At 51.1% G+C, this 121,896-nt stretch overlaps 2 protein-coding genes and 1 pseudogene across 6 annotated transcripts; 2 read left to right on the top strand and 1 right to left on the bottom strand.

The window, feature by feature from the left end:
- Positions 1–21,004: 21,004 nt before the first annotated feature.
- Positions 21,005–23,226, bottom strand: LOC105496012 (large ribosomal subunit protein eL8 pseudogene; annotated as a pseudogene).
- Positions 23,227–37,767: 14,541 nt separating this feature from the next.
- LOC105495981 (opsin 4) lies at positions 37,768–47,154 on the top strand. Its single transcript, XM_011765997.2, has 10 exons — positions 37,768–38,062; positions 39,280–39,427; positions 40,315–40,345; positions 41,150–41,283; positions 41,604–41,807; positions 42,419–42,590; positions 43,020–43,184; positions 44,412–44,519; positions 45,382–45,562; positions 46,822–47,154. The coding sequence occupies exons 1-10, from the start codon at positions 37,919–37,921 to the stop codon at positions 47,152–47,154; spliced, it is 1,620 nt and encodes a 539-aa protein (XP_011764299.2). The 5' UTR covers positions 37,768–37,918.
- A 4,416-nt stretch (positions 47,155–51,570) lies between these two features.
- LOC105495980 (LIM domain binding 3) lies at positions 51,571–121,436 on the top strand. 5 transcript variants are annotated; one of them, XM_071069845.1, is made up of 15 exons: positions 51,573–51,714; positions 51,819–51,934; positions 62,676–62,827; positions 63,368–63,443; positions 69,330–69,352; positions 70,722–70,925; positions 75,836–76,005; positions 76,475–76,511; positions 90,154–90,342; positions 93,538–93,683; positions 100,184–100,652; positions 101,845–102,025; positions 102,610–102,730; positions 111,076–111,191; positions 118,223–121,436. In XM_071069845.1, exons 2-15 carry the CDS (start codon positions 51,842–51,844, stop codon positions 118,310–118,312), a joined length of 2,067 nt encoding a protein of 688 aa, XP_070925946.1. In that variant the 5' UTR covers positions 51,573–51,714; positions 51,819–51,841; the 3' UTR covers positions 118,313–121,436. The 5 variants fall into 5 exon arrangements, with proteins under 5 accessions (XP_011764292.2, XP_070925946.1, XP_011764293.2 ...); XM_011765991.3 differs by lacking the exon at positions 90,154–90,342 and having other exon boundaries at positions 51,575–51,714; XM_011765990.3 differs by lacking the exons at positions 69,330–69,352; positions 70,722–70,925; positions 90,154–90,342 and adding an exon at positions 64,742–65,109 and having other exon boundaries at positions 51,571–51,714.
- Positions 121,437–121,896: the final 460 nt, after the last annotated feature.

Raw genomic sequence — 121,896 nt, forward strand, 5'->3', positions numbered from 1 at the left:
CGTGTGATTATGTTTTTTAGTCCTGAATCTTCAATATCTGTTTTTATAGTTTCTAACATTTTGCTGGAATTTTTGGGTTCAGTTTTTATCCTTATGATGATAGTAAGATAGTTTTTTTCCCCCCATCTCTGTCTAGTAATTCCACTATCTGGAGTATCTGTGAGCCTCTTTCTGTTTTCTATTGTTCATGCTTACTTTTGTTCTTATTTTATTTCTTGTTATGCCTGGTTATCTTTGATGGTGTGTTAGCAACTGTACTTGAAAAATTTATTGGAGTAATTTTAATACTAGGATGATGTCATCTTCCTTTAGAAGTGATTTTCCTTTACTTTTGCAAATGCATGGGGACATTGGCAATCCAGGACCACTGTAATCCATTTTAGTGCTGGAAATTTTTCTGAATCACCCAGATTTCTTGAAACTGAGCTACAGTAAAGGGGAAGGCTTTTTGTTTACTTTTACTTTCAGGGTTTAGTCAATCAAAATTCCACTCCTAAAGTATGGGGTGGTTTTCCAGAGTTATCCGTCCCTTGGAAAGGCCGAGCCTCCTCAGTGTTTTAACCACCTTTTCTGATTGACAAAAGTGGCCCAAATGCTGAGCTCTTCTCTCTGGATTTCTACCAAGGGATATTGACCCTTGACAATAATTGTCAAGACAATTTCTTGCTACTTGTTAGCTTTTTGATGTTTTAGAAAGAGCTTTTTGTTTGTTTCTGGTTTGTTTTGAGAGAGAGTCTTACTCTGTTGCCTGGGCTGGAGTGCAGTGTCACAATCTAGGCTCATTGCAGCTTCCACCTCCTAGGTTCAAGCAACTCTCATGCCTCAGCCTCCCAAGTAGCTGAGACTACAGGCATTTGCCACCTTGCCTGGCTAATTTTTGTATATTTAGTAGAGACAGGGTTTTGCCATGTTGGTTAGGCTGGTCTAGAACTCCTGGCCTCAAGTGATCCACCTGCCTCGGCCTCCCAAAGTGCTGGGATTATAGGCATGAGCCTCCACACCTGGCCAGAAGCTTTTTATATTCCATATGGATTGTTTCAGTTGTGTTTGGTGGGAGGGTAGTTCCAAATTATCTAGTTAACTATTTCTGCATGTGAAAGTTTTCTACTTGCTTTAACATTGAAGAGTACCTTGGTATCCCTTTAGGGGACTGATGAATGCAGAAAGACAAATACCACAGATGATCTGCAATCATATGTAATATTACAAAGTAGACTGATTTTGAATATTCTTATTGTAATTCAATACTGTGACCCTTAAAACTGTACATAATAATTTGCTCCAGAATTTCTGATCCCAGAAAGCTGCCTATGGAAATAATTAATTATAGATGTTTGAAATTATTCATTTATAAGGGAATTTTTAACACAATTGATAATTAATAGAAGACTCGTTAAAATAAAATAGGCTTCTCTCATAGGATAAGATGTTGCACAGCCATTAATACTGTAAGATAATACTAATGGCGCCGGGCGCGGTGGCTCAAGCCTGTAATCCCAGCACTTTGGGAGGCCGAGACGGGCGGATCACGAGGTCAGGAGATCGAGACCATCCTGGCTGACACGGTGAAACCCCGTCTCTACTAAAAAATACAAAAAACTAGCCGGGCGAGGTGGCGGGCGCCTGTAGTCCCAGCTACTTGGGAGGCTGAGGCAGGAGAATGGCGTGAACCCGGGAGGCGGAGCTTGCAGTGAGCTGAGATCCGGCCACTGCACTCCAGCCTGGGCGGCAGAGCGATACTCCGTCTCAAAAAAAAAAAAATACTAATGGCATAGAGAAGTCATACCATAATGATAATTGAAACTAGTCAATTGTAATATGAACCCTTTTAATATATTTACATATACTGGAAATATCACTGAAAATTTATTGACTAAAATGCTAAAAGTGGTTGTCTCAGGGTGGTTAGATAACTAGTGCTTTTATCTACTGCTTTTTGCTTTTTAATATTTTTATAATTTTGAAAATTATATATTTATAATTTTCAAAAATGAACATTTATCACTTTTGTAATGGAACGTGAATTACAAAATAAAATGCTACAAGTGAAACCAGATGTTTTCATTATGTTGTGTTGGAAAATTTATCAATGTAAATAGCCCATAATTTAGATTGAAGAAGTCTTTTTGAATATCTAATACATGTCAGCCTCTTTCATACATATATTTTCACTAATGCTTATAAGTGCTCAATTTTCAGTCACAATGTAGTAAGTAGTAATTGAAACAATCTGGACTCTGTTCAAAAAGAAGTCAAGTGGACAGATTGATTGGTACAAGGTGAATGGTATGATTTTCATAGCAAATTCCTTCAACAAAGGCCAGATAATGGGCAAGGTGAGCTCTTCCAGACATTATAATTTACCCTAATAGGATAGATGTCGAGTTATAAAAATGGCATAAATACTGTAAAAATGAGAAATATGAGAATGGAAAAATAACAATATTCATACACTGTACTGCAGCAATAGTTAACATCTTGGAATATGCAGGTGATTGGATTATTGATTCCAACCATCTGCTTCCTTCCCTGTAAGAGGATTATACATGTGATCTGCAGTGGCTTTCCAAAGTCAGAGTATAGTTCTTTGACCTGCTTTGGCCAATGGGATGTGAACAGGAGTAATATCCACCACAGATGAGCCAAACCTTTAAGAGCCATTAGGTGTTTCAGCTCTGTCCTCTGTTTGTTTCCCTTTGCCACAAGAATGACATGTGCTAAAAAGAGGCTGCTCTTTCAGGCTAGTCCTGGAATGAGATGATACATGCAGTAGAGCCACCACCACTGATTTGCAGACACCAACATGCAATGTAAAAGAGAAATAAATGTATATTATAGTAAGCCATGAGATTAGGTGGTGGGGGGTGCTGTTTGTTATCACAGCAAAGCTGACTAATACATTGTTTCCTCAAAAATACAATAGCAGCTCTCTTAACCAAGCTCCACTTAACTGACTCTCCAGATTGACACATGTTCTCCTTTCCTTCCTTTTTTTTTCTAACTTTTCTTTTGAGACAAGAGTCTCACTCTGTTGCCCAGGCTGGAGTGCAGTGGTGTGATCATAACTCACTGCAGCCTCGACCTCCTGGGCTAAAGAAATCCTCCCACCTCAGCCTTCCAAGTAGCTGGGACTACAGGCATGTGCCACCACACCCAGCTAATTTTTTTTTTTTTGAGATGGAATCTTGCTCTGTCACCCTGGCTGGAGTCTAGTAGTATGATCTCAGTTACTGCAACCTCCTCCTCCTGGGTTCAAGCGATTCTCCTGCCTAAGCCTCCTGAGTAGCTGGGATAACAGGTGCAATCCACCGTACCTGGCTAATTTTTGTATTTTTTAGTAGAGACGGGGTTTCGCCATGTTGGCCAGGCTGGTCTCTATCCCCTGCCCTCAGATGATCCACTCACCTCGACCTCCCAAAGTGCTGGAATTACAGGTGTGAGCCACCACACCTGGCCAGCTAATTTTTAAATTTTTTGAAGAGATGGGGTCTCACTATGTGCCCAGGCTGGTCTTGAACTCCTGGGCTCATGTGATCTACCTGCTTCAGCCTTTCAAAGTGCTGGGATTACAGGCATGAGTCACTGTACCCAGCTCTCTTTTTTGTCTTGAGAGCATATTGACAATGTCCATGGCACACTGCATACTCAAAGCTGGTAGGCCACTCTCCAGGACAGGTGCTCACTGCTGCCTGATTAACTGACCAAGTGCAAGTCCTAATCCAGATCAAGACAGGTGAGAAGGTTGCACAATAAACCAGTTTGAGGTTCTGGAGTGGTTGGCTGTGACGCAGTATCACATAATTGTCAAGTGAGGGAGCTTGGGAATAAAGCTATGCAAGACCAGATCTCAACTATACCTTTAGTGGGTGTGTGCCTTTGGTCAAATTACTGAGAGACAGGACTAGCTGGATTTTCTAGCCCTACTAAGAATCCCTAAGCCTAGCTAGGAAGGTGACCACATCCACCTTTAAACACAGGACTTGCAACTTAGCTCACACCCGACCAATCAGGTGATAAAGAGAGCTCACTGAAAAGCTAATCAGGCAAAAACAGGAGGTAAAGAAATAGCCAATCATCTAGAGTCTGAGAGCACAGCGGGAGGGACCATGATGGGGATAAAAACCCAAGCATTCCAGCCAGCCAGGGCTACCCTCTTTGGGTCCCCTCCCTTTGTGTGGGAGCTCTGTTTTCACTCTATTAAATCTTGTAACTGCACTCTCTTCCGGTCTGTGTTTGCTACGGCTGGAGCTGAGCTGAGCTTGAGGTCCACCACTGCTGTTGGCGGCGGTGGCAGACCCGCCGCTGACTTCCATCTCTCCCAATCCGGCAGGGTGTCCGTTGTGCTCCTGATCCAGCGAGGTGCCCATTGCCGCTCCTGATCAGGCTAAAGGCTTGCCATTGTTCCTGCATGGCTAAGTGCCTGAGTTCATCCTAATCAAGCTGAACACTAGTCACTGGGTTCCACAGTTCTCTTCCGTGACCCACGGCTTTTAATAGAGCTATAACACTCACCACATGGCCCAAGATTCCATTCCTTGGAATCCGTGAGGCCAAGAACCCCAGGGCAGAGAACAGGAGGCTTGCCACCATCTTGGAAGCAGCCTGCCACCATCTTGGGAGCTCTGAGAGCAAGGAGCCCCCGGTAACATTACTAACACAGACACCAATGTTGAGAGTAATTAGTTTTCAAAGAATCTTTCAGCAAAGAGGAAATTGTTATCTAGTTTTTATAATGCTTCTCATACTACAATTACCTAAGTTTAAAAACCAAACTTTTGCAAATATTTTATTTTGTTTTATTTTTCACTATGGAAGACGTCATACTTAAAATTAGAGAAAATGGCATAATCCTCCCCCAGGTACTCACGACCTAGCTTGACTAATCATCAGCTGTGGCCAATCTTGTTTCGTCTTCACTTGCCTCCTTATCCCAACACACACGCTTCCTCCCTGTATTGTCTTCAATTCTTGCACTGGACTATTTAAAGAAAATTCTAGACATCATAATTTTTTTTTTTTTTTTTTTGGATACAGAGTCTCTCTCTGTTGCCCAGGCTGGAGTGCAGTGGCATGATCTCGGCTCACTGCAACCTCCACCTCCCGGGTTCAAGCGATTCTCCTGCTTCAGCCTCCCAAGTAGCTAGGACTATAGGCATGTGCCACCACGCCTGGCTAATTTTTTTGTATTCTTGTGGAGACAGGGTTTCACCATGTTGGTCAGGCTGGTCTTGAACTCCTGACCTCAGGTGATCCACCCACCTCGGCCTCCCAAAGTGTTGGGATTACAAGTGTGAGCCACTGCGCCCAGCCTGTTGATACCACTCTTAAAACTTTTCTCAAAGTTTCCCTCTTTTATTTTTTTTTCTTTTAACATAAGCAATCCTTGTAAATCCTTTGTCCATGAGATAATCCGTTGTGACCATGTTGCAAATGTCAGGGTCCTTAGCTTTTCTCACCCTTTAGTAAGCAGTGCTTTGGGTGTTCCCTTGGTGTTAGGCCAGCCTCACACCTCTGCTGAGTGGTCAAGCAGGCAACCATTTCCACCTGCAATAAGTGCACCATCTGAAAACTCATTTCCTTGAGACCTTTATGAGAGAAAATAGGGAATTGAACTCCTCAAGGCTTTTTGGTCTTGTTGGTCTCAAGAAAGGAGGTTTCCCAGAAACCTGTGGGATGACTCAATATGAGGCTCCAGGGATGATAAAGACCCTGAGGTCCCTGATCCATGTAGAAGTTTTAGAAATAAAATTGCTTCAGAAAATGTAGAATGGGCAAATGCAGCATGTATAAATGGAAATATTACTTTCTGTGATATGTGGTTTAAAGTGTAAGTAACTAAATAAATTAGGTATACATAGACATAACTACTTTTTCTTCTCTTTTTTTTTGTGACAGAGTCTCACTCTGTCTCTCAGGCTGGATTGCAGTGGTGGAATCTTGGCTTACTGCAACCTTTGCCTCCGGGTTCAAGCGATTGTCCTGCCTCAGCCCCCTGAGTATCTGGAACTACAGGCGTGCACCGCCATGCCCAGCTAAATTTTGCATTTTTGTAGAGACGGGGTTGGCCCGTCTCTACTCCATGTTGGCCAGGCTGTTCTCGAACTTCTGACCTCAGGTGATCCACCCACCTGGGCCTCCCAAAGTGCTGGGATTACAGGCTGAACCACTGCGCCCAGCCAACATAACTATTTTTTCTACAACTCAGAAGTTTTGTGTACTTGTGATGAACTGAAGTTGGAAAAACTGAGCTTTGCATAAGGAGCAGTCTTGCCTGGGGTTACATAAGGTGCTGTTCCAGTTATAGGACAGACTCATGCCCTGAGAGGGCCGCGCCTCCCCTTGTCCTGCTACATTTCGTCTTTGACTTTGTGAAGTCACTCCTCCTGCCACTGCCCTTGATCAGGTCTGTCACATGCATCACATGAAGAACTCTGTGAAGATCCCCTGGATTTGGTCCCTGGTTATTGGCCATCCCCTGGTACCATCCGGTCTACCTGCTTTTATCTGAGTCTCTGCTGGCTTCTCCCTGACTCAATTCCCCTAGCTGCACACACCCTTCATGCTACATGAGAGCAATTGCTGACATGAAAATTCAAAAAGATGAGACAAACACAACTCCGAAAACCTCAAGCCTCAAAAGTCAGAGAGTTAACTTCCTTTTCATTTCCTCCCATAGCCAGGAGGGGTGTTCCAGTGGCTTCTGCTTGGCTTTTCATACTGCAATAGACTTATCCTCTAAGTCAGGGAGCAGTTCCATGGCAGTGAGGCCATCTGCTCTATCTACACATCCAAAAACTGGGGAAATGACCCTGAATGATTGCTGCTGCCCCATGCCATGGGGCTGTTGTTGACTCTGGTCAGTTTCATTTATCACCTGATACTGTGAGAACCCTGATTGGTGAACCAACCTGGTGGTCTGTGTATCAAGGAATTGGCTTTATCACAGAGCCATGGTCAATTGTAACTGAAAATTTTGAGGATTACTCTTCACTTGGCACAGTTACCTGCCAAAATCATCACAGATTCCTTTGTGGAAGACTAGCAGAAAGGTGCATACTATGTACTTGTTCGCCAGGGGCCTCAAGTCTGGAAATGGAATGGGTGAGGGGCTGCAACTCTCGTGAAACTGGGCCTCAAGTCACCAGACCTAGGTACATTTGATTATATGGTTCATATGCAATTGGAGTAATGCTGTTGACCAAATATTTCCCATGCTCCACCTTTGGGGCATGTGGTTAGTTGCACTTCCTGGTTCTGTTGTGGTTGGGTGGAACCATATGGCTAGTCCTGAGCAATCAGTTGTAAGCAGATGATGTGCGTCACTTCAGGGCCAGAGCATCTAATTACCAATTTATCACCCTCTGGAGCTCTCTGTCTTTTCATTTTTGAATTGGGCAATGTTCAAGATTATGACTGCTCCATCAGCCTAGATCCTAACATGAAAAGATGGAAAGTGAAGAGGCCCCAGCAACAAATAAACATCCAGCATGAATGAAAAATAAATCTTTGTTATTCTATGTCATTATGATTTTGACATAGCCTAGCATATCTTGATTGATACAAAAATTGATGCCTAGAGATGAAGGGTCTTTACAAAAACCAGGTTTTTGTGGCATTGGCTTAGGGATCAAGTGATGGGGCAAGGAAACTAATTTTGGAACCTGTTTTCCATTGGTACATTTGACAAAACGATCACCCACAATAACTTGAAAGGTAGATAATAAACCTTGTATGCTTGTAGCTCCAGGAAAAGAGACTAGAAAACAAAATAATAATGTTGGCTGCATATGACATGCTAAATTAAGGAAGAGATGTACCAAGAAAATAGTGAATTAATTTGTAGGGCAGGAATGGAAGGGAATAGAGAGTATAGAAACTCAGGAATTTGCAGGATTGAGAGTGGCAAATGTGGTTGTTTTTTGTTTGTTTGTTTGTTTGTTTGTTTGTTTTTGCGACAGAGTCTTGCTCTGTCACCCAGGCTGGAGTGCAGTGGTGCGATCTTGGCTCACTGCAAACTTCGCCTCCCAGGCTCACACTATTCTCCTGCCTCAGCCTCCCGAGTAGGTGGGACTACAGGTGCCTGCCACCACGCCTGGCTAATTTTTTTGTATTTTTAGTAGAGACGGGGTTTCACCATGTTAGCCAATGTCTTTTACTTCCAATTAATAAAATACAGACTTTAGAGGAATTTTAAACAACAAGAATGACTATTAGAACTCACATTTCAGGCAAGGATCCAACCAAGATTATTTCTGTCACATCTATAATTAAAATCTCTGAATAGATTTAGTTGTCACCCAGTAAATCCTCTCAACTGGATGTAATGGTTCAGGAGGAAAAGAACAAAAGTACTGCTCTCTGTATTAGTTTGCCAGGGTTGTCATAACAAAGTACCAGAAACTGGGTGATTTAAACAACAGAAATTTGTTTTCTCAGTTCTGGAGACTAGAAGTGCAAGATCAAGGCATTGACAGGGCTGGTTTTATTATGAGGCCTCTCTCCCTTTCTTCTAGATGACCATCTTCTTCTTTTGTCTTCGTATTCTCTCCCTCGTGTGTGTCTATGTCCTTTTTTTTTTTTTTTTTTTTTTTTTTTTTTTTTTGTGATGGAGTCTCACTCTGTCACCCAGGCTGGAGTGCAATGGCTCCATCTTGGCTCACTGGAACCTCCGCCTCTTGGATTCAAGCAATTTTCCTGCTTCAGCCTCCCAAATAGCTGGAATTACAGGCACATGCCACCACACCCAGTCAATTTTTGTATTTTTAGTAGAGACGGGGTGTTACCATATTGGCCAGGCTTGCCTTGAACTCCTGATTTCACCATGCCTCGGCCTCCTGAAGTGCTGGGATTACAGGCATGAGCCACCACTCCCGGCCTTGTCCTAATATTTTTTTTATAAGGACACTGGTCATACTGGACTAGGGTCCACCCCATTTACCTGATTTAAACTTAATTATCTCTTTAAAGACCCCATCTCCAAATACAGTCACATTCAGAGTATTGAGAGTTAGGACTTCAACATATGAAATTCAAGAAGATATAATCCAGCCAATAACACTCGCTCACTGTATTAGTTCATTCTCACACTGCTATAAAGAACTACCTGAGCCTGGGAAATTTATAAAGTAAAGAGGTTTAATTGACTCACAGTTCTGCAGGCTTAATAGGAAGCATGACTGGGAGGCCTCAGGAAACTTACAGTCATGGCAGAAGATGAAAAGGAAGTAAGCACCTTCTTCCCATGGCATTGCAGGGCAGAGAGAGAGAGTGAAGGGGGAAGTGCCATATACTTTTAAACCATCACATCTCATGAGAACTCATTCACTATCATGAGAACAGCAAGGGAGAAATCTGCCTCCATTATCCAATCACCTCCTACCAGGCCCCTCCTCCAATTTGACATGAGATTTGGGCAGGGACATAAATCCAAACCATATTACTCACCAAGCATGATGGGCTCCTTGTTCCTGGTACTAAATAGATAGATAGGTGGAGCTGTGTCAAGAAAAGAATGGTGGGCCAGGCTTGGTGGCTCATGCCTGTAATCTCAACACTTTGGGAGGCTAATGCAGGCAGATTGCTTGAGGTCAGGAGTTCGAGACCAGCCTGGGCAACATGGTGAAATCCTGTCTCTACCAATAATAATAATAATAATAATACAGAAATTAGCCAGGCATGGTGGCATGTGCCTATATTCCCAGCTACTTAGCCTGAGGTGGGAGGATTTCTTGAGCCCAGGAAGCAGAGGTTGCAGTGAACTAAGTTGTGCCACTGCACTCCAGCCTAGGTGACAGAGATCCTGTTAAAAAAAAAAAAAAAAAAAAAAAGGAAAAGAAAAGAACTATGTGCCAGGCACAGTGGCTCATGCCTGTAATCTCAGCACTTTGGGAGGCTGAGGTGGGAGGATCACTTGAGGTCAGGAGTTCAAGACCAGCCTGGCCAACAGAAATCCTGTCTGTACTAAAAATACAAAAAATTAGTTGGATATGGTGGCGCACACCTGTAATCACAGCTACTTGGGAGGCTGAGGCATGAGAATCACTTGAACCCAGGAGGCAGAGGTTGCAGTGAGCCAAGATTGCACTCCAGCCTGGTGACAGAGTGAGGTGACACTCAAAAAAAAGAACTGTGGATATGCTGTTGCAAATGAAGCTGATTAGAATTAGATAGTGCCAAATAAATAAAGAGCCTGGACATGACATTAAATGTTCCCTAAAAACCTCCAGCATTCTTTTTTTTTTTTTTTTTTTTTTTTTGAGATAGAGTCTAGCTCTGTCACTCAGGCTGGAATGCAGTGGCGTAATCTTGGCTCACTGCAACCTCCACCTCCCAGGATCAAGTGATTCTCCTGCCTCAGCCTCCTGAGTACTACGATTACAGGTGCATGCCACCACACCTGGCTAATTTTTGTATTTTTAGTAGAGATGGAGCTTTGCCATGTTGGCCAGGCTGGTCTTGAACTCCTGACCTCAGGTGATCCACCCACCTTGGCCTCTGAAAGTGCTGGGATTACAAGCATGAGCAACTGTGCCTGGTCAAAAACAAAAAAAAACCAAAAACCAACCAAACAAAAAAAACCCTCCAGACTTCTATAGACAAGAAAGAAGCTCAGAACACTGCTCAGCTTCCAAAGAGTGCATAGTCTCCAATGTCCACTTCAGAAAATGCCAAGCAGGATAATAGAAAGGGATGGACCCTTTCCCAGAAGCTAGTCAGGAGGTATAGAGAATAATGAATTGGGAACCCCTCCTGAAGATCAGAATAAGTGTCTAATTCAAGGAATATTTTCTACACACAGGGTAGCAGGACCTCACAGTATCTTGCCATGAACCAATGTTCGTTCTGTATCTTCATTCATTCCTTTTTGATGGAATGTCTTTGTGGTAACCTGTCTCTGTTCCCCCATTGTGTATTGGAGTTGTAAGGAGCAGATAATTTGTCTTTTTAGTTCATAGAGTCTTTCATGTTGAAATGAAAAGTCACTAGACAGTAATTTTCAGTCATACGAAAATATAAAGGTCTCTAGTAAATGCATGGGCAAATACAAAAATCAGTATTATTGTAATTTTGGTTTGTAAGCCATTTTTTATCTTCCACGGGATTTAAAAGATAAATACATAAAAATTACAAATCTGTATTAATGAGTACACAATGTATGAAGATGTAATTTTGACATTAATACCATAAAGTAGGGGAGAGAAGAGCTTTATAGGAGTGTTTGTATGGCATTGAAGTTAAGTTTGCATCAATTTAAATTAGATTGCTATAACTTTAGGATGTTATATGTAATCCCCAAGGTAATAAAAAATTATTCTATCAAAAAATATTGATAGAACTAATGCAGAACAGAAAGCCAAACACTACATGTCTTCACTTATAAGTGGGAGCTGAACAATGAGAATACATGGACACAGGGACCCCTGGGGCCTGTTGGGGGGTGGTGCATTGGGGGAGAGAGAGCATGAGGAAAAATAGCTAATGCATTCTGGGCTTAATACTTAGGTAATGGGCTGATAGGCATAGCAAACCACCATGGCACATGTTTACCTATGTAACAAATCTGCACATCCTGCACATGTACCCCAGAACTTAAAATAAAATAAAGTAAATATTGATAGAATAAATACAAAAGGAAATGAGAAAGGAATCAAAATGTAGCACTGATAAAATGTAACTAAACACAGCAGATGAGAGTAAAGGAGCAAGTAAGAGCCTACAAAGCTATAAGACATACAAAAACAAATAACAAAGCAGCAAAAGTAAATCTTTCCTCATCAGTAATTACTTTAAATGTAAATGGGTTAAAATCCCCAGTCGAAAGGAATAGATCGGTGGAATGGATTAAAAAGAAAACATGATTCAACTATATGCTGTCAACAAGAGACTCATTTTAGAGCAAAGGACACAAAGGGATAGAAAATTACAGGATATAAAAAGATATTCCATGCAAATAGTAACTAAAAGATTGACTGGGGTGGCTATAATAAAATCAGACAAAATAGACTTCAAATTAAAAATGGTTACAAGAGACAAAGGAAGACATTATACATTGATAAAATGGTTAAAACAGCAAGAAGAGCCGGGTGCGGTGGCTCAAGCCTGTAATCCCAGCACTTTGGGAGGCCGAGACGGGTGGATCACGAGGTCAGGAGATCGAGACCATCCTGGCTAACACGGTGAAACCCCGTCTCTACTAAGAAATACAAAAAACTAGCCGGGCGAGGTGGCGGGCACCTGTAGTCCCAGCTACTTGGGAGGCTGAGGCCGGAGAATGGCGTGAACCCGGGAGGCGGAGCTTGCAGTGAGCTGAGATCCGGCCACTGCACTCCAGCCTGGGCAAGAGAGCGAGACTCCGTCTCAAAAAAAAAAAAACAAAAAAAAACCAGCAAGAAGATATAACAATTATAAACATATGGACTAAACATCACATCTCCAAAATATATGAAGCAAACACTGACAGAATTGAAGGGAGAAACAGACAGTTCTACAATAATAATCAGACACTTGGCCAGGCGCAATGGCTCATGCCTGTAATCCCAGCACTTTGGGAGGCTAAGGCAGGCAGATCACCTGAGATTGGCAGTTTGAGATCAGCCTGACCAACATGGAGAAACCCCATCTATACTAAAAATACAAAAATAGCTGGGCGTGGTGGCACATGCCTGTAATCCCAGCTATTCGGGAGGCTGAGGCAGGAGAATCGCTTGAACCCAGGAGGCAGAGTTTGCAGTGAGCTGAGATCACACCATTGCACTCCAGCTTGGGCAACAAGAGTCAAAAAAATTAAAATAAAAAATAAAAATAATTGGATGCTTAAATATTCCACTTTCAATGATGAATACCACAACCAGATCAAAGATCAATAAGGAAATAGAAGACTTGAGCAATACTGCAATGGACTGAATGTTTATGTTCTCCCAATATTCATATCTTGAAATCCAACCCCAAACATAATGGTATTAGGAGGTGGGGACTTTGGAAGGTTAGGTTATGACAGCAGATTCCTCATGAATGAGAACAGTGCCCTTACAAAAGAGACCCCAGAGAGATCCCCAACCACATGAGGTAACAGTGAAAATATGGCTGTCTACAAGGAAGCAGTCCCTCACCAGATGCCAAATTTAGTGATGCCTTCATCTCGGACTTCCCAGCCTCCAGAACTGTGAGAAACAAGTTTGCATTGTTTATAAGACACCCTGTTTATTATATTTTGTTATAACAGTCTAAATAGACTAAAACAAACACTATAAACCAACTGAACCTAACAGACATGTATAAGATAATATAACATTTTTCTCAAGAGCACATGGAGCATTCTCTAAGAGAGATCACATTATAGGTCATAAAACTAGTCTTAATAAATTTTAATAGATTGAAATTATACAAACTATATTTTTTATCACAATAGAATTAAACTAGAAATCAATAACAGAAGAAAAGCTGGAACAATCACAAATACATGAAAATTAAACAACATAATCTTACATAACCAACAGGTCAAAAAAGAAAACACAAAGGAAAATACAAAATACCTTGAGACAAATGAAAACAAAAATGCAGCATGCCAGGCTGGGTGCGGTGGCTCATGTCTGTAATCCCAGCACTTTGGGAGGTCGAGGCAGGCAGATCACTTGAGTTAATGAGAGTTTGAAACCAGCCTGGGCAATATAGTGAAAATCCATCTCTACCAAAAACACAACAAATTAGCCAGGCGTGGTGGTGCATGCCTGCGGTCTTAGCTACTTGGCATGAATTGGTGGGAGGATGACTTGAGCCCAGGAGACAGAGGTTGTAGTAAGCCAAGATCATGCCACTGCACTCCAGCCTGGGTGACAGGTAAGAATCTGTTTCAAAAAGAAAAAAAAAAAAAAAAAAGCAGCATGCCAAAACTTACAGGACTTATAGGAGCACTCCTAAGAGGGGAAATGTTGGGGGTTTTTTTTGTTTTTTTGTTTTGTTTTGTTTGAGACGGAGTCTAGCTCTGTCACCCAGGCTGAAATGCAGTGGTGCGATCTCAGCTCACTGCAAGCTCCACCTCCCAGGTTCAAGTGGTTCTCCTGCCTCAGCCTCCCAAGTAGCTGGGACTACAGGTGCCTGCCACCACGCCCGGCTAATTTGTTGTATTTTAGTAGAGACGGGGTTTCACCATGTTCCCCAGGCTGGTCGCGAACTCCTGAGCTCAGGCAATCTGCCCGCCTCAGTCTCCCGAAGTGCTGAGATTACAGGTGTGAGGCACCATGCCTGGCCTAAGAGGGAAATTTATAGCTATAAATGATTACTTTAAAAAGAGAAAGATCTCAAATCAACAACCTAACTTTATACCTTAAGGAACTAGAAAAAGCACAAATTAAACCCAAAGCTGTCAGAAGGAAGGAAATAATAGTCAAACAGACAAATAATACAAGAAATAGAAAACCTATAGAAAAACACTGAAGACAAAAGGCAAATATTGTATCATTTCACTTATGTGAGGTACCTAGAATAGGCAGTCATAGATTCAGAAAGTAGAATGTGGGTACCAGTGGCTGTTGTGAAGGGAGAATAGGGAGTTATTGTTTAATGGGTGCAGAGTTTCAATTTTTAAAAATTCTGGAGGTGGTTAGTGGTGATAGTTGCAAAACAGTGTTAATACACTTAATGCCACTGAGTTGTACACTTAAAAATGTTAAAACAATACATTTTATGCCATGTATATTTTATCACAATTTAAAAGATCATTCATCAGGATCAAACAATAGTCTTCAGTTTTGCTTCATGCTTTCAGATAAGAATTTAGGGAACTGATTTTGTCGTTATGTTCTAAGTTATACATTTGGAAGAAATGACGTTATGCTGGGTTGTTTATATTCCTCATATCTCTCATAATAATCTATGGCAGATGATATGTGTTCTCCTAGAATCTTGGCCTCAACTGGACACTTAATTTTATTTCACTAGAAGCAAGACCTTAACTCTTTTTTATTTACTTTTAACTTTTTTCGCTGCTCTGAAGGTACATCAGGGAACTTAACTCTTTTGTAACTAGATACAAAAGGCTACTAGATTCCCGCTCTGGAATATGAATGAGAATTTCACTGTCCTATTTTCATGGCTGCATGATTGCCAAACACCTTCTCTTCTCTTGGGGTTTTAGCCCTCAGCCCATTCTTTTGTACCACTTTCTATGTCATTTGAGATTCTGGGATACAAAATAAACAAACAAACAAACAAAAAACCCCAGCCGATTCTGGATAACTGAAGCAAAGTATATTTATGAATTGGAGGAATAATCTATTTTGAATATGCTTTCAAAATAGATGGGCTTGTAAATAGAAGTGACCAAAACAGCTATAAAGAAGAAGGAAAGAGGAAATGTAGCAAATGTCCTCTGCTCATCAGCTACCCTGGCTGTGCTGAAAGGCTTCTTTTTTTTTTGAAACAGTCTCACTCTGTCCCCCAGGCTACAGTGCAGTGGCGCAATCTTGGCTCACTGCAACTTCCGCCTCCTGGGTTTAACCAGTTGAAGTGATTCTTGTACCTCAGTCTCCAGAGTTGCTGAGATTACAGGCACGTACCACCACACCCGGCTAACGTTTGTATTTTCAGTAGGGACAGGGTTTCACTATGTTGGCCAGGCTGGTATTGAACTCCTTACCTCAGGTGATCCATTCACCTCAGCTTCCCCAAGAGCTGGGATTACAGGCATGAGTCACTGCGTCTGGCCATGTGCTGAACGGCTTCTGACTTATCCTAGTGTTCTTGCAATATTAGCTCAATTTTCAAAGATTCAGAAAAAAAAAAATCTGATTGATCAAGCTGAGGTCACGTGTCCAGCATCCTGGTTCTACCATAATCTATGTGCTACTTCTGTAACTGTTGACAGAAAATTGACAAAAAATTATATATATTTATCAGGTGTAACGTGATATTGGAATAAGTATACATCCTTTCCATAGAAGATTTTAAAAAAGAAATATGTATACATTGTGGAATTGCTGAATTGAGCTAATTAACATTTGTATTACCTCATATGCTCATAAACAGAAAAGAAAAAAAAAAAAAACAGATACATTTCCAACAGGCATCCAATAGCCTTTATGCCACTGTGCATTGTAACTCTCTGAGAGATGGAAATGGTATCTGGCATTTCCCACACTTCTGAAGCAGAGTCCCACAGAGAATAGTTTGGAAAAACCAAAGTGAAGACGTAATTGAACTTTTCCTTCTACACCTAGATTATCTCCCTACACGGAGTAAGCAGTTCTGTCCAGCATGCACTTGTGGAACTACCAGGAACTACCCATTTCTATGGGCAAAGGATGCTACTCAGGGACCTCTGGTTTTTGCAACTCTCCCATCTGGCATTGTGTAAAGGTGACTCCCATACCCTTGCTGAGGCCAGCATTCATCCTGGACCACCTGTCCTATCCCACCTCATACCAAATTATTCACTGATTCTGATACTGTGGCCTCCAACCTTGCCACAGATCTTCTTTACTTAGCCTCATCTCACCCCTTATAACTGAAGCTGAAAACTGTACTTCTCACTTCCACTGAGGTACATTGAATAACTAGTCCCAACTCTTCAACCCTCTCTGTTTTCATATTCTTGAAAGAGCCTCATTGTTGGGAGTCAGAAATCTCCAACTCTGAGGATTTATTTATTTACTCTTTTATTTCTGTCCTATTTTTGTCAGTTAATGTGTTTTGAACCTTAAATTTAAAAAAATTTTTTTTCATGGAACAGCCAAATCCAATTTTTTAATTTTAATTAAAAAATTTTTTTTCATAGAACATGAAGCTTTGTTATTATGTACATACACATTTAGGATTCTCATGTTATCTTGATTAATTAACCCTTTTGTCATTATGAAATGTTCCTCTTTATCTATGGTAATATACTTATCTTAAGATCTCTTTGATAATATTAATGGTATAGGCATGCCAGTTTTCTTTTTTTATGTTTAGTGGTTTTAGGGTAGAGCTTATCCATTTTGTTTTCAACTTGTATCTTCTGTAAATAACAGATAGTAATGTTTTGTTCTATTATACCGTTTCACAATTTATTCCTTTTATTTAATTTGTTTTTCACTTAATATAATTTTTATGTGGCTGGGTTTAAGAACACAATCTTGCTATTTGTTTATTTGTGCTACTTGTTCTTTGTATCATCTCTCTTGGTTTCTTTTTTTTTTTTTTTTTTTTGAGACGGAGTCTCGCTCTGTCGCCCAGGCTGGAGTGCAGTGGCCGGATCTCAGCTCACTGCATGCTCCGCCTCCCAGGTTCACGCCATTCTTCTGCCTCAGCCTCCCGAGTAGCTGGGACTACAGGCGCCCGCCACCTCGCCCGGCTAGTTTTTTTGTATTTTGTAGTAGAGACGGGGTTTCACCGTGTTAGCCAGGATGGTCTCGATCTTCTGACCTCGTGATCCGCCCGTCTCGGCCTCCCAAAGTGCTGGGATTACAGGCTTGAGCCACCGCGCCCGGCCTCTCTTGGTTTCTTTTTGGTCAATAGGGCATTATTTTTTTACTACCGCATTTTGTCTCCTTTATTGGTATTTTATCTATAGCTCTTTCTACTGTATTTGTAGCAGTTTCTCTAAAGATTACAATATGTAAACTTAATTTATCATGTCTACTTTTTCTTTTCTTTTTTCTTTCCTTTTTTGAGACAGAGCCTCACTCTTTTGCCCAGGCTGGAGTGCAATGGTATGTGCGATCACCGCTCAATGCAACCTCCGCCTCCTGGGTTCAAGTGATTCTCGTGCCTCAGCCTCACGAGTAGCTGGGTCTATAGTTGTACACCACCACACCCAGCTAATTTTTGTATTTTTAGTAGAGATGGGGTTTCCCCATGTTGGCCAGGTTTGTCTTGAACTCCTGACCTCTAGTGATCTGTCCAACTTGACCTCCCAAAGTGCTGGGATTACAGGTGTGAGCCACTGTGACTGGCATATCAAGTCTACTTTGAACTAGCATTATACCATTTCAATTATAATGTTAGAATCTTATGACAGGATATTCCCACTTACTCTCCCTCATTCTTTTCCTTCAAATAATGAATAATTTCATGTTGAAATTATTCAAATAATTTTCTCCCCCTACCTCCTTGTCTAATCCTTTCTTTCTGGGGCTCCAATTATAGGTATTTTAGATGGCTTTACAGTGTCCCACAAGTCATTGAGATTCTGTTCAATTTTCTTTTTTTCCTTTTTTTTTTTTTTTTTGAGGCAGAGTCCAGGCTGGAGTGCAGTGGCATGACCTCAGCTCACTGCAACCTCCATCTCCCGGGCTCAAGCAATTCTCCTGCCTCAGCCTCCTGAGTAGCTGGGATTATAGGCGTGTGCCACCATGGCCAGCTAATTATTGTATTTTCAGTAGAGAAGGGGTTTCAGCATGTTGGCCAGGCTGGTCTCGAACTCCTGACCTCAGGTGATCCGCCCAGCTCGGCCTCCCAAAGCGCTGGGATTACAGGTGTGAGCCACCAAACCTGGCCTCTGTTCAATTCTTTGTTCTTGATTCTTTATTGATCTCTATTCTTTGTTCTTCAGTTTATATAATTTTTATTGACTGCCTTCAAGTTCATTCTTTCTTCTGCAGGTCCAATCTACTTTTAAGCTCTTTCAATACATTTTTGATTTCAGGTATTGTATATGTTTATTTTAGGATTTGGTTCCTTTTTTAGTTTCCGTATCTATCCTTAGTTTCCATCTCGCTCCTGAAATTCCTGTCTTTTTCTTTTTTATATTTATCTTTTCCCATACATTCTTTAATATATTTATAATACTTTACAATTCTTGTGGGCCAGTTTCAACACTGTGTCATTTGTTGGTCTGCTTCTAGTGACAATCTCCCTCTATATTGAAGGTCACATTTTTCTGCTTTTTATCATCACTAGCAAGCTTTTATTGCCTTCTAAATATTGTGGTTGACACGTTTTAGAGACTTTGAATTCTGCTATCTTCCACTTAAGAATTTTTTTGTTGTTCTTGGAGGAAGTTTAATCACAAGCACATCATTCTGATCCTATGGAAACTTGATATGAGACTTTTCAGAGCAGACATATTTCAATTTTGCCTTTAGTCCTCAGGCATAGTCCTCAGTCCTGGGAAGTAGCCATTACTCTGAGGTGTGTCCTTTCTGGGGTTTTAATGGAAAGCCAGAGTGTTTACCAAGCTTTTCCTTTTTAAAAAGTAATTAAGTATTTTGGCCAAGCACAGTGGCTCATGCCTGTAGTCCCAGCCCTTTCAGAAGCTGAGGTGGGTGGATTACTTGGAGCCAGGAGTTCAAAACCAGCCTGGGCAACATGATGAAACCTCATCTTTACAAAAAAAATATAAAAATTAGCTGGGCGTGGCCGGGTGTGGTGGCTCATGCCTGTAATCCCAGCAGTTTGGGAGGCCAAGGCGGGTGGATCATGGCATCAGAAGTTCAAGACCAGCCTGGCCAATATAGTGAAACCCTGTCACTACTAAAAATACAAAAATTAAATGGGTGCAGTGGGGCACACCTGTAGTTCCAGCTGCTTGGGAGACTGAGGCAGGAGAATCGCTTGAACCCGGGAGGCGAAGGTTGCAGTGAGCTGAGATCACACCACTATACTCCAACCTGGGCAACAGAGCAAGACACTGCCTCAAAATAAATAAATAAATATTAAAAATTGACAAAAATTATATGTATTTATCACATATAACATGATATTTGGAATATGTACAGATCGTTTCTGTAGGAGATTAAAGAAAAGAAATAGGTATACATTGTAAAATGGCTAAATTGAGCTAATAAACATTTATATTACCTCATATACTTATCATCTTTGTGGTGAGAACACCTAGAATCTATTCTCTTAGTGATTTTCAAGAATATAATACCGTACTTTGTGACTAACTATAGTCTCCATGTTGTAAACAGATCTCTTGAACTGCTTCCGCCTGTCTAACTGAAACTTTGCATCCTTTGAAAACCATGTTCCTTACCCCCACGCCCACCTCCCAAGATCATCTAATGTGAATCGATCATTCAATAAATGTTGTTAAACGCTTAAAGAGCTAATTCTGATCTATTTTTATAAGAGATATCACTTTCGTCAAAATCTCGGATATTAGCTTAGAGCAAAGATTTAATAGTTTTAAAAAATCAGCCATAACAAAATAACAAAAACAATAATATAAACAAAACCAAACCTACCAATCAAGAAATTATAGAGTATATTTTCATAATTTTATAGACTGCCCAAGCATTTCAGCAAAACAAAGCCACACTGAAAAATATTGACAAGTTTGTGTGCATAAAACTGTCAATCTTGTTTATGGGAAAAAATGCAATAAGCAAAGTTAAAATTTAAATGACAAGCCAGGAAAAAATATTTTTGATTGTGTATGACAAACATGAAGTTAATATTACTTGATGGGATCTGAGCTCTGCACTGTTTCTCTAGCACAGGGCAGCTGTTGAAATCTCTAGTCAGTGCTTGCTTTCCTCTGGATTCCTTGGAGTCTTGGCCTGTACCAGTGCAGCTTAGGAGTCAGCCAAGAACTTGAGAGGGGTTATATACAGATTTGGGGGTTCTCCCTCTGTTGGTCTCTTCTTTCTGGAATTCCTCCTCCCTCCTCAATTTCAGCTGCTCTGGAAGCCCTGATTCTGGACTGATTCTTCATCCCAGCCTGTTGGTCTCTTTCTGCTGGAGTTGTAGCCACACCTCACCCCACTCCCACCTACATAATTCCAGACCCCCAGCACTGCAGAGTCTGAGGAGTAACCTCAGTTACTGATCAAAATCAGTTATTTAAATGTTTAACAACATTTATTGAATAATCAATCCTTTATTCACAGTTTAAAAGTGTAGCTCTGTCATATTTAGGTGACTAGATGTGCTGATTTGTTTCTGGTGTCTGTTCGTTCTATTCCCTTAATCTGTTTATTTATCCTTCTGCTAGTCTCACAATGTTTTACTACAGTAAATTTCTTGAAGGAAAATTTGTATTATTTTAATTATTTTTATGTACAGAAAACTCAACAGTGTACATTTAACTCAGTTTAGTGGCAAGTTCTTTAGCCTTTGCCTTCTTGAGCTTGGCGATACGAACCACAGACTTGGGACCTAGGACATTGCCGCCCCAGTGACAGCAGATCTCATCGTATCTGTCATTGTAATTGGTCCTGATACCTTCCACCAGCTTAGCCAAAGCGCCTTTGCCTTCCGAGTTCACCTGTGTGAAGGCGACAGTGGCGCAGGTCTTCCTGTAGACTAGATGGCCCAGTCTTGCCTTCCCCTTGATGCAGTAAGGGACCCCCATTTTACGACACAGGGCAGGCAAGAAGACAACCAGCTCAATGGGATCCATGTCGTGTGCAATCACCATTGGCTGAGCTTTCTTATTCTCCACCAAGGTGATGATGATGTTAACTCCTGCTTGAAGGACAGATGGTCTCTTAATGGGGACTTCCCCTTTGCCAGCAGTTTTCTTCTGGGCGGGGGCCAACAGCCTCTGCTTCTTCTCTTGCTTTGTCTCTGGTCTGTACTTGTGAGTAGCTGTTTGGCGATCCAGGGCCTGGGTGAACTGGTTAATCGCAGAAGGCACTTTCAGCTGCTTATAGAGGATGGCTCTCTGCCTCTGCAACCTAATATAGCGGGGCCATTTCACAAAGCGGGTGAGGTCTCTTTGGGGCTGGATGTCCTGTCCAATGCCAAAATTCTTAGGCCTTTTCTCAAATGGGGGATTCACCACTTTGTTGGCCTCCTGCTTCTTCATGACAGCAGGGGCCGGAGCCACCTTCTTCCCCTTGGCCTTCTTTCCTTTCGATATCTTGGGCAGTGGGAGGGGAGACTATTACAGTAATTTTATGGTACTTTTTTTTTTTTTTTTTTTTTTTTTTTTTTTTGAGACCGAGTCTCGCTGTGTCGCCCAGGCTGGAGTGCAGTGGCCGGATCTCAGCTCACTGCAAGCTCTGCCTCCCGGGTTTTTACGCCATTCTCCTGCCTCAGCCTCCCGAGTAGCCGGGACTACAGGCGCCCGCCACCTCGCCCGGCTAGTTTTTTGTATTTTTTAGTAGAGACGGGGTTTCACCGTGTTAGCCAGGATGGTCTCAAACTCCTGACCTCGTGATCCGCCCGTCTCGGCCTCCCAAAGTGCTGGGATTACAGGCTTGAGCCACCGCGCCCGGCCTATGGTACTTATTTTATTTGTGTCTGGCAAGACATGGGCCTCTGCTTGTTCTTTCTTTCTTTCTTTCTTTCTTTTCTTTCTTTTTTCCTAAAATTTCTCCAAGGTTTGCATGTATTTAACCCTGCAGATGGTATTTACAATTAACTTCTCAGTTAGTTGTTTATAAGGTTCTTGTGGTGTGTGGATCCTTTAAGTCCAGGAGTTCGAGACCAGCCTGGGCAACAAGGGGAAACCCCATCTCTACTAAAAATACAAAAATTAGCTGGGCATGGTAGCCCTTGTTTGTAGTGCCAGCTAGTTGAGAGGCTGAGGTTGGAGGTTCGTTTGAACCCAGAAGGCAGAGGTTGCAGTAAGCTGAGATCATGTCACTGTTTGTGTGTTTGTGCTTATGTTCACACTGCATTAGATGAAGCGTTATTTTGAGAACTTGGATACAGTACGGTGCTTTGGAACTTGTGGGCGAGTAGAGGGGACGGGATGGGCGCAGCGAGGTTGCAGGGGGCTTCCATTGCTGTGGTTGCGGCAGCAAAGCCTCTCTAATGGGATCCACCTCTTCTCTAAGGCACCTGCCCTCCTTGTTAACCCGCAGTCGCAGACTCCAAGGTCCCGGGATAGGTGGGGTCAGAGAAATGCAGGGCTCTGGCCAGAGGGACCCTCGGCAGCTCCCTGCGGTTCCCGTGAGGCCCAGGCAGCGGTTCTGGCACTCCAGCTAGGGTCGCTCTCGGACTGGAGGGCGCGGAGGATACACGGAGCCGTTTGCCTGGCTCCGCGCTCAGCTGTCTTAGCTCACGGGGCGACCTCGGGGACGCCCAGCGTCCGCCCTCTCCCCCTGCGCCGCGTCTAAGCAGCCAGCCCCAGCGGCCGGAGGGTCGCGTTGGTTGGGGCGTGGGGCAGCTGGAGGGCTGAAGGTCCCCAGCGCCGCCTCCCGGGCGAGGGGCGGAGGCGCGGATCGCCGAAGTCAGCCCGCCCCAGGTTCGGCACCCTGGAGCCCGAGTGCATCCCAGCCCTCGCCGCATCCAGCGCTGGCTGGCGGTCAGTCCCCCAGCCTGTGGCTCCAGGATGCGCTTAACGCTGTCCCCCATACCCCAGAACCCTCCTTAGAAACAGGCGCACCCTGCCACCCATTACCCATCCCGAAAACACACCCCTGCAGGGCCAGCCTCATGTTTACACTGCACACAGTAAACATTAGCCCCCCAATCACTTTTTTAAAATTATGTGCTCTTTAGGGAATAACATTTCAGTTTAAATATTTCGGGAATTGATTTCAGAGCGTGTAATGGGGTAACCTTAGAGCGATAATTTTGATGTATTCAAATCAATGGTAAACATTTCTACAAATGGTGGAAAAGGAGAACCACTTCAATTAAAATCGGGAGCTACAGACAGACACCAACTGTCACCACCATTGCTTAATATTGTTTTAGAGATCCAAACAGATGAAATTTAAAAATGAAATTAAGTGGCATGAACATCTAGTAAAAAAAAAACAAGGCCATCTATTATTCCTATAATTGGAAAACTAGAGACACAAGTTTTAAAAAAAAGTCTGGAGTATGTGAATTTGGGAAGTTTGCTCAACCAACCTGAACATACCCAAGGAGTGTTTGTCTACTCTAGGAACAAGAACCTTATAAATAAATTTCGTAAGAAAGCTACACAAATTTTATTTTAGACAAACCGTAACATGGTAATGAAACAGAACAGTTCACAGTTTAGTTACGTAAACATCTGTTAAACTTAACAAAGTCACTCAATCCATATATGATGAATTAAAACTACTTTAAAAATAAATAAATAAAGGGTGTTGCTTAAGGTTTGAAAGGGGTTTTGAAGGATCTATTTGAACTTTGATTGGGGCAGCCAAGATGATTATTCTAATATCAGCAGAGGACTTTAACCATAATTGATCAGGTGCTACCTTTAGCAGGTTTTGTAATTTTCATTACTCAATAATTCAGTGTCTTCTATGGCAATATAGACTGCAATTAAATTAGATTTTGAAAAATTTGTTATGTCTAGTACCTCAGTTTTATCATCTAATTCTAAATACATTTTCCTTTTTTGGGGAGAAAGAAATGTATTATATAATTCTAAGTCTTTTTCTATAAGATGGATGGGAGCTGATTCAACCAAAAGGAAAACATAAGTCCCTTGTAAGTGAAATAGCTGAAAAGCTACAGGCTGAGATTTATAAGCCAATACAGGAGTATTTGTGACACCCACCATTTGAATTTTTTGTTTACTCCAAGGAATGAATCTTGTAATAAGGTTAGGTGTATTATAGATAATGTGGCTCCAGTGTCAACAAAAGCTTGTGTTCATTCCCCATTTAAAATAATTTTTTTTCCCAAAGTAGAGCCAGGGTCATAAGCACAAATATTTAATTTAAATTTCCTGAGAAAACCAATTTCCTGGTCCTGGTGAGAATCAGGAAATTCCTGAACTATGTCTTTAAGTTTTACCTTTGACCATGATTGAGAAACTAGGGTAAGTTCTCGCCTACCAGACACTGGCTGTTTGAGAAATGGAGCAGAAGGAGGAGGAGGAGGAGGTATATCTGGGCAAGGTACTAAAGGATAAAGAGAAGGAGGAGATAATAAAGGATAATAAAGAATAAAGAGACAGAGGAGCTGAGGGAGGAGAATAAATTTCAGCAGTCTTTAATTCAGAATTTTTTAAGACAACTTTTTATTCTCTTGTAAAGAAATAACTTTATTATAACCTCTTTAGAAGCATCCAAGTATCATTGAAAATAACTCTCCCAATTATTTTATCTTATAGCTGGCTTTTTCTAGTTGCGCACACAATTAAATTAGTTTAGGCATTTCAAAGCTACTACATTTTGTCCGTTGCAACTTAGGATTTTCTTAGGTCAAGTAAGACCATTTTTCCAAATATTAACAGGAGGTGGTGCCATAAGTATTGTACATAAATCCAGCTGGAGTTTCTAAAGATGGATTCTTTCTTAAAGAGGACTCAGTTTTAGATGGAAGATGGACCATAATTTGGATTTTCTTTTTAAGTGACCAAAGACTCAAAGAGAAAGATGGTTTTTTTTTAATTTTTTAATTTTTTAAATTTTATTTATATATTTATTTTGAGATGAAGTCTCTCTCTGTCACCCAGGCTGGAGTACAGTTGCACTATCTCAGCTCACTGCGATCTCTGCATCCCAGGTTGAAACGATTCTCCTCCCTCAGCCTCCCAAGTAGCTGGGATTACAGGTGCCTACCACCATACCTGGCTAATTTTTGTATTTTTAGCAGAGACAGGGTTTCACCATGATGGCCAGGCTGGTCTCGAACTCCGCATGTTGGGCTCCACCCACCTTGGCTCCCAAAGTGCTGGGATTACAGGTGTGAGCCACCGTGCCCAGCTGGAAAAGATGTTTTGGATCTAGTATTCTGCTTAACAGGGATTACTCCTCGAGGTGTCACCCATGAGTCACTTCTACCCTCTTATGTGTTTCAGTGAAACCCAGACATTTCTGGGGGCTTAGGGCCCTGGGATACCAACCCTTCATGTGTGCCCAACAGGTTAATCAGATTTCCCCACATGTTCTTCCTTGGGGTTTCCCTGTAGGGACCTTACACAGCAGAAGCTGTGATCTGTGACACTCCTGTGTGGCCTCAGTTACCTAAGGTGCCTTTCAGGTGGGAGGAACAGTGGCTGTTATTTAGGACTGTCTCAGGTCAAGTATATCACATCCTCAGACAAAGCCTTTTATGAATTTTTGGTCACTCGAAAAGAAAATCTAAATGTCAATTTTAACCAAGCTCCAAAACCTGGCCAGTTTAAAACCTCACATTTAGCTTAAGCCACAAGCATTCACTTTCTCTTTTTAAAAAGAAACTGCTTTCTATTTAACCAATTTTTTTTTGAGACAGAATCTCACTCTGTCACCCAGACTGGAGTGCAGTGGTGCAATGTCAGCTCACTGCAATCTCCACCTACTGGGTTCAAGCAATTCTCTTACCTCAGCCTCCCAAGTAGCAGGGACCACAGACATGCATCACCACGCTCAGCTAATGTTTTGTATTTTTAGTGGAGATTGGGTTTCACCATGTTGGCCAAGCTGGTCTTGAACTCCTGGCCACAAGTGATCCAACCGCCTCAGCCTCCCAAAGTGCTGGGATTACAGGTGTGAGCCACTGCACCCAGCCCCAAAGTTTGAATGAGAGAAAAGTTGCAAACTTTAGCAAGCGAAACAGGCAAAATCTTAACCTCAGGGGGGAAAGTAAAACTACAAACTTGCAGAAGTTTGTAACAGAATCTCTGGAGAAATAACAATAAAGTGACTACCTCAAAGCCAAAAGTTGAGCTTCAATTCTAGCTCTACTGAGTGTGGAACTGGGTTGCTTGAATGAAGTCTGAATCTCAGCCAGAACCAGGAAGATATGAAACCTGAGAGAAGTCTTACCAGAGACCCCCGCCAGCTCTGATGAGGTCAGACGAGTAAAAACCGCTCATGCTGGTACCAAACCTTCGAGTGCCAGCAAAGCAACGAGGATTGCAGGAGGCTTGCTTCAGGTCCTATCTGCAGTTGCCAAAATGTCAACTTAAAATAATCAAAAGGATCAGAGTCTAATTTAAAGAGAGTGTATTCAAATACAAAGTTTGAGGATGGCCCACTCAGAAACATCAACTGCGAAGAGATGGAGGCAGTGTTCTGAAGTAGAGAAATTAGGGTTTCATTTATAGATGCAGAGACAGAGATGTTTTTAGCAGGATTACAACATTTTTCATATGAAGTTGGCACATACTTCCAGCAATTTGATTGATGATAGGCATTGCATCCTTTTTGGAAAGGGTACATTTAGCATTTTTAATATAATGGTTGTAACAGTCATGGGTTTTCTGTCATCTGGTTTAGGCAAAGCAGGACAACAAAGGGGAAGTTAATCTATAACAAGAGTCGTTAATTAAGAAGGCAGGAGGCTTTTGTCCCTGATATAATTTAATTCTCTCTAGTCATTGTACAGAACAAAAAAATAAGAAAGCATGTTAATCTATAATCTGAGAAACAGAAGTTGGAACCATATGTGACTAAGATCACATTCACATTTCTCTCAAGGTTTAAAGTGGGTTTTTTTGGGTTCCAACAACTTTTAAATTATATTTATTTTCACACAAGAAAGCAGGAGGGATGGGACCGGAAACTGGCTTTCAGTGCTATTTCATTTTTAAAGAATGTGCTTGCATCAAGTAGATCACAAATGAAAACCACAACAAACCCAGAAACTCCCTTGTTCTGACAGGAGCTCTCACGCATCAATCTCATCATGTGGTGACTCGCCCCTGTCCCCTGCTGGGGACACAGAGTCCTTGGCGGGGACACATGGGCAGGAGCAGCTGCTCTTTACACTGGTGTGAAATCGTAGGCTTCTGGTCCTCCGGGAGAAACTGTTAAGTTTTTCCTACCAGAACTAGGATTCTAGGAGGCTTTTAGATGGTTAGGAAGAGGCTGAGACTCCTGGTGGGGACTCCTGCTGGGGAGTTTCTGGACCGCAGCCCTCTTGGTGTGAAAAGAGCAGAGGACAGGGCCAGGCTAGAGGGTCTGCACTCTGGGGCTGGAATTGGGACCCAGCTCTGGGCCTCCACTCTCAGTGTCAAATGTAGGGGCAGCCCCAAGCGTTGGAAGTCGCCCTGCACCCTGGCAGCCGCCTCTTGGTCTCTGTTTCCCATGCCGTGCTCTCTGCCCCACCCTCCTAGGAAGGCCCAGAAGCTTCCAGTCAGGCCTGCAGCAAAGTCTGCTCCTGTCCCTCCAGTGAAACGCTGCCCCAGACGTCACTCGCCCACTCAGGCTGTGCTATGGGGACAGCTGCCACACTCTGGGGTCCCCTGGTCTCCCAAGGAGTCCCCGCCCTCACAGAGTGTTGGTCAGCTCTTCTAGCTTTGAGGAATTGCAGTATACCTAAGGAAATGGGTAGGCCAGAGTTGCAGCCAGGTGTCCGGGCTCAGGGTTCTGAATGGACAGTGAGGCCTCGAGGACCAGGTAGTTCTTTCAGACTCAGGCTGGCTTGGGGGACCCAGACAGAGCAAACAACCAGGCCTGCAGGGGCCAGGGACTTGGTGCAGGCAAAGCCTAGGAAGGAACAGCTCATAAGACCCCCAGGCAGTTCTTGGGGAAACCCAGAGGACTCCGTCCCTCCCCGTCGCTGCCTAATCATAGCTCTGAACACCCCTCATCTTCTTCACTGCTCTTAACTTTTTCTGTGCCAGGAACCCCTTTAGAGTCCTGTGCAGCATATGGAGTCCTTTTCAGAGGTGCTCTTATTTTACTGTATTTTAACATCTTTTTATTGAGACAAGATCTTGTTCCGTCACCCAGGCTGAGTGCAGTGGCATGATCACAATTCACTGTAGCCTCAACCTCTCGGCTACACCCAGACAATTTTCTGTAGAGATGGGGTCTCACTATGTTGCCCAGGTTGGTCTCAAACTCCTGCCCTCAAGTGATCTTCTCACCTCAGCCTCTGAAAGTGCTGGAATTGCAGGCGTGAGCCACTGTACCCAATCCCAGGAGTGCTTTTTTTTTTTTTTTAACTAGAGTCTTGCTCTGTTGCCCAGGCTGGGGTGCAATGGCACAATCTCAGCTCACTGCAACCTCTGCCTCCCAGGTTCCAGCGATTCTCCTGCCTCAGCCTCCCCGGTAGCTGGGATTATAGGCATGCGCTACCATGCCTGGCTAATTTTTGTATTTTTAGTAGAGACAGGGTTTTGCCATGTTGGCTAGGCTGGTTTTGCACTCCTGACCTTAGGTGATCTGCCCACCTTGTCCTCCCAAGTTGCTGAGATTACAAGACTGAGCCACTGGGCTGGGCCTAGGAGTGCTTTTAATGTGTAAAACAAAATACATAGGATTGCAAAGTAAGCCAGTGACATTAAACTGTTGTTACCAAAATATTAAACAATAAACTTGTAATCAAGTAAACTATGTGCTTCTTCATTTAATGAACCAACCACAGAATCTGGTGGCAGGTCTATGCAGGACTGTGATTTTGAGGTAGTGATGAACAAAACCAATATGGCAAGTTATCTGCAACAACTCTGCTGTCATATAGAAGAAGTGATGATTCCCATTGGTCACAAAGTCCCAGGAAGACTACTGCAGAGGTTTTGCCCTTGTTCGTAATGGAGGGAAAACCTACATTTCAGCTAGAGGTTACTGCCCTGAATTCTACCCACAGACACCAGGCCTCCTGGCCCCTCCTACCTCATAGCTTCAGCTCCTGTGCCTGTCTGCCCTGGGCACCAGGTGCCTGGATCCTTCATCACCACTGCTTCTCCACACTCTTCAGAGGTTTAGGTCCTGGCAGAGGCCTGAATCCAGCTTGGGCCCCCAGGCTGCAGGTCATAGAAGAGGGGAGAGTTTGCTCCCTGGCCCAGTCAGAAAATAACAGCAACATCCAGAGCAGAGATGAAGCTGGGAGCCAGGGGAGCTGGAGCAAATGAGGTAGGGGAGAGGGAAACACATTAGATCCATGTAGGTATGTGGCTGAAGGCTGGCTGTGACTTTGTGTTACACAGCATTTAAAAAAATCCCAGTGTTTAGGCTATACCACAGGCCAACTAAATCGGAGTCTCTGGGGGTAGGCTATCATTAATAATCCAGGTGGCATAACATTTTAAATTCCCAGGTAATCATCCTGGGGATGTGCTGTACAAACATGGAAGCCCCACGGGCACCAAGATGTTGCCTCTCCTGCTTCAGCAGCCCCTGTAAGATTGGAGCCTGGATTCTGGGTGAGGCATAAGCTGAGTACTCTGCATGCCTTCTTATGAGGCCACTCGGAAGCCCTGAGAGGCAGGTGTTAGTATCTCCATTCTATGGGTGAGGAAACTGAATCTCAGAGCTGTGTGGTTCCTTGTCACTTCCCAGTTCCCTGTAGCAAATATTGGTAAGGCTGGGATGCCCGCCAAGGTTGACCTGATCGTGTTGGGCCTGATGGGAGATGGAATTTACACTGTTTTTACAGCTTGGGGAGTTTGCCTGCAATGCTGACATGTCTACAGTCACAAATTCGAATGCAGGATTTTCTTTATTTTCTTTCTTTCTTTCTTTCTTTCTTTCTTTCTTTCTTTCTTTCTTTCTTTCTTTCTTTCTTTCTTCTTTCTTTCTTTCTTCCTTTCTTTCCTTTCCTTTCTTTCCTTTCCTTTCTTTCCTTTCTTCCTTTCTTTCTTTTTCTTTCTCACTCTGTCACCCAGGCTGGAGTGCAGTGACTTGATCTTGGCTCACTGCAACCTCTGCCCAAGTTCAAGTGATTATCTGGCCTCGGCCTCCCAAGTAGCTGGGACTAGAGGTGCCCACTACCACACCCGGCTGATTTTTATATTTTTAGTAGAGACAGGGTTTTTCCATGTTGGTCAGGCTGGTCTCGAATTCCTGACCTCAGGCAATCCACTCGCCTCAGCCTCCCAAAGTGCTGGGATTACAGGTGTGAACCACCGCATCTGGCCCGAAGGCAGGGTTTTCATTCAGACTCTTGCAGTGCCACTCATGCACTGCTGAAATCAGCGAGGGGTTGCAGGGCAGTCACAGAACAGACCCAGAGACACATCTCTATGCCAGAATAGGTCTTCACTAAGAACATCTCTGATGTTTCCTGTAGATTTCCATCCTGCTTCATTTGTCTTTTACACCTCTCCTCTCTGCAAGGTCAGAAACTGCCCTGGGCTGTCATAAATCAAAGTGGGTGACTCTCTCCCTCAGACAAATGCCCCACTTTGTAGGGAATGACTCAGACACTTGATTGTGATCAGCTATAATATTTTGAGGAAGAAAAGTGCTGTTCCAACAAGTTACCAAAAGGACAGAAAGGTATATAATCCATGGGTCTCTGTTCTTCTCTCTGTGTACCCCAATTAGAGTGCTCCGTGTGCAAACAAGGAAATGTCAAAGGTGCTAAGGAATTTCTTTTTAAAAATCCTATAGCAAGCTCTGGATTTCTGCTGCGTGTTCCCAAAGCATGTGAAATACAGGACCACCCACTGGCTGGGGTTTTTTTACATCCACATGGCTCTCTCGGGAGTAGTAAATTTTCACATAAAAGTTTGTTCTTTTAGCTTTCCTCATGTTTTCCTCAGCCATTCTGTTTCCCAATTCCTGTCTCTCATCTGATCCTCTCAAAAGAAGCCTCCAGCAAAGGGAGGAACAGGCCACTCTGGGGCATGGCTGTGTCATCATTCTACACAGCCGTGCCCCATGGTAGAATGATGTCCACTCTACATCAGGCTTGCCTGAGGTGGCCATGGTGTCTTAGGCAAACCGGAGTGTGGCTCAGTGCTGTAGGAGTTTAATGAATGCATGGCACTCAGATGGGTGTGACGTTGGAGCTCCCCAGACCAGACTCGCTGAGACGATACACGCAAACTTGGCAGGCCGGGCACTGGGGACAGCCCTGAGCATCCAGGGTCAGCACCCCAGGCCAGGAGATGTGGGTGCCATCAGCAAGAAATCAGGTGGTACCACAGGTGCTCCAGTCAGGACAGGAAATGACCTCACCATGCTTTGCAGACTCTATCCATCATCAGCCCTCCTTGGAGCCGCAGCTCCGTCCCCGTCGGCTTCCTTTGGCCAGGATAGGCTGCACAGGGGAGAACGCAGTGGGAGCACTCCTGAGCGGGAGTGAGGGGAGGGAGGAGCCATGGAGAGCAGGGTGGGCCACGGGGGAGACTGACAAGACCTCGGAATGTTAGCAGGGCCACCGGGTCATTTGGCTGGCTCCCAGCGGGCAGGCCCACACTTAGGCGGCGGGGGTGATGTCCCCAGGCCAGCGGCAGGTAAAAGGGCAGAGCTGCACCTGGGGTTCTATGGTTTAAGGCGGCAGAAAACTGAGTTTCTGCGTTTCTTTTTTTTGAGACAGAGTCTCGCTCTGTCATCCAGGCTGGAGTGCCGTGGCGCGATCTCAGCTCACTGCAAGCTCTGCCTCCCAGGTTCATGCCATTCTCCTGCCTCAGCCTCCCGAGTAGCTGGGACTACAGGTGCCCGCCACCATACCCGGCTAATTTTTTGTATTTTTAGTAGAGACGGGGTTTCACCATGTGAGCCAGGATGGTCTTGATCTCCTGATCTCGTGATCTGCCCACCTCGGCCTCCCAAAGTGCTGGGATTACAGGCATGAGCCACCGCGCCCAGCCGAGTTTCTGTGTTTCTAACTCCTCCCCTCAAGCCATAGGGAAGAAGGTCCCATCCTGAAAGGGTTTGCCAGCTTCCAGAGGAGGGAGGGAGGCCCCAGGTGAGCTGCTGGCCAGATGCCTACAGGACTGTGCTTGCTAAGACATTTAATATTCCCCTGGCAACAGCTCCTGGGTGTTTCCTGGTAGTCTCTGAATAACCAGATAGCCTCTTCCAGTCCCGGGATAAGGAAACCGATCCCCAGAAGTGGACAGGATGGGCATGGCATGGGAGGGGCATAGCAGTATTGCTTGCTGGGCTGGGCTGGGCTGGAGGGCAGGGAGCCCTGTCTCCTCTCCGGACAGCCGGTACTGTGGCCAGAAATACAGAAACGCAGGGGCCAGGAGCCTCCAGGGCTCCTAGCTTTTCTTTCAGCTCTTCTTGCAAGGGCTTTCAGAAAATATGTACGGGAGACAGGAATAATGGGGCCCATAGGCCCATAAGTAAAGTCAGTATCCATCAGGGGTTGTGGGCAGTGGCCAGGACGGCTGGTTCATTCCAGTCCCCCAGAGCGTGGTTATGCGTCTGCTGAGGGCCTGCTGCTGAGTCGTTTCTAAATAGCACACTTCCTGTTCCTGCTGCCCCGGCCTGGCCCTCGACCCTCTGTGCAGCCCCAGGGCAGCTCTCGGGCCTCCTGCTCTTGTGGCCCTGCTACTCCCCTGAGGATGAGGGGCTAGAAAGCTTTTCCCACCTCCAACCATGCCAGTGAGGTGTGAAGAGCAGGCAGCAGTCAGTGCGGAGCTGTGGGCCGGGGTTAAGTGTACTACTGCGCACGCTCTCAGTCCTCTGCGTCTCCCTGGAGCGATGAGGGGCAGAGCAGAGGTGATGGGCCATAGACTCCTAGGCCAGGCTGAGCAGAAGGGTGGCTTAGGCTGATCCAGAGGCTGGCCAGGGAGCGAGCCACCAAATGCTGCCCACCCAAGAGCCCCTGTGGGTTACATGGGAGGGCTAACCTGCAGGCCATGGGTTGGGGACACACCATCTACTGGCTACGGCGGCGGGTGGGGGTGGGTGGAAGGAAGGACATCACGTCTGTAGTGACAGCTGTTGTGTGCTCCATCACCCTTGCCCTGCTCTGCTCTCTGTTGCAGGAACCACATCTCCCCAGTTTCCTTCCCAGGTTTGTGGGTAGGCCTGACCATGGCGGGGCTCCTGCGGAAGATGGGAGGCCAGAGTTGGCGGTGAGGGCCCCACACCCCTGCTCTGCTCACCACGCACCTCTCCAACAGCCAGCCGTGCCTCCTTGTGAGCGCCCTGCCTTGGTGGCACCCAGCTGGAGAGCCCCAGCCCCTGGAATCACAGCAGCCCCTTCCTCCTGTGGTCCTTCCAGCCTCGGCCACAGCAGTGCGCTCCACTGGCGCTCATCTCTGGGGTGCCTCAGTGTCCCCTCAGATCGGCTCTTCCACCACCTGTTACCAACCCCTGAAGTCCTCCCAAGCGTCTATACCAGCACCTCTCCCATTTAATGTGAGGTCATCCTCGTGCATCCACACCTGATCACAGGTCTGGGAAGTCTGCGCTTCTTTTTTTTTTTTTTTTTTTTTTGAGACGGAGTCTCGCTCTGCCGCCCAGGCTGGAGTGCAATGGCCGGATCTCAGCTCACTGCAAGCTCCGCCTCCTGGGTTCACGCCATTCTCCTGCCTCAGCCTCCCAAGTAGCTGGGACTACAGGCACCTGCCACCATACCCGGCTAGTTTTTTGTATTTTTTAGTAGAGACGGGGTTTCACCGTGTTAGCCAGGATGGTCTCGATCTCCTGACCTCGTGATCCGCCCGTCTCAGCCTCCGAAAGTGCTGGGATTACAGGCTTGAGCCACCGCGCCCGGCCAAGTCTGCGCTTCTAACAAGCTGCAGGAGGGGTGCACATCAGCAGCCAGTCCTCCAGCCACACTTTGAGAAGCAAGGACCAGGGAGATTCTGGGTTTCCTGATACTATGTGTCAGGTGCTCTGCTAGGCAATGGGTCTCAAAGATGAACAAAACCAACCTGTCTGCATTCCAAGGAGGGAGACAGACACGGTCAGACCACAATCACTGCAAATGACACTATCACCATCCGTGGATGCTCTGAGGGATGGACAGGAGGAGGTGAACAGCTGGGCCCTTGGCAGTCTTGGGGAGGTGGTATTTGAGCTGAGACCCAGAGTAGGGGACAGGGGAAGGTTTCAGGAGCAGTGTGTGAGCAGAGGCTGGGTGACCAGAGGAGCTGTGTGCCTTCAGTGATCTGAGAGGAGGCCAACCTGGTCTCCAGGCACGGAGCTAGGCAGGTTCAGTGGCTCCTCCTCTCTCAGCAAGAGAAGATTCACCTGAACTCAGCTTCCCAAGGGATCAGGCCTCCTCCTCCTGCAAGGCCTCATCCAGCTTTCAGCAAGGTCTCCAGGTGCTGGCAGTTGGAGCTCTCAGACACCTCCCCAATCAGCTGGCAGTCACACCCAGACTGCCCGGCGCCTGAGCTCGGCTACTCGTCCCGCAAACAAGGCTACTCTGGAGCATGCATGGAAAAGGGGCAAGAGCAAGGGCAGGTCCCTGGGGACACTGAGCCCCATGCAGTGACAGCAGCCTGGCCTATGCACGCACAGAGGAAATGACGTGCCTCTTGCTGCTGAGCCTTGGTGTTATGTGCTTCCCCCTAAAGCCCACTTCTTATCCCCACATACCAGGTGATGTAGTACCTCCCTCCACCCGCCTTGCCACATTTGGGATCTGTCTCTGTCTTAAGAGCTATGGAAGCCACCAAAGGGTTAAGTGTAGGATTATCTGGAATTTGTGTTTCTACCTGCCTTTAAGGCTGCATCAGGAAGCAAGGGCTGGAAGGGAGGAACCAGAACAAAGGGGGCCACAGGAGGGGAAATGTCACTATCAGTGCAGGGGTCCCTGGGACCATCGGCAACCTTGGCACCAAGCACTGAGGTCAGCCTGCCCCTGGGAATGGCACCAGGGGAGGAGGAGATGCCCAGGATGGTCTCCAAGGGAGTGGGAGACCAGCCAGAGTGGGGACTGGGAAGACTCTGAGGACCCCTTCCACACCTGTTCCTGCGTTGAGATTCTTGGATGGCACAGGCCCCTGAGACCATCAATGATCCCAGGTCTCAAGAGGCTGGGCCCCACCCTGAGCCAAGCCTGCAGAGGAGGAGAAGTGCTGAGGGAAGGTGAGCACAGCCAGGCACCCAGGAAGACAGGAGCCACCTGGTCGGAGGGGGGTGATGGAAGGCCAGGGTTTCCACAGGTCAGACCACAGCTTCCAGCCAGGACAGCTTGGGCAGCAGTAGTCGTAGGAGACATCTGGAGGCTGAGGCTGCCCACACGGCCCTCCTGGCTCCACTGGATGGCAGGCTCCAGGCAGACGAGCTGCCAGGTTGGTGTGGGGTGCCAAGGTTGGGAGCATGAGAGCGATGGGGGGCCTCCCCAGTGGGACAGAAGCACAGGAGTGAGGGGATTGGGCCCTGAGGAGATCTCAGTGTCACCCGCAAGGGCTGCAGTGTGCAGGCCATGGAGAAAGGACATTGTCAGGTGAGATGTTGGCTTCCAAAGGCCCCAGGCGGGGGGCTCCGATTCCTCCGACCTTTCCCTGAGGTGCTCCTTTGAGGTCTGTGGCACCCTGGGTATGGCATGTGGATTCCCGCCTCTTGTGTCCACCTGACAAGCACTTCTCCCCTGGACTCCTGTGCCTGCTCCATCACTTGCACCTTGTCTTAATTAGCAGGTTAGAGAGTGGGGTCCATATTGAATGGGACGTTGTGTTGACTCAGAATTGCTCCCAGCTGCGAGGAATTGTTAAACCCCTACATTAAAATGCAAACAGCTGGCATTGAGCCTAGGGACAGAAAGCAAAGCCAGCCCTTCAGCCTCACAGGGTGGCCTCTGTGAGCCAAAGCCCTGAAGTGGAAGAGCCTCAGGAGGAGGGCAGTGTGAGCCATGGGCTGGCAGCTGCAGGAAGTGCAGCTCCGCTCCCAGTGAGGATGCTCCCACTTCTGCTTAAACCTGGGGCTCTGGGAGAACTATAAAGACTGGGGGAACTTCTGGAAGAGGAGTGGTATCTCTGTCCACTCCAGGGCTCCACCACTCCCAGCACTGTGCCAGGACATGGCCTCCGCATAGGATGACCGCTGCCTGGTCGGGCTCCCCTAAACACAGCCTCTGTGGCAGTCCTAGCCTGAGCGGCCCTCCCTGGCAGCCGTGTATTCAGCTTCCCTTCTCTCCAGCTCCTGCTGCCTCCTCTAAGACAGGGCAAGGGGCAGGCCCGGGGTCCCCTCCACTTCTGACATCCAGTCAACTTGAATCAGGCCTGCAGGCCTGGGTGAGTTCCTGGGACTCTTCCAAAAATTAAAAAATCTTTATACTTTAAAAATTTCTGCCGGGCCCGGTGGCTCATGCCTGTAATCCCAGCACTTTGGGAAGCCAAGGTGGGCAGATCACCTGAGGTCAGGAATTCGACCTGGCCAACATGGTGAAACCCTGTCTCTACTAAAAATACAAATATTAGCTGGGTGTGGTGGCAGGTGCCTGTAATCCCAGCTACTCGGGAAGCTGAAGCAGGATAATCGCTTGAACCTGGGAGGCGGAGGTTGCAGTGAGCCGAGATGGCACTATTGCCCTCCAGGCTGGGTGAGAGAGCAACACTCTGTCTCAATAAATAAATAAATCAAATTTAAAAATAAAACTTTCTTATCCAAAACAAGCAAAAGCCACCTCATGATCTGATCTCACCTTAATGCTACATCCTCTTACTGTCTCCATCTGTGAAGGGGTGACCAGCCTTGGTTCTGTGCAGGGTGGCTGTGAAAACGCCATGGCTCATGGGGGCCAAACATAGCGGTAGGGCCCACTGTGGAAAGGGTGAGGCTGAGCTGCACAGCCTCAGCTGCCCACAAACAGCTCTGGGGGTTCTTGGGGTAGCTGAGGCTGTTCTTGATGAGCTCAGGGAAGAAACACAACAGAGACTGGTGAAAGGAGAGGACAGAGCCTTCTGCCCAATGTCCAGGAGCCTGAGCCCAGGAATCTCCCTTGAAACACACTCTCACACACAGTCACACACCCTTACACACACACACACATTCACGACACCATCCCAGAAATCTCCCTTGAAAAACACACACACACTCACATACACATTCACCGCATGATCCCAGAAGTCTCCTTTGAAACACACTCTTTCACACGCATACACACACACAGTCATACCACCATCATCCAGAAATCTCCCTTGAAACACACTCACACACACATTCACGCCACCATCATCAGACCTTCGTAGATAGACACCCAGGGACCTTGGTCGGAGTGAGCTGGAGGCATGGAGCGACTGAGCATGTGCAGCTCCCGCACCACTATATAAAGATGAGGATGAACTCTGTGGCTTTGAGTCACCATAACTGTGACGCTCACTCCCTTTGCGCTTCACCAGACACAGAGCAACCGCCAGCCCCAAGAGCAGCTCCAGGCTGGATCTGCGCCAGACACAGGAGAAAGCAGCGGGCAGGCTGAGCAGGGGTGCTGAGGATGGAGGAAAGCTGGGAGGCTGAGCACAGCTGAAGTCCTGAGCTCCCTGTGCCGTTGACTTCTCTGTGGGCTCGAGCAAGGACCATCCCAACTCAGGATGAACCCTCCTTCGGGACCAAGAGTCCCGCCGAGCCCAACCCAGGAGCCCAGCTGCATGGCCACCCCAGCCCCACCCAGCAGGTGGGACAGCTCCCAGAGCAGCATCTCCAGCCTGGGCCAGCTTCCGTCCGTCAGTCCCACGGTAAGCCTGGGCCAGCAGGTGCATGCACAGAGACTTCCCTGTCCCCTTCCTGGTCCCCTCCTGGCCACACGCAGGGGCTTTGAGCGGGAGATAGAAAAGGTCTGAACTCTGCTGTGGGGCCTTGAGCCATTACTGGACCTCCCTGAGCCCGCCCCCGATAAACAGGCTGATAGAGGAAGTGCAGGCAATGTCCTTCCTAATGGAGAGCTTTCAAGGAATAGAAAGGCCAGCCCTGAGGACAAGGGGCTGGAATGGGCAGACCTGTCCTTGGCTGCACTCATTCCTTTTAGAGGTTGCTTGGATGCCCCATGGAGCCCTTCAGAGAGGAGGGCACACCCTGGGCCTCTGGATCTGCCCAGCCCACAGTGAAGCCTTGGGTACCTTCTGCCACCTCCATCATCCTAGCCCAGGCCCAGGGCCATATTCCATCAACACCACTGCTAGCTGGGGAGGGCTGAGGGCACCCTCAGGACCTGGGGATGCTGGCCCAGGTGCTGGACAGGATGGGAAGGTTCCGGTAGCTATAGGGGCCACTGGGGTAGGACAGAGACCAAGCTACCCTCTCTACCCCAGAAAGGGGTTAGGGTGGGAGGAGTGTTTAAATCCCTTTGTCCTGACTTGATATGGTCATGACCTCCCTTCAGTGACCCTGCAGGCCTAAGCTTTCTTTCTAAAGGGAATTCCCTTCATTCTCATGCCAGGCATCAAGGTCAGCTGTACCCAGTTACGCTAAGGGGCAATGCAACTTCTCCTCTAAGGCTCAGTAGGGGACAGGACTCCTGAGAGGGGCTCCACCCAACTCACAACCCCAGCGTCTAGAGGCCTCAAACACTGTCTTGGGCCCTTGGGCTGAAGTCCATACTGCAGGCAGGGATGCACCCAGGAGTTGGCTCTGCCTTCTCCCTAAGGAAAGATAAGGTGACCCAGGCCATGTCCCTGCTTGCCAGGTACGTATCTGTCTGTCCTACCAGCCTCTAGCAGGTGATCTGAGCTCACTCCTAGAAGGCCCCTGTGCCATGGTCTAGGAGCTTGGGCTCGACTCTGGAAAGGACCTGCACTTCCATTCTTCTTGGCCACTTGCGAGCTATGTGTGCAAGTGGCTTTGCCACTCTGAGCCTATTTTCCTGCCCTGTTGAGAATCCTAACTCTTCCTTCTCAGGACTATTTGAAGGTGACAAGGGATAATGTGATTCTCTCGTTTCTCTGTCTCTCCGCAGGCAGCTGGGACTTGGGCTGCTGCCTGGGTCCCCTTCCCCACAGTTGATGTTCCAGACCATGCCCACTATACTCTGGGCACAGTGATCTTGCTGGTGGGACTCACGGGGATGCTGGGCAACCTGACGGTCATCTATACTTTCTGCAGGTGCCTGGTTGGTGGTGCTGGGCCCAGGGCACTGAGGGTGGCAGCCATGCAGACAGGAAGAACATGCGGGCAGGAATGTTGGCTCTAACTCTGGCCAGGGCAGTGTTGAGCCTAGGCAGGGAGGGCAGGGCCATGCCTTCGATGATCTCAGGACCAGACCTTCCTCAAGGTCACGGAAAGAGCCAAAAATGGTCCAGGGAGGCCTGACTGACTGGCACTAATTGAGACCCAGGTGCATCCTCTGTGGAGAGTGTGTGTGCCCAGAATATGTGGGTCTCTGACCATTCTGCCCTGCTCTCAGCACACCTCTGCCATCACCTGCCCCAGAGAGCATCCTCCCCCTGCCTTGAAGAGCCACTCTAGGCCGGGTGTGGTGGCTCCCACCTATAATCCCAGCACTTTGGGAGGCCAAGGTGAGCAGATCACCTGAGGTCAGGAGTTCGAGACCAGCCTGGCCAATGTGGTAAAACCCCATCTCTACTAAAAATACAAAAATTAGCCAGGCATGGTGGTGTGGGCCTGTAATCCCAGCTGCTCAGGAGGTTGAGGCAGGAGAATCACTTAAACCCAGAAGGCAGAGGTTGCAGTGAACCGAGATCATGCCACTGCACTCCAGCCTGGGCAACAGAACAAGACTCCACCCCTACCCCCCAAAAAAGAGCATTCCTGGGGACCAGGATCCTCAAGTCCCTCAAACACCCCTGACACCCACTCCCAGTGTCCCTCTCCATCTGCCCCCTTGCCTGGCTCAGTGACTGAGACAGGCAGATGGAGAAGGAGACCCAGGCTCCAGGGCCACACAGCCCTCTGGCTCTCCCACCTGCTAGCTAAGGGACTGGGCACCTAATTTCTCCTCCTTGAGCCCACTTTTCTTACCTGCAAAACGGAGCTGTGCTTCATGGAGTCACTGTGATGATGCAGTAAGTTCCTGGATGTGCATTGCCCCACAAATGAGCCACTTACTAAGTGCTGTGCACCAGAGCAAGTCACTTCATGAGTGGGGGCATCTTGTCTGGAAAATGGGGACAATGAGGCCTCCCTCAGGGTGGATGCAAAGATGGATGATGACAGGAGCTGAGGCTGGTGAAAGTGCCTGGCCCGGCCGTGGTGCACAGCCATCAGCTCCTCTGCCCTTTGCCATCCCCAAGGGTGAGGACTACAGAGACAGTGTGCAGGGCAGGGCCCAGGCAGGATGTGACACTGGAGGGAGGGTGGAAGGGGGACCTGAGGAGGAGGGAGGCATGAGAAGCCATGGGAAAGCACAGTCAGGGTACGCAGGAGGAGGAGCCTGGGGAGAAACCTCTAGGGAGATCTTGGCCTGGAGGGACTCAAGGAAACCAGTGAATTGGCCAAGGAGATGGTGTGAGTGGTGCAGAGGAATTTAGAGGGCGAGAAGAGGAAAGGGACACGACCCAAGAACCGGCCTGCACTGGGCCACGCCTCAGATTTTGGAGAGAAACTGCCCCCTGCTTCACTCTGAGGGAGCTGTCTTGGGGTCCTCACTCAGCCCACACTGCTGGGTTCAACAGCTGCTCGGCTGGTCCCTGCTAGACAGTGGGATAGCTCTGTGGCCTGGCAGCTCATGCCTGTCTGCATGCCCATGTGTGTGTGCATGTGTGAGTGTGTGGCACATGTGTGCGCATGCGTACTTGAGGGGTGCGGGAAGCTCCCCGTAGCTCTGGAGGTGTCAGGAAGTGCCTCCTAACAGCTTCTGATCCTTCCAGGAGCAGAGGCCTCCGGACACCTGCCAACATGTTCATTATCAACCTCGCCATCAGCGACTTCCTCATGTCCTTCACCCAGGCCCCTGTCTTCTTCGCCAGCAGCCTCTATAAGCACTGGCTCTTTGGGGAGACAGGTAGAGATACTGGGGCTCCCTTTTGCTCGAGGGAGGAGGAGGGTTTTGACCTGGGGATGCCCACAATGGTGGGTGGCCCAAAGGAGGTGATTTGCTGCGCCTGGGCAGAGAGTGGGTAGCTGCCCTCAGTCCTGTGAGTAAGCAAGAATGGAAGATGCAGTGTTGGTCCTGAGGGCTCTGCCAGCCTTAGCCAGATGTGGCAGGTGGAGGGGGTGGAGTGTGCTCAGGCCTGCTCTTCCTGTGAGGCGAGGGCCAGAGCAGAGTCCACCCCATCCCCAGACCCTCCTCCCCAGGACTCAGAGCAGGGGCTGTGCCCACAGGCTGCGAGTTCTATGCCTTCTGTGGGGCTCTCTTTGGCATCTCCTCCATGATCACCCTGACGGCCATCGCCCTGGACCGCTACCTGGTAATCACACGCCCGCTGGCCACCATTGGTGTGGCGTCCAAGAGGCGCGCGGCATTTGTCCTGCTGGGCGTTTGGCTCTATGCCCTGGCCTGGAGTCTGCCACCCTTCTTTGGCTGGAGTAAGTGGGATGCTGGAACTGGAAGTGGGGCAGATGGGCTGGGAGGGGCACATTCAAGGGGAAGTAGGTGGACTTGGGTCAGCCAGCTAATGGGGGCAGGGGTGCCCAGGAACTACCTGAGCCTCAGGTCAGATGGACATTCAGGGGATGTGACCGGCAGCAAGGGAAACTGACACTGCCCCATCAGGGGCCAAAGGACCTCCTGGGCAGCTGATCCCAAAATACAGAGGCTTTCTGGGTGGGGCAAAGTGACAGGTACTTCTCATGCTGAGTCAGACTAGGCAGGGGGCTGGGGTGTGAGGCCTCTGCAGGTGGAAGGGTGGAGAGCAAGGTAGTAGCCCTCCTGGGGCAAGACTAGGCCTCTGGCTGAAGCCCTGGCAAGCACCATCTTGTAGTTATGGTGAGCTTTCTGCTCAAATCTAGCAGGAATGGGAGGCAGTGGGCTTTTCAGGCCATCCCAATTCCCTCCAGCTTCCTCACTGCACTGGACAGGGCCAGGTCAGGGGCCAGGGCTGTGTATGGGGACCCGAATGCCACATACAAAGCTCCTGCCAGATAAGGAGCCCTGGTCAGTGCCACCACGAAGCCTGAGCACCTGCCCTGGCTCCCAGGTGCCTATGTGCCCGAGGGGTTGCTGACATCCTGCTCCTGGGACTACATGAGCTTCACACCGGCTGTGCGTGCCTACACCATGCTTCTCTGCTGCTTCGTGTTCTTCCTCCCTCTGCTTATCATCATCTACTGCTACATCTTCATCTTCAGGGCCATCCGGGAGACAGGACAGTAAGAGCCGAGCATGGAGGGGGGCTACAGGAGGGGGGCCGGCCCCTCTGCCAGGTGGCCTCTGCCCCACCACTCACACCTGCACCAGCCTACCAGAGCATGCCCGGCGGCTGAAGGCAGGCTGAGCACGTGCTTACGGGGCAGCGATGTCTAGGGTGAGCCTCAGGAGACAAGGGCTTCCAGGGAGGGCTTTTAGGCATGGCCAGGGGAGCAGAGAAGGCACACCGAATCAAGGGGGAGTGGGGGGCAGCTAAGACCCTCGTGTCACAGAAAACTTTCTGGAAGTCACAGCTGCCTGCACTGCTGGAAGGAATGACACTCTCCCAAGTGCCCTCCAAAGATAGTCCAGGGAGGCTCCCCCAGCAGCCGTGACCCTGGTGCTCGCTGCCACCCGACTAGGGTCAGACCTGGACTATGCGTCCTTCCTAGGGCTCTCCAGACCTTCGGGGCCTGCAAGGGCAGTGGCGAGTCCCTGTGGCAGCGGCAGCGGCTGCAGAGCGAGTGCAAGATGGCCAAGATCATGCTGCTGGTCATCCTCCTCTTCGTGCTCTCCTGGGCTCCCTATTCTGCTGTGGCCCTGGTGGCCTTTGCTGGGTAAGCAGTGGTAAAGAGTTGGGGAAGAGGCTGAAGGGGTAGGGGTGGGAGCAAGAAGCCTGGGCAGCTTCTTCCTCCCAGCCCAACCCCGGCCAGCCATCCTTGCACCCTAAGACCAGCCTCACAGCTTATTCTCTCCCTGGGTAAGGTGCCCAGCCCCGGGGTGAGTGGGAGGCCACCTAGTTCCTGGAAGCACCAGGGCACATGCAGAGGAGCTCTGCGCCCCACAAAGCTTTGGGCGGACGGCCTGCTAGCCCCCTTTGGAACACACAGTTCCTCTTGAGGTCTCCTCTCTCTCCGCTTGGGCTGTGGTCACATGACCAGAGGTGCTGCCCATCTCCAGGAATGGGTCCCTGAGAGCTGCCCTTCTAGCCCTTTGTGGCTAGAGTCTGGGGATTGTGACATCTGCAGCGGCACGGATGCAGGCTCACCTTCAGAAGTGTTTTTGAGAAGTGAGGGCTATTTAACCTTGGAAGTACTTAGATAGAAGACCTTCTTGTAGAGGAATGGCCTGGTCCCCCCAGGCCCTTACTGTGGGGTTTCTCTACAATAGCCAGGGCAAGAATGGGCATCACGGTTGGGGTTGGGTATGAGAAGAGCTAGGCAGAGGGTCCGAGGGCCAGAGTCAATGGGGGGAAGTGGGGCATCGCCAGCAGCACAGGCTCCAAGGGACAGTGGACCTGGGAACCTCCACCCCAAATTCGGCACATCTTCCTTCCAGAGCCACACACTCAACCACCCACTGCTCCCTCCTTCTCACTCAGATCAGAATTCTCCTGGCATAGGCTGAGCATTGTGGCTCATGCCTGTAATCCCAGCACTTTGGGAGGCCAAGGCAAGGGATTACCTGAGGTCAGGAGTTCGAGATTAGCCTGGCCAACATGGTGAAACCCCATCTCTACTAAAAATACAAAAATTATCCAGGTGTGATGACGGGAGCCTGTAGGCTCAGCTACTCAGGAGGCTGAGGCAAAAGAATTGCTTGAACTCAGGAAGCAGAGGTTGTAGTGAGCTGAGATCACGCCACTGCAACTCCAGCCTGGGCGATAGAGCAAAAAGAAAAAAAAGAAAAAATTATCCCGGCACTGCCAATTCCTCCCTGTGGGGCTGACTTAGTGGTGCTGGTTTGGGCCGGATTAGGATTTGGGCTTTGGCAGGGCCTGGCCCAGAAGAGAAGGTGCGTCAGGAGGGCCAGCTAGCTTGGGGACCACACCTTCTCTGTCCTAGGTACGCACATGTCCTGACACCCTACATGAGCTCGGTGCCAGCCGTCATCGCCAAGGCCTCTGCAATCCACAACCCCATCATTTACGCCATCACCCACCCCAAGTACAGGTGTGGCTCTTTTCCAGAACCCCAACCTTGGCCTCCGAGGGCCTGGCCGGCAGATGGGGGCAGAGGCCACCACCTTTCCTGTCTCTTGTATGTGTGTTGGATGGGGGCCACCAGCAGCTGGGAGCGGCTACTGACACTGAGTGGGGTCTGGAGTTGGTGTGCCTCCCTCCCCCACCCCAGCTTCCCAGGGGGCACGGTGTGGAGGGAGGTCAGGGCTCCCTGGGCAGTATCCGATCCTAACTATGGGACCTTTCAGACCTGGGGTGTAGGGCAGCCAGGACAGCCCTGTGAATTTAAGCCCCTCCCCCACTGCCCTCCCTGATAGTGTCATCCTGAAGAGACCACAGCAGGGAGAGCTCAGCTCTGCTCCCAGGGCCTGGCAGGGGCCTGGAGTGGCTCTGGGCCAGTATGCGTGCTGATAGCAACCCGGCAAGGCCGCTTCTCCCTCAGTGCTTCCTTTTGCCTGGTGGTGTCCGTCACTCACCGCCTTCCCAAGGCCAGTGGCAGGCCTGAACCCGTCCAGCACAGAGGCTGCTCAGGAGTGTCCCTGGTCTCCATTACCAAAGATGTGGCTTGAGCCAACCACTTGGGGGCTGGAACTGACATCCCCAGGCTCTCCCTGCATGCCTACCACCCAAAATCTCTCTGTTCCTCCCACCAGCCCTGTGAGCCTGTCAATCTCCCCATCCAGCATCTGTCTTTCTGTCCTCATCACCTGCCATAGTTTCCAGGGTTGGCCTCCCCATTTCCCCAGAGGCTCTCGGTCACCACACATTAGGCCTGTACCACCCTGTGCATCCATCCCCTCCCCTGCCTCTGTCTGCCCATCCCCTGGCCCTAATCAGATGTGCGGTCCCTGCAGGGTGGCCATTGCCCAGCACCTGCCCTGCCTGGGGGTGCTGCTGGGTGTATCACGCCGGCACAGTCACCCCTACCCCAGCTACCGCTCCACCCACCGCTCCACGCTGATCAGCCATACCTCCAACCTCAGCTGGATCTCTGGACGGAGGCGCCAGGAGTCCCTGGGCTCAGAGAGTGAGGTGGTAAGGACGCTGGGCCTTCGCCAGCTTGCACCTGGCCATCCCTTCCTTAGGCAGCCCTGGGGTTCTGGGGGAAACATGGGCCCTGGTGGGGCTACCTCTGAGACTCAGGGACTCTCAGGACGCTGGCACCCTGACAGGAAGAGACCATCGCAACACCCCCATGGAGTTCATAATCCTCCCTGATAGGCGGGGGCACTAGGGCCAGAGAGGGGATGGTTTGGGGGTTCCCAAGAGCAGGGCCAGGATTGAACACAGGTCTTCCAACTCCAGGCCATCTCCTTTTCCACACTGACACTCTCCCTAGAGCCGCAGCCTGAAGAGATCAGCACATCTGGCCCTAGATAGGGCTCCGGAGAGTCAAGGCAGGAGTTAGCTTGGAGCTCCTTGCTCCTCAGCATTAAGCCCCCTCCTCCTGGGAGCCTTGAAGAGCTCACAGGATTGTCATGGGCCCTGGAGATGGGAGATGTGACTTTGAGCCTCAGCTTACCACGTGCTCACTGTGGGAGCCTGGGCAGGTCACTTACCCCCTCTGAGGCTCCACATCCTCCTCTGAAAGGGAAAACAGGCATCTCACATCAGCACTGGCCAGGTGTGCCCAGGGTGGGTGTCAACCCTCCTCAGGGCCAGGTGTGCCCAGGGATGGGTGTCAGCCCTCCTTGGTGCCTGCAGTTCTGCTGCCCCTAGATGCCCCCAGGAAAGCTCTGTGCACCACCGGCTCCTATTCCAGCCACACTTGGGCTCCTCCTTAATTCTACCTACAGCGCCCTCTATGGGCCTCAGCAAGAGCTGCCGCCGACTGACCAGCCAGCGATCTCCTCCCACTGCCTGCATCTTCAGGTGTCTTGGTTAAGGGACTGAGAGAGGAGCTCTCAGGGGTCCCTCCTGTAAACCACTGTAGTCACCAAGGAGAAATCTAATCTGTTAGTGGAGGCCTAGACCCTCGTGAAGACCACCCATGTATTCAAAAATATAAATAGCCACTTTCTTAGGGAGGTCTGCAGGTGTGCAGATGGGGAGCAAACCTGCACACACACACACACACACACACACACACACACACACACACACACACACCCTGTAGCATAGGCATGCACAATTTACGAGGTTTATTTAGTGACCAGCAACCATGCAAATGGTGTCAGGGGCCTCCTGCAATGAATACCTGTTGGGAGGATGGAGGAGGACCTGGTGGGGTAAGGGCAGGAGCAAAGCTACGGACTGTCCCTCTCACCTCACAGTCACTTTCTCACCTCCGCCAGGGCTGGACACACATGGAGGCAGCAGCTGTGTGGGGAGCCGCCCAGCAAGCGAATGGGCGGTCCCTCTACGGTCAGGGTCTGGAGGACTTGGAAGCCAAGGCGCCCCCCAGACCCCAGGGACAGGAAGCAGAGACTCCAGGGAAGGTGACTGGGCCTGGTACCTGCCAATCGGTAAAGGGGTGGGGATTAGGGGTCAATAGCCCAGGGAGAGGCCAGGAAAGGGAGACTTGTTCTCTTGGGCAGGGGCAATGCCCTCCAGGAATCACCTGCTCCCAGCACCTCTCAGCTTTTCCTTGTCTGCCTGGGGGTCTCTGTGACTCTGAGATGCTCTGAGCAAGGCTTGCATGTGGTCTGCGTGTGTGTATGTGTGTGTGATCATGCAACTCTGACTCTGCACGATGCTGTTGGTTGTGCTGTGCCATGATAAGTGTACATGTGTGTGTTGATAAGAGTCGGAGGTCTGCAGCCGGCAGAACATAGCTCAAGCATGTGTGTGGCCATGTGCCCGGCACATGCTCTGTCACTGTAACACCCAGTGACACGTGACAGAGCATGCCCCAATGTGTCTGCTTTAAGCTGTGCATATGTGGGTGGTGTGTGCCTCTCTGTGTGACTGCAAGGTTGGACATACCTGCGGAGGAAGGGGCTGCAAGCTGTGGATGTGCTCACCATGAATGCCCTGAGATCAGGATGTCACCCAGAATACTTGTGGCTATTAAAAGAAGGCCAGCTGTCGGCCCAAGTGCCTATGGAACGGAATGTCGATGGCGATTAGAGAAGGCCATATTCTAGAACACTGGAAATGTCGTGTGCACAGGCTCCCAAGCAGCCCTTCACCCCAGCTGACAGCTCCCCATCTGCCCCTCCTGTCACACCCACACAACACCCCCAGCTCGGCTCATGGGCTCTCTGGCTTCCCTAGCTAGTCCAAGGCCAAAGGCACATTCCTGCCTTCCTTCCTTCCTGAGTGCTGTGTCCCTGTGCATCCAAGAACGAAAGTCCTGGGCTGTACCTGCAGTTGGGTAGCCTCAGCCTCTCTCAGCATTCCCCCTGGGGGCACCGCCCCCTGTCCTGGAGCCCAGGCACTGTGCATGCCATAAATGCCAGGACAAAGTCCTGGCAGTGACCCCCAGGCTGGCCAGGCACTGATGAAAGACACAGTGCCTGTCTTGGAGGGATAGGCTGGGGTGGGGTGCTGGGGAGCCATCAACAATCACCACACACATGTGATAAGCGCTGCCAACGAGGTGTGAGCACGCAGGGTACTGAAAGCAGAGGCAAGTCCCTGAGGCTCCCCAGGAAGGTAGAGGTGAAGCAGGGATCTGCAGGCAGCAGGGATGGGGAGTGGGGGTAGCACTGATCTGTCCAGGATGAGGATACAGCCTGTGTGACTGTGCAAACACAGGGGCACAGGGGAGGGAGCTCAGTATGTCCTGGAACAGGATGTCTCTCTGTGACCCTGAGAGCAGCCAGAGGGACCCTGGGGATTGGCAGTGGGGGACATAGGACAAGGGAAGACGGGCCGGAGGTGGTAGGAGCAGTGGGAAGGCAAGGCCCCATCAGGGACTGGCTTAGGTGTCTCCAGACCTGACCTAGGGACAGGAAGCCCTGGGAGGGGGTTGGTCAGCTTTGCAGGGTGAAGACTAGAGGAAGGAAGTACTGCAGGGCAGGCAACGAGTGACCCATTTAAGGGCAGCAGGAGCCGGGGTGATGCCAGAGTCTCCACATGTGGAGGAGAGGAGAGGAGAGGATTGGGTAGTGGGGGTGAGGATGAGTTCAGTTGTGACCCCGGGAGTCAAGAGCCCAGGGAGCATCCCAGGAGATGCTCTGCAGGCAGTGTTAGGCGTTACTGGCTCCTACTCTGGGATGTGGACTCTGGGAAGGCCCATCCCTGACCCAGCACACAACCTGGCCCTTCCTTGCAACCTCCCCACTGCTCGGTGACCCAGCATGTGGCGGGTCATCGGGAGACTGCTCCCAGTGAACTGCTCCTCAGCTAAACAGATGCGTGCTGTTTGTTTGCAGACCAAGGGGCTGCTCCCCTGCAAGGACTCCAGGATGTAGGACACCCACTGGCTCTCCCTTTCTTCTGGGACGCATCCAGCACCCCCATGTCTCCCTCATGTACACAGACCCAGGATTACGCTGTGAGCCTGCAGGCTTTGGAAGTGGCCCTGTCACCCGTGCTGCACAGGATTCACAGCCCTAGCCGCATGTCCCCTCTCCACACCTCAAAACTCCTGCCCCACAACGTCCTCCGCACCCACTTTCCAGCTCAGCAGCCGCATCCCAGGCCCAGCCTGAGGGGTGTGTGCCCAGGCTCTCCCGCTTCCCGAGTTGTCTGCCTCTCCTCAAATGCTGTGTGCTGCAATTGTCCAGGCGATGACAATGGTGATGGCTCCAGAGAACACACCAGCTATTTATGAGCCTCTGTCCGCAGGCTGGGCCTGTCACTGGCATAGGAAGGCCAGCTCCACATCTCCCACTGCCAACAGCTGAAGCTGAGCACAGACCTCCCTTTGCACACTGGAACGGTTACTCACCTCTGGCTTCTTCCCCCAGCGCACCGTTCCACTGTGGCCCACATTCTTGTGCACACGGGCATTTGCAGGCACGCTCTCGCATAGTTACCTATTTGAATGCACACCAAGCACATGCGTGCACACTCTGCATCTGTAATTCATTTCATGTAATGGAATGAATAATTTCATGTAAGCTCCTCCCAGGGCTGTGTGGATCTGACAGGGTACAGGAAAATAAAAAGTGGAGAAGGTGTCTTCAGACAAAATATGGTCTCTACCTATTGGTGCTATTATGGGAGAGAACCAGGGCCTGGCCTCTGATGCCTCCAGCAACTTCACTTCCTCTCCTCCTTGTGTCCCCACTCTTGGGACTCTCACTCTGAGGCCCACCTCAAACTTCAGGGAGCACAGCAGAGAAGGGACAAAGGCCAGGCTGGCCTCCGTCCCCACTCACTCCCCAGTGAGCCACTGAGCTCCGCCCAGCCCATGGGTACCAGCTGCTCTCTGACTGGCTTCACGTCTCCCGAGGGAGGCAGATGGAGGGAGGCCGGCCTTCACCTTTAAGAGCACTCTCCTGCCACCCCTCCCTTTCCCCAGAGGCGAGCTTCATCAGGCAGGAGCCAGAGGCCAGAGAAAGAGCGTGCAGCTCCAGGTACAGCCTCCCCCAGCTCCCTGGCCCTGGGGGTGGGCGCCTTCCTTCTCCCACACTGGTTATGCCCTGCTGCTGGGTCCTCTCCAGCCTGGCAGGATGGACAGACACCCCTACGAAAGGGAATAAGGCTGGAGTTAGGGATGGATGACATGGGGCTTTGCAGAGAGGGACAGGGAATGGTACGGGGGAGGGACGCTGGCCATGGACTGCTGGCCTCCTGGGCTGGGCTGCGTGATATAGGATGAAGGAGGTGATTAAGCGGGGGAAAGGACAGTCTTCCCGGCTTCTTCCGCTTGATAGTTTTGTGACTTTGGGCAAGAACAAAACAACCCCGTAATATGGGTGATCGTACCTTGCACCTTGCATGTGCCAGGCCCCAGGAGTGAGGCTGGAAGCTGAGAAATGACTCATACCTAGGCCTCTACTGACTCCTCAGGGTCCAAGCCAGAGCTCTCCAAGAGGGCCAGCAAGCAGCCAACCCAGTTGCCTCCCCTGAGCCTCAGTTTCTCCAACCAAGGAGCCAGAGTGGGCCTTGATCTATCTCCAGACCACATAGGGGCCTGAGGTCTTTCTTGGGGAAGGGGTTGGCCCAAAGACCACACTGGCAGAAGTCCCAAGATGCTTAGGCCCCCCACCCAGAACACACTCTCTCTGGGGTACAGGCTGAACATGCCACACGTGCTTCCCCCTCCGTGCCCCTCCTGGCCCTGTGTCTAGCAGCTGAGCAAATGGCGTCTCCTCCCTTCTCCCTGCCCCCTGCCATTCCTGCGCAAAGGGCACGGGGCCTGGCGTGTGGCACTGGCAGCTGGAGCTTTCCATGCTGCCGTCAAGTTTTCCAGAGCACAAATAAGACAGGAGAGCCAGGAATAACTGGCTGGGCCCCCAGAGGGTCTGGAGGGGATGGGCCTACCTCAGACCTGCTTTCAGACCCTGTGCCAAGGGGTGCAGGCAGAGGGCCAGCTGCCCAGGACCAGGGCTTTGGGAGGCTTCTGTGGCCATTGGGAGCCCATTATCTGGCATGCATCCTGTAAGAATCAGCCCGGGCTCCAGTGTGGCCCGGGTCCACTCCTTGTGTGACCTTGGAGAAGTCATTTAACCTCCCTGAGCTTTGTCTCCTGTGGGTCCAGGTGGCAGCTTCTCAGTATCCCAGGGAGTGAAGGGCGCATGCTGAGGCTGGCTATGCCCGGAGCTGCTGCTATTATGATCATTTTTATGGCTGGACAACCCTGGGCCAGTCACAGACCAGCTGCAGGCTCAGTTCAGGCCAAGCCACCTCCAGGACCCCACACTAGATAAAGCACAACCCCAGAATCCTGGGCAGGGACCACATGGCTGCAAAGCCCCTGCCCAAGGGAGCTCAACCCCTGGTCTTCTGAGCAAGAGGATGGGTACCACGGAGCAGGAAGAGCGAGTGTCTCCGCTCTCCAGAGGACACAGGAGCAAGGAGACCAGAGCATTCTCACCAACCTGGCTAGTCCCCCTTCCTCCCCCCTGGGGGGTGCTGGGTGCCGGACACCCCTCCCCAGGGGCTATATTAGCCGTGTGAGTCACGGTGGACCGGCTGGGAGGCCGCAGGCGGGCGGGACAGTGTAGGGTTACAGTCCATTTATGGGCGCAGCCGAGGGCAGATATCAGTGTCGATGGCATTCGCTCCCAGCTATTCTTAGGAGCCTCTCAAGAGCTCCACGCAGCCCAGCTGGGCAGCAAGGGACAGAGCAGGCAAGGCCGGGGGGCAGGGGCAGGGGCAGGGGCAGAGGTGTGGACCGGGCAGGCGGAGTGCCTGAGTGCCCTCTCACTCAACCCTCTCTACCCTTTGTCTGCAGAGGCGGCCGCTGACAGCACCAGCATGTCTTACAGTGTGACCCTGACTGGGCCTGGGCCCTGGGGCTTCCGTCTGCAGGGGGGCAAGGACTTCAACATGCCCCTCACTATTTCCCGGGTGAGTGCACCCTGCCACAGCCTGGCACCCGACGGGGTGGGCACGCTGTGTGTCTGTCTGTCTGTCCTTTCTGAGCCTCTCAGAAAGCAGAGCATGCCCCATCCCCTGGGACTGGCCTGGTCCTCTGGTCTCAGCCACAGCTGTTTGCTCACAGGAGCCCGCCGGCCTGTTATGCATGTGAGACACCATGAGCAGGTGGCAGGTGTTTTTAGCAGAGAAGAAAATGCTGAGTTTTCAGGCAGGCAGGCAGGTAGCTGGACCGAGTACAGCGCCTTCCTGATCCCTTCACTGTTAGAGTGGGCTTAGGGTGCCCCCAAGCCTTTAGCATTTCCCTAGATGTGGGCAGCTGCTTTGGGAAGGGAGCATTCCCAGCATGGAGAGGGCAGGTGATGGGCAGTTGGATAGATGGACAAACAGGCTGCTGACCTTGGCTGTCCTGCTGTCAGAGCGTGGGGCTGGGCTGGACTGAGTACTGGGCACCCGCTCCATCCCAAACTTGAGACACCAGCACCCTGGCTCATGGGGCTGGGCGGTCCTCCCCATTCACCGTGGCTGCTTTGTCTGTCTCACGACTTGTTCCCCGCAAGCGCTGGGGCCTGGTGAGATGGCCCCCTGTCCTGCAGTGTCTGTGATGGGGAGCAGCATGGCCTAATGCAGATGACACAGAACATCGGGTTGTCTGAGTAACTCTACTGCCTGGCTGGAGACAGCAACACCAGAGAGGCAGAAAGCTAGCCATGCTCCCAAGGAAGTACTCCAGGAACAGGGACTGACGGGGGAACAGCATCTAGACCGTAGTAGGCGCTCCGTCAGTATTTGTCAAACAAAGAGACTCCCCGGCAAGGCACTGGTAGACCCAGGGCTGAAGACCCCAAGGCTCAGGATGAACTGTGAGGCATACAGGGCAAGGACAACCCTGCCTGGTGGCTGAGCCCCTGGCCGTGCTGTTCTGGTCACAAGGCAGGAGCGGGAGGCTCCCAGGCTGTCACCAGAGGGTAGTGGGTGGGCAGGGGTATCTGGGCTACTGCCCCACTAGGGGAACAAGGGGACAGTTTCTTCTCTGGGGCCTTTGGGACTTGCCTTGGGCCTGGGGGCTGGAGGAAGGGGTTGGAGGGGAAGCACTGAAGTGGGCAAGGCCTGAAGGTGCTTGGCAGAGGGACCAGGGAGCCTGGGCAGAGGGTCAGGAGCCAACGCCACCACTGGAGAAGTAGTCTCTGTTTTTGGTTCCATGGGTACTTGGGGGAACCCCAGAAGTAGAAGCCCCACCCAGGGATGCTGTGAGAGCCTTATAATAGCCATAGAGGCCACATGCTTCCAGGGTGGGTGCTGGCCTGGCTCTGGCACAGGGAACAGGCCCTGCCCTCCATCCTTCAGTTGGAGATGTGGCTTGTTCTAACCTAGAGACTCCACCCCTCCAGATCTACTGCCCTGGAGACCACAGGGTCCTGGAAACCCACAGCTTTGCACACTTTGCATGAGGTGGCGACCTGCGGGCATGTGAGCCCCAGTGGATTTCCCACTGCCCTGTACAGCTCCCCACCCCCATGCTTGCAGGACTCCTTCCTGTACAAGGTGGAGCCTCTGTGTGCTCTCTCATGGGCCCTGTGGCCTCCCCTGCCTGAGACTGAGCCCACATCTCCCCCAGCTCCACCATCTCCAGGCCTCCTGCTGGTGCTCCCTGCCCTATCCCTATGGGTGCAAATTGGCCACTGGGCTCACTGGCACTCAGGATAGCCAATGACTTCACCCAGGGTCTATGTGCCACCTGGCCCCAGCCAGCCAGGGGCTTAAATGGCAGCCCAGAGGCCTTAAGCTAGATAACAGGAGGAATGTCCTTACTCCGGGGAGGGGGTATGCAGGGATGTGCTGGATCCAATGACTGGGGGGACTTTTAAAAATAGAACCCGAAGCCCAGGCAGGGCACTGGGGGATGGGCATGATGGCCTCTCGGCTTCCTTTAGGGGCATACCCCAAATCACCTGAGCTATGGAGCAGGCTGGACTGGGAACTGGAGCCCTTCCCGGGGCTTGGAACCTCTTGAGAAATTTTGGTGGTGGGCTGCTGATAGCCTGGGCTTGTGTCCTGGTTCTGTGCCGCTGGCAGGGCAGGCCTTGTGGACACAGCCCTGCCATCCCACCAGGGCTGTAGGATTTACTGCTGGGGCTCGCAGGGCCCTTCTGCACCAGGGACATCCCCCTACGGGGGAGGCATGGCCAGAGCTCTCTGGAGGAACTCCACTCCCACCCCAGCCAGGACCTGAGCCTGTGCCATAGGGCACCATAGGCAAGAGTGTGTGACCCTGTGGGGTGGGCAGGCAAGCGAGGCTCGGATCGTTACCTCACTTCAGAGCCTGGCAAACTGAGGCTGGCGTTTGCTCACAGGACAGGGATGGCCATGGGTGGATCTCCTGTGTCCTCTCACCCCAACTCCCATGCTGGCCTGCTCACCCCTCTGACTGGGACTACTAGAGAGGCACTGGGGAGACCTGTCCCCTCTCAGCTGCAGGTATGTGCTGCAGCTCCTCCTGGAAGGACACAGGCCGCCTACAGGCTGGGTGGTGGCTCCCGGGGGTCCATGGCAGCAACCTTGGGGCAGCAGCAGCCCCTCAAGGCCTCCCTTCAGAGGGTCTCCTCTTGCGGACTCACAGAGAAGGGGATTCAAGAGGGAGACTGGGAGCGGAGCGTGGCGGGGAAATGCCTTTATTTATCCTGGACAGGTGTGGCTGGGCCTGCAACATGAGCTGCCCTTTCACCCCACCCCAGCCAGTTCTCCAGGAAGTGGGGAGGGGGCAGAAGCGCAGAGAGGGAGCAGCTCCAGAGGCCCAGCCCGGACTCTGCCCTGGCAGCTGGCCAGAGGCTGGGACCATGGTCTGGGCTCTCGCCTCTTCACACCTCTCATGCCCCCACCTTGGGGAAGACGAGTATGCTTTGCTAGGCTCTGCTGTTCTCAGCTGTGTTGCCTCAGAAGTCTACCTGCTCAGCCTCAGTTTTTCTCACCCTTAAAATGGGGATAGCAGGCCGAGCGTGGTGGCTCGTGTCTGTAGTCCTAGCACTTTGGGAGGCCAAGGGGCGGACCACTTGAGGTCAAGAGTTGGAGACCAGCCTGGCCAACATGGTGAAACCCTGTCTCTACTAAAAATACAAAAATTAGCCAGGTGTGGTGGCGCATGCCTGTAATCCCAGCTACTCAGGAGGCTGAGGCAGGAGGATAGCTTGAACCCAGGAGGCAGAGGTTGCAGTGAGCTGAGATCATGTCACTGCACTCCAGTCTGAGGAGTCAGGAAAACTCCCAATCCGGGGAGGCACAGCCAGCTGGAGCCACCCAGGCAGGTAGGGAGAGGCTTTTTGAATGAGGAGACGCCCGTTTATTTATCGGCCAGGGTGGAGTTGGGGAGTGGGACCATCGGAAGACAGAAGGTTCCAGTGAGAGAGTGAGCATGAGCAGAACCACAGGGGAGGCCAGTCTCACAGAGTGAGACTCCATCTCAAAAATACATCAATCAATAAATAATGCCTTCCACACCTGTGGGAGCTCTTTCTAACAGGCACTTATGAAAACTTTCCACCTGGTGTCTACCAGGACAAGTTGTGAGACTGGTGGAGTTGGGGGGCTGAGCCTGGGCCCAGGAGGGGCCTGCCTCTCTACTGGAAGCCCTCTGTCCCTAGGGTCTCAGGCACCCCGCCTGCAGGCTCACCTGGAGCACCAGCCCAGAGGCCTCTCCTCCTCTGTGGGTTTCGGTTCCAGTTATTTATCAGACTCTCCCAGCTGTGGTGGGAACATGCTGAGGACAGAGGGTCTCTGGGGAGAGGAAGGGGGACAGGCTGAGACTATTCTGGAGTAGCTGTGCCAGCAATGCCTGGAATTTTGGGGCCGCTGGAGCACACAGTGCTGTTTCTTGGGCAGCTCTTAGCAGTGCTGACAGGCCATGCTGTTTATAGCTGCACTGAAGGTCAGGCAAGCCTCCAAGGGCTTCTGTGGGGCTGGCAGGGGCCTCCCCGGCAACATCCATCTATCAGCAGGGGAAGATAAGCAGCCAGAGGCTCGGAGGCTCCCAGCTGGGGAATGTATTCTTAGAGGTCCCCCAGGCCAGGTCCTCCCTGCCGCTCGGAACTGTATCTAACTCTGTGAGGGATCCAAAAGGAGAGGACCTGAGACTAGCTGGGTTCTGGGGAATGAATTGGACCCTTGGAGGCCTCCAGGCCAGGACACCGTGCAAGAGCAGCTGCATGAGCAGCCCCAGGGCTCCGGGGCTACAGGCATTGTGGGGTTGCCAGTGTCAGGACTTCAGGGCTATCTGAGAAAGACTGGGCCAGGCCCTGCTGGGGGATAGCTCCCCAATTCCCTGAGTCTCCTTCCCTTTCTACATCATCCCCTCTCATCCAGAGGCTGCCCCTGACTGCAAAGACCCTCCCCCACGCAGAGCTCTCCCGCCCTCAAATGCAGCTTTGTCACCCCTTTGGGACCAGGCTCCACCTCTGCCCAGGAACCAGCCTTGGATGCAAGAATGGGTCTTGCTGGGGGCCCCTGAGAGCCAGCGTCCCTGAGGGCATTTTACTGGCCACACCCAAGCCACAAATGGAACTGTGGACCTGGACAGGAGGAAGAGAGGCAGGAGAGACTCAAGAGACACTTGAGGAAAGCCAGGGGAGGTGTGGTCAGTTAGAGGGGGGCAGTGACCCCTGGCTTTGGACACAGAAGGTCATTGATATGTGTGGAATAGTGGGGCCAAAGGCTGTGTGTGAGCAGGTGGGAGGCAGTGGCATTGGGGGCAGGATGTGTGGGTCACCTCCTGGAGGAGTCTGGAGGTGCAGAAAAGGGACATGACAGGAGCCAGTTGGAGTCACCCAGGCAGGCAGGGAGAGGTTTTTTGAGCATTGAGGAGACTCCTGCTTATTTATCAGCCAGGGTGGAGTTGGGGAGTGGGACCATGGGGAGACAGAAGGTTCCAGTGAGAGGGTGAGCATGAGCAAAACCCCAGGGAGGCCAGATGGGAAGGCAGCAGAGCAGGGCAAGACAGTAATTTAATCATACAATGAAAATGCACTTTGCCCTACCCACCCCAACCCAAGCAGGCAGCCTGGGAGTGTGGGGAGGGGGAGCTGCTGAACCCTTCCTACTTATCTGCCGCCTGCCCCAGCCTCCACCCACCACATCTACGCTGGCAGATCTAGAAGGGGAGGAAGGCAGGGGCCTGCCTGGTTTGAACACTGGGAGTGAATGATGGCCAGAAACGTCTGCAGAGCCCAGCTGCTCTCTCTGCTGCCAGAGAACTGGGGAAATAGGAGCCGATGGCATGGGTGCGTCTGAAGCCTCACTGGCGCCTTCTTTCCCCTGGACCCTGTACAGAACTTTCCTCCCCTCCCCCCGACACCCAGGCCCCTCTAGGGCCAGCAGGCTGGCTCAGAACTGGTCAGCCAGGGCTGGCCCCTCAAGCCCCACCCTCTGCCTGCTGTGGATCTTGTTTCCTGTGGAGCCCGGGGATGCAGCCAGCCAGCCTCGCACCTTCTGGGGGTAGCGGATGGGGTCAGCATTGTGCCTCCCTGGATTGGGAGTTTTCCTGAAACTCTCTTAGCTCTGCACCCTCCTTACATAATCCCCTGTTTGACGACATAATCCTCACAAGAATCCCGAGAAAGGCATTGTCTCTCTTGACACTGGAGGGCTTGGAGGCTGGCACCGAAGCCAGGGGCTCGGCCCATACTGGCATCTGTGCTCCTCCTTTGTTGCCTCCCTGCCCCCAGCCCCCAGCACTCACAGGTGGCTCTGGCACCAGCCCTCCCTGGGCTGCCGTTGGGGGTGCCCTAAGACCTTGGCCCAGCAAGGCAGAAGGGCTCCTAGGGACAGGGGGCTGATCTTGGCCTCCAAACACCTGCAGCCTTTCTTGGGGGCTTTGGAGACAGGAGCTTGGTGCTCCACCCTGAGGCCATTCTAGGCTGTGCCCAGGGTTGGGTTTCCAGGGTTTAGAGGCATCCATTGGCTGGAGAAGACTGAAATGTGAAGTGGGAATGAAACGCTCATTCAAGGGAGGCGTTTAAATGCTCAAAGGCGGATAGAAAGATCCAAAAGAAAAAAACCGCAGCTCCAAGGATTTGGGTGCTTTGGGCCCTTTCTGAAACACACAAAGGAAAGAGGAGGATGGAGTCAGACAAGAGTGATGCGGAAGCATCGTGAATGGAGTGCACTCTCCATGAGCCCTGGGCTCTGGGCAAGGGTCTGAGGGTGCCCCCCTCCAACCCACCCAGGCAGGCTGCTCCTGTGGTGGGGTGAAGGCATCTGATGGCTCTTGGTCATCCATAAAGTGCCTGCCTCCATCCTGCCTGGAGCACCTCCTAGAGGAGGATATCAGCACCCCCAGCCCCCACCCTGAGGGATGTTGGACCCTACTCAGGGCAGCCAAAGGCCAGGCCAGCTGAGCCCTGACAAGCAGACACAGCTGCCCGGGAGAGGCGCCAGGCAGGGGATCCAGCTCAGCCACTCCCCTCTGGTCAGAGGCTTGGCTACTGACCAGACCCCAGGAGGCTGAGCTCTCCCTTGCTAGCAAGCATCCCCCGAGCCCATACCTGACGATGAGGGAGAGCCAGGCAGGTCCAGGTGAGGGGAAGCGAGGAGACCTGGCAGGGAAGGCTGGTGCCAGCTGGCCCGCGCCTGTGGGAGTGGAGAAAGCTGTCTCTGAGGCACCTCCAGAGGGAGGACAGTCAGATGGCCCTGCAGAGGGCCCTGCTGATCTGGCCCCCGCCTCTCTTGGACGTCATTCTGGTGCCCTTGCTCATGCCGTCATCATGATCTTCTGGACACAACTCCCATCTTTCCTGTCAGTGTCTCCTCTGTGACCAAGGTCGTGGCCCTCCTGCGTGGGGTCTGCAGTGACCCAGCCCTGCAGGGGTACAACCCCTTCTCTGTAGGTGAGCATTTGGGGGAGCCCTGCCGTGAGAGAGCCTTGCTGTGGGAGTGTCCTGCTGTGGGGGAGTCCCATGGGCGGTTCACTAGGACAGAACAGGCATTGCAAAATTCGCCCTGGACAGAAGTATGCTGGTGCCTGCAGCTTTCTTTGAAATGCCTGGCAAATGAGATGGACTGGTGGATGTGGAGGGATGGAGTGTGATAAAGCAAAGAGAGAGAGATGTTATGGTACAGCCATGGTGGCGGGTGTTCAGGTGTGCACTTTAGAATGTTTTCTACTTTTTCTGCCTAGAAATCTGTAAAAATGTCTATAATAAAATGTTGGGGATCATATAGAGGAGTAGGGAAAGTCGATTTTCTGCAGGACAGGCCTGGCTGGGCAGCTCAACTTGCCCCCAGGAGTCCCCTCTCAGTCTAGAAAACTGTTTTGCTTTCCCATGCTGATGTTGGTTTTTACCCTTCGTTCACCTCTACACTCAAGGCAGCAACACACTCCTATCATTAATAGAAGCTATGGCAATGAGTTTGGGGGTAAGGGCTAAGTGTATTTTAAGAAATCTCAAGTAGCTCTAAGATGTTCCCGTGGAGCCTGGAGGGCAGGCTGGACTTTGCAAAGCAGATGCTGTGGCTTCCTGGCAGTCCAGGCGTCTGTTTCTGTATTGTCCTTTCCTGTCTCTGCAGATTCCAGGGCTGGGGAAGGGGCGCTGTGAACACAAGGTGGCCAGTATTTTAAGAGGGCACCACAGGCTGGGTATGGTAGCTCATGTCTGTAATCCCAGCACTTTGGGAGGCTGAGGTGGGTGAATCACTTGAGGTCAGGAGTTGAAGACCAGCCTGGCAAACATGATAAAACCCCCTTTCTACTAAAAATACAAAAATTAGCCGGGTGTGGTGGCGTGTGCTTGTGGTCCCAGCTACTCGGGAGACTGAGGCAGGAGAATTGCTTGAACCCGGGAGGCGGAAGTTGCAGTGAGCCGAGATCACGCCATTGCACTCCAGCCTGGGCAACAGAGAGAGACCCTGTCTCAAAAAAAAAAAAGAAAAGAAAAGAAAAAGAAAAAAAAAACCCCCTAGGGCTGAAATGGCAGGTTCACAGCCATTGGAGAGGGCTGTCCTGGTCTTGCTGTTATCACCCATGTGGTGTAGGGCAGTGTTTCTGTGGCCCGTAATGTGGTCATGCAGAAACAACTCAGTTCCTGGGCTGCATCTGCAGAGCCCATCTGGGAATGGGCTGGACACTGGTGACTGGTGACTGCAGAGCATCCTGGTTTGGAAGGGGCTTCCCTGTGAGGGGACTGGCAGGAGCTTCCCTCCATGTCTGTAAGCCTAGGGCCTGGCGAGAGGCCCACCCAGGCTTGGCACCTGGGGCAAGGGACTGTCCCCAGAGCCTCTCTGGGCTCCTTCTAGGATGGTTCTCAGGCCTTGGCCTGAATCTAGCTTCTGCCAACACTAGGAGCTGGCTTGGTCCTTGGGTTATAGCCAGGAAGGTGACTGGGATGTGCCCAGAGAGGCCCAGAGGACTGGCTGGTGGGCATGTTTGGGAGGCAAAGCCAAGGAACACCTCCAGCCATAGCTTGTGGGGGGTGGGGTCCAGAGCCTCCTCTTTCCTGTGATGTCACTGAAGGCCAGGCCTGCATGGCACTCCTCTTGATGTCATGGGGGTTGGGGACTTCCAACATGGTGTGGTGGGAATCAGGTCATAAAGTCATTCTATGTGATATTAGCAGGGGCCAGCACATTCCATATGATGTCACAGGGGGACAGCCAGAGTCTCTGGCATTCCATGAGGTATCTTTAGGGTTGGGGCTGCTAAGGTCACTAGGGGCCAGCCATCAAGCCATTTTAGGTGACATCATTAGACCCTCTGGAATTTTGCATCTCATGTGACATCACTGTGGGCAGGGCTGCCACAGCATTCAGTGTGCTATTACTGGAGGCCGGGCGTGCAGAATTTGGCATCGTGCATGATGTCACCACGAGTGCAGCCTGAGCCATCATGACATCCCAAGTAATGTCCCAGGAGGTGTGGCCTTCCTGAGATCCCATGGGGAATTCCCAGGGTGGAGTTGCAGTGGCATTCTGTGTGGTTACACTGAAGATGGGGCCTCCAGAATGTAACATTCTGTGATGTTATTGGGGCTCAGGGTTTGGGAACTGGCTCCCAAACCTGTACCCCGCCTTCTGGAGGTATGACGCCAACTACAGAACCCTAAGCGCTGCCCCATTTCCCAGCCAATTTTGCTCACCCAGGCAGGGTTGTCGGCTACCTCACCATCTCCACATCTGCCAGGTAGCACAAAGCACCGTGCACTAAGATGCTTTTGAGTGGGTGCATTTATCCTGCCTTTCAGCCTGGCAGTGTCTCTGGGATGCTGCTGTATCTTAGCTCCTGCATCTCTCTTTTCTCCTGGATTCTGAAAAGTGCTCCATAGCTTTGCAGGGTACAGGGGTTATAAGAGGCTAACCAAGGTTACAAATAGCCTGCATTTTTTTTTTTTTTTTTTTTTTAAGACAGAGTCTCATTCTGTCACCCAGGCTGGAGTACAGTGACATGATCGTAGCTCACTGCAACCTCTACCTCCTGGGTTCAATCAAGGGTTCAAGTGATTCTCCTGCCTCAGCCTCCTGAGTAGCTGGGACTACGGGCACACGCCAGCATGTCCAGCTAATTCTTTTGTATTTTTGGTACAGACAGGGTATCACCATGTTAGCCAGGCTGATCTTGAACTCCTGATCTCAGGTGATCTGCCTGCCTCCGCCTCCCAAAGTGCTGGGATTATAGGCATAAGCCACCACACCTGGCTGCCTGCAAATTTTTTTTTTCTTTTTTTTTTTGAGACGAAGTCTTGCTTAGTCGCCCAGGCCGGAGTGTGGTGGCACGATCTCGGCTCACTGCAAGCTCCGCCTCCCGGGTTCAAGCGATTCTCCTGCCCCAGCCTCCCAAGTAGCTGGGACTACAGGCGCCTACCACCGTGCCTGGCTAATTTTTGTATTTTTAATAGGACGGGGTTTCACCATATTGGCCAGGCTGGTCTCGAACTCCTGACCTTGTGATCCGCCCACTTTGGCCTCCCAAAGTGCTGGGATTACAGGCGTGAGCCACCATGCCTGGCGGCCACCTGCAAATTTTTAAGAGACAGGGTCTCCCTCTGTCACCCACGCTGGAGTTCAGTGGTGAGCGACCATAGCTCGTTGTAACCTCAAACTCCTAGGCTGGAGTGACCCTCTCACCTGCCTCCTGAGTAGCTAGAACTACAGCCATGCACCACCACACGCTGCCAAATATTTTTATTTTTGTAGAAACAGGGTCTGGGCTGTTACCTGGGCTGGCCTCAAACTCCTGGCCTCAAGCAATTCTCCTACCTCAGCCTCCCAAAATGTTGGGATTACAGGCATGAGCCACCACGTCAGGCAGCCTCCAAACCTTAATGGCTCAGCACAACAAAAGTTTCTCATTCATGCAATGTCCAATACAGTGTTCCCTAATCATCTCTCCTCCTCGCCACGCCCTGCATTCAGTCAGTCAACAAGCAGAGAGTGTGCAGGATCACGAGGATGGTTGCTAGGGGCAGACCTGGAAGGGGCATACATTGCTTCCACCCTCATTCCAGTGGCCAGAGATAGTCCCAAGGCCGCAGTCAGACACAAAGCTCTAAGCAATGTGGTAGTCATGTGCCGGAAAGAGGAACTAGGCTTGGTGAGCAGCTGGTACTGGCCATAGCGAATGAAAAACAAAATGACGGCTTCTGCTGAATATTCCCGGGTGACTCTTCCCCAAGGACTGGCCCTTCCTCAGGACCACCTTCCTTATGCTCACCCCCCACCTCTGCTATCCAATCAGATCACACCAGGCAGCAAGGCAGCCCAGTCCCAGCTCAGCCAGGGTGACCTTGTGGTGGCCATTGACGGCGTCAACACAGACACCATGACCCACCTGGAAGCCCAGAACAAGATCAAGTCTGCCAGCTACAACTTGAGCCTCACCCTGCAGAAGTAGGTGGGAGCTCTCCAGAGCAGGGGGCGGAGGCTTGGGTGTGGGCATGGGGCAGGGGCCAAAAGAGGTATAGTCCCATAGCAATTGAGTGGGCCTAGCCCTGGGCTACAGAACTGTGCCGGAAGATAAGGACAGCCTTGGGCCAGAGGAACAACCAGGCCCAAGTTGCTGTCAAGCACCTAGAGGCAGACATTACTGCCTCACTTTACAGATAAGGCTGAGAGGGTGGTCCTGGTGCTGCCCGTATGTGGGCCATTGGTCCTGGAAGGCAGGTCTTCCCTGCTTCCACTTTGCCCCGGCAGCCCCCAGTGACATAGCAAGGGCCCATGGATGCTGGCCAAAGTGCCCAGGGGCCATGACTTCTCCATCCTTGTCGGGCCCAGGGCCTTCTTGGGGAGATCCAGCCCGTGGGGTGGACAGTGGATCTGGAGCCCTCTGACTCAGCTGTCTCTCTGTCTCTCCTCACCAGCCCTGCCCAGGCAGGAGCTTCTGGCCCCAGGGGCAACTTCCTCACTTCGTCTCATTTCTGGTTTCCACAGATCGAAGCGTCCCATTCCCATCTCCACGACAGCACCCCCAGTCCAGACCCCTCTGCCAGTGATCCCCCACCAGAAGGTAGGTGCTGACTGCGGCGGCGGGGTCCACTCAGCCCTGGTTCCTGGAGTGCTGGCCCTGGCCAGCCTGCCTGGTCTTTGGCTGGCCCAACTGGGAAGAGGCCGTGGGATCAGCCCTGCCCCATCCCTGTCACTGCTGCAGCTGACCCTGGGGAAGTGAGGCAGCCCCTCGGGAGAGACTTTCAAGCCCCTCTTGAACACTGGATGTGGGAATGAATGCCTGCCTGGGTGCAAGTCACCTCCGCTATGCCTCCCGGCTGGGCCGATAGAAGCTAGCTTGGGCAGCAGTGCTCCCAGGAGAGGGGTCACCCTCCCGGCCAGGCAGGGGACGAGCATCCAGGCTCTGATCCTCATTTGCCAAGGGGGCCGGGGCTGGGTGACTGCAGCTGAGGCCCAGCTTGAGGAGGACCTCCAGGTGTGGAGGGGCGTGCTGGCTACAGGCTTTCCCCTACCCAGATCTCTCCCTCTGGTTTCCACTTCCCCACCTGCCCCTCCCAAGCGCATGCCCCTGTAGCCCTTAGCATGTGCTGGTGATGGCCCTCGAGGCAGGCACAGGGGAGAAGGGAGGCCAAGCCCTGGCTCCAGACCTCACCACTGCCTGGGCCCTTCCCAAGGCCCCACTAAGCAGCTCAACCCCCGAGGGCTCCCTGCTCAACTTCTCCCTCTGTGTGAGCTGATAGTGACCCCACCTGTCCAGTGGGGCAGATTGGGCAGGGGAGTAGGGAGAGGGGAGAAAAAGAGGCTGACAGGGGTGCGGTAGGTCACAGACTGGGAAAGTGGGTGGAGGGCTGCTTGGGAGATGCTTACAGAGGTGGACTGAGGGGCCCAAATGTCAGCTACCCACTTCCTCAGCTTCCCTCCTCACCTCCCCACCACCTGCCCACAGCCAGCCCAGGGACCCCATCTCACTGGCAGTGTGGGGTCAGTGGAGCAGGAGTCTGGGCTGTGCTCACTGAGTAGCCACTCTCAGGGGCAGGGGGAACAGACACAGAATGGGCCATCCCCTGACCCCTATACCCACTTCCTCGGGCCCTGAGGGTAGGAAGCTTGGCTTGGCTTCCGTGCGGGGCTTGGCACTCTGCCCAGTTGGATGCCAGCTTCAGGCCAGGCCAGGAGCCATGTGCCTGCCTGCTCCTCCGCCAGCGTCCTCCCCTCCAGGTGCTGTACCCAGGTGCTCTGGGCTTCAGGCTGTGGGGCTCGCACTAATGTATCTGTTTCAGGTCCACGCAGGAGCGCTGGGACGCGTGTGGCCTCTAACTGCTCTCTTCTCTCTCCCCTGCATGGCCTGCCCTGTGCCAGGACCCCGCTCTGGATACGAACGGCAGCCTGGTGGCACCCAGCCCCAGCCCTGAGGCGAGGGCCAGCCCAGGCACCCCGGGCACCCCGGAGCTCAGGCCTACCTTTAGCCCTGCCTTCTCCCCGCCCTCTGCCTTCTCCTCACTCGCCGAGGCCTCTGCCCCTGGCCCTCCGCGGGTCAGACTGAGGGCCAAGACCAGCCCGGACGGGGCCCGGGACCTACTCGGCCCGAAAGCCCTGCCGGGCTCGAGCCAGCCGAGGCAATATAACAACCCCATTGGCCTGTACTCGGCAGAGACCCTGAGGGAGATGGCTCAGATGTACCAGATGAGCCTCCGAGGGAAGGCCTCGGGTGTCGGACTCCCAGGAGGGTAGGTAACGGGCGTGCAGCTCTCCACGGGTGGCCTGGGCCACCTGGGTCCTCGGTGCTCGGCAGAGACCTGGTCAGGTGGTCAGAGCGAGGCACTGGCCCCAATCCAGCCAACCCCGAGTCCATGAGGCCAGCAATGATCCTGTGGCGTTTGCCATGAGCCGGGCATGCCAGCGATTTATACGACCAACCACGCTGGGGTGACATGTCGGATTTTGCAGAGGAGGAAACTGAGGCTCAGAGAAGGTTAACTCACAGTCCGTTTGTCCAGCTACCATGTGGCCGAGCGAGTCCTGAATGCAGGAGACTCTGACTTCCAAAACTTTTTCACTAAGCCGCCCCCCAGAACAGCACAGCATAGCCTGCTTCCTTCAAGAGCTATGCGCTGGTCCCCACCCCTCTGGGGGGAAGGAGGCAGGAGCAGCGGGGAGCTGAGAGGTGGAAAAGCGAGTTCTCTGGGACTAGGAATGGTCTGGGAAGCTGCCTGGAGGAGGGAGCCCCTGAGTTGTATATGGAGAGACTCTTTGGCAGTGGCATGCAGGGAACGGGTTTGCAGGAGTGACCTTGGCCAGGGTGGGGTGGCGAGGAAGCAGCACCCCAGGGAGAAAGGGGCTGTGTGGGAGAACAGCAGCCTCACCTCCAAGGTCTAGCTGGTGGGACTCTGGGAGCACAGCAGTTAAAAGCACATGGGACTGGGACACTGTGGAAGGGACCAAGGGATCAGAGTCCTCATACTGGGCCTGTGTTAGCTCCAAGCCCTTCACGCTTGTTCTCTCACCCTAACTTCTACTCCCGCCCTGTGCAATTAGCGTAGCCCTCTCCAGGCAGGGCAGGCTGAGTCAAGGCAGTAGAGCCTAGTGGTTCAGAGTTCCTCCTCCGAATCGTGGAGGAATCACACTGTCCATGTCTCAGGGTTATTGGGAGGATAAAGGACCTAACACTTGTAAAGCTCTGAGCTTTGTCTGTCACCCACTCACTGCATGACACCTGGTATCATCACTGCCTGGAGCCACCCAGAAGAGTCACAGTAGGAATCCGGTCAGTCTGGCCCAAGCCCATGCCCTTGCCTTTGCCCTTGCAACAGAATGTACCTGTGCCCCATCAGATCACTGCTCCCCGTGGCCCTCAGCTTCCCTAGCTCCCCAGCTGTTTCTGGAATCCTCAGTGAGGCTGACCTCTGGTACCGCATGGCTTGCTTCCCTTAGCCAAGGTGACAGAGTCATATATGCCCCCAAGGTTCCCCAGCGAAGGACTTTTGCCAGAAAACTCAGGGAATAGTAGAACAGATATGGCCTCCTTGTCCCGCCTTTGTTGGGCTGGTAGGTCTTCCTGGTCCTTTCCAGGGGCTGGCCTCAGGCAGGGAGGTCAGCCTCTGGTGGCCTGGGACTCCCAGGAGACCCACCTGCAATGATGATATTGTCTCCCCATAGTGACCCTGCACTCTGGCTATGGACCAGCTAACAGTCCACATGCCTTATCTCTCAGCAACTCTCTCTAACACAACTCTCTCTCTAACTCCAGAGGTGGGCATGATTTTTGTCATCTTATAGCTGGAAAATAGATGCTCAGAGAGAGCAAGTAATTTGGTCAAGGTCACACAGCTAGTAAGTGGCAGACAGAACTGGCACCCAAGTCTGCCTGACTCCACTTTGCATTGAGACAGGGACTTGTCTACCTGCTCAGGGAAGTGAGGGGCCAGGCCCACCTCTGCTTCCCATAGTGCCTAAGGTACTCTGCTGTTGGTGCAGGGGCTGCCCAGACCCTGATGAATGTGTAAATTATTACTTGGTGCTCAGAGCAGCAGAGTCTGACGTTTCCTCCAAGGGATGGTGGGCTAGGGGAGGGTGTGCAGTGGGTGCTTTATCCAAAGTAAAAGCTGATGCTGCTGTCCCGGGCAATGCCGGCAGGAAGGGCTGGAGCCTCTGACCTGCGCTGGCCTCTGACCTAGGGCAACCTCTGCTGGGCTGAGGCCACCACCTATGCTAAGTGGGTCAGCAACAGGGTCAGCAAAGACTAATCCCTGTGCTTGTCCATGGCACACTTCTCCCATGCTAAGCACCTTAGACTCAGGACCTGCTCAGTCTGCACAACCCACTGGTGTGGTAGGCATTACCATCTCAAGAATTAGAATTCGGAAACAGGCTGGGACAGGTGGGTAATTTGCCTGGAGTCACAGTGCTAGGAAGAGGCAGGGTCACGACTTGAACTCTGTCCTGTCTGGCTCCAAAAGGAAGTCCCTTCTGCTGCTCTCTCCCCTGGGCGGCTTGGAGTGCAATTCCTTGGCAGCTCGTATCCTCTTGGAAGGAGGAGAGAGAAACAGATGTGGTGCAAGGGCAGACAGGCATGGGCATCCCAGCAGCCCCCTTCTTCTCCTCCCTTCTGGGGCTGGCACTGAAGAGCAGTGTCCCTGAGGCCATTCAGTGCAAGGGCCCCTGGGTAGGTCTTGCATCTTTGGCTCATCTTCCCCAAGACCCGGGCACTGTCTCCTCTCAGATGTGTCTGCTGCAGCCATCCCAGCCCCAGGTCCTGGGTGGGAGAAACTGAGCAGGAGGCAGAAATCAATGCCAAAGAAGGAGCAGGCTGCCAAGGCAGGGCAGAGGCAGCCCCCACCTTGCCAGGCAAACACTGCCCTCTGCAGGGGGCCCTGGGCTGGTCGGGGCAAGAAATGACCCTGCAGCTGTCAGCACTGGCCAAAAATGGAGAAGGAATGGGGTTCCTTGCTGGCCCTTTCCTAATATAGCTGCACTTGCAGCTATTTTAAGCCTGGGAGGACAGAGGGAATTTTATCAGTTCTGAGGCAGTGGCAGGCTTGGGGCAGAGCAGGGCCACTGTGCCACTCCCTGGGATGGGGGACTACTGACTTGAGCCTGGATCCCCAGGGTTTGGCTGCAAATGACCAGGGTCAGGCCGGCTGGGGCCCAGGCTCCCCCAGCTAGAGCCCACACTGGGCAGATTCAAGAAGATGGCAGAGTTTGAGGACAGAGCCCCCCACCTTCCACACTGTCTCCCTCACAGGCCCCAGACAGGGACACTGGCCACAGGGTCTGCCCCTGCAGGGAATCTGCATTTAAAGAAACACGGGACAGACACTGCTTTCCCTACAGAGACCATGCTCTGGGAGGCTCACTCTCAGGTCAGAGTGAGAGGAAGGGCCTCTCACTATGCTGTCCGAGCTGGGCTGCCTCGGCTGGGCGCTTTCCTTCAGAAAGCCTTGAGCTCGGCCAGAAGTGGTGGCTCACGCCTGTCATCCCAGCACTTTGGGGGGCCGAGGCAAGTGGATCATGAGGTCAGGAGATCGAGACCATCCTGGCTAACACAGTGAAATCCCGTCTCTACTAAAAATACAAAAAAAAAAAAAATTAGCCGGGCATGGTGGTGGGCACCTGTAGTCCCAGCTACTTGGGAGGCTGAGGCAGGAGAATGGTGTGAACCTGGGAGGCAGAGCTTGCAGTGAGCCGAGATCAAGCCACTGCACTCCAGCCTGGGTGAAAGAGCGAGACTCCTCTAAAAAAAAAAGCCTTGAGCTCACACTTCTCCCTGCGCTTCCTCGCTCCTCCATCTGCCTCATTGCTGGCCCAAAGGGCCTTTAGGAGTGGCCCCTGGGGATTGTGCACCCCACTCCCCTATACCCCAAGAGGAGCAGCCAGAGCTGCCTGTGTCTCTTCTGGGAGGGAGAGGAGGTCCGGGTTTGGGGGGCATAGGTAACCCCGCGCACACCCTGCCCCCTCACCACCGCAATGCCTGCTCAGGACAGAATTCCAGAGCTGCCCCCACAAAACAGACTCTTAGTCCAGAGATGCGGACAGGCAAGGAGGCCGCTGGGCCTCAGCCTTTTCCATAGCAGCCACAGCTGGTCCTGTCTCCACCTGCAGCTTCCTCTCTGGGATCTATAGCCAGGTTTGTATGTGGGGATTCATGTATGTGGTACGAGTGTCCCTGAAGATGGACAAGAAAACACTTCTTCTGGCAAAGCAGAGGGCACTGGGGAACGCCCAAGAGGGAAACACTGCTGTGTCAGTCTCTGAACCAAACCGAGGGTCCCAGTCACTGCGACTCCCAGCTCTCAGCTCTCCCTCCTCGCTCCTTGCTCTCCTCACCCAGTGTGGTTTGGGCTGCTTCTGCCTCCACAATGACCAGGCTGATGATGGCCCCGGCGCTCAAACTCCCCCTGGTGGAGCCTCCCTCTGACCACCCTGTCTTTTTTGCCCTTTTCCTCCCCAGGTGGTAGCCAACTCTCCAGCCAAGTTAGTATCAAAGGACAGCATGTGTGTGTGCTTGCGTGCCAGCCCCAGCATGTGTCTGTGTGTATCTGACGTGGATAGGGTGTGCCTGCTGGCATGTGTACATGTGTGTGCATATGTATGAGTGGGGTGCACCTGTGCCCCTGGGTGAGCCTGCATGTGTGTGAAGCTGGAGTAGAAGCATTTGGGGGTGGGAGTGGGGGCTCCATTCGATGGTTCTAATTTCATTCCCAATTTCCTGCTGCAGCAGCTGCTTAAGATGCGCCTGGGGTTGGTGACGGTGGTTGGGGGAAGGGGGCACGGGCTGTGCTGCTGCTGGGCCTGTGTGAGCCTGAAGACCTTTCTGTCCTGGCGACCCCTCGGAAGGGCTGCACTGGATCTTTTCTGCCCGGGGAGCACACCTATCCATTGGAGGGAAGAGCCTCCTGTGGGTAGAGGATGGCCAGCCACTCAGCAAACTGGACTTGAGGGGGCCTGGGCAGCCGGAGCCCTGCTCTGAGGAAGAAGCACATTCCCTGAAGCGCCTGGAAGAGCAGAGCCCTGGGCCACCAAGAGGGTGGCCTGCAGGAAGAGCCCCTTCATGGAGAAACCTTGCTCAGAATCCCTGTGGGTGCCACTGGAGCCGCTTTTCGCCTTTGGGGCGTTCTGGACTCAGCTTGGGCTGCTGCTCCCATCCCCTACCCCCAGCCCCACGCCCCGCTTCCCCTGCTGTGTGTGGTGGGAGATCTCTCTGTGCCTGGCAGCCCCTACAGACCCTGGGAGTGAGCTCAGGCTTAGCCAGGCCCTGCAGGGGATCTGGGAACGCCAAGATGGGCAAGGAAACCCTTCTATGGCCAGGAGTGGTGGCTCATGCCTGTAATCCCAACACTGAGAGGCCAAGGCAGAAGGATCCACTTGAGGCCAGGAGTTCAAGACCAACCTGGGCAACATCGTGAGACTCTGTCTTTACAAAAAAAAAAACAAAAATAGTGGCATATGCTTGCGATCCTAGCTACCTCAGGAGGCTGAGGTGAGAGGATCACTTGAGCCCACTTGAGAGGTTGAGACTGCAGTGAGTGGAGATCACACCACTGCACTCCACCCTGAACAACAAAGCAAGACCCTGTATCCAAAAAAAAAAAGAAAGAAAAAAGAAAAAAGAAAACCTTCTGCACTGGGCTTTGGGGGAGGGTACCAAGGATTTTCCTGAATAGACCCAGACCACCCACCAATGGGAGACTTATGCAGCCTACAGGGGTTCAGGGCCTCGGCTCTGGGAGATCTCTCTCGACACCCTCTGCACCCAGCCCTTGCCTTGGCCACCCATGTAACCACCACCTGTTGCCCTTTTCTCCTCCCCGTCCCTGCCTGTACTCCCCCACCCCTCCCCCAGCGCCGACTACCAGGAACGCTTCAACCCCAGTGCCCTGAAGGACTCGGCCCTGTCCACCCACAAGCCCATCGAGGTGAAGGGGCTGGGAGGCAAGGCCACCATCATCCATGCACAGTACAACACGCCCATCAGCATGTACTCCCAGGATGCCATCATGGACGCCATCGCTGGGCAGGCCCAGGCCCAGGGCAGTGACTTCAGTGGGTAAGCGCCTCCCTCCTCCTCCACCACTCAGCGCCTCCAGAGCCCGAGGGGTCTGGGCCATTGGGCGCCATCGGGACCAGCTTTCTTCCTTCACATTGGACCTCCTGGGGGCGTGGCCCTTGGAGGGGAGCCAGCCTTCAGCGGGGTCTTCTGGAACGTGGGTATCCTCTCTTCAGACCCTCTCCACGGTCAGCTTTAGGAGAAGGGTGGAGAAATGCAGAAAATGGTGGCTTCTCAAAGTGCTTTTCACAGCCTCTGCATTTTCGCAGGCTCCTTGAGGAGGCTGGCTTAAGAAGAGACTTCTACAGTCCTCTTAACAAGGGGACCATCCTGGAGGCCCCCAGGCCTCTCACAGCGAAGCTGTCCTTTAAGGAGGGGGACGTTGCCAGGTTCTTCCAGCGCTGAGAATTGATTCAAACACACTGGCTGGGTTTCTGGTTTTGGAAGGGGTCTGCGACCAGCTATCCACAGTACTGCTGGCAATCAGTCCCACTAATGGGAGCAATCCCCTCCTCTTTGCCCCAGGAAGCCCTGCCTCGGGGCAGTGGCATTTAAGACATCCTTGGTTCCTGGAGTTCGCCCATTAGCTATGGTTGGGGAATTCGAGGTTTGGTAAAGAAAGAGTTGGCTGAAAATCATTTGTGGATGAAAAATGCTAGCAATGCAAACATTCATGCAGACAGACCTCTCTCTGTGTGTCTCCATGTCTCCCTCTCTGTGTCTCTGTGTCTCCCTTTCTCTGCGTGTCTCTGTATCTCCCTCTATCTGTATGTCTATTTCTGTCTTCCTCCTTGTTGCTCTCTTTTTCTCTCTCTCTCTCCCTTTCCCTCTCTTTCTTTCTCTCTCTCTCGTGTGTGTGTGTGTGTGTGTGTGTGTCTGTCTGTCTATGTTGTTTCTTTCTTACACACATACACACAGTTCCTCACTGTTTTCTACTTGGGAATACCACTGTATTGGCTGATTCTCAATCTGGGCAACATCTTATCCCTGGGTCAGGATAAGAATTGCAGGATCCCCAAGCAATTCAAGGCAAAAAGTCTTGAAATGACAGCGATGTTTTTTTTCCAAAGCCAGGAAAACAGATGTAATAAGAGGGATGGAGGGATTAAAAAGTCCCAGAGAACCCAGTTTCACTTGGCCATTCCAGACCCCAGCCCTTGTGGCCGTGATATGCATGCAGGTTATAAAGGGCAGGCTCCCCAGCCCCAAGGGTGGAACAGTGTAGGCTCCCTAGGCTCTGCTGGAACTGAGGAGCCTGGGACCCTCTTGGGGATGCAGTACTTCCTCTAGGCCACCAGGGGGCAGAGGTCACCTGTCCTAGAGCTTCAAGTCAAACTCCCAAGGCTCAGAGCTGCTGCTCTTGGCTTAATTCTGGGCAAGGTTGATTGAATTCCATCATTCAAAGCAGAAAATATGACCATGCAAGTTTAAAAACACAAGCATTAGCTCATGCGTACCCAGAAAAACAAGGTTGCCTAAGCCCAAGAGCTAACAGGGATTTCCTGTTAGCATTTCTTTGTCATGTGTGTCTTTGGTGTGCTCTTAAAAGTAGTAGCAATGGCCAAAGGGAAGTTCAATGGAAAATAATGGAAGAACTGCTCTTCACTAACTTTCTGTTTCCTGCACGTTGGGAAAACTGCTATCATTTGATCTCACCACTAGGGCATCCATCAGTTTTGGAACTGATGCACTGTTGATTAATCGAGGCTTCTTGAAGGACCTTTCCCATCTCCCTCCTGTCCCCTCCCGTCCCCTCCCTGTTCTTCCCCTGGTATGCCTGGAGAGGGTCCTCTTCTCCTCTTCCTTTTAATGCAGCCACGCTGAGCTGACCATGCCGTGGTGCCAGTGAGTAACCCTCTTGGCCATAACGTGCTCCCGTTTCTGCTGTTAATTTCCATGGTTCCTTCCTCACTGACCGTGTTTTTTCTCTTTTTCTTCCTCCTTCACCCACCCCATTCCCATAACTCATTTCTGACCCTAACCCGGCTCTCTTGTGTGCGCTGCCCCTCTGCTATCCCATGATGGACGCGCACTCACGGCTGGGTTTTCCTCTGCTTGGCAGGGCGTCACCGCTGGCGTAAGTAGACTCCGCAGTGTCTGTCCCGTCATCCGTCTGTCTGATTGTGGGATGGTGTGTGGGTTTGGTGGGATGTGTCTGAGGACCAGTGGTCAGCCCACGTGCTCTGTCCACGCTCCTCCTCACACCCACCTGTCAGCCAAACGACATCCCTTGCAGCCTTTCCAGGCAAGTAGTTGTCTCTTGGGGTTTATCCAAATAATGTCACTGTGGTCACAGAAATCACAGAGTAATGACACTCACGCTGCAGGCCCAGGCTGGGGTACATACCTGTGTTCTTCTTGCCATGCTTTGGGGTGGCTCCCCCTGCCTTTCCTATCTGCACTGGGACAGTGTAGACCCAGACGTTAGAATTCACACTGGGCCATTATTCAGGGCTAGAAGGTGACAAGGTGACAAGGTAACCTCTTGGAGGCCACTCCCCAGAATCTGCATGGGAAGTGTATCTGCAGGAGCCAGTGCCTGCCATGACCACCCATGGGAGGGGAAAGATGAATCAGATTGGGGGCTGCACACAGTGAAGTAAATGCAGCGGTGACCTGATGCTGCGGTGACTGTGGAGCGTTTTCTGTGGCAAGAAGAACAAGCTGAAAGTGGGTCCAGAGAGTGGACTCAGGCCAAGGGCCCAGGACTGCAGGACCTGTTCCATCTTCTCTGCGTATATTCTCCCTGAGCCTTGGTGTCATGAAAGGCACAGCAGTTTCCTCATCTGACTGCCAGTCTTGGTCACAGCAGCAACAAGAGTCCCTGGTCTTTGCATGGGGCGGTGGGAAATGAAGCCAGAAATGCTGAGTCCCAAGGGACTCACTCCCGGCAGCTTTCTTGAACCCTTGGAGCCAAGAAAGGCACAGGGGAGCTCATCCTGGGCACATTCCAGGAAAACAGCAGCAAACACCTTCCATCCACTTTCTGGATTGCAGAGCTCCGTAGAGAGGCTCAAGGGCCTTGCATCCACGCCTTCCCTCACCCACTGCACAGTTCACACTCCCTCCTTCCCTCCCCTCCCAGTGGGTGAGGAGCCAGTACCAGAGAGACCCGGTTGTGCCTTCCTGTTGCCCATCTCACCCAGACCTCAGGAACCCTTGGGACTCCTCCCTATACTAGAAATGGCCTGTCCCAGCAACAGGAAGATCCCACCCTCTCCTTTGCTCCCTGGGCAGCTGCAGGCTCCTCCCTGGCTGGACCCCAGAAGCCTCTGCTGGTCTTTCCCAGCTGATTCCAACCACAGGCTGCCAGTACCTATAGCTCTCTGGGCCAGGGCGGAGCCTTCAGGGAAGCCAGGGCAGCTCCACCCAAGCTCGATCACCTTTCCCCACCTCTGCTCTTGTAGCCCACCCTGAGCCAAACACAGGGACCAGTCCTGGGAGACTAGATCAGTTCCCTGTCGCACTCCTTGCAGGGAGGGTATAAGACATGGACAATGGGGAGGTTCCTCTTCCAGCCAGCCAGCCCTCTGGGGGAAAGGGAGAGGCAGGCAGGAGAGTGCTGGACAGAGCATCTCTCCAGGCATAGGTCCAGGGCCTCCTACTGGGCAGAAGTAGCCTTCCTGAGCCCTATGACTACAGGGAGCCTAATGCAAAGGACACAGGGCCAGCAGCCAGGAAACCTAGGTTCTTGCCCAATGGGACCCCTATCTGCTGTAACCTGGAGCTAATTGGCTGGCCTTTCTGGACCTCAGCTTTAGCATCTGTAAGAGGAGAGGGCTGGGCCAGCAGTCTGTTACTGTTGTGGGCTTCACCTGAGCCCTCCCACACCTCTGAGAAGGTGGGCTGGGTGGCTTGGTCCTCTGGCCCCCTGGCCAGGGCAAGTGGGCTGTAAGGCTTTTGAACATGGCCTGCACTGCAGTCTGATTCAGGCTGGGAGGCACTGGACCTGAGGGGCTCTAGGGTTCCTTCTGGCTCTGATCTAGGATTTGTTTCTTCAGCCAAGAGTTTTGTGCACCCATCATGTGCCAGACCCTGGGAGCCTAAGGGAAGGTCACGTGGTCCCCCACAGAGGGCTGCGCTTCTCTGGGACAGAGGACCAGTGGCTTCCGTGCAGCCCCACTTCCAACTTCCCCAGGCCAGAAATCCCCTGTCCCTGCAGGCCATGCCAGGGCCGTGCCTCGCTGCCTTGTTTCTTACCAGCTCCCAGCACAGTCAGCCTACTGGCACTGAGCCCAGGGCCCCAGTCCTTTTCCAGGGCAGTGACAGCATTGGCAGCTCCTTGTTTGGATCCAAAAGTGTGAGGAGGGCAGCAGATGGACCCTGAGGAAGCCTCTGGGTCCCCGAATGGCCTCTCGCCAGCCAGCCCCAAACTCATGGCCTGCTCAAGGAGGTCAAAGAAGACCTGTTCTGTTTCCTCCCTCTGTAAAGGGGATCTGGGGGTGGGGATGTCTCTGCTGATGTCTCTGATGGAAACTGTGGCTCCCCAGTTTCCATCGGCGGTAGCTGAAATAGTGCCTCCCTCCCACAAGCTGAGCCTCTAATCTCAGAGTTTGGAAAGGCGTTCCAGGGCCCTGATCACCCAAAAGGTCAGATCCACACTGGGCAGCCACATTAGGGATAGGGGTGGGGGCAAGGCCTAGGCTTGGAGTTAGCACTGGGGAAGGGCAGACCTGAGGGATCTGAGCCTCCTGTCTCTCATGAGGGAGGGGAGTCACTGCTTCACTGTGACCAACCTGAGCACCGAGGACCCAGGTCATGCCCATATCTCAAGTTCTCAGACAGCAATGGGTAAAGGCAAAGTGGGGACAGAACAATAGGGGCCACCAATGGGCATGGAGCAGGGACCCAGCAGGGTGGGAACTGGGCTCCAGCCTAGCCCTCGCCCACGGCCTCTCTCTGCATTGCAGGAGCCTCCCTATTAAGGACCTTGCCGTAGACAGCGCCTCTCCTGTCTACCAGGCTGTGATTAAGAACCAGAACAAGCCGGAAGATGAGGCTGACGAGTGGGCACGCCGCTCCTCCAACCTGCAGTCTCGCTCCTTCCGCATCCTGGCCCAGATGACAGGGACAGAATTCAGTGAGTGCAGGCTCTCGGGGTGGGTGCAGAGGAGGGAGATGCTGAGGGGCCACCGGGGGCCTGGGCTCAGCACTGCAGAAGCCAGGGAGTCCCGATACCTGCCCTTGAAGGTGGGCCAGCCTTGATGGTTTGTCCGCGGCTGGCAGGGCTCCTTCTGGGCCCCTCGGGCAGGCTGTCTGGTGACAGCAGCCTTCTGCTCCAATGTCAACTCCAACAGTGAGCAGCAGGCTTGGTGTGCAACTTCCGGGTGAGATGACTGCCCAGGGCTGGGATGAGGCCCTCTCAGGCCACCCCCTGACCCTTTCCCAATGTCCTCTGGGGCCTCTGCCCAGCATACAGTGGACAGGCAAAGGGGTAGTCACCATGTTGGGCCTGGCTGAATCCTGGGGACTCAGTGCCCACAGAGCCCCAGCAACTTTCCTTGCTGTGTCTCCTGTGAGTGCCCTGACCAGCTCCTTTCTACCCACAGTGCAAGACCCTGATGAAGAAGCTCTACGAAGGTCAAGGTAAGTGCCTGGACTCGGGCTCTGTGGCCTTGCCCTCTAGCCCCGTCCCTTCCCGGGCAGCCCCCAGGTCACATCACTTATGGAAGGAACCTCTCAAGTTCACGGATTTGGAAAGCCTGGCCTGCAAAGGGCTCCAGCTGACACTAGCTTGAGGCGGCATCCTGGGTCAGTGAGGCGGGCACCTGGACCCGAGTCTCTGTCCTCCAGGCCCAGGCTACAAGAGCGAAGGCTCTGGGCTCTCCCAACTTCATCCCTGGGCAGGGGCAGGGCTGCTTTGGCCTTTGCTGGGCTGTTGAGAATGAGGGCATCTTTCCCTGTGAGGACACCCGGCTGGCCACCTTGCCCACCCACTCATCTCAGGGCCTGTTCCCCTGTGATTCCAAAGGCTGGGCACTGGGAAACAGGCACTCAGGGGTCTGTGCTGAACACAAACGCCTGACCCCTGGACTCACCTGTCCAGACCCACGTTGAGGTACCAGTTCTGTAAATTGCTTAAAGCAAAATAGCTGCTGAAAAAAAGAACAAGCCCTGGACATGAGGACGGGTTTGTGCCAAGCTGGGGGTCTTAGAGCATGGTTTCCCCATCAGTTGCAGGTCTGAGGCCATAGCCACCAACCTACCATTGTGGCCCGTCAGGTGCTCATAGCATGAGGGGGCATGCCATCCTGGAACTCACTGGAACCCGCTAGGGCCTTCCACAGTGAGGAGCAGGGCTCATTGTGACTGTGTGGACACTTCCAGTAGCAAATATGTCATCCGCATGTTCTTCCTGGCACTGTCTGCCTTGGGCCAGTGCATCCTGTGGCAGCCTCTGTGCAAGGGGCTGGGGCTCAGGGCACCCTCCCACCCTGGGCCAAGCTTTCTGTACTTGCTAACCAGCAGGCCCAACACTCAGTGGCCATGTGACCCGCGCAGAGTAAGACTCGAGCCAGCTTAGACTTGTGGATTTTATTTTTGAACCAACACTTTTGCCAACTCAAGTTGCTCTCACTTTTTGGCCAGGCATCCAAGTCTAAGGTGGGGTCGTGCCAGTCCTGCTAAGGATGGCATGCAGTCCCAATAACAGTTCTTAACCCTTCAGTGCCTGCAGGGCATCTAAAGAGCCCGCGATGAAGGGATGCTTGATTTAGCACAGAAGTTAAGCTCCAGCTACTTTAAGTCCTAGAACTCTCAGCTCTCCCCTCCTGCTGTGCTCCGCTGCCCCTGCGTGCTGCTCCCATGCTTGTCTTGCCCTCCTCTTAGAAGCCACCCATGTAGCTGCTTCAGTGAGCAATGCAGATGTTCCCAAACATTTGATAAAGGAGTCTTTAAATCACACACCCCAGAGCAAGCGGCTTCAAAATCCCCCGGGGTTCCTTCCAGCAAGAGGCCAGCAGGGGGCCTCTTTTCTCCCTCCCCTGGGACCCAGAGCCCCGCCCTCTCGGCTCCCTTCTGGTTCCTTAATGTTCTGCTTCCCTCTGGTATGCAAGGCAGTCACGCTCAGCTTGTGCCTCATTAGCCAGATGTCTTTAGAACGGGAAAGAGTACTGTGGAAGTGCCTTGCAGCAAACTTTTGTCTTTTCTTTCCCCTGGAATGTTTGCAGGCTCTGCAAAATTATTGAGTGAGGGGAGCACAAAGGCAGTGTTGAAGGGGGTCCCCAGGCCTCGTCCTTGGCCTTCCCCTTCCCTCCTTCAAGGAACATCTCTTGAAGTTTGTTCTGCCTGGTCTTGAGGGTAATTGAAGGGTGGGAGAGTAGTCCTTCTGCCAGCGGCCTAACCCCATGAAAGCTTGGTTCAGCCTCAGCAAAAGGCAGCCTTCGGAGCCTCTCCCCCAGCTACGGCAGGGTTTCATCCTAGGGAAATCTGGGAAGAGGGCCTGGGAAGTGGCTCCAGTTGACTTCCTCCCACCGTCCCAGGAAGCTTCCCTCACCCCATTAGCACCTGTCTCTGGGGTCTCAGGCCCTGCAGTGGAGGCTTTGAGGCATCCAGCCAGCCTCTGCCTAGGTCTGGAGGGGGCTCCTCTCCCTTCTTCTGACTTTAATTTCTGGAGAGTTGTCCTCATGGGCAGAGCTACTCATGTCACTGAATCCCAAACAACTATCCCATGGACCCAGAGGCGGGTGCAGTGGGTGTAGCAGTTTTAATCTGTCTGTGATTGAAGCCTAAAGCAGTGTCTGTGATCACTGGTCATGGCTGGGGCCCCAGGCTCACCCACATCACCGTCTGAGCAGAAGGGAAATGCTTTGTCCCACCCTGGTCCAGGCCGGTCAGGAGTCTTGCTCCTCAGGGGCCTGAGCCGCACTTCTATCTGTCCCCACTCCCAAGTTCGAAGCTGCACCCCTAGACTCTCCTGACCCATCTCATTGGCTGAGAGCAGCCACATTCTCTTTCTCCTCCCAAATCCCAGTGGGGATTCTCAGGGTCTGTCTTGAAGGCTGAGTTTCCCCACGGAGGCTTCACTGTAAACTGCTTCCAAGTGTCTCACTCCAGCAGAGCCTGAGTTTGCCAAGCCTTTGCATGGTGACACCGACACAGTCTTATATCCGTGCAAACGTGCTTTCTCCTTCCTGGCGCTGTGTGGTGAGAAAGTTAGCGGGAATGTTGAGTGAGTAGGCAGGGGCTCTGGGACCTCAAGGTCAGGTGTGGATCCACATGTGAAGAAGACCTTGCAAACTTTCCCTTCACCTCCGTCACTGCTCTGCCTCCAAGGTCCACCCCCAGAGTCCCATGACAGCTCACAGCCCTCTTCTCCTCTCAGGTCCTGGCTCCTAATGGTATCTCTGTCTGGTAGCATGTAGCTTCCATCTGAGGCTCCAGTGCCAACCTGCTGGCCAGCCCAAGATAGAGTATAATTTCCAGGGACTCTATCTTTACGGGTGAGGTGGGAGAGGCCTGAACAGCCCAGGCATCAGCTATGAATTTAGCTTCCCACTCTAGAAGGACCCAGGCACCTTAAGAAATTGTCCAGGCTGACTTGAACATCAGCCTCCTGCCTACTTCCACATGGGAGCTACTCTAGTAGTTATAGGTGATGCTGTGGCTCCCCAGTTTCCATCGGAGGTAGCTGAAATAGTGCCTCCTTCCCACAAGCTGAGCCTCTAATCTCAGAGTCCTTCTGACTTTGGAAAGGCATTCCAGGGCCCTGATCACCCAAAAGGTCAGATCCACATTGGGCAGCCACATTAGGGATAGGGGTGGGGGCAAGGCAGGGCTTGGATCTGCAAGGCATCTGGATCCCACTGCTTGGGGGAACCATCCTGGATGTAGCCCAGCATGAAACCCAGACATCCCCCTGATCCCTTATAAGTGCAGCCTCTGCGTTTCCCTGATGCCCGCCTGGGTAAAGAGCTCTGCACCTCCCCATCCTTCCAAGCATTAGGAACAAAGCTGATCTTAGTGAAGAGTCCCTAGAGGAGCTGAAGGTGAGGGTTGCATCACACAGCCCTTTCCATCCCAGATCATGTAAAAATCCTTCCATGCCCCTTTTCCATCATGCAAACATTAAGCTTCTTCCAACAAAATGCCAGGGCTCACTGGCTCCGCTTCTTCCCTCCTGCAGCCTCAGACGCCCCCTTCCCTCCCTCCTCTGGGCAGTCTCTCAGTTTTGCCCCCACTGCAGCCACCTCGCTTACTTGCCGCACAGCACAGGGCCCTCCTGCCAATGGGTGCCCCCGCCAATGGGCCCCTTGTAAGAAAGCAATGAAAAAATTACCTCTCTTCTTTGGATTTTGAGTCCCTGGTGTTCTGCCACCCTAGCGAGTTTGAAAACCACAACTGGAGCACCAGGGATGTTGCCCCAGGTGCCACTGCCTAAGCAGCCCCTGGGGAGCTTTCTTTCTTGCTCTTGCTCTCCTGTCTCTTTTCCTCTTTCCTGTGCCTTCCTCTCCTGGCTCCTTTCCTTGGCTAGCTGAGGATTTTCAAACAGCTTCAAGTAGAGCATGCTCACTAGATCGGACTCTCCAGGGCTGTCCCTGTCCCTGTCACCAAGCACTGATGACAAACTATTACCCAGCCTCCACAGGCCTTGCTAGGACTTGACGATTTACAGGTTAACTGCCTGTGTCTGATCTTGTGCCCCTGTGTTCTGGGTAGTGTCTGTGGGATGGTCAGGACTGTTTGTAGTGCTGTCAGCAGGACTCAAGGAGCCCCGCCACACCACCTTTGCTCGTGCCATCTCCACCCCTTCACCCCAACCTCAGATAGGCAGGTATGTGGCAAGGGAAGAAGACGCCGGCACTTAGATTGTGATTCTGCCCCTGAGTTTCTGTGTGGCTTTAGGTCATTCATGTGACCTCTCTGGGCTTCAGCTTCCTCTTAGTATAAGGAAAGTTCAGACTAGACTGGTGGTTTTCAAATATGTTATATGTTAGCAGTGGGTCCCTTTTGTCAAACAGTCTTAGACAGAGACCCAGTATGCAGGATTCAAGGGGTAGAGAGAGAGAGAGACTGCTAGGTAAAGCACGTGCAGAACTGAGGACCTCTGTGAGTGTGCGGACGTGGGGGCCAGACCCGATGACTGTTACTGTGCAGAAATAGAAGGCCAGCACTGCCACATCTTCTTTTCAAAGACTTAAAGTTGCTCTTCCTGATTTTTATATGCTAGCAATTCACTTTTTTTTTTTTTTTTGAGATGGATTCTCACTCTGTCTCCAAGGCTGGAGGGCACTGGCGCAATCTCGGCTTACTACAACCTCCACCACCCAGGCTCAAGCGATTCTCCTGCCTCAGCCTCCTGAATAGCTGGGATTATAGGCGTGTGACACCATGCCTGGCTAATTCTGTATTGTTAGTAGAGACAGGGTTTCACCATATTGGCCAGGCTGGTCTTGAACTCCTGACCTCAAGTGATCCACCAGCCTCGGCCTCCCAAAGTCCTGGGATTATAGGCGTAAACCACCGTGCCTGGCCAACTTCTTTTTTTTCTTTTTCTTTTTCTTTTCTTTCTTTCTTTCCTTCTTTCTTTTTTTTTTTTTTTTTTTTTTTTTTTGAGACAGAGTCTCACTCTGTCACCCACGCTGGAGTGCAGTGGTGCAATCTCAGCTCACTGCAACCTCCACCTCCCAGGTTCAAGTGATTCTCCTGCCTCAGCCTCCTGAGTAGCTGAGACTACAGGTGCATGCCATCACACCCGGCTAATTTTTGTATTTTTAGTAGAGACAGGGTTTTACCATATTGGCCAGGCTAGTCTCAAACTCCTGACCTTGTGATCTGCCTGCCTCGGCCTCCCAAAGTTCTGGTATTACAGGCATGAGCCACCACACCCAACTAACTTCTTAATTAAACTTTTTACTTTGAGATAATTGCAAATTCAGTGCAGTTATAAGAAATAATAGAGATCCCATGTTCCCTTTACCCAGCATCTCCCAATGGTAGCATCTTGCAAAATGAAAGCACAATAACACAACGAGGATGCTGACACTGATACAGGCAAAACACAGAACTTCCCATCACCCAGGATGCCCCACGCTGCCTTTTTATAGCCATACCCACTCCCCTCCAGCACCCACCCACCTCCTTAACCTCTGGCAACCACTCATCTGTGATCTGTCCTGCATCTCTATAATTTTGTCCTTTTCAAGAATGTTATATAAATGGAATCATACAGCATGGGACCATTTAAGATTGGCCGTTTTTAAATCAGCATAATTCCCAGGGGTCACCCAAGTGGTTGAGTGCTCCAATTGTTCATCTATTCCCTTTTATTGCTAAGAAGCATCTCATGGTATGGACTCAGAAATTAATTTTTACATTGAGTTGGAAGCACTGTACAGGTTAAACATACTGTGTTTGTGGCTGGATGTGGCCTTTTGGCCACCAGTGGACACCTCTGGTCTGGAGGATGTGACTGGACCTTCCAGCCTGGAAGGCCTGCATTCTGATGCCTGTGGCACTGGCCTTTCTCAGGTGTTCTCTTCTTCCATTCATTCCCACGTTTCTGGCTGCTGCTTGCCTGCTCTGTACTGTGCCCTCAGCTGAGCAGGTGTGGGTTGAGCCCCAAGAGGCCCCACTGGTGGGAAGTGGCCGGAAGTCCTGGCCCTCTGTCTGTGACAGTGACCTTGTGAGTATGTGTGGGTGTGCACGCATGTGCCCAGGCTGTGTCAGGCCTGATGGGCAGGCGTGGGCAGGAGCTGTGTGCAAAGGCTTCTCTCTGGGGACAGTGAAGGCTTTTCGAGGCCAGGGCAGCACAGGGAGGGGGCAGGTCTGCCCACCAAGCCTGATTGCGAGGGATAGGCGCTCCTCCTTCTTGATGCCCAGCTAGGGGACAGAGATCATGCGAGGTGCACCTGTCTGTTTGGTTCAATCCTGAGAGCTCACAGCCAAAGCAGCCCTGCCTAGCCCTCACTACATGGACCAGGGAGGCCCCCTTTAGTCAGTCTGCCCTCAGGGCCATTAGCCAGGTTCCTTCTCCATGGCTCCCAACTCACTCAAGGCAGGAACTTCAGTCCCTCCATCCTGGTCCCCAAGACTCTGGGTCTTGCCCTAACCCAGGCCTGACCACTTACAATGTACCCCATGGATTGCATAGCTTCTCCAAGCCCATTCCCTCCCTCCCATGCCCTCTGCCCCACCTGTTAGACAGGGGAATGGTGAACACATTCCCTAACCCCTTTCATTCTTCCTCTCTTCTCTCTCTCCTTCTGTCTCTGTCTCTCTCTCTCTCTCTCTCTCTGTGCCACAGGGAAAGGTTTGAAACGGAACGTAACAGCCCACGTTTTGCCAAATTGCGCAACTGGCACCATGGCCTTTCAGCCCAAATCCTTAATGTTAAAAGCTAAAAGGCTGCCTGGAATCCCCCTACCCCGACAGGCTGGATCCCCTCCCTCCTTACCCCCACACAGATCTGGCATGTGAGCCCCACGGTGATGCTTGACAATGTGTAACTGTGCTGGGGGCACCTCTGATGGCCAACCGCAGCATTTCTGTCCTCTGCCCTCCCCAGAGCTGATGCTGGGGCCCAGCCCCCTGCAGCTCTGTACCCACCAAACCTCCCAATTCCTCTGTACCCACCAACCTGCCCCATTCGGGGCAACCCTCGCCACCCCCCAAATAGCCTGTAGCCCAAGCCCCTGCCCTCTGCACAGGGCCTTAGCTGTAGACCAGAGAGGGCATGAGGGGTTTGCTGGCATAACACCCCAGAACCAAGGGAAATGGATGGGCCACTACTCAGTATCCCACCATCCTCAGTTCCTGGCCTCATCCCCTCCTAGAATGAGTCACCCGTAGATCAGGGTCTGGGGAAGAGGCTGATCCCTGGCCCTGCCCGGCTCCCTCGCTGTCCTCTGGAGCTCAGGGCAGCCCAGAATAGGGCTCTTTGAAGAGGAAGTGGAAGCCCCAGGGTAGATGAGACAGAGACCCCTCCTGGCAGTGGTGAGGTGGGGGCATGCACCCTCCTTTTTGTACCGTGTGTGCTGGCTCCATAGTTCTCTCTTCTGTACATATAAGCATGTTTGTTCTGAAATAAAGAAGATTTGAAGTGAACCACACCAAGCCCCAGTCATGCTGTGCCTGTGTGTGTCCCACCTGAGAGGGGCTGTGAGGCCACGATCTGGGACAGAGAGAGGAGAGGCACCACCAGAAGAGGGGCAGGGGCAGTGCCCACCAGTCCCAGGACTCAGCGCAGCTCTGGTCCTGCTGCTCTCCTACCCCACAGGTCCCGAGCCCAGCTGCAACCCAGGGTGGGAGGATGGCTGGTAGGAATCTGTGCTGAGGCCCGTTGGGCACCCTTAGTCACCCACAGGGCAGTGCGTATGGGAATACTTGAATGCCCCCTGCCTCTCCTCCCACACCCTGCTGCAACCAGCAGACTGAGCCATTGTCCTGCCCCGCCCCATCAGAAGGCACCCCGCAAGCTGTTTTCGCAAGAAGGAGCTACTTATGCTCGATCCTGGTCCAGAGGCAAGAGAAGGGTTCTAGTGGGCACACCTGGGCTGAGAAGCAGTTCACAAGGGAACTCAGGGGGCCAGGGCTGGGGCTCAGGGGAGAAGAGATGGAAGGCAGCCCTGGCAGATTATTGCTCAAGTGTCAGGAGGCAAGAGGGCTGGGAAGGCTTCCACCTGGGTCTTGCTCCCGGCTCCCACCCACCTGTGGCCTTGTCCTAGTCCTGAGCGTTTAGGAAGGGGTAGGAAGGGCAGCAGCAGTCAAAAAGATCCCAGCCAGGCCTCAGGCTCATGTCCTGCTGAGCTGTGACCCACTAGCTAGCACCCTACTCACCTGACCCTGGCCCGACCGCTTAGAAAGTACCCCATGATGGCAAGGCTTCTCCAGGCCAATTCCATGTCCCTGATTGTGTGAAATCACAGGCTGAGGACATGACAGTGGTGGCACTTACATTAGAAGCAGATGCTGAGGCTCAGCCCTCAAGGCTGTCCTGCCTCCTCTGTGGCTGGGCTGGCCAGAGCCCTGCGCCCATTCCTGCTGCCTCGGCAGAGGCTTTCCCTCTGCCTCCAGGAACCTTAGCAATCCCACCAGGAGGGGGTGGTGTTTGAGGCCACTCTCTCCTGCCTATCCACTCTGAGATGCTCCCTAAAGCCCCCTGCCAACCTATTTTGGCTTCCCACCTCATCCTGCCTCCAGCAGTCTGATGCCTGGGCCAGGCAGGCTTCATCCTGCTGCCTTCATCTAGGCCTCGTGGAGCACACCCATATTTGGCTGATGTTTTATAGAGAACTTGCAAGGCCCAAGGATGGGTTGGTGGCAGGGGTCTGGCAGATACAGAGAGGTCCTGGGCAGTGGGTATCCTGAGGCTGGCAAAGGACCTCAGCCAACCACTAAGAGTTGGTGGGCTCTTGGACCCCTGCTCCCAGACCCCAGCCTGTAGGAGCCCTCTTGGAGCCACCTAGTTGAAGCCCTGCCTTCCCACCTACCCCAGACCCCTTCACATAGTGCCCTGGGGGGCCCCAGGCTGGGTTCCATGTAAACCCCTCGGTATAAGCAGGAAAGATGTCTTCATTCAGCATCCAGTGTCTGTGGGCATTTGTGGAGATGCTTGACTACTGTGAGTGCTAAAGGAATCAGAAAGGGCCAATATAACTGTGTTCCCAATGCAAGGATGAATCATGTATGGTCCAGAGACAGGGAGCATCCCTCCAAGTGATGGATCAAAGAAGGCTTCCTGGAAGAAGAGGTCAGTGTATTTTATCTTCAGGAATGGTTAGAATTAGGGTGGAAGTAGATACAAAAGCCTAGACAGATACTCTAAGCAGAGCAAGCAGAGATGCTGATGAGAAGTGGTGTCCCAAAACCCCAAGTTAATCATTTTGGTTGGAATGGAGAGAATGCAAAGGATGTCATGGTTAGCAGTGGTCTGCATCTAGACTCCCAGGCCATGGGATTTTGAATGCATTCTGAAGGCAAAGTGGAACTAGCAAAGGCTGCAGGGCACCTTTCACACTATAGCTGATAAGGTGTTCTTCACCTAGACCACAATGGCAGCATGGGCCCTGGAGTTGCAGTGGAGCATTCCTGGGGCAAAGTGATGCAGCTCAGGGTTCCCCTGAGCCATAGTCACCAGGCAGCAAGGTGGAATGTAGACTAGGTGGGTGGCAGCATGAATAATTTCAAGATCAACCACCTGACTGGTATTCTATCATCAACTCAATCAACAGAGATTTTCATGCTTCACCATCTTATCCAACACAAGTAGCATCATCACCCCCATAGTGGCAACCACCCCTTTAGCATTGTCAATATCAATCACAAGGCCCCCACCATCACCAACAGTTCTGACCCAAGCCCAGTGACAACAACCCCAAGACCCAGCATCACCACCACCACCATCCCCATCCTTTCTAGACATAGTATCATAGTTATCAATAACAGCATCAACCAAACCCCAGCATTCCCACCACCAAGAGCCACCATGGAAGAGCAGGGGCACACAGTCAACATGCTCCACGTTGATGCTGACAAGACTGAGGGAAGAGATAAGCTGAAAAGGGGACGATAGCCAGGCTGTGTTTCTCCTGGCCTCGCCATCCCCCCAAGGAGAGCATTTGGAATGCCATGAGCATTTGGGTCTAGTTTGGTTTTTGCTTAGATGTTTAAACTGAATTATGACCAAGGCAGGAGGCAACTGTAGATCTTAGATCAGGCTGGGGTGATCTCACCAGCACTGTCTTTAGGAATGAAGCCAGGGCCAAGTAAGTTCTCCACAGTGCTTGCTCTATGATGCGCCCTTCAGGATGCTTCTGGGGGCTTGTGGAACTTCAGGCAGGAACTGACATGGAATAAGAGCCCAAGATCCTTCAAGACACCCTCTAATGCCTCCTCTGCCTTCCCTAGGCCCTGGCTTCTTGGTGTCTTTAGACAGTGGTGCCAGAGAGGATGCCACTCGGCAAGAACCCCAAGCAGCAGGCTCCCTTACGTGCATACCTAGGTATACCTGGTGGTGATCACTGCCCTGGTGCTGCGGTCAATGATGAATTTTCCTAGGGCCCACATCCAGCTCCAACTTCATGCCCTGGAATCCAGGGTTTATTTGGAGCTCTGGCTGGGGAGATCGGCAGGTAAGCTGGCCTAACAGTGAATTGGAGCCAAGGAGACAGGCAAAGCCAACTTCCTATTCATTCTGCAGAATACTGTCCCCAGCCTGGACACTGTCATTGCCCTGGTCCTGTGCAGTGTCCTCATTTCCCAGCAGCCTACTGGAAGTGTGGTGTAGGGCCATGGAGAGCAGATCAAGGAGATCAGTGTTCTGTGTCAGCCTGAGCCATCCCAGGCCATACCTGCCCACACTGACAGGAGGGTCTGAGCAGCCAGCTCAATGGTGTGGCTTCAGAGACTGCATCTACTTCTCTGAGGCAGTCACATCACCGGCATGGCTTCCAGAAGCAAGGTTCTTTCACAAGCGGGCTCATGGAAGGGCCAGAGCCAGGCACGACTGCAGGCCTGCAAGCTGGGCTGTCCGAGACTGCCTCCCTGAGCATTAAGTCAGGGAAGACCTGGGCAAGATGTAGCCACTGCTCTTGCCCATCCCAAAAGCTTCCCACGCAGTTATGGAGAAGGATGGCACTCTCTCTCCCATGGGGGCAGTCAACCTCAACCTTGCCACTTCTCCATCTCTATTCTTCCATGACCCTCTCACAATATTTCATGCTCTTTTTACCATACACCTCACCAGATGGAGGAAAGCAATTCAGTGATGCTTTTGCAAATAGCTCAGGGCCCGCTTGCATTCCTATCTAGGGCAGACCCCTTTAGTGCCAGCTACTCCAAGTGTGGCCCACAGGCCAGCAGCATCAGCATCACCTGGAAGCCTGTTAGAAAAGTGAACTCTCGGCTGGGTGCGGTGGCTCACGCCTATAATCCCAGCACTTTGGGAGGCCGAAGCAGGTGGATTACCTGAGGTCAGGAGTTCAAGACCAGTCTGGCCAACATGGTGAAACCCCATCTCTACTAAAAATACAAAAATTAGCCGGACGTGGTGGTGCATGCCTGTAATCACAGCTACTTGGGAGACTGAGACAGGAGAATTATATGAACCTGGGAGGTGGAGGTTTCAGGGAGCCGAGATCGCGACATTGCACTCCAGCCTGGGCGAAAGAGTGGGACTCCGTCTCAGTTTAAAAAAAAAAGGAACAAAAAAGAAATGTGGACTGTCAGCTCTGCCCCAGACCTACTCAACTAGGAATTCGTTTTAAGAGGATCCCCAGGGGCTTCAAGCACACATGTAAGTTTGCAAAGTGTTATAGTGGTGAGGCCCCAAGCCCTTTTCTGCCACTTTGCAGCTTTGTGATGTTTTACTAGAGACACAATCTCTCTGGACCTCAGATTTCTCATCTACAAAATGAGGGTCACATTCCCAATGGCTCAGGGAGGTTGAAATGATAACATGGAGTAATAGGGTAATCTCTCTTTTTTTTTTTTTTTTTTTGAGTTGGAGTTTCACTCTTGTTGCCCAGGCTGGAGTGCAATGGCACAATCTCGGCTCACCGCAACCTCTGCCTCCTGGGTTCAAGGGTTCAGCCTTCCCAGTAGCTGGGATTACAGGCATGCGCCACCACACCTGGCTAATTTTTTTTTTTTTTTTTTTTTTTTTTTTTTGAGACGGAGTCTCGCTTTGTTGCCCAGGCTGGATGCAGTGGCGTGATTTCGGCTCACTGCAAGCTCCGCCTCCCAGGTTCACGCTGTTCTCCCGCCTCAGCTTCCCGAGTAGCTGGGACTACAGGCACCACTTAGTAATGGAAAGTATTGTTATTCTAATTATTTCAAATAAGAATAGTGCCTTTTATTGGGGAAAGATTCTACTTGGCTGATCACAACACAACAAGAGGTTTATTTCTTCCTCCACGAGGTACCGGTTAAGGATTCAAATCACAACATCCCTCAATCAGATCCTGCTATTCTGACTGATAAGTTGTAGGACTCTGAGCAACTGAATTATCTTTGTTACCATTTCCTCATCTATTAAATAGAGTCCATGATAGCCACATCAGAGGGCTGCTGTGAGGAAGGAAAGACATCATCATGCCTGGCACATAGCATGAGGTCAATAAACAAGCGGCATAAAATGGGGGGAGTCATTCCCACTCGCAGGAGCTGCATTTATCCAGTTGCTGTTGTTGCAAATACAAATCAAAGAGTAAAGAATGTGCATTTCTTTGCTTTCCTATAATTTAATTTTTATTCTCTGCCCATCCCGTTTTACAGTTAGCCACCCAGCTCTGACTGCTCTTGTCTTTCTAGAGTGGTTCTAGGGAAGAGATGCTTACAGAATGCCAAGGCACTCAGGGTGGGGGCGTGTGGGCATACCTGGTCCTCTGTCAGGTTCTGCCTGCACTGGCATCTGCTGAGACATCCCCAACCCATCTGGTCCATACTTGCAGAGTGATCGCCTTTCTCTTTCCCAGTTACAAGGTCTTTCAGATCTGCAGGTGCTCAGGCCCATGTTCTTGTCACTCTTGGGTGCATGGTAAATTCTCTATGGCACCCAGGCCACACAGAGGTATGGGAATCTTTGGGCTATTTCAGGTCTGTCTGGCCCCTCACCATGGGCATGGGGAACCCTGGGGTCCTGCCACTTCCCCAGGTTTGACCTTGAAAAGGAGCACAGGGGCTTCTATTCTTGAATCCCCTTGCCACAGTGCCCACTTTTGTCCAGGCAACCTTGCTCTGTCTGCCATGGTAGCTTTCAGCCATCTGTATTGTTGGTGCCGAGTCCTTCAGAGCCCAAAGCCTAGGTTCTCACAACTCCAGAGCCTAAGTCCTTGACACTCAAATATCTTCACTCTGCTTTTTTTGCTGTAACATTCCTTCCCAAGGTAGCACATGCCCTCGACTGAATGAGGAAGGGTGAAAACAGGATCAGGGAGGAACCTGGGTGGGTAATTCCATCGGCTTTTCTACCACACTGTTTTGCTGAAAAAGAAAAATTAGGAAGGACAGAAAAATTTGAGAGGTGGGGGTGGGAAATGCCTCCAGGATTGAAAAAGTTTTTGATGTTATTGGGACCCTTCTGTGGTCTGAGCCTCTGCTCCTGGGATCCTGGAGGAGCTCCTTCCCTGAGCTGGAAGACATACCCTCTGAGGATCCTACTCTGTTTGCAAGGCAGGTGGTGCTTTCTGCCCAGCCTGCCTCTGTTGCACCCACCTGCCCCCATGCAGAGGGGCCTCATGGGGTCTCCAGGCTCCCTTGACCTGTTGTCTTTTTGGTCCCACCTCATCAGCACCCCTATTGAGCATGCGCCAGTGTGCACCAGCCAGGCCACCACCCCGCTGCTGCCCGCTTCTGCCCAGCCGCCTGCTGCTGCCTCTCCCAGTGCAGCTTCGCCACCCCTGGCCACAGCTGCTGCCCACATTGCCATCACCTCTGCCGCCGCCACAGCCCCTGCTTCAAGTCCTGCCGACAGCCCAAGGTAACTGGCCCACAGGTGCCGGGCCTGACCCTGGGGAAGGGAGACAGGAAACGCCCCACTCTGGGTCCACCTATGGCCAGCTGTGTCCAAGGTAGTTAGGGCCCACAGGCCTGGAAGAAGCCAAGGCCAGTGCTGCTTGGTGCAGAGTGTGAAGGGGAAACTGAGGGTGAATTTCAGGGGTGTGCACCACTGTAGCAGGGACTGTCACTCTGCCCCCCAGGGACACATACACCAGTGAGGGAGGTAACAGTCTCTCTCACAGACATATACACACACTCATACACACAGTGTTAGATAACAAAAGGGGACTGTGTGAAAAGTCTTTGTTCCTGGAACTCAGATTAGGTAGAATGAAAGTCATCCCTGTGGGCTGGAGAAATCAAGGAAGGCTCCATGGAGGAGGGAGCACTGGAGCTGGGCAGGGAAGGCAGGTCAGATTTCGTCAGAGAGAGTTTAGCCATGAACTTCCCACTTCCCCTCCCCTCTCTTCGGAGAAGCATGTTAACGCCAGAGGCACCCAGTATAGTGGGATTTATATCTGCTCCACAGTTTACTGTGTGTAACCTTGAAAAATTGACTGAAGCTCTCTGAACTGCAGTTTCCTCGTCTGTTAAGATGTTTACCAAACACCTATTATATAAGATTATGATAGAAAAAATGTCTGTAAAACACCTAATACATACAAAGGACACAAGTATTGTGAGTTCCTGCATCTGCCTTCCTAGACACCCAACAAGGCAGAGACCAAAGGCCAGGGGAGAAGAGGGGAGGCAGAGGGGCCAGGCTGACAGGTCACTCTGCAGTGGCCATGTGGCGCATCAGGCTGGATGGGGCCCGCTCTGTCTGGGCTTCCAAGAGTCGGCCAGTTAGTGTTTGCGGTCGGAGCCCAGGTGTCCCAGTCTCCCACCCTGGCCCCCAGGGTTTGCTGGGGAGGACATGCCTCTTGGATCAGAATGGGTAGGTCCATGGTGCAGCCTGAGGTGGGATTGATATGAGCAAACTGGCTCACAGGCCTGTCTGCTGCCCCCATCCCAGGCTTCACATTAACTGCATGGTGCCCAAGACCAGCCTTTCCCCAGCCCAACTGAAGCCTGAAGGAGGAGCCTGGCCCTCCAGGGATGGTTTCATCCCAGTTTTCTGGGGGATTTAGGACACTGCTTCCCCTCTTTATACCAGAATCTCTTCATATAAAGGCCTTGCTACCTGCACAAAGAAGAGATTTTGAGGAGGGCAAGAAATGTCTCTTGTAGAGTGGGAAGAAGCCTCCCAATTTGAATGGTGAGGGGCTATAGATGCTGGAGCCCTGCAGGCAGTCCAGCCTCATCCCTGGGGCCCCAACCCTGCTCAAAGGCAGGCACCAGCACCAGGCTCAGGTCTCAGTGTCCTGGGCGGGCCGAAGGCTGAGCTCCTGGAGCCCTCGGGACGCCCCCAACAGGGGGAGTCCTCCCTTCCTTCCCTTTGCCTTGCCAGGAGAGCTGGGGCCTGGGTGGAGCTTGGAGAGCGGCACAGAGGGCTGCCCAGCGGGGAGTGGGGCTGGAGTAGAAGGGGTCACGGGGTTGTACTCTGAGCAAATCTACCTCCCCTCCTCACACATGGGCTGGGATGGAGCTGGAGCTGGGGGAGCCCATGGGAGGCAAATGGACCCCCCAGCCTTTCATGGGAGCATGGCTTCAGAATTTTCAATGGATGCCATAAGCCTCTGCTCCCTTTCCCAGAGCCAGTCCCTGACTCAGGACCTGTAGCTCCTGGGCTGCGGGCAAAGTGTCCTCCACTGATGGAGTCCGGCTAAGACCACTGCCCCTTGGCCCACCCCCATCCCTATGGAAGCCCGGCAACCCTTGGACACTGTCTCTTCCTCTTCCATGGAGACCCCTACTCTGCTGATCTCAGCACAGAAATCTATCCAGAGAAGGGCAGATGGGCCTGGGGAGGGGAGACAATGGCTTCACTCAGCCAGAAACTAGGCAGCTTGACAGGGCAAGTGTGCACAGCCTCCAGGTCTGGGATGCTGGCTACCTGAGGCTCATTTTATCTCCACCTTGTCTGGGACAGCCCCTCAGGCCTCTCTGGATCCACTCAGAAGCTTGGTGGTGGGTTCTCATCCCAGGGCCACCCCCTTCTCAGAGCCCCGGAGAGGAAGGCACTCCTCATCCTACAGCTCTGCCCAGCAGGGCCCGGGCCCTTGAGGAACAGACAGAAGGCAGGCAGGAAGCCATGGGGCGGTGGGTGGGGGTGGCAGGCAGGACTCACTTCTCCAGCACCTCCAGCAATAACCCATTTGCCCTGGGTGTGGGCATGTGGTCCCCTTTGAGATCTGAAAGACCAGGGATGTGTTTTGCAAGGTGTTCATTAGCTTTAAATGAAGAAAAGCGTTTTACAAACAAATACAACTGGGGAACGCTGATCAGAGAAGGCTCAACAGGCGGCTGGATTCCAGGAGTTCTCGGAGCCTTCAGCTCTCTGGGAGGAGAGGCCAAGCACATACTCTGCTGAGGGTAATGAACTAGGACACTTTTAAAAAAAATCTCTTTGACCCCATTGTCCCAGGGCCACACATGGGGAAAGGTGATTCTAGGCCCCTTGACAACTAACCCAGTTAGAGGAGGACAACAGGAACTCTATGCAGAAAAGGTGTGTGTTGCTGGGGGGGAGGGGGTCCTTGAGTGGCAGAGACGGGGTTGGGGGAGCGGCACGGGTGTCTCCTGACTTCCCCTGAGCTCTCCCTGGAGTATCTGTGCCCAGAAACCTGAGACTTTGCTGCTCCTTCCAGCAACAATAGAAAAGAGTAGGCAGAAGAGGCCAGGTGGTCAGGGGCTGAGGTGCCCCACGAGGTCATGGGGGTAGGTAGTTCTGACCAGCGCCATCTCTCTCCTCTCCCCTACCTCTGCGCTCTTCCACAGTCCCACCTGGGCAGTCTCTCCCCACGACAGTGAAGGGTCTTCCCGGTGTCCTCCTGTCTGGCTGGTGGCTTTTCTCCCTCTCTCCAAAGGCAGTGGCACTAGCCACCCAAGGAACACCCTCCTCCCCTCTGAGACCCTTATGGTCCTTCCTTCACAGTTTCTGGCAGCTCCCAAGAAATGTCTCTGGTCAGGTGTCCTCACAGAGGCTTCTGAACACCTGGGAGTCAGCCTGCCTTGGCTGTAGGCCCCAGTGGGGGTGTCCTTCTGGGTGTAACCCTTCCCCCCTTGGTTCCAGGCCCCAGGCCTCTTCCTACAGCCCAGCAACGGCCGCCTCTTCAGCACCTGCCACTCACACCAGCTACAGTGAGGGCCCCGCCGCCCCTGCACCCAAGCCCCGGGTTGTCACCACTGCCAGCATCCGGCCTTCTGTCTACCAGCCAGGTAAGAGGCAGAGCAGGAGGGGAGGCTGTCTAAAGCCATGGGTGGGTTCCAGGAGTTGCAAGAGCCAAGAGATGGCTCTGGGGTCACATCCCCAGAAGAATGGGAAGCGAGGTCTTGCTATTGAGGCTCCACCCTCCATCCTCCAGTTGTGGGTCAGAATCCTATGGAGCCTGCATCTGGCCTGGGGGAGACAGGTGAGCAAGAAAGTAGTGGATGATTCTAAGGGAGAGCAAAGGAGAACAGAGAAGTCTTCTCTGGACCAGGCCTGGTGGCTTACACTTGGAATCCCAGCACTTTGGGAGGTCAGGGCAGACGGATCACCTGAGGTCGGGAGTTCAAGACCAGCCTGGCCAACATGGCAAAACCCCAACTCTACTAAAGATACAAAAATTAGCCGGGCGTGGTGGCACACACCTGTAATCCCACCTACACGGGAGGCCGAGGTTGCAGTGAGCCCAGACCGCACCATTGCACTCCAGCCTGGGCGACAGAATGAGACTCCCTCTTCTCGGTTTCATGCCAGTGTGCGAGAGTTGGCCAAAGCGATGGGGATACAGAACAGCACAGGTGGAGCCTGGACTCGGGAGCAGGTCCTATCCAGGCGCAGGGAGAGACCCCAGGGAAGTTATCTCTGCTGCTGGAGCCCAGGGAAATGAGACAGGCACTGAGTCAGGGTGGGCCTTGCTCCGGGGGTTTGGTTCATGAAGCTCGCTGACAGCAGGGTTGAGTGTGGGTGGTCGAAGCGGCTTTTGCCCCAGACAGAGGCCGGTGCCAGGGCCTGCTCTGCTGTCGAAGGCAAAGCGCCTCATCCCTCCAGGCTGTGATGTTCATGGACACCTCGTGTTCTGGAAATGGAATGAAGCACCCAGCACAGCGTCTGTCACACGGGAGGTGCCCTTCTCTGTCCCTAGAGAAGGAGCAAGGAGAGACGGTTCTGAGGTGAAAACTCCGCAGGGCGAGGTGGCGTTTTGCAGTAGCGACAAGCCTTAGATGGAGCGGTGGGAAGCGGCTGCCCCTGCGGAGACTGAGGACACAGGGAGGGGAGGCTGGAGAGGAGTTTGGAGGAGAAGCGGCGGGTGGAAGCGAGGCCTTGCAGGGGCGCAAGGAGGACATTTCCGTCTCTTCCCGGGGAGGCGCTTCTGGCACCTTCCGGGGCGGCCGCCGGCTGTCTTCGCCCAGCCCGCCAGGCGGCGTCAGGGCTCCGGGGGCGCGCGGCCGGCCCGCCCTGCGTCTCCTTCCTCCTCCTCCCTGGGCTGAGGCCCAGGAAAGCGAGACGAGCCGGAGCCGCGGGCCCCCGCGCGGTTCCCAGGCCGCGCAGACATTAACTCATTCCTGCCTGCGGGGGGAAGGAGGCGGCCGGGCGGGCGCGCGCTGGAGCCGGCCTGGCCTCCACCTCCCTCTCCGGGAGGCCCCGCTGCCAAGTGGAGTCCGGGGGCGGCTGGCAGGCGCCCCGGACGAAGTGGGGCCTGTGGGCCCAAGCCGCTCTCCGCTCCACTGCCCTCCAGGCTCTTCGGACCCGGGCGTCGGAGAGGGCGGGGAGCCCGCGCGGGACCCGGAGCGCCCCGGACCGCCGCCGCAGCTCCCCCCGGGGCCTCCTCCGGGCCGAGGGCGGTGTTCGCATGCCGGATCTTATCGCTGGCGCCCGAGGTGGGCGGCCGCTCCCCAGAACACCTGGGGCCCGGGAGGGGGCGGGCGGCGGCGTCGTCACGGGGACCCTGCGCGCGGGCCGGGGACGGCCACGTTGGCCCGCGGGCCGGGCGGCGGCCAGGCGCTCGCGGAGAGCCAGGCCCGGCCCGGAGTGAGTCAGAAATCACCTTGTTTAATTACACATCCCCGAGCCCGCCGAGTGCGATAGGGGCCTTTTGAACTTGCCAATTAGAGATGAAATATCACCTTCTAATTTAGACTGGCTTAATTCCGTCACGCAGAAATAGCAACAGCCCCGGGGCTGCGAGATGGGATATCAGGTCTTTCCTGGCATGACGGCGAGCCAGGCTGAAGGGTGCAGAAGCTGAGGGCGGCGAAGCGCCGCTGCCTGCTCGCCACCGGCCGGGAGTGGGGGTTGCGACTGGGGAACGGAGCTGCCGGGCCACCCAGGCCGAGGAGGTTCCTTCTCTGGGTGGGTGTAGCCCCCGGCAAGGAAGCCGTCAAATCGGGGTCCAGATTCTAGCCTGCCTCTGTGAGACCTCTGTGTTACCTCTGTGTTGTGGGGGCTTAGAAAAGGAGGTGGATCCGGGAGTCTGGAAGGCCTTCCAATAGAGGGAAGCGACTGCCAGGCAGGGGGAATAGGGTTAGTATTGCTGCAGGGAGGCAGGAAATGTGGGCCAGGGCCCGATTTACTTGAAAGGGGGCGTACTAAAGCCTGTTTTGCTTCCTGGGGAGTTTCTAAAGGGGCATCTGCTGTTCAGTCTGGCAGCCTGAGCTCGTTTCAGCTAAGTAGTTCACCAGCTGGATGACTTGGAAGCAGCCATTTAAGCCCTCCAAGTCTCAATTCCTCATCTGTAAAATGGACTTGCAAATATTATCTGCCTCCTTGAATTGCAGCGAGTAATTACTTGAAATAATGCACGTAAAGGGCCTGGCACGTGGAAACAGTCATTTTGATGAGGACAGCACCACCCAATAGAAAGAAATTTCCTAGTAGCCACATTTTTAAAAAGTAAAAGAAAGCAAGTGAAATTCATTTTAATATATTTTCTTTGACTATATATATTTAAAACATCAGGCCGGACGTGGTGGCTCACGCCAGTAATCCCAGCACTTTGGGAGGCCGAGGCGGGCGGATCACGAGGTCAGGAGATCGAGACCATCCTGGCTAACACGGAGAAACCTCGTCTCTACTAAAAAAAAAATACAAAAAATTAGCCGGGCATGGTGGCGGGCGCCTGTAGTCCCAGCTACTCGGGAGGCTGAGGCAGGAGGATGGCGTGAACCCGGGAGGCGGAGCTTGCAGTGAGCCGAGATCACACCACTGTACTCCACCTGGGCGACAGAGCGAGACTCCATCTCAAAAAAAAAAAAAAAAAAAAAAAAATTAGCCGAGTGTGGTGGCGGGTGCCTGTAATCCCAGCTACTTGGGAGGCAATGGCAGGAGAATCGCTTGAACCCAGGAGGCAAAGGCGGCTGTGAAGCCAAGATTGTGCCACTTCACTCCAACTTGGGCGACAGAGCAAGGCTCCGTCTCAAAACAAAACAAAACAAAACAAAAAAACCCCATATATATATATAATTTCAACATATCAACATAAAATAATTATTAATGTGTCTTCAAAATCTGGTGTGTGTTACACTAACAGTACTTCTCGGTCGGACTAGCCACGTTTCAGCTGCTCATTGGCCATTTAGCACTATGTATTGGACAGCGCACGATTAGGGCTTATGGTCTTAATCTTTTTTTTTTTTTTTTTTTTTTTGAGATGGAGTTTCGCTTTTGTAGCCCAGGCTGGAGTAAAATGGCGCAACCTCAGCTCACTGCAACCTCTGCCTCCTGGGTTCAAGAGATTCTCCTGCCTTAGCCTCCCAAGTAGCTGGATTTACAAAGCGCTCACCACCATGCCCGGCTAATTTTTTTGATTTTTTAGTAGAGATGGGGGTTTCACCATGTTGGCCAGGCTGGTCTCGAACTCCTAACCTCAGGTGATACACCGGCCTCAGCCTTCCAAAGTGCTGGGATTACAGGAGTGAGCCACCGTGCCCAGCCAATCTTAATCTTTTTTAGCAGAGAATTGCACTTTAGAAAGAAAGGAAATGTTGCATAGAACCCCCTTACGGATAACAGAGGGATGAAGCTGCTCTGAAGTTGTGCTAGATCACCTCTCCCTGCTCTCTGTTCCTGGTGGCGTTCCTGGAATCACTTCTTCCCCCAGCATTTTGAGATTCTCTGCAAAGTTGTTAGGGAGGGTGACAATACCTCAAATTTGGGCTGTACACATTTATAAAATCCATGCACTATGTCACTCCAGCAGGTCCCCAGCATGCCCTGTGGGGCAGGCAGGGCGTCAGGCATTCCACCACCACTGAATAGACCTCAGTCTCGGGTTATCTGACTTCAAGATGTTCCATTTTCCTTCCCTCCTCTCCCACAACCCCCGGCCCTACCAGTCTAACAGGGCTAGGCTTCCCTAGGTGAGCAGCAGGTCATGAGACAGGCTGACAGTACATGTGACCCTGACACCCATGTTGTCCCCATCCTTGCCATTCTCACTCACATTTGGTGACACACTATGCCAGGTACCAGGCTACGCTCTTTTATATTTCTTACCTTCCCTTAATCCTCATAATAACCTTGTAAGATGGTAAGAATTAGTATTGCCAGTTTTAGATGAAGAAATTGAGGCCCAGAGAGGTTAAGGAACTTGCCCAAGGACACACAACCAGGAAGTAGTAGAGCTGGGTCCTGCAGCCAGGGCTCTTGGCTATGCTATCAAGACTCCACAGCATGAGGTCTCCTCCATGTTGAAAATGACTCCTCCCTGACATGTGGCACCAAGATTTTCTAGAAATTGGACTCATGATCTTTACAGAGGCAGCTTGGGATGGTATAATGAATGGTTTTGGAGATGTATTCCCACTTACTAGCTCTGTCTGAGCCTCAGTGACCTTGAGGGTAAAGGGGGAATAATGTGAAGAACGATTCAGATGACAGATGCTATGTGCCTCATTACCCCTAAAGGAGAGGAAGATTCCTTATGGAGAAGGTATTATCTCTCTCTTTTTTTTTTTTTTTTTTTTTTGGAGACAGAGTCTCGCTCTGTCGCCCAGGCTGGAGTGCAGTGGTACAATCTCGGCTCACTGCAAGCTCCGCCTCCTGGGTTCACACCATTCTCCTGCCTCAGCCTCCTGAGTAGCTGGGACTACAGGCGCTCGCCACAATGCCTGGCTAATTTTGTGTATTTTTAGTAGAGACGGAGTTTCATGGTGTTAGCCTGAACGGTCTTGATTTCCTGACCTTGTGATCTGCCTGCCTCAGCCTCCCAAAGTGCTGGGATTACAGGCGTGAGCCACCATGCCCGGCCGGTATTATCTTTTGAAGGCCTCACTGGCAGGATGGCTCCGGGGCAGGGCTGTGGAGGGTTTTATCTCTTCTTCCTTCAACAACATGGATGGATCCTATCTACCTGGTCCCTACTCACCCCCAGCACAGGGATTTTCAGGTCATCCAGCTCTGAAGGGTGGGTCACCTGGGAGTGGAAGGTGCAGAGTGGGAGCCACAGGCTGCGCCAGGTGGCCCAGGGGAACCAGGTGGGAAAGAGAGACTGGAGGTGGGGCCAGGGTCTTGGGCCCTAAGAAAAACCTTCCTCTCCAGGTTGAGGCTGGAGTGTGGGGTGGGAGGCAGAGGCAGGGTGTGGGTGTGGGGACTGCCTCAGTGCAGTCCATCCTGCCCAGGCTGAGCTCAGGAATGGGGAGGGAGGCTGTGCCAACATGCTTCCTAGGGTTGGGGGAATGAGGCCTCTTTCCCGAGGAGCAGACTGAAATGAGGTGAGGCTTCTGGAACCTCACTCGCTGGAAGAGGAGGCCAGCTGGATCTTGCGTGCAGGGTACATTTGGGTCTGCCCTGGCTGGGTGTTGAGAGCCCAGGCTGAAGAGGGCTGTGGGTAAGCAGTTGCAATGCTTTTTCTGTGCTGTGAGCCCAAAACGGTTTTCTGCTCTCAGGGAGCTGGAGGAGGGTGTGGTAGAAGTGAGGCAGTGCATTCTCTTCCCTGTGCTCTGACTGCCTGGACAATCTTTAGACAGTCACTCAGACACACTCTCAGCTTCCACTAAAGCGATGTGGAGGTACAGGGGTCCCCAGGGCAGCCACAGGCCAAATGAGCAGCTACTTCTGGGCTGTGTCACCCTAGAGTCTCTGCCCAGCACCCTCTGAATGCCTCCTTCAAGATCCCCCACCCTAATCAAACCAAGATGGAATTTCCCCCAGTACAAATCAAGCTGAGCTGTTTTTCAAGAAAGTAATTGTAGCTAAACCTGAAACGTGAACCTGAAAACCCAGGTCACCTGCTTTGTCCTGAGGGCTGACCTAGGTCCAGGTTCAGCAAACTCATGCTAAGGATGGTATTTCAGATGTCAAATCACTGGTCAGAGTGCAACTGAAAGGCATCGTGCAGTCAAGGGCGAGCTGACCCACTCCCACCCCTTCCCGCCCAGGTACCCCCACCCCCACTCCCCGTCTTCTGCAGGCCTTGGGCAGTCAAGGCCTGGTGGAGCCCCACCCTGCACAGCTGCAGATATTTATAGCCATGTCCCTTTTCCAGCCCATGTCGAGGGCTCTGCTGTGCTTGCTCTCTAGCTCTCTGGAAGCCCTGCTGAGAATTCAAATCTGGGCCATCAAGAAGTTCAGGAACAAGTCTCCCAAAAAAACTGAAATTGTATGCTCTAATGTTAAAGCCGCCTTTTCCTTTTCTCTGGCTGGGAGTGAGGGGAACTGGGAAGAATGAATTCCTGACACACCTTTCTTGGGGTTTTTGTTTTGTTTTGTTTTGTTTTGTTTTTGGCTTTTGCAGTGCCTGCATCTACCTACAGCCCGTCCCCAGGGGCCAATTACAGTCCCACTCCCTACACTCCCTCGCCTACCCCTGCCTACACCCCCTCACCTGCCCCTGCCTATACCCCCTCGCCTGCCCCTGCCTATACCCCCTCGCCTGCCCCCACCTACACTCCATCCCCAGCACTAGCCTATACCCCTTCGCCTGCTCCCAACTATAACCCCGCACCCTCGGCGGCCTATAGCGGGGGCCCTGCAGAGCCTGCTAGCCGTCCCCCCTGGGTGACAGATGACAGCTTCTCCCAGAAGTTTGCCCCGGGCAAGAGCACCACTTCCATCAGCAAGCAGACCCTGCCCCGGGGGGGCCCAGCCTACACCCCGGCGGGTCCCCAGGTGCCACCACTTGCCAGGGGGACCGTCCAGAGGGCTGAGCGCTTCCCAGCCAGCAGCCGGACTCCACTCTGCGGCCACTGCAACAACGTCATCCGGTATGGTCCAGCTGTGCCCCTGCATTGGGGCACTGGAAGGGTGTGTGTGCAGGGTTCTTGTCCACAGTCTGAGCCCTGGTAGGGAGAGATGGGGGTAGGAGGCAGGTGTAGGGAGAAAGGCTCGGGTCCTTCTGGCTTGCCCTCTGGTCTGACCTCTCTGAGCCTTAGCTGCCATACTTGTGTGACACCCACTCCCCCAGGGAGCTGGGAGGTTGGCATGAGGTATGTGGGTGAAGCTCCAGCAGGGTGCCTGGTGCCAGGAACTCCCCCTTGGGCTAAGGTTGAGTTCTGGGAATCACCAGACTTGTCAGTAGGTTTACGGGGCATGTTGTAAGACAGTGTGGGTTTTGACCCAGTTTTCCTTTAGGGTTGCTTCTGGGTCTTTCCACAGATAGGCCTGGGCTGCTCAGGGAGTTGGTGGGCATCTGCCAGACTAAAATGAAAACAAGTGATTTCACACTTAGAAGCCATGGACCATGGGTGCTGTTGTTTGAATACAGTATGTTTGTATGCATGTGTGGTGTGAGCTTATATGCATGAAAAATACACTTTTATTTAAAACTAAGGTAATACATATTCATTAGTGAAGAATTAGAAAACACAGAAAAATAAAAATTAGAATATAAAGAAATGTCCTTGTAGTCCCACTGTTCTGACTGCTAACCTGGAGCTAGACAATACAGGTTTGTATCCTGGGTCTACCACTTACTAGCCCTATGGCCTTAAACAAGTTGTTCAAACTCTGTGTGCCTCAGTTTCCCTATCTAAAAATGGGTATTATAATAGTACCTACTTCGTAGGATTGTTGTGAGAATTAAGCAAGTTAATAAATGCAAAAGTCTTCTTGAATAGAACCTGACACACAGTAATCACTTAATAAATCTTAGCCATCAGCATCATCATTATTGGATATCTTACTATCATTATCAGTGGTCAACTGAATTCTATGATATGTTTACCCAGTCCCCTATTGGTAGATGTTTGAGTTGCTTCCTGGTTTTCTTTATTGTAAGTGATGCAACAATGATCACCTTTCTGCATGGAGCTTTCTCTGAATTTCACATTACTTCATCAGAACAGTCACAAAAGTCAGAGTTATTGGGTAAAAGTATAAACAGTGTTGGGGTTCTTGAAATACCTAGTTCCAAGTTCTGGGGGCTGCCTTACTGGGTGCCATTCTCTGCTTCCCCAGGGGCCCATTTCTGGTAGCCATGGGCCGTTCTTGGCACCCTGAGGAGTTCAACTGTGCCTACTGCAAGAGTTCCCTGGCAGATGTGTGCTTTGTGGAAGAGCAGAACAACGTTTACTGTGAGCGATGTTATGAGCAATTCTTTGCCCCACTCTGTGCCAAGTGCAACACCAAAATTATGGGGGTAAGTGGACAGCCTCCCTTTCCTCTGACCCATGTCTCTTCCCCAGCCCTTCCCCAAGATCATGGGGTCCCATTAGGAAGCCAAGAAGTTGCTGGTAACAGAGAGAAAGCAACTCCATTTTTATCCTGAAAGGGAATTGGTTTGCCACCAATAAACTTGGGGATAAATGAACTTGATGCAAGAGATGATTGTGCGCCTGTACCACACAGCTTGAAGTGGTGGTGGAACTTCTGCAAAGCAAGTGGTTGCTTCATAACCTGACTTTACCATTCACCAGAATGTGGCCTTGACCCTCAATGCCTCTTTGGTAAATGACAGTAATAAGCAGTACCTCCTCCCAGGTTTAATGGGAGGATTAAGCATCACAGTTTATGTAAGAATGCACAAGACCTGGCACCCAGCTGGAGAGTGACAACCCCTTCTCTGCCGCCCCTGGGTCTTTCTTCAGAGTGACCAAGGCCTGCATCCTGAGCTCTCCTGCCCTATTCCCCAGTAGGATGCTCGGGCAGTGACAGGAGCCTGTTGGGGTAGTCAAGCCCGCTCCCTTTCTGCTTTCTGTCCTGAGCTCAGGCTCTTTCCCCCAGGAAGTGATGCATGCCTTGAGACAGACATGGCACACCACCTGCTTCGTCTGTGCGGCCTGCAAGAAGCCTTTCGGAAACAGCCTCTTCCACATGGAAGATGGGGAGCCCTACTGCGAGAAAGGTAGGAACACTTTGATGGCATGCGGGGAGGCCCTGCAGACTGGGAGAAAGGGGCAGGCACAGGGAACTAACTCCTGCCTAATCCATTCACATCCAGCCACCCAGAGGCCTTTATTTCTGGAAGAAACCTTTGTTTTTGTTTTTAATGGCAGAATCATGCTAATATCACACAAAGGAAGTTAACTATCTCCCCTGCCCATATGGTTGTAGCTTTGGGGAGAGTGAGGTGCAGAGTCTATAGCTTATTTTATGCATCAAATATGTGGATCTGGTTGGGTAGGTGGCTCACACCTTAATCCCAGCACTTTGGGAGGCCGAGGCAGAAGAATTGCTTGAGCCCAGGAGTTTGAAACCAGCAACATAGCAAGACCCAGTCTCTGCAAAAAATATAAACATTAGCCAGGTGTAGTGGTGCGTGCTTGTAGTCCCAGCTACTCAGGAGGCTGAAGTGGGAGGATCATTTGAGTCCAGGAGTTCAAGTCTGCAGTAACCTGTGATAGCACCATTGTATTCAGCCTAGGCAACAGAGTAGGATCCTGTATCTCAAAAAAAAAAAAAAATGTAGCTCACAAGTTGCCATCTTATGACCACTTGGGAAACCTTTCAGGTTATTTTGATTTGGAGACCACAAGGTCTATTCTGAAAAGGCCTTGGCTATGGACTTTGTCCTTCATTCTATTCCTGGTTCCACTTCGGGCTGCTTTGTAATCCTGAGCAAGTTAGTAACCTTCTCTGAGCCTTACTTTCCTAATCTGTAAACACCCGCCTTAGAGAACCGAGGTGAGGATTACACCAGAGAAGGCATGTAGAGCATCAAATATGCGAGACCCCTTCTTCTGCCCCTATGATATTTATCAGACTTTGATGTTCCTTCAGATTCCTGTAATCTCACTGAGTGAATTCAGAGTTTCTCTGTACCCCCAAAATGCTATATGTTATGTTAAAATGCCGAGTAAATTATTGTAAATTCAGGAGACAAAGCACGTCATTAGATAGGTGGGAGTCAGTCACTCATTTATTCAGAGACTTTCCCCTTCAGACCTTTCTGAAGCAGATTCCAGAAAAGGTAACACAGACATGAAGGCTAAGACAGTAGAACCAGAAAATCAGAGGTGGTAAAAGCAGGCATGCCGATTATGAAGAATAACAGAGCTGCAGGGACTAACCAGGTAACAAATTTGAGGGCAAAAAGAGAAACACAGTAAGTTAGTTTACTTTAAAACCAGAAAAGAGAAAACATTCAGTTCCTCAAGGGAAAAAGCAAAACAAAATGAAAACTTCTTTCCCCGACTGTGAATTAGAAAATAAAAGTCTTGGCCTGGCGCGGTGGCTCACGCCTGTAATCCCAGCACTTTGAGAGGCCAAGGCGGGCAAATCACCTGAGGTCAGGAGTTCAAGACCAGCCTGACCAACACGGTGAAACCCCATCTCTACAAAAATAGCCAGGCATGATGGCGGGTGTCTGTAATCCCAGCTACCTGGGAGGCCGAGATGGGAGAATCGTTTGAACCCGGGAGGCAGAGGTTGCAATGAGCTGAGATACTGCCATTTCACTCCAGCCTGGGCGACACAGTGAGACTCCATCTGAAAAAAAAAAAAAAAAAAAGAAAGAAAGAAAAGAAACGTCTTGGGTTCTTGTACTAGTGAATGCCCTTCCCAGCTCTGAAGTTAACTGAATGACCTGAAACATGTCACTTAGTTACTCCGTGCCTCAGTTTCTATATCTGTAAAAGGGAGAAGATAACACCAGTCCTTTCGTTTCTTATGAGCATATGATATTGATTGGTAGTTAAAGAAAGTGCTGTTATGCTTATACAGATTGCTGGTATTCTTCTACTAAAAGCATTATAACAGCCGGGCGCGGTGGCTCAAGCCTGTAATCCCAGCACTTTGGGAGGCCAAGACGGTTGGATCACGAGGTCAGGAGATTGAGACCATCCTGGCTAACACGGTGAAACCCCATCTCTACTAAAAAAAATACAAAAAACTAGCCGGGCGAGGTGGCGGGCACCTGTAGTCCCAGATACTCGGGAGGCTGAGGCAGGAGAATGGTGTAAACCCGGGAGGGGGAGCTTGCAGTGAGCTGAGATCCGGGCACTGCACTCCAGCCTGGGCGACAGAGCGAGACTCCGTCTCAAAAAAAAAAAAAAAAAAAAAAAGAAAGCATTATAACTTCTATTATTTGAGAAGCCTCAATTTGTGTCTGAGGCTTTTGAAAGAATGATAGATTTCCATTATCACTGCTGCCCCTTGTCATAGCAACTCCCCCAAAAAGATTCTCAAAAATGATGTTTTGAGTAAGAAGATCCAGGAAGAAGATGGTCTAGTGTTAAGAGAAGACAGTGAGGAAGTAGATTTACCTTCAGACCTAGGTACCTGGAGAGACCCAGACTCGAATCCCGCATGGGCCACTTCCAGGCTGAATGGCGATGGGCAAATTATTTACCCCTTCTGAGTCTCCATTTCCTCCTCCGTTGTCCAGGCTGGAGTGCAGTGGCACAATCATGGCTTACTGCAACCTTGTCCTCCTGGGCTCAGTTGATCCTCCCACCTAATCCTGTAGCTGGGACTTCAGACATCCGCCACCATGCCTAGCCAATTTTCATAATTTTTTGTAGAGATGAGGTCTTGCTATGTTGCCCAGGCTGGTCTTGAAATCCAGGGCTCAAGCAATCCTCCTGCCTTGGCCTCCCAAAGTGCTGGGATTACAGGCATGAGCCACCGTGCCTATTTTTGATTTTGTTCTATTTTTGATTTTGTAAGGAACCTCTTACTGTTTTCCATAATGGCTGCACTGTGTTACAAACTCATTAACAGAGTACAAAGGTTCCAGTTTCTCTGGTAGCCTTGCAAACACTTGTTATTTTCTGTTTTTTAAAAAATAGTAGTTATCCTAATGGGTATGAAGTGAAACTTCATTTTTATGTCTCGTCATTTTAATCAACAATTTGGAAGAAGACACAGAAGGGAGTCCTGTCAAATCTGCATATTGAGCCAGAATGATAGGGTCTAGGCTGAAAAATGCTTCAGCTGGCTGCAAAGATAAGCTGACAACTGCATATAAGGAAGAGAGGTAGGAGGGTCAGCCCTTCACAGATGAACCTGCACCTGAGCAGTTCCCAAACCTGGCATCACGGTCACCTAGGGAACTTAACAAACTAGAGAGAAAATAGATTTTTTCAGACCTACCTCAGACCCACAGAAGCAGCATTTCATAGGGTGCCCCACCCTACCCAGGTGTTTCAGTTAGGTGTGGGAATCAGAAGTGTTTCTCGAAGTGTGGTCCCAGCACCAGCAGCAACATCACCTGAGAACTTGTTAGAAGTGCAGATCTTCGGCCGGGCGCGGTGGCTTAAGCCTGTAATCCCAGCACTTTGGGAGGCCGAGACGGGCGGATCACGAGGTCAGGAGATCGAGACCATCCTGGCTAATATGGTGAAACCCCGTCTCTACTAAAAATACAAAAAAAAAAACTAGCCGGGCGAGGTGGTGGGCGCCTGTAGTCCCAGCTACTCGGGAGGCTGAGGCAGGAGAATGGCGTAAACCCGGGAGGCGGAGCTTGCAGTGAGCTGAGATCCTGCCACTGCACTCCAGCCTGGGCGACAAAGCGAGACTCTGTCTCAAAAAAAAAAAAAAAAAAAAAAAAAAAAAAAAGAAATGCAGATCTTCAGGCCCCACCCCAGATCTGGTGAATTAGAAACTCTAGAGGGGAGCCTGGCACCCTGTGTTTCAACAAACCCTCCATGTGCTTCTGACGTTTGGGAATCATTGCTCTAGAAGAGTACTAAGCCCCTTTTCAACACAGAGCACCCGCAATTTGATGGATGCAAATCCTTTTACAATAGCAATAAAATCCATTAAATGCGAGGGTAGTAATTCAGCTTGGGACAAAAGAGAGTCAAAGAAAATTAGAAAGACTTAAAGAGGGCCGGGCGCCGTGGCTCACGCCTGTAATCCCAGCACTTTGGGAGGCCGAGGTGGGCGGATCACGAGGTCAGGAGATCGAGACCATCCTGGCTAACACGGTGAAACCCCGTCTCTACTAAAAATACAAAAAACTAGCCGGGCGTGGTGGCAGCGCCTGTAGTCCCAGCTACTCGGGAGGCTGAGGCAGGAGAATGGCGTGAACCCGGGAGGCGGAGCTTGCAGTGAGCTGAGATCGCGCCACTGCACTCCAGCCTGGGCGACAGAGCGAGACTCCGTCTCAAAAAAAAAAAAAAAAAAAAAAAGACTTAAAGAGAGAAATAAAGGAAGGAATAAATAAATGAGGAGCTAGATTATGCTCCTTGTGGAAAATGCCCATGCACAGACTTTGTTCGGTACCAGCAACGTTCTCCTTTTGTAGAAACAAGTGAAGAAAAATGCCAACTTAAAAATATATATATATTAGGATCAGACCCGTGCTACCAAATTTTAAAACAAAGTGACAATTCTCCAAATAATACGGAATCGAATTTAAAACAGAAAAATTAATCAGTGGGCAAGACAAGGCATTCCAGAAGTAAATTCGAGCCTTTTTTTTTTTTTTTTTTTTTTGGAGACAGAGTCTCGCTGTGTTGCTCAGGTTGGAGTATAGTGGCGCGATCTTGACTCACTGCCACCTCCGCCTTCCGGGTTCAAGCAGTTCTCTGCCTCAGCCTCCCAAATAGCTGGCATTACAGGTTCCTGCCACCAAGCCTGGCCAATTTTTGTATTATTAGTAGAGACAGGGTTTCACCATCTTGGCCAGGCTGGTCTTGATCGTGATCTACCCACCTCGGCCTCCCATAGTGCTGGGATTATAGGCATGAGCCACCGCACCTGGCCAATTCAAGCCACTTTAATAGCTTAATATGTGAAAAGCCAGTAAGAGAAGGAATCACTATTTAATTAGGTTGTTTGAACCATTTAATTTAATTTTTATATTTATTTAAATATGGAACACAGCCCGGCTTGGTGGCTCACGCCTGTAATCATAGTACTTTAGGAGGCCAAGGCAGGAGGACCCCTTGAGCCCAGGGGTTTAAGACCAGCTTGGACAATATAGGGAAACCCCGTTTCTGGAAGAAAAAAAAATTAAAGTAGCTGACCGTGGTGGTGCACACCTGTGGTCCCAGCTGCTCAGGAACCTGAGGTGGGAGCATAGTTTGAGCCCAGGAAGTTGAGGTTGCAGTGAACTGTGACCACATCATTGCATTCCATCCTGGGTGACGGAGCAAGACTTTATCTAAAAAAAAAAAAAAAAAAAAAAGGAGATGATGAATGAATGGATAGGATACATGGATAAATGGAGGAGGGAAGCCCAGAGAAAGCCTTCAGCAAGGCCATCTCATCACTCTTGGTTGGGGTAGGCAGGGGATGAAGACTTCCCTGAAGTACAGTCTAGCACAAAAGATTGCAGAGATTCTCTCAGGTACAGAAAGTGGGGATGGTTTTCTAAGCCCAGGGCCTGGTTTACACAGAGACATGGAGGTGTAAGAGAAAGTCCAGGGCACCATGAGACCACCTGGGAGTGATAAGAAAGAAGTCGTAAGTGGGGTGAAGGACTAGTTCTCAGGTGGAGACAAGTCAGCCCATACCACATAGTAGTAAGTTCCTGCAGAGCACAGAGTGAACTGCAACCTGTGCTGTTAACTTTCTAAAGGAAGCAGAACGATGTTTTCTTTTTTTTTTTTTTTTGAGACGGAGTCTTGCTCTGTCGCCCAGACTGGAGTGCAGTGGCTGGATCTCGGCTCACTGCAAGCTCCGCCTCCTGGGTTCACGCCATTCTCCTGCCTCAGCCTCCCGAGTAGCTGGGACTACAGGCGCCCGCCACCACGCCCGGCTAATTTTTTGTATTTTTAGTAGAGACGGGGTTTCACCATGTTAGCCAGGATGGTCTCGATCTCCTGACCTCGTGATCCGCCCGCCTCAGCCTCCCAAAGTGCTGGGATTACAGGCGTGAGCCACCGTGCCCGGCCGTACGATGTTTTCTTAGCTCTGGCAAGGCAATGCATTTCTGCCTACTAAAGAAATTAAGTGTTCCATCAGAGAGGATTGATGGACTGGGATACATAAGAGCATTTGCATGACAAGCTACAATTAGGCACAAAAGGGGAAGCTGTATATTGGAAAACATATGCAAGAGATAAGTGTAACTGATCAAAGCTCAATGGCAGGCCGATAAGTAGCTGGAGACAGCGTAAAACCATGGAAATAGGATGAACATTGGAGTCCATCAGGACTGGGGCTGCTCCTTATGACTTATGTGATGGAACCTCTTCAGTCAGTTTCCTCCCCTTTAAAATGGGAATACTAGGCCAGGCGCAGTGGCTCATGCCTGTAATCCCAGCACTTTGGGAGGCCAAGGTGGGTGGATCACTTGAGGTCAGGAGTTCAAGACCAGCCTGGCCAATATGGTGAAACCCCGTCTCTATTGAAAATACAAAAATTAGCTAGGCGTGGTAGCACCTGCCTGTAATCCCAGCTACTTGGGAGGCTGAGGCAGGAGAATTGCTTGAACCTGGGAGGCAGAGGTTGCAGCGAGCTGAGATTGTGCCACTGTACTCCAGCCTAGGTGACAGAGTGAGAGTCTGCTTTCAAAAAATAAAGAAATAGGCTGGGCACGGTGGCTCACACCTGTAATCCCAGCACTTTGGTAGGCCAAGGCGGGCGGATCACAAGGTCAAGAGATCGAGACCATCCTGGCCATAGTGGTGAAGCCCCGTTTCTACTAAAAATACAGAAAAAAATTAGCTGGGTGTGGTGGCACATGCCTGTCCTCCCAGCTACTCGGGAGGCTGAGGCAGGAGAATTGCTTGAACCCGGGTGGTGGAGGTTGCAATGAGCCAAGATCATGCCACTGCACTCCAACCTGGTGACAGAGCAAGACTCCATCACAAAAATAAATAAATAAATAAATAGAGAATATTATCTCTTCACAGAGATGTCATGAGGATTAAACAAGAGGCACAACGGCACTCAAATCATGGTTCCCTTCCCTCCTTGCTTCAGTTACGAAGACTTTCAAAATAAGAGCCAACATTTTTGAGTGCTTGTGCCAAATACTTCACTTACATTATCTTATTTAATCCACTCAAAACCCCAAGAGTTCAGTACAATAATTATTCCCATTATATAGATAAGTAAGTTGAGACCTTGAGAAGTTAGGTGACTTACCCCAGGTTTGAATGTTTCTTAGTAGAGTTGGGATTTGAACTTAGCTCTTCCTTTATTCAGAGTCCAATTTTGTAACCCCCATGGCACACTGGCACTCAGTAAGACGTGGTCTAAGACAATGAATGGACATACTGTCCACAAGAAGAACAGGAAATCACTTAAGAAGAAGCCAACTGTAGAAGAGTTGTGGAGGAATGCGTACACCTCTCAGGAGGGATGAAGGCTTTGTAAATGGGATGGAGCTTTTCTAGAATAATCTAGAGATGTTCTACAGCCAGTGTGGTAGAACTGTAGCCCCTTTGGGCCAGAGAGGACAGCTGCCCTGGTGAAGGAGCACAGAACCTGACCCACTGTGCCTCAGCTGTGGGATGCTGGCTGGGCCCTTCACCTCTTTGAGTCTCAATTTTCTCATACACAAAACAAAACAAAAAGATAATAATAGTTCAATCTCTGAGGGATTTTGTGATCAGACTCATTCACTGATTAACTGATTAATTGGTTAATGCGTTCATTCCCTATGTATGTTTTGGATATTGACTGTGTGTCAGTCATTGTGCTGGGAGTGCAAAGAAAGCTAAGATGTAGTCCCTGACATTGAGATACTTGTAAATAACATCATCCATGTGAAAATGCTTGGTAAATTGCAAAGCATCATATAAATAATACTTAATAGCATTATCTCCTTGGTTGGGGGTAGGGAAGGAGGAGGAGGACATGCCCCAATAAAATAGTTAAAATATTCTTTATAGTAGTAAAAACTTGTTGTCAACACAAATGCCCCATGACAGAAGAATGGCCAAGCAAAGAACATTCCATAACTCTTAAATACGTTGGACCCTCATTCTTCCAAAGTAAGCATAGCCGTTTGGAAACGTGGATTGTTTTCTCTTTGGGGCTTGATCTGTTTGGTCTATTAGAGGTGACAGAAGCAGAGGAGACAATCTCCCTGCAGAATGTTAATGACAGTTCCAGAAAGTGTTTGCAAATCAAACTAGCATGAGATGGTGTCTAAGCCTGGGTCTGAACATCAGTGCAATGATTGGAAAATGGAAAACTATCAGTCATGTAACTGAGTATTTCATCTGTGAGATTACAAACAACCAATTAGATTTCACCCCCTGCCCCTGCCCACTGATTTGGGGGTTGTCTTGGCTTTGGGTCCCCACTGCCCTACTGGGTGCGTGGTCTTCACTCTGCTTTTCATTTCAGACTACATCAATCTGTTCAGCACCAAGTGTCACGGCTGCGATTTCCCCGTGGAGGCCGGCGACAAGTTCATTGAAGCCCTGGGCCACACCTGGCATGACACCTGCTTCATTTGCGCAGTATGTCTCTAGCTTGGGGCTCTGGCTTTCTGAGAAGAGGCAGGAGGGAGGAAGTGGGAACCAGATGACCACCCTCTACATCCCTTGCCATGCTAGCTTTCTGACATCCTGATCATTTTTAAAAGCTGGCAAACACCATGATGCCTCGATACATCACAGTCGAACAAAGTTTCATTCCTAATAATTATTTATAAGCCAGTGTGGCTTTGTTACTTTCCGTTTCGTTAAAGACAACAGAGTGTCCCAGGGTTTGGCAAACCAGCGGCTTGTCTCACCAGCAGTGTTGTCAGTGGGCAAGAGCAGCAGATGATGCTTGGCTTTGAGAGGGGCAGTTGACTTCCCATGGTTATATGTCACTTCAGATATGATGGAGTGACTTGAGGGTTTTCCCCTCCAAATTGTTACCCCAAACACTAGATTGGAGCTGACTAATCCTATGAAAAGCTGAGACAGGGTTTCTCTTGGTAGAACCTTTGGAAAGCAAGACTGAGTATCATTTTATTTTCCTAAGTGGTCCTTTCTTGATATATAGCTGCCAGGAGATAAGCCCTGGATTAACTATTAATTGTGTGCTACTTATTTCTGCTGAACAGCTGTGTCACTTTTAGTATGAGACTGGCATTTTCCTTCTGAAGGTTTTGGGTTGGGGTGGGCACGTGATGGTGTGCCTACAGGCATTTAGACTCTGAGAGAGAGGTAGGAAACAGTCATCCCTGAGAAAGCCCCCTAATGTCAATCTGTCATTGACTAATCTTGATTTGATATATATATATATTTTTTTGCAATGGAGTTTCTGCTCCTGTTGCCCAGGCTGGAGTGCAGTAGAGCGATCTCGGCTCACTGCAACCTCTGCCTCCGGGTTCAAGCAATTCTTCTGCCTCAGCCTCCCGAGTAGCTGGGACTACAGGCACACACCACCATGCCTGGCTAATTTTGTGTATTTTTAGTAGAGAGGGGATTTCACCATGTTGGCCAGGCTGGTCTCAAACTCCTGACCTCAGGTGATCCACCCGCCTCAGCCTCCCAAAGTTGTGGGAATACAGGTGTGAGCCACCGCGCCTGGCTGATTTGGGAAAATTAAGACACCCCTACTATTTTTTTTAACCAGAGTTTCTCAAGGTAAATTTTGGAAATGTATGAAATACCTGTACAGTTTTTACTTGAATAATTTTTATAGACTTATGACATAGGATGACCCTAGTCATCAAGTTTACGGACATATGCTTTCGGTTCTACACTTTGCTTCCATACCCTGCCATCTGTGGGATGCACTGTATTCACTCTGTGTGTTGGTTTGCTAGGGCTGCCTTGACAAATTACTGCAAACTGATGGCTCAAACAACAGAAATGAACACTTTCACAGTTCAGGAGGCCAGAAGTCCTAAATCAAGGTGCTGACAGGAGGCCATACTCTCTCTCCGAGCTTCTAGTGGTTGCCAGCAATCCTTGGCATTTCTTGGCTTGCAGCTGTGTAACTCCAATCCCTGCCTCCATTATCACAAGGCTGTCTCCCCTCTGTGTGTGTGTCTTCACATGACATGACATTCTCCTCTGAGTGTGTCTGTCTCTGTGTGGTTCTGCTCTTTTTTTTTTAATTTTTTTTTTTTTGAGACGGAGTCTTGCTCTGTCGCCCAGGCTGGAGTGCAGTGGCGTGATCTCCACTCACTGCAAGCTCCGCTTTTTTTTTTTTTGAGACGGAGTTTCACTGTTGTTGCCCAGGCTGGGGTACAATGGCACTATCTTGGCTCACTCCTAACTCTGCCTTCTGGCATGTGAATTTTGTGGAATACAGTTCAACCCCTTAACACTCTGATTTTCCAGCTCTTTGAACAGATTCTCTAGTTATCTTTTAGGGTGTTTTAAATACATCCCCTCCAAAAAGAGACAATGGTGTAAATATACTGGCTTTGGGGTTGTCCCCTGCAGAGTTATAGCTCCCCTGTGTCAGGCACAGCACAGGGCTCTCTGAACCTTACATTCAAGCCATGACTTGTCTAGTCCTGAGGCACTGCCTGCACATCTGGTTACCCAACTTCTGGAAGGATCCAAGAGACCTGGGGAAGGTCCAGGAAGACAGTGGCACAGAAGGCCTGTTTTCCACGGGCGGGCTGATGAGAGGTCTGTGTCACATGCAGAGGGAATTGTGGCAAAGGTGAGTGTGGGTCTGCTCCTGCAAGCCTCGCAATTTCAGCTGAGTCACAACAGCAAAAGTCCAAGAGAGAGACCAGAAGAAGCCGTAAAGCTTGGGGTGGCTCAGGCTGATATTACAAATAAGTTCCAGAGAGTGAAGTCCAGCCTGTGAGAGGCCCATAGCACTGCCCTTTGGAGGAGCAGCATGGAGATCGTTAGGTCTCCCTCCAAACCAGCCTGCATGGTACTCACTGCCCTGTCAACATATAGTGAAGTGGAACATGGTTGTTTTTTTTTTTTTTTTTTTTTTTTTTTTTTTTTTTTTTTGTGAGACAGAGTCTTGCTCTGTCGCTCAGGCTGGAGTGCAGTGGCACGATCTCAGCTCACTGCTACCTCCACCTCCCAGGTTCAAGCAATTCTCTGCCTCAGCCTCCTGAGTAGCTGGGATTACAGGCGCCCGCCACCAGGCCTGACTAATTTTTGTATTTTTAGTAGAGATGGGGTTTCACCATCTTGGCCAGGCTGGTCTTATGAGCCACCCATCTCAGCCTCCCAAAGTGCTGGGATTACAGGCGTGAGCCACTGCACCCAGCTGGAACGTAGTTTTAACATTGGGAAGAAATCTTTTGATTGGAAAACTTTGAGGGACATGAGGGATTTTTTTTTTTTTTTTTTTGTCCTCTTTCTGTCACTTCATATTTCCAAATCACTTTTGATGAGCATGTATTTTCCTGTAACTTCCAAAAACTTAGTAAGAGAAAGATCTGGAGTAGCTCTCCCAGCTGATGTGCTGTTTTCTCACCAGTGAGATCTCAGATAGCACATTTTTAGACTAACTCAGTTTACCAAATATTCCTGGCATTTGGGGAATACAAGAGTGTCCCAGAACAAGTCTCTACCTTGACGGAATCTAGAATCTTGAAAGGCGAACAAAGCAACAGATGTGAGCAATTCAAAAGTAGAACAGGACAGTACCCCTCAAGTCCAAAGCATATAAAGTGAAGGCTGGGAGCCTGAGAAGTGCAGTGTGAGTCAGGGTGAAAGTTAAGCTTCTGTCTGGCACTGACACTTGAGTTCCAATGGAAAGGGTCTGACTTTTTTTTTTTTTTTTGAGACGGAGTCTCGCTCTGTTGCCCAGGCTGGAGTGCAGTGGCGCGATCTCAGCTCACTGCAAGCTCCACCTCCCAGGTTCACGCCGTTCTCCTGCCTCAGCCTCCCGAGTAGCTGGGACTACAGGTGCCCGCCACCTCGCCCGGCTAGTTTTTTGTATTTTTTTTTAGTAGAGGCAGGGTTTCACCGTGTTAGCCAGGATGGTCTTGATCTCCTGACCTCGTGATCCACCCGTCTCGGCCTCCCAAAGTGCTGGGATTACAGGCTTGAGCCACTGCGCCCGGCCGGGTCTGACCTTAGTGGAGGAAAAATGTCTTACCAATCCCTCTTTTGCTCTAAGTCTTGCCCTTCCCTACTGGTGTGGGTATCAGGAGCGGATGGGCAGTGGTATAACTTTTGTAGGCAGTCCTAGGGGCTGCTGCAGCTGGCCTAGTTTATTACCCTAACTCTGCTGGGACCTGCGGTCAGCACTGTTCATGGTCACCACCCCTTTATAGCTAGGCCCTGATGTCACCCAGCCACAGAGCCTGGGGGTTAGACCATCCCTGTTGTCCCCTATGCTGGGTGGGCAGAAGGCCTCCTCCACCATGAAGCACCTTGCATCAAGAAGACACTGGGCACAACTCCCTATGAGGGTTCCCACCCTCAGCCCCATCTCACCTATGAGCCATATTTGAGGTTCTGTCCCTTTCTCATTTATTGGTCTTCAGTCCCTGGACACCTTCTCTCCAGCCTGACTCATCCCGAAGTTCTCACAAGCAACCAGCATTGTCCCAGACCAGGTAGGGTCTCCCAGCCACAGCTGCAGTCATTGACAGGCTGACTCACTCCAGAGCTGCCTTTCTGTCTTCCTTAAAGCCCATTCTCACCAGTTAGATCTTGGGTGTCCATCTTTTTGCATTAGTCTTTAAATTGTCACCAGCAGCTTGAGGCCTCCACATGAGCCTGGTTATACTCAGCATCACTGCATCCACCTGGGATGTTTTCAAACACTTTTGCAGCTCATTAGCTCCCAGGACCCACTGGAAGCCCTGTGTGATCCTAGGTATAATGTCCCCAACTGGACCATCAGAGCCTTGCACATGGGGCCAGCGTGGTGCCCTTTTCCTTTCCAACTCTCTTGGACTGGATACATGCACATTGCCCCAAGCTCAACTCTGGAGGGTGATTTCTGTTTCCTGGGGGGATACCTGTATGTGTGGACTCCACCTGCACTCCTCCTGATGTCGGTGTCCTGGAGATGGCTCCCAATTCTGCCCCCCAGCAGGGATCTTCACTGCCCTCTCCTAGGCTGGGACCCATGCCAGCCAATGTGACTTCCTGGCAGACTCTGACATACTGGCATATTGCCAACCCAGGGCCTAGCTTACATACTAGTAGTCTGACAAACTCAGAGGGCTACCTCCATACAAACCCATGAACCCAGAAAAATTTCAAGTAAACACAGCCCCTTTCTGTTATGGGGTAGGGGAAAAATTAGCATAGAACTGGAGTCTTATAGACCTGGATAGAGATTCCCAGCCCTACAACTTACTAGGTCTGCGACTTAAGCAAGACATAGGCGCCCTCTGAGCTCCAGTTTTTTCATTTGTGAAGTGGGAGAAAGGCATACCTACCTTGTAAGGTTTTCATGAGAATTAAATGAGCTGCTGTATATAGTGTTTGGCATCCTGCTTGATCCATGGTAGCCCCCACAAATATTAGTTCTCTTCCTCAGACTATACTCTATGTTGTCATCATGGGGATATAGAATTTCTTCTCTTGGGCTGGGCACGGTGGCTTACGCCTGTAATCCCAGCACTTCGGGAGGCCGAGGCAGGTGGATTGCTTGAGGTCAGGAGCTCGAGACCAGCCTGGCCAACATGGTGAAACCCTGTCTCTACTAAATTACCAAAAAAAAAAAAAAAAAAAAAAAAAGCTGGATGTGGTGGTGGGTGCCTGTAATCCCAGCTACTAGGGAGGCTGAGGCAGGAGAATTGCTTGAACCTGGGATGTGGAGGTTGCAGTGAGCCGAGATCACACCATTGCACTCCAGCCTGGGTGACAGAGTAAGACTCCATCTCAAAAAAAAAAAACAACAAAACAAAAAAGAATTTCATCTCTTTTGTTTTTTGTATATTTCTCTGCATACTTTTCCATATCTTTTTTTTTTTTTTTTTTTGAGACAGCGTCTCACTCTGTCATCCAGACTGGGGTACAGTGGTACAATCTTGGCTCACTGCAACCTCGGACTCCCAGGTTCAAGCGATTCTCCTGCCTCAGCCTCCTGAGTAGCTGGGATTACCGGCGCACACCACCACACCCGGCTAATTTTGTATTTTTAGTAGAGATGAGGTTTCACCATGTTGGTCATGCTGATCTCAAACTCCTGATCTTGTGGTCCTCCTGCCTTGCCTCCCAAAGTGCTGGGATTACAGGCATGAGCCACCGTGCCTGGCCCATATCTATCTTTTTAAATGGTGGCATTCCATTGGAAAAATACACCTTGAAAATTTACTGAATCATCTCCCTATTGAGAGAAATTTTAGTAGTTTTCAGTTTCTAGTTGAGCACAGGTTGCTTTCTTGTTCTGCAGAGTTGGTTCTGCAGGATAAATTCTCTAGCGTGGCATTACTGGGTTATAGGGTAGGCACATCTCAGTGGTTCTTGTTCAACATGGCCAGATTCCCTATGGAACACTGAGCTCACTCGTGTGTCTCCAGCAGTCCACCAGTAGGCCTTGTTCCTTTTTGGCATTGCTGATTTTTGATTGAATACTTTGTGGGTTTTTTTTTAAGCTTTTTGGCTAAAGGCATGTTAGGTTAAAGGTGACAAGCCATTGAGGTTTTGTTGTTTTATTTGTCTTGCTAGATTAATAGGTGTCTAGTGCTATCTCAGGGCAGTTTTTCTTATAATTTTTTTTTTAACTAATCTTTTTTTTTTTTTTGGTAGAGACAGAGGCTCACTGTGTTGCCCAGGCTGGTCTCAAACACCTGGCCTCAAAAAATCCTCCTGCCTCAGCCTCCCAAAGCATAGGGATTATAGGCATGAGCTACTGCGCCTGGCATCAGGGCAGTTTTAATTTGCTTTTTCTTTAATTATTAGTGAGTACAATCTTCTCTGATGTGTTTGTTAGTTTACTATTTTCTTTAGATGTGAATCCTCTCTGTGGTATATTGACTTGTGAACTTGCATTGACTCTTTATACATTTTGGATAGCATGAACTGGTCAGCTTCATAGTGTGTATTTTCTCTATTCCATTAAATTTAATTAATTTCATTTGATTTTATTCTGTGTTCTTCAGGAATCTTAGTTTTTACATAGTCCAACCCATGTACTCTGCTTCTGTCGTTAAGAATTCATAATGGGAGAAATAGGCTGTTGCCTTTTCTCTGCAATGCATGGGGCAAGGCTTTTTCTTTCTTTCTTTCTTTGTTTTAGACAGAGTCTTACTCTGTTGCCCAGGCTGGAGTGCAGTGGCACAATCACAGCTCACTGCAACCTCTCTCTCCCAGGTTCAAGAGATTCTTCTGCCTCAACCTTCCCGAGTAGCTGGGATTACAGGCACATGCCAACGTGCCCCTGGCTAATTTTTATATTTTGTATTTAGTAGAGATGGAGTTTCGCCATGTTGGCCAGGCTGGTCTCGGACTCCTGACCTCAAGTGATCTGCCCGCCTTGGCCTCCCAAAGTGCTGGGATTACAGGACTGAGCCACCGCACCTGGCCAGGGCTTTTTCTTAGAAGAGCGATTGAAATCTGCTCATGTCCCCCGCCACATGGGTCTCACGCAGGTCTGTTCTCTGTTCCAGGTCTGCCATGTGAATCTGGAGGGGCAGCCGTTCTACTCCAAGAAGGACAGACCCCTGTGCAAGAAGCACGCACACACCATCAACTTGTAGGCGGCTGAGGCCGCCTGTGCTGATGAGGCCCAGAGCTGCTCCTGCTGCTGGCAACAAAGGATTCGGGAGGCTGATGTTTCTTCTGAGGGGAACAGGGAGAGAGAGGAAGCAACTGAGCCCTTTGGAAGTATAATTTTAGGTTTTTTCTTCTGTACACAAATCGTGTATTTGCATAGTTCAGACTAGGAGCCAAATGAAGACTCAAAACCAAGCTAGTTATTAATCTAAGACTGGAATTGTGCTTCAGACATTTAGAGCAGAATTCCAAGAACTCAAAAGTGAAAAGCAACAAGCAGCTTTCCCAAAGCGATACACTTCCTGCGGTCACCAGAGGAGGACAGAGCTCAGAGCAGCTGTGGAGAATCTGAAGCATTCTGTGGAGTTCTTAAGCGCTCCCCTGGCAAACAAATTGAAGTGCCAAACAGCACTCGCTGCAGGGTATTTTTAGAGTCATAGCTGAGAGCTTGTTAGCTAAGACCCATTGGGCTTTCCTCACCAAAAAAGGAAGTGTTATTCCATTACTAGCGTCATGGAGCTACCTCTGCGCATCAGACTTCAGACCTTGAACAAACTTGAAACATTCTAATGGGAGCCCGGACGTCCAAAGAGATGTCTTCTGGGAGCCACTGGGCAATTGCCAGGGCTCCAGGAAGGGCTCTGGCTCAGGTTGCAGACAGCTGAGAAAAGATGGCCCTGTCAGCCACCCTCTCGCAGTCTGAAACATCCAATGTCCCCAGAAGGCTTAGCTCCTTTTTGAATTGTGATGGGAAAGTAGAATTGGGTTTTTCCAGTTTTGCTCTGTGGTATGTGAGAGATTTTTTAAAGGCTCTGGGTTGTCTTTGGCCTTTGTTTAGCTTTAAGGGTTCGTTAGTATGAGTGTCCAGTCGTGTGCATGAATTTCACCCCAACCTGTGACTGCTCACTTACGATGTCTCCCCCAGTACCCTCCATCTCAAATAGGCTTGGTGGCCTGTGGAAAAGAAGAGAGACAGAGAGACAGTGTCTGAAACAGGATGGCAGAATAGGCTCACATGCCCAAACTCTGGGTGGGGAAGAGAAAACTTACTTTCTGCCACCCTCAGTAAGAACACACGAGGAGGCAGGACCTCCCACCTTCAGGTCTGCACCATCCATTTCAAATGTTCCTTAAAATGCAGCACACTGAGTTTGTACAACTGTGTTAGCTGCTGGAAGGAACAGATGCACTGATATATATGCATTTGCTGTTTTGGCCAATATTTTGAAAATGTATGAGCTGAGTTGATCTAGCTATTATTTAAGTATTTATTGAAGTAGAGGGGCCTTCAAACTACTTTATGATACTAGTGATAGTTTGAGTTAGGTAAGCATCTTAAAGCTGTTTGGTGATAAATAAGGCAGTTTAGATTCTGTGGTTGGAAATAGTGTAGTCACTTTCGTCTTTAGGAAGCCCTGATAATATGCTCATCGAAAACATGGCATTGATGCAGGCAGTTTGCATGAGTGTTTCTCACTTGAGCACGCTATTTAGGCTGTCTTCCAACTCACTCTATTCTGCTCTTACTCCTGTTTTGGATTTTTCTCTTTGCACGTTTGAAATATTTTATGGGAATGTATTAGAACTCTTTTCTTCTAAGGACTGAGACTTCCAGGGGACTGCCATCTTACCTGAGTGTCTCCTCTCCATTAGGGAGAAGGAAGCAGCTAGCTGTGTCCCTAGCTGCAGGAAGCCCCTATTTTTTTCCAAGTAGGAAGCCACCAATCTCCCCCAGGGAGCACCAGGGAGGGACATGGATGTGCTCCTGCCACAGGGCCCTTCCTACCTTTGGATCTGCGAGAAGGTGAATACACAGCAGCAGGCAGAGTAAAATCTGCTGGGACTGCCTGGAGATTTGTCAGGAGTTGCAGACAAATACCTTGGAGCATTCTGTTATTTTTGGAAAGTTCAAATAGGCCAGGACAAGGAGGTTGCTGACTGTACTGACAGGCCCTAAGTCGTTTTCTCCGAAAACTAAAACTATCTATTCAATTGTCAGGGACTGGTCTTGAGGAAAGAAAGAAAGAAAAAAAACGTTCCCTAGAATTCAGTTTCCAAAATCTCTTTTTAAAGGTTTTACACACACACGCACACACACACATACGATCATTAAAAAGCATATGATCATTAAGAAGAAAAGTGAAATATCTTAAAGGATAGTTTTACCACAGTCCTTTATTGAATCAATTTTTCTACATTTCAGAGCAAGTATAGATTCTGAGGGACTCTTATTTGCCAAAAAAAAAAAAAAAAAAAAACAAAACTAGCAAAAAATTTAAAAAAAAAAAGAAAAAAAAGAAAAAAAAACCCAACACTTAAAATGTAGCAGGAAAAGAAGGTAGTTTTGAGTGTGGTTCACTCAGTGTCTGTGAGTCTGGTGTAGTGTCAGGAATAAGGCTGTGTCTAGCTCAAGTTTACATTGTGGATGTCCTACAACACCAAACAAAATTTTTCATAATCCATGGTGGGGAGCACACTTTGGAGCTACAGTTCTTGTCTCCTCATTGTTGACATTAATTTAACATTTATAGGCCAGGTGCCGTGGCTCACGCCTGTTATCCCAGCACTTTGGGAGGCTGAGGCAGGTGGATCACCTGAGGTCAGGTGTTTGAAACCAGCCTGGCCAATATGGTGAAACCCTATCTCTACTAAAGATACACAAAATTAGCCGGGTGTGGTGGCGGGTGCCTGTAGTCCCAGCTACTTGGGAGGCTGAGGCAGGAGAATCTCCTGAATCCTGGAGGTGGAGGTTGCAGTAAGCCGAGATCATGCCATTGCACTCCAGCCTGGGCAACAAGAGTGAAACTCCGTCTCAAAAAAAAAAAAAAAAAAAAAAAAAAAAAAGATAAACACAACTTTTTGCAATGGAGTGACATATCTGCAGCTTATATCTGCAGTGTTTGTGTTAGGAACCTAGCTTTTATAATGTTAACTTTTTAACTCAGTATTCTGGCTTTGGGACTTTTTGTTTTGTTTTGGGTAAGATTTCAGAAGTGGAATGTAGCCTGTTAAAAGTGTGCACAAAAATATTTTGCATGTTTTTTTTTCTCCTGTGTGAATTCTACTTTTTAGCAAAAATAAAAGCCCCCCAAAGGATGTGCAAATACAGATTTTTCTGTGTAAAGTTTTTCACGTCACATCAGAAGTAGCTTACTTCTATATGGGCACAAATAGAAGTTGGAGACAAAACAAAACATTCTGTGGGAAGAAACACAACTTACTTGCCCTGATGCTCAATAGCAGTGTAATCACCATGTTTAAGCCGACAAGGATATGTGAATAACATGAATGTTCTGCATACAAAGGGAATTACCAGGCAAATAATAAATGAAGACCTCGTCTCACATTATATTTTCATAAAGGTTTGTTTGCTTAGCTACTTGGTGGTCAAATATTTCCAATTAATTTATTTCTATTCTACTCTAAATGGCTTCATTTCTAGAAAAGTTGCCATATTTCCTCTTACATCATTTGTTTTCAAATAAGTTCAGAGTAAAATCCTCTCATAGAATTTTTTTTTCTTTTTAATAATGAAGACCCTTCTGAGGGTACTATGTTTAACAAAATC

This window comes from Macaca nemestrina, chromosome 9 (genome assembly GCF_043159975.1).
Source record: "Macaca nemestrina isolate mMacNem1 chromosome 9, mMacNem.hap1, whole genome shotgun sequence".
NCBI classification, from domain to species: domain Eukaryota; kingdom Metazoa; phylum Chordata; class Mammalia; order Primates; family Cercopithecidae; genus Macaca; species Macaca nemestrina.

What these genes read in the sequence shown, in the direction of transcription:
- LOC105495981 (XM_011765997.2), top strand. Translation starts at nt 37,919, where the DNA reads ATGAACCCTCCTTCGGGACCAAGAGTCCCGCCGAGCCCAACCCAGGAG. An exon ending in CTGGCTCTTTGGGGAGACAG is followed by an intron (nt 41,284 to 41,603) that starts GTAGAGATACTG and finishes CTGTGCCCACAG; the next exon opens with GCTGCGAGTTCTATGCCTTC. An exon ending in GCCATCCGGGAGACAGGACA is followed by an intron (nt 42,591 to 43,019) that starts GTAAGAGCCGAG and finishes CGTCCTTCCTAG; the next exon opens with GGCTCTCCAGACCTTCGGGG.
- LOC105495980 (XM_071069845.1), top strand. Translation starts at nt 51,842, where the DNA reads ATGTCTTACAGTGTGACCCTGACTGGGCCTGGGCCCTGGGGCTTCCGT. An exon ending in GTAGCCAACTCTCCAGCCAA is followed by an intron (nt 69,353 to 70,721) that starts GTTAGTATCAAA and finishes CCCCTCCCCCAG; the next exon opens with CGCCGACTACCAGGAACGCT. An exon ending in GGAGCCCTACTGCGAGAAAG is followed by an intron (nt 102,731 to 111,075) that starts GTAGGAACACTT and finishes TTTTCATTTCAG; the next exon opens with ACTACATCAATCTGTTCAGC.